This window comes from Erigeron canadensis, chromosome 4, assembly GCF_010389155.1.
Source record: "Erigeron canadensis isolate Cc75 chromosome 4, C_canadensis_v1, whole genome shotgun sequence".
NCBI classification, from domain to species: Eukaryota; Viridiplantae; Streptophyta; class Magnoliopsida; order Asterales; family Asteraceae; genus Erigeron; species Erigeron canadensis.
Genome location: NC_057764.1, coordinates 23558958 through 23703136, shown reverse-complemented (window position 1 = coordinate 23703136; position 144179 = coordinate 23558958). Strand labels below are relative to the sequence as shown.

Here is a 144179-nt window from a genome sequence, read left to right as displayed (position 1 = left end):
TGGGTTGGGTGGTCTACAAATCATGTGAAATGAAAACCACAGAGATTGGTATTTTTATATGGTGACCGGTAATATATGCGTCATGTCTGGTTGGGAAGAGAGAGACGTTGAGAGTTGGGGGTATTTTAGTAAAGTTTATTTTGGTATATGAGAAAAAAAAAAAAAAAGTCAAAAATAAGTGACGCGTAGCCACCAAAACCCCTTTGCGTAGAGCCATGATAAACTTTGAAAAGGTGTGCTTAGAAAGCTATGAAACCAAGTATCAAATGGAATATTTTATTGTTTTTTAACCTTAAATTCGGAAATTAATAAACTTCAATATAATATATGTAATAGTAGCATATACAAAAAAGTAAAATAACATGCAAGGATAATTTTGTTGTAGTTAGATGCAAATATTTTGGTTCTTAAAAATTTAAAATACTTTGAGCTTAAATAATTTAGTTTGGTGAGAATTGTTACAAAGTATAGCTTGATTTGATGGAAAAAGGTTATTAGCTGACAAAAATATTACTCCTTCAATTCACTCGCCAATTAGATATATTCACTTCTAATTTCTAAAATATACACAGTTTTAAATAATTAAAGTATATAACTATATTACATAATACTCTAATAATAACTAATTTTGGTCTCATTTTAAAATATTTTGATTGATTGAAATATGAAATTTTGATATTTATGTTGAGATAGCTCAAAGTAGTAAGATGGATACTTAAAGTTGGAAGAGATAGAGTAATTTCCTACTTGATAGGGTAAGTGGGATGCTAATTAAGCCCCATTCAAAAATGAAATTGGCATGCTAATTAGCATATATAGATTAACCAAATGACCCGTCACCGGCCATTGAAAACCACCATTGTCATTATCATAGTGTTTAAGCAAAAAGATCTTGCTTTAGTATTGGGGTTAATCTCGCTGAGAAAAAAGTAGAATTGGTTCGGATACTTGTTGGCGGTTTAATTACTTACGATAATTAATAAATGATCCATGCCACCAAGTATTTTTTTAGTAGACCCCAATCATGAAAGTATGGCCAGATTGGTCAACCCATGTGGTCTCAGAGTTAACATCGACATATAAATGTTAAATCAAGGCATGTATTGCTAATCTAGTCTAGAGATAGAATACAATGGAGACGTGAAGTCGTTGCCTGTGCCTTTTGTTTTCAGTAAGCCTAGAAATGATCATCATACAATTACAGTTGAAGCTAGTCGATTTTTATTTTCCTTCGTGGCTACACAAAGAATTTAAAACTGCTACTTTCTTTCATAAATATGATTGTATGCATCTTTATTTTCTTCTTTTTCTGCTAAAGTCCTCCGCATTCCATTTGAAGTATGGAATCAAAATATATAATATCACAATACATTTCATTTTTTAATTAAATACACGAACTATTTATTATATTTTCAAATAAGATTAATTATTTAAATATAAATTTATATGTAAAATAATAGGTAAAATCAAATTAAAAGAACATAATTTTAAAACATTGAACGAATTTATAATATTTCATCTTTTGTAATATTTTTTTAAAAATATCGTATTTGTTACTTATCATTACTTTAAGATACTTTTTTATTTAACTCGAGATATTGTAGCGTATAATTGTCCGTACTTAAAACTAGATGTTTTAATTACAAAACAACTTTTGAAAAAATAGTTAATAACAAATTTATATGAGTATTGTACCCTTTATTTAATATGAATTCTTAGACTCAAAATTTAAAAGCGAAATATGTTAATTGAAAAATAATATTTGAGATTAATGATCGAATTAAAAGATTAAGTTTGGATTACAAATAAATAAAAACTGATATCGATTATTAATTTAAAAGTTATGGAATTATGTAAAAATGGTCACTACTTTGTTAGTCATATTAAATTATTGGGTCTAAGAGAATAAATATTTAGCAAAATCAAGGATTTTCTTTGGTTAATAGGTCGTAAAGTTTTTTTTTTAAATGTATACACATGTAGACACAAAAACATTATAAAAATTAATATTTTGTAACAAGATTTATATGGATTAAATGAGTCTTATGACATGTTAAACAACAAAAAGTTGAAGCATTATATATTTAAATGATTGTAAACATTGTTATATCATTATATATCTAACTCACTTATTAAAAGTTGAAGCATTATATATTTAAATGATTGTAAACATTATTATATTATTATATATCTAACTACTTATTAGATTTTAATATCGTATATACATATGGTTGGTTTAAAATAGTTATATGAAAATATTTAAAATAGTTGAATACGTATTTAATATTTTTGAATTATATATATACTCATTAAAAATGTAAAGTTAACATATAGTTTAGATATTTTATGAAAGAAAAGAAGTTATATATAATATGTCAGAAAATTTAAAAAATATGTATAAGCATATAGTTGGTTATTGTAATATACATATTAAATTAAAAAAAAAATAGGATAAAATGGTGATTATTGGATCACGATAAAAGTGATGCACGAAGAATATTATAGATCACGAGTATATAAAACCGATGCAAATTAATTCACGAAAACACAAGTGTATAAACAAGTATATAAACTTGATGCATCGACTATAAACTGATTTAAGAAAAAATAATTATTTTATCTTTTTTACTTTAATATATTTTTATTTGAACTAATACTTATATATATATGCTCCCTTGTTAAAACAATATATATATATTAAAACAAAGTTATCCTAACTTTTTAAAGTCCTCCTCAAAAGTAAACCTATCTTCAAAAATTGCCATATAAGATTTTATCCTATGTTTATACAATATTTTTAAATTAAAAATAAATAAATTTATATACATATAAATTATAAAATAACAACACATACCTACATATAAATTATAAAATAATAACACATACCTATCCCATATCAAGAATAAAGTCCGTTAACATATGTTTCTTAATTTGGAAAATCTTTATTTATTATATATCTATATATTTTATATCAAATATATATCTCATTGGTAATTTGGTATTTTAATTAGTGAGTTACTTAAATATATTTATTTTATTTATCTAAATATATTTATTTTATTTACCTAAAATTTGTTTTTTTATCCATTTTTTTTGTTAACTCAACTGCACCAAACAACACAAACTCCAATCCCATACAAAACAATATCAAATTTTGATCTTTTATTCAACTAATTCTTGGTTTAAGTATTTTTCTTATTCGATAAAAAAAACAATTCTCTTTTTATGCTTTATAGGGGTTTTCTATATTAATAAATATTTACAACCTTTATTTTTTTAAAAACTTTTTTAAACAAGCACACATCGTGCGGATAAAAGACCTAGTATAATATATAAATTTAAGTAAGTTCTGTTCCAGGATATATTATAACAAGATAACATAACACTCAAATTATATTGTTGATATTTATGAAAATGGAATGTAAGTTGACTTATAATATGGTTAAATTAAAAAAACTATATTAATTTGGGGAGAATTTCACGAAAAAGAATAACTTACAGAGTGCAAATGTGCAATAGCTTCAATGGACCAAACATGCGGTCAATGACAAGATTGCCCTTTATTCCGATCTTCTTTCTTTACACCAATTAAAAAGAGAATATATTTGTTTTGTTTTTTTTTATATAAGAAATTAAATCATCATTTGTTTTAACTATTTTTACTTTTTCCATATGTATTATATCTTTTCGAATGTACTCTATAATAATAATTTTGAACAAAACAAAAAATAGATTTAAAATATGTGATTAATGAAAAGTGTGGTTATTATATTGTCAAGTTTGTTTTTATAATGTAAAATAATCATTAAAACAAATAAAAATGATATGTAAAAAAAAAAAGAACAAACAAAGATAATAGAAATGGGAGAAAATATATTATTACTTCACCAAGTAATTTGACATTTAGGTTGTACTATGAATTATTGTGGTAAGAGCTGACTTTGCATTTGATTGGAAAAGGGAAAGGTTTCATGCTCGGCATAGAAGGTTCCAAAACATGTGTCCAGAACGATCTCCTCATATAAATTCCTTTTTTCGTTCCTTTTTGTTTAGCAATTGACTTTTTAAGCTAGCAACTTGTTTTAGAAAATTCTTGTTTTAGTTGTGTATAATTCAAATTCGACTAGTTAAGAATCATGAACAGTTCGATTTTAACTAAGTGGTTAAATGTTTGATTCATTTCGAGCCAAAATTAAAGCTAAAAGGATCCCGAACCAAATTTAAGCATTATTTGACGGTTTTTAGATTAATCGAGCTCTAAAAACCAAACTCGATTAAGTTTGAGAGCTTAAACAAACATCTTATTCTAATACATGTAAAATAATTCTAGATGAGAATTCTCGTAAAATAACAAAAATTAAAATAAAATGGATTTTGTGTATTTAAGAATATACGAGTTCATTACCTAGTGCTCCATGTCCATTGCCATCATGCCTAGATAAATTTATGATGTAATGATATATGCTTTGGTGTCAAGTAATGATGCCTTTTGAAATGATGATCATACGGTTCGTTGTGCCCAAGCTATATGTCCTTAAGGATGGTGGATTGTCTCATGTTTCCCCATTATAGATTATATTAATTTCTAAATAACAATAACAATAATATTACTTTTTACATTTGATCTGTTTTATCGATGTTATGTAGCTCGGGCAATGATTATTGGTTGCATCTTAATCCTAAAAATAATATTGATAAAAGATATAGTTGACAAAAAATTGAATTGACTAATCATATTGTTTAATCTTTCAATTAACCTTTAATTTAGCTAGAGTTAGACTTTGTTATCTAAAAGAGTTTTACTAGTAGTTATGAAAACATAGATTTTCGAATGATCCGGATGGCTTCGGTTTTCAAGACCTCACAGGTTCAACAAAAATATCAGTTTTTAAAACGTTGTCTCATTGATACATATTTCGGATAAAGTTTTCTAAATCGTCGTACTCAAAGGCAGGGCACTTTGTTTTTTTGTTGCTTCCTTTTATAATTTTGAAAATAACCCGTGATTATTGACATATGTTCAAATACAAATACAAATTGTTTGATAATATTATTCAACTATTACAGAGTAATTGACATGGTCAACACAAAAATGTTATGCGCTTCGTGTTTGTTTACGTCTTGTTTTATTGCTTCTTTTACTATAATCATATAACTTAAATGCTTATTTATCCGTGGCGTAAGTTGACAAACTCTAAGTATGGTCTACTTCCTCCGTCCCATTTTAGTTGTCCACTGTTGACTTTCAAAGTATTTTTGCTTCAATTTTGACTGCAAATATTTTTGTTTGTATTTTATAACACTTGATATAAAATACATAAACAAATTTGATTTTAAATAAACTTTTCAATAAAATAACTTTCATCAAGTATTATATAATACAAACAAAAATATTTACGGTCAACGTTGAAGCAAAAAGACTTTAAAAATCAACAGTAGACAACTAAAATGGAACGAAGTGAATAATTTTTATAAAGGTATTATATATAGCTTATATATGTACGTGGTACGTAAAATTTGTTCAAACCAAAAAATAAAAATAATAAGTCTCTTTTGTTTAATGTCAATAAAAAAAATATCAGACATTGGACATGAGTAACAAAAGTATACATTATTTATCATTTTAGTGAATTTACAAATCAATATCATAATGCCACAATAGGATTATATAAAATAATTTAAAGTTGCTACATTAAAATTTGTAACATGTTTAGATAAAAGGAGCCCTTATTAAAAAAAGAAAAACTTTCTTAATAAAGATTATTATCATTTTATATTTACTTATTTATTTATATTCTGGATAAATGAAACTTACCATGTATTCTTAACGAAGGTTAGTATTATAATTTTTGCTTTTCATTTAGACCTTCTACAACATTTTAGAGCCAAATGTAGCAAACTTTCAACTACATTAATCAGATTGTGTTAGTATTAATTCAAGACCACATTTTTGTGTAAATTTATATATTAAAAATCGTATTTTAACCATATTATTATTATAATTGGATCCCTTTTTTATGTAGATAAAGAAATGAAATAAAGAATATTATGCGTGCTTGACGGGTTTGCTTTGGTTCTTTGAAAACGACATTTACAACCGTTCTTCTTTGCTATAGATTTTAAACTAAATTTAATATAAATATACAAACTATTCATTGGTAAACAAATTGATTGATTCACATTACTTTATGCTTAAGCTTATTTTAATAGACAGCTGTTCATGCAACATTCTACGAATCACAAATTTTGGTAATTTTATCTCTATTTGAGCCTTTGAGGTGATTTCTTCTTAATTATATATACATAAAACCTCAAATCACTATTTATGATACACAAATACACAATAATAAAATATACTTGATCATTTTCTTTTTCTAAATGTTTTTATAAACAATAACTACTTCAACTTTTTGTATACTTATTAACTTATATGTGTTATCTTCATCTTTCACTGCATTAAAATAAATTTTACCATCAGTTCCGACCATCGTCACTCGCTATGCGGATGTGATTCTACTAAATCAATGAAGCATATGCTTATAAAAATATGTCTAATAGTATGGATATATTATACATTTGTTAACATATGTATTAAACATTTTATCTTTTATAATTTGACAATTGATTTTAATTTGTCATATGTTTACTTCTCCGTATTAAATATATCTATAAGCATATTAATTAGATACATACAACATTTTCTTTTTACTAATCTTTGAACATTCAGAATTCTATTTTTTATTTTCCACCTTTATTACTTTGCCTAGATTTTTTTTTAAGGTAAATTTCGCTTGAGAACTTCGTGTCGCGATTCGACAGCGAGAGGTCTAGCATACGTTGTCTTAACCGGGTCCGTGCTAGAGAGCTCCCTCGAAGTAGAAATGCCTATTTCAAATACCCGATGGGGAAAACCCCTATTAATCCGCCCGAAAGCACGACGATCAATAGGGTAAACTATGTCTCCTCAGACTTGAACCTGGGTATACCCTAAGCCTTCACAGAAAGACTTCGTATGTACTTTCTAAGTCTTGAACTCAAAACATCCTGCTTATAAGGCAGATGCTCAACCATCGTCGTATCCCGATCATATTCAACTGCCAACTTTTATACAAAAACTAACTAGTAGTTGAGCTACTCGTATTGTATTTTTACATAAACATGTAATGTATCAATTAACTTCTGATTTGAACCTAACTAATACAACTCAAAAATGGTAGCTCACTTTGAACCACATGCATGTACACTAGTCATACGGTCATACCTCTACACAATCTGACGGTGATAATGATAACGGCAACGACAGATAGTAGCGTGAACAATGGTGGAGTGATTGTTAATGTAAAAACAATTAATATAAAACGAGGCAGTGTAGTAATTTTGATGTAATGGTGTTAGTGTTGACAAGTTGGAAAACTTCCACCCCGGGGTCTTCTGGGTCTTCCATTACAAGAGGCGGTGTACATGGTAGCGGAGTGGAAGACTAAAGTTGGGTGTGTCCACCTTAGAAAGAGTTGGGTGGATGCTATGTGGTTAATTTTTCATTGTATAATATTATGGGGCATAGTTTTTGGGGACATTTTTATTGAAATTGTGTGGTTGTGGTGGAGTGATGATGTAGCACTGCTACGTTGATATGGTAACATTACCATTACAAATGATTTAAGAGTAGTTTAGGTAAATCATAGATGTGATGATAGAATACATTGTAAAGGTGAAAGATATATTAATTTATTCAACTATTTTTTTGTTGTAAAGGAGGCCGGAAATAAGGAAAAAGGGTGTTCAATTCGTTCTCGAGTTGAGTAACGACTCGACTTTAGAAGAAGGGCCCGTATTATACTCGTAGATAATTTGCCTACACAATTTGCCAAATTAAATAGATCAATAAACGAAAAGATATATTTAGCATTTTCCATATTTATAATGCCCCCAATCTAAGGGTTGAGTGAAAATCATGGCATGTCTCGTGCCTCCTATCGCGACAAAAGGTCAAGAAGATATCATATTTCAACAATAAATTTTACCGCGTACTCGTTTTTTTCCCCCTTCTATGTTGTTTGAATACATAATTAAAGATATATAAACGTCAAATCATTATGGCGTGGTCAAACAAAACCAAAGGCAAAAGATAAGTCACCGTATGTTAGGCGACTGTTCTGTTTATACAAATAGATTAAAGCATAAGAGTAAAAATATTTGACGTCAACAAAATTAAAGAGGAAACTTCTCAGGTGAATCGAGTAAGAGTATGGTTTTTATTGGCCGAGTCGCTAAGCTTAAATTTATAAATACGATAAAGCGTTGTGTATTCTAAAATAAAAAAATACGTACATATACATATAAAATCTAAACAGCTAAATATTGAAACATCTAACAGTAAAGACAACGATCCGACCATCCTTATGTACTTGTAAATGGCAATCTTTGATAAGTTAAGAGTTTCCCTAAAACCTATAGTTGTTAATTGTCATTAATATATAGAGTATTTGTATCTTTGCAACGTCCGGCCAAAACGGAAAAAAAAAAAAAACAAACCAAAAGCACAAACCAATTAACATATGATATTAATCACCGTCATGGTCGATTATTTAGTGCTCATACGTCAAGTTTAAACCTTAACGGGTAAACATTTTAGTATTAATCAAGGAAATTGCTTGAAAACAATTAGAAGTTGCCTTCCGTCCCTCACTTGTCCTCCGTTCGTCCTCCATAGAACACCATAAGGTTGGACATGTCCTTGGGCACTCATCCCCCCAAGGACAAGTTGCTTAAAGTTTTTTTCTTTTCTGTTTTTTTTTTTTTTTTTTTTTTGTGAGTGTATAATAAAATAAAAGGTAAGTATAAGACTAGTATTTGATATAAAGTTAGTATTAGGAGGATTAGTCTTTGGATGGTTATTAATCCTCATGAGGACGAATTCTGGCATAAGGCAACCTCTTATATCAATTATGGTTTTTATAAGGTTTTCTTCTTAAGGGGATAAGCAAGTTTTCTTCCTATGGTTTTATATGGTTTTCTTTGACATGAGTTTTTCTTTTTACCCTTTTTATAATCTTCGCAGTTCAAGTACCAAGAAGTATCTAAGAATTCGTTGCTATCTCGTGCTTCTTTCCTAGATAATGTAATTGTATTTATACTTTTGTATTGCATCAAAATATTTTGCTTGATAATATTTTATTTGCCGTTTAAAAAAAAACCCAGCTTGCTTAAAAAAAAATAAAGGACGTCCCTGGATATCTATGATGCACCGAAACTCCAAACAGGTAGGCGTACCTGTTTCCGAAACTCCATGGAAACGTTTTCGCATACGAAACACGTATGAAACGTCTCCTTGAATTTTATATAGATACTGAAATGTTTATTTGAAATTTCCATATTGTTTCTAACTAATATCAAAGTTTTAATGGGCTTTTTCTATTTCTCAAACCCAAACAGGCTATATTATATACAATTTGATTAACATTAAATTTTGTCTGTTCCAAAACCAATTATTAAACACTAAACATTCAATGAGTGATCACTAATCAAACATATATTATATAGTTATACATATACAATTACACATAATCTCTCAAGTCTCAAGTCTCTCTTTATAAAAAATCGACATAATTTATATTTGTATATTTTTGTATTGCCGTACCCGTATCATAAATTTTTTAGTTTTGTCGTTCCCTATTCCCGTATCGTTCTCGTACCCCTTTGCCGTACCCGTTTCGGTGCTACATAGCTGGATATATCTCCATCTATATATTAACGTCATGATAATTAACTCAATTAATGTGATTGATTAAAGCTTATTAGGACTTTAGATGAGTCCTTTTCCAATCCTTCATTTCATTTAGTTTCATACAACTAAGCCACTAATTGTTTTCGAAGACTTCGGATATGTGTAAATTAAGTTAATAATTGAAAGTTGTTTATGTTAAACTTTGGTTCAAGATTTATTCTTTTAGACCACCTAACAATAAGAAGAAGAAATAATAGTTATGATGTTACTTGCAAAATAATAAAATAGCTATCACATAACGTTATATTTGGAAGAAATTTCCAACGACGACGACAATATATACTCGATACATAGTCTTAGTGCTGCCTAATGAAAATGAATGACGTTTTTGGGTTCCCTTAGCTATGAGGTATGAACTCAGATACCGAGTAAATCTAAAATAACCAGTCTTAATACAACATTTACCAGTTAACCGTTTAAAAAAAAAATAATCATTCTCAATACAAGAAAATTGATCTATATGTTTTATATGAAACATATCTTAGATATTTCAAATTAAAATATGTTTTATTTTTTTTATATGATATTAACTATTATTCTATTGCATAAGATATAAGATAAATAATATTATTTTATTATTAGAATATATATTAGCTCTTAATCTATTGAATATATTGTATTAGAATTATTGGGTAAAAAGTGTAAATTTGTGATGGAAAAATCAAAAAGTGTAAATTAAATATAAAGGGGGATTTTTTTGTACAGTTATAAAAAGTGTAAGTATTAATATTGTCATTTAATAAAGATGAAATAATTAAATTTGATCTAATGATTCTAAATCAAATATGAAATCCATCTAAGAGTTCTTATTTATTTAGGAATGAATTTAGCACCTTGTTATATATATATTGGTAAATAGCTACCAAAAAGTTACGTACATTTAAGCTGTATCATACAAGTTATTCTTTTTAATTTGGTTTTTTAAGCAATGATAGTCAATTAGTCATAGGCTCCCAATCTATTGTGTATTAAAATATTAAAGGTGTTTAGAGCCTTAGAAGTGGTTACACCCACTAAGTTTAAGTTAAGTGCCACTAAAATAAGCTACAACCACAACACAAATAATAATCACAGACTCCCAATCTAATCTATTATGCGTATATTTAATATTTATATTAATAATAAAATCACATAAAAACAAATGGTTTGTGAAGATAAGATTGGAAGTCACTTTCTTTCTTGTGATTCAATCACATGTATATTATTTTAGTAATATTAGTATTATCCAATTGGTGGAAATAAATTATAAAAATAAATAAACATAAAATGTGTTTTTGTCCATAAAGTATAATAAATGAAGCTGAATTGGCAAGAACATATATAGTTGTGGAAAAATGCTTTTCTCAGCCGACCTTCCTCGATGGGCCGTCTCTTTTATCATTTAAACTTTCTTTGTCCTTTTTAGTTGCATGCCCTACACTCCCAATAAGTACTTCTATTTATCACTTACATCCATTTTGCTACAATTATGTTATCCATCAAAATTCATATGGATTAAATAATCGGTATATTTTTGTAATCGATTAAAATAAAAAATACGTAGACAAATGATATTTTTGTAATAGTGTTAATTTTTTTTTGTAAAAGGTGTAAATTACTTTTTTAACATCTTGGTAAAAGGTGTAAATTACTTTTTTAACTAGCATTAGATGGGATGATTGGTTATCAAATTCCCTTTTGACATTGTAATTTTATAGATAGCTCGTCTGGAGTTATCTTTATTTCATTTTTGATATAAAAAGTCGGCGGTTCAAAAAAAAAAACATCGATAGGTCTAGAATAGTTTGTTTTAACCACGTTCACGTTAAAGAGTTTCCTCGACGAGTAGATCCTGTAATTAAACCTTTCTAAGAGGCAAGTCCTATTGCCAAGACTTGAGCTCAAGCCTCAAGACTTCGGGTTTCATGTAAAACCACTATATAGACGTATAAAGGCGAGCATTTAAGTTAACTTTAAAACTTGCCTCATTATTTCGGTTAAAGTCTCACAATCTTTGGTTTGATTTGAATTATTCGAAATCAAGTAGAGGCTTCTCCCTTTCTAACCAAAACCAAACAAAATGAAACTATAATTACGATGTAATGCTTGCTATGAAAAGTACATATCTAGCTGGATTTTTTTGGCCAAAGTTTAAGGGGGCCATGCCTAAATAAATCCGTAGCTAGCAGGCTAAGTGTAGGAAATAGAACCTCTATTTATTTCTACTTCTATTCTTTTTCTTCATGAGCAAAGCCGGAACCATGGAGGGGTAAGGGAGGGTCCCAATCTTCCCAAAAGTTACATTTGTATAGATGTTTCATATAGCATATATGAATATGAATGTTTTTATTTATATACGAGCATATATGGTACCCGTGCAATGCGGTGGTGAGCCAGTGATGACGGTGGTGTGATGGCGGCGACGGATGGTGACGGTGGTGGCAGCATCAATTGGTGTAGGTAAAGGTATTTGATTTAAAGGAAGTTAGTGGAAATATTTTATAATATAATGGATTAATGGTATAATTTAAGATTTAAGTGTTGATAGTAATTTAACTCATTAAAAGTATTTTGGTCAATTTACATGTCGCATTTTTTCTAAACTTTCTAACATTAATTTTTATATATACAATATTATAGAAGTATAGATAAAAGTTGTTTTATATACCTTGCCTCCAAACTGAATTGGTCAAACTACAATTGTTTATGAGCACTTTTGCATAAACAACAGGTAATCTACAAACATCATGAGTATGTTTGGTAAAGATAACCATAGCTGGTAGCTATAGATTTTAGTTGTAGCTATTAGCTGTGGATTTTAAACAAAATTGTTAACTATAACATTTATTTATTAGCTAGAATTGTTTGATATGATAGCTGTAATTGTAACTTTAAGAGGCATTTATGTAATTTTAAAAATTAAAAACTTAATCCAAATTAAAATCTCCTGAAATGTTACTTGCAATTGAGTTTCATTTTGAAGCTATTTTTTTTCAAATAAAAAGTAAACTAGTTACATCCAATACAAAGCTTTTAATACTATAAAAGCTTTTAGTTTAAAAAAAAACTAAAACTACTAAAAAACCCTTAAAAAACTTATGTTAAACATTAGGGGTGAGATTGAGTCGGTTTTGGCCTAAAACCAAAACCCAAACCGAATGTATCAGTTTTTTCATTTTTTGAAACCAAAAACCGATCCAATCCAATGATTCAGTTTTTTGGTTTTGAGCTCGGTTGGGTCGTTTCGGTTTGGTTTCCGTTTTTTTTTGTTTTTTTTATATAACATATTTAACTAATTAAGTTGTAGTATAACTAAAGTCCATTTTTTGAGCAAAATGAAAAACGTTTGTAGTATAACCAAAGTATCATGTTGCTCATTCTACTAAGCTAGTTTATTAGGCATATGGTAAAAGGTGCCATACCTTAGTAGTTTTGAATCCATTAAGAACTAAATGCCTAACGTTAAAGAAATAGTCCAACTAAATGAAGATTGAAGCATATATTATTCACTCAAGATAAAGTATAATTATAATAAATATATAATAATAAACTGGTATAAATCCCTATTATAAACTTCATAAGTATTTTTAGAAAGTTTTTAATGTATAAAACTTGTATTTTATCTTAAGAAGTATTTTATATAATTATGATGTCATCTATATTATATTATAAAAGAAATATTCCTTTTATTTATGGAAGTGTTGAAAATATGTAATATTTTCACTTAGCACCCCTTAAAATATTTCAACATACACTACCTCATAACATTAATGATTAATTTACACTATCAATCATTTATTCTTTAATATATTTTCATTAACCATTTACATCAATTATCTACACCACTCGACGCCGTCTCCACCACCAACACTCGGCCCCCCACTACAACGGCATTGTCACGACCACCGCCGCATTGCGCGGGTAACGTGCTAGTATGAAATAACATAAATATAGCCCCTTACAAGTTTAATAAAATTATTAATCATTTATTGAAAAGAAAAAAAAAATCTATCTTATATAATATTTACAAATAAAATGTCTATTTTAATTTGCTTAATGAAAATAGTTATTCTTATTTTATAAATTATTATTGTGTTAGCTATGGGTGGGCAAAACCGAAAAAACCGAAAACCATTGGTTTTGGTTTTCTAAAAACCGAAAGTTGTGGTTCGGAATGAAAAACTGAACCATAAAAACCGAACCGAACCAAAAATATATATTGTTACTTTATTTTATATTTATATCATTTTATTATTAATTTTTAATAAATATTTTAATATATATTTACATTTTTAGGTGTATATAATAATATCATTTATATGTTTTGAGTGAAAATACACAACAAAATTAAACAACGCGTAGAAGATATAAATAGTTATATATAATATTTGTTTGAAGTTTGTACAACTTACTTTTATGGATTTGTTGTCATTGTTGTAGTGTTATTGTTACTAATATTGTTTTGAAAACTTGTTTAAATTAATTAAGGTGAATAGGGTATAAACTTATAAACTATTTAAGCTCAATTTGACCAAAACCACAAACCGACTAAAACCGAACCAAAATAGACCCAAACTGAAAAAAACGAAACCGAAAAAACCGAAACCCAATGGTTTTAGTTTTAAAAAACTGAATCATAACGGTTCGGTTTCAGTTTTAGTTAAAAACCGAACCAAACACCGTTAGCTAATAGTTTTATATAAAGTTATAATGTATCAATAACAAACATTAAATATATTTTTTGATTTTAAGATTTTATTTAGCATACCCGGGTTAAATCCAGGTTGATTCGCTAGTTAATAAATATAGTATAACTTGAAGTATATTAGCATATTTATTAAGCATTAGTAATAAATATAGTAGAAAATGAAATAAATATAAAACAAAATGAAATATACATAATTTTGGTTTGGTTCAGTTCGGTTTTAATGGTTCGGTTTTTCATTAGAAACTGAAAACCAAACCAAACTGATCCCTTCATTTTTTTAAAAACCAAAACCAAATTAGTCCGATTTCTTGATTCGGTTTTTCTCTGATTTTTTCAGTTTTTGGATTCTCAATTCGGTTTTTCTCACCCCTATTAAACATAGCCCATATACATATGATATTGTGAAAAAAACTCCATAATGCCATAATAAGACTAGAAACTCTAATCTCTTAATTGATAGCGAAATCAAATATAATTGGAAAATCTTTATCAATATTACATATAAATTTTTGACAATCTCTATTTATATTTCAAAAATAATTTCTCATGATGTTTTTTTTTTTCTAACGACAAAACAGAATATTATATTAGAATTCTTATTATGTTTTTGGCTTCTTGCGCGCAACTCATGATCTTGAGTTAAACTTGATTATTTTGCTAAACATTATCACTAATTGGCTTAGACGTTTCCGATGAAGGTCCTAAACGAGTATTAAGGTTTTTCTCCGTCCCATATTAAATGTCCAATTTCGACTGGTCAAGTCTTCTGCTTACAACTTTGACTATAAATATCTTTGTTTGTGTTATATAATAGTTGATGAAAGTAATATCAATGAAAAGTACATTGAAAACCCAATCCGTCTATATATTTTATATGAAGTGTTACATAATATAGACAAATATTTTTATGGTCAAAGTTTAAAGCAAAAGACTTGAAAAGTCAAAATTGAACATTTAATATGGGACGGAGGGTGTAATAGCTAACAAGTTTTATATGTTGTCGAGCATGCTTGCTTGTTCAAAATACCATTGCTCACAAATCAAGACCCGAATACACTAAAGTCAATCATTATATATATATTATGTAAGAATCCAAATATATAACCAACCATATTATATAAGTTATAAAACGCAATAATTATTTTATTATATATTAACATTCGGCAATACCTCAAACCATATCAGAAATCCATAGTCCCAAGTCTTGATTAGACTATTTACGATAGGATATCTCTAAATTCTTAGTGATTTTACACTTGAGGGGCGGGATATGATAACATGTGTACGTAATACATTTCAAGCAATTTGTACAGTCCAACATTCGAATTTTCCAATGCACAACCCTGCAATTTCTATCTTAATAACCCTCGACATAATTATCATACTTAGTAAAGTAAAAATTATGAACTGTTTATTACTAATCATTTAATTAAGCGTTACCTTATTTGGTCGAATTTTGTTTAAGAGTATGCACAATCGTTATCTATAATCTATGACCCCTTATAAAGCATATTGACCTATTCTAATTTAGGAAATTCAACACTTTTTTATACCCAAAATACCTAATCTATACACCTAATCTTAATTCAAATTTCCCTATACACCTAATCTATAATTTTATACTATTAAATAAATAAAACAACCCCCTCTTTAAAAGTTATGGAGAAATTATTTAAAATATCATTAATAATTAAATTACAATATTAGTCATTTATCTAAAATATCTTCATTAACCTTTTACATCAATTATCTACACTACTCGACGCCGCATCTACCACCAACAGTCGCCCCCACCACCACACTGTTGCTGCCACAACCACCGTCGCATTGCGCAAGTACCGTGCTAGTAACATTGACAAAAAATTTCTGCCAATATGTATATATAGATATGCATACATAAATAGCAATAAGCTTTTGGCCTAGTGGTCCATTAAAAGCTAATTTTGATTATTTGGAAGTCCAGATTCGAATCTTGTTTATTTATTTTTTGAAAGACTGAAGCGAATAAATGGCTAACATCCTTAATTTTGGTGCGCCCACGTTGGGTTAGAATCTTGGTAATGTCCTAAAATGATTGCTCTCCCATGTATAAATGGGTATAACATTCTTAGCATCCTCTCACCACATTTGTTTGTCACACGATTTGTACCCATGACCCCAGTCATAAAGTGAAAAAGTTTATTTATTAGTTTTAAAACGATTTGTAAATGGGTATAAAACGATTTGTTTGATTTACCCATACTAGTTATAGGTATTTAGTTTATATACTAGTTTATCCACTTATCACCCCAATGGCTCGTTTATTTATTAACTTAGACAAAACTAACAAGGAACAATATTGTAATCTCATTAAAGGTGAGCCCAATGAACATTGTCACGTGCCACGTGGTGCTGCACTATTGGTCCACCTGTACCCCGCGTTTTTTCCCAGATTTTGCCATATCAGATTCCGTTAAGGTTATTTTTTGTTTGTTTTTTTTTTGGTTTCCTACATAGTTTTTTTTTTCTTTTGTGTTTTCTTTCTATTGGTCCACCTATACCCCGCGTTTTTTTGGATTTTGCCATATCGGATCCCGTTAAGGTTATTTTTCTTTCGGTTTTTGTTGGTTTATTACATAGTTTTTTACTTTTGTGTTTTCTTTCTATTGGTTCATCGTATACCCCCATCACTATTTAGATTTTGCCATTTTAGATCCCGTTTGGGGTTTTTTCTTGGTGTTCATCATAGTTTTTTGGCTTTTGTGTTCTGAATTAATATATTGGAAACTTTACTCAATATTTTATTTTTCCTTTGTTATTTCTATTTTCGTTAAGGTTATTTATCTTTTGGTTTTTCTTGGTTTTTTGATACCTTTTTTTTTGCTTATATGATCTCTTTTATTGGTTCATCATATACCCCGCATCACTATTTAGATTCTGACATTACAGATTCCATTTGGAGTTTTTTCTTTCGTTTTTTTTGGCATGGTTATCAATAGTAACCATGCTTATTAAAACTTGACACGTGGCATCAGTTATAAAGTGACACATTGCACGTTTCTTATAGTCTGGATTTTGCCACATTGCATCATGTTCGGATTTTGTCACGTCTTTTTCTTTTTTAGTTTTGTTTTTCCTTTTCGGATTTTTTATTATGGGTTACTTCTTTTGTTTTTTTCACACTTTTTATTTGCCATTCAACCTTATTGTGATACACCCAGTACCACTACTTGCATTTTGCTATATCGCATCCACTTGATATTTGAATTAATATATTGATATTTTTGTCGTATCACATCCCGTTCAGGTTTCTACTACGGGTTACGTTTTGGTTTCTTGCATACTTTTAAACAAACATATTAATGAAAAAATTATTTCTAATTAAGTGGTCGAAAATTCACGACATATATACTAAAATAACGAACCGTTTCAACAAAGGAATTGAGACCCCGCAACGCGGGGTCCAAAATTTTATAGTTTACATTATGTTCTTGAGTTTTTTTAAAGGAGAGAAAGAAAAAAATCCAAGTGATTTTAGAACAAGTTGAGTTCTTGAGTTTTTTTTAAAGGGGGAAAGGAAATGAATTAAAATGATTTGAAAGGAAGTTTTAGTTGTTTTTGTTTAAAAAATCTTTTTTCCATTATTGAGATGATTTGGAAAGATCAAATCTTATCTCTTCTTGTCATATCATTTCATTTCTTCTCTTAAAAAAATAGACTCAAGAACATAGCGTTAATGTTTATCGTACTTTTATTTAACATTTACCGTTAGAAAAATCATATTCATTCATTGGTACATAAAACATAGAATCTTTACGTCGGACACGTTCAACAATGAACCCCACAAAGATAGGGTTCATTTGAGATAACGAAATGGCCCAATATTTTGTAGGCCACAAGAATACACCAAGCAGAGAAACGATGTCTGTGCTGTCTTATTTTATGTTTGCTCATTCTCATATGTACACATCATATGTTACATTGCTCCAACACATACCTTGTATTTTTATGTCCACTTGATCACCTTTTATTCTTATCAACTTGAAGGTTAAGCATTCAAATTAAGTTTATATAATGATTCTTACATTTATTAGGCTTTTTGAACTCTTAATTACTGTAATGAAACAAATGAGATACAATCATTTAGGGCACGTCGGAAAAAAAAAAATTAAACAAGAAAAATGAAATGAAGAGAAATGAAATAGGCTGATAAATTATATGAATTTCTTTGTTTGTAACGACATAGAAATTAACCTTGGAAATGAACAAAATAAATTCTTATGTTTGGTAAAATATTTAGAGAAATGAAAATATGAATGTTAACTATTATATTATGATCAGAATATATCTTTAAAAGTGAATTTATATATATTTCCAGATCTAATTTATAAATTTTTGCAAGTGACCAATGATCATATGATCCATTACATTTTTTTAAACCTAACACCTGCCGATTCATTACCTAATTAATTACTGTACATGGGTTTTATATATAAACTTACCAATCACGAGAACCATATCTAGTTGAAGATCCATACTTCGAGTTGTGCAGCAATCGCACACAAGCAAAAATGTACTTACAATATGGAATTAATTGTTGTAAGATGAGATGGAAGCTTCTATATGTGATAATTATGAACGATGAAGAGAAAGAGGGTTTGAGATCCCCAATTCTAATCTGTTTTTGTTTGTCACGTGGTTGTCACGTGAGATTTTATTTTATAACCCTTCTTTTTGAAGTCATCACATTTCTCAACAAAAAAAACACGGAGAGTTAACCCCTTGTGGAGGGTTGGCAACCCACCTCCCACTTCCTTTTTCACCACTCACTTCTAACCAATCACTTTATGACACCTCAACTCCACCACTCATTCACCACTCATCCAAATTTTGTTGGCATCCGACCACTCACTTCACCACTTACTACCTTTTTATTTTATATAAACATTAAAATCTCATTCAATTAAAACATTACATAATAATTAAAATAAAACATACATAATATTTAAAAAACACAAAATACTAAACCATTACATAAATAATAATAAAATAAGTAAAACACTAAGCCTCGGAATAATCCGAGTCCACGGTACTGTCGTTGTCATTTCGGTGGATGTATCGGTATGGTTCAGGAGACCCGACAACGTCTCCAACTGGAGGACATTGTTTATTCCAGAGCGGTGTCTAGCGTCGTAATTCAGGTGCACTTGTATCGCCATCTTAACATCCCGGAGATTCATGTTATTAGCCATGAAGATGAAGTGTTGGTTTTGAAAATATGAATTTTGAAGGTAAAATGTGTGATTTGTTTGTGTAAAATGATATGTATTGTGTTAATATATATATAAAGAAGGTGAAAAAAAAAGAAGGACAAAAGCTAGTCAAACTAGCCGTTTCCAACCGTTCCAACCTCCTCGATATTCTAACTTTGGATTATCAAATGCGTGGTGTGACCACGCAAAAGCTTCCAACGACGCGTCAAAGATTGATGGCGACGGTGTTAAGTGGTGGCACCACGATGACCACTCACCCATAATCCGTCCATTGCCAACCCCCTAAATATGATTTCTCCATATTTTGAGTGGAAATCAAAATACAAAGGATGGATTTCTCTGAGAATCTGATTTCTCCGCTCTTCTAATTCGCTTGCCTACCAAACAAGAAAAATTAAGGGCGCGTTTGGTTCACAGAATGTTTTGGGAAGGAATGAAATCTTTTAAAGGAATTGGAATTTGAAGGAATGGAATTTGACGGAATGTTTTTGATTTTTTGAAAATTCAAGTAATGAAATTCCTTCCTCCATCCTCAAGGAATGGAGATTCCATCAAATGATGGAATATTTAAATTCCTATGGAATGAGATTCCCTTTTCTTTGTGCAACCAAACGCACTAAGGAATGGAATTCAATTCCAATTCTATCAAATTTCATCAAATTCCGTGAACCAAACGTGACCTAACTCATTTCCATTTCTTTAGTCTCAACTCTCTCTACCAAACACACCCTATTAGTTGTTTCGTTTTAAATATAATAGTAAGATTTATGAAAAATATGAGAAAATGTCAAAAGGTCTTACTTTTTGAATTTTGACTGTAAAAATTCTTGTTTGTTTTATATAGGAATCGATAAAATTTATATAAATAAAAAGTACATTTTAAACCCAACTCATTCATACGAGCCTAGTGCTCGCGCAATGCAGCGGTAAAAATTTACAACGTACAATATGTCGTGATGATGACAATTAAAAGTGGTACTTATCTTTCGTTAGTTAGAACTTTTGTTGTTAGTTATAAACATATTTGTTAACTCGCGACTTGTGTGTCGACTCGTTTTGTGAAATTTTGAATCGGTAATTGTATCGTAAGAGTTATAAAAATAAAAAGTATATAATAAAAATACATAAATAAATATGTATAAAACATACATTAATAATCGTATCACACGTATTAATAGCTTCTAAGAAAGTACAATAAATTTATAATATGAAAAAAATAAGTTTTGTAATTTTATATGTTTTTCTTATTAAAAAAATTGACATGTATAATTAAATTAAATTAAATATAATATATAAATTCCTACAGTACAAAAGTAACTGCCATTCCAAATAAATAAAATAAAAAAGAAAGAAAAGTAGCTATGGTCTATGGGAATCACGTGTATCAAAAGCTGTGAAGCCATTTTTCTAAAAAAAAAAGTATGTACTCCATTATTTATCTTTAAAAAAAAATACCATAGCATTCAGTCATCAATTTCATAGTAGTTTTATGTCTCCCTCTGCGATCTCTTCCATCTTCTTTCATTCAAACCCTAATGACCATGTAGCTACCACAGCCACGGTCAGCCCACCACCGGATAAATTCACACCGCCATCTTCGTCGGAGCAGAAAATTCAATATACTCAAATATGATGAAAAAGGTGTGTACTTTTCCAATACTCATCGGATCTTGACCGAAATGGACGGAGGTGGAAACCCAGATGTAGGAGACCGGCGTAGAAGGTGGATTTTAGCATTAAAACAAATCCCAGATTTCGGTCATATTCAGACTTTCAGTTTGCCGTTTCAACGTTTCCGGTGAATTTTCCGGCGAAGTGTTTGGACTAAACAATATGTTAGGGTTTGTTCACGATTGAATTCTGATTCGATTGCAATGGGTTTCGTGTCTTAATTCGAAAAAGTGAAAGAGTAATCACGTTTTTCACTTTTCCGGCGAGTTTTCGAATTTTCCGGCGAACCTTGAATCGGTTTTATTTTGGCAAGGGTGTGTGCGGATTTTGTTCCTGAGCATTTTTGTGACAATTTCGAGTTCCAATTCGAAGAAATAGAGGAGCAATCGTAGATCTAAGTTTTCCGGCGAGATTCAATGAATTTTCAGGCGGCGGTGATGGTGATGCAATGGCGGCGGTGGCGGTGACTGGTGGTGGTGAGCGGCTGAAGTAGCAATGTTGGCGGCGGAGATTGGTGGCGGCAGCGGTGGTGTTGGTGGCGGCGGCGGCTGGAGGTGGTTGAAGACACCGGCGGCTGGTGGTGGTTGAAAAAGGCGGCGGCTGTCGGTGGTTAGGTGGTGTTGAATGGTGATTGGAAAGGTTTTGGGGTAAAATGGTAATTATCAATAAAAGATAGGGATAAATTAGGTAGATCAATGTTGTAATTTGAGAAAATAAAAATGAGCTTCCTCTATTATAAGGGAGTATAGATATTTATATCAAATGTTATATAATACAAACAAAACTATCTATAGTCAAAGTCGAATAAAAAACTCAAAAAATCATACTACGATTTAAAATGAGATGAAATAAGTATACAATTTTTATGGGCCCAAGCCAAAGGTATGAGAAGTTGGCCTCCAACCATCGATACCCAAAAAACTAAACTTTACGATATTTATATGTGAATCTTATGTATACGAAATTTTAGATATGTTGTCTTTCATTATATTGTTTTTTTGTCGTATATGTGGGTCTCTATTTGTAGTAATACGTATAGTTTTTTTTGGTCGTTATAATAAATAATGTGTCCGGATTTTTTATTGTGAACTTTACGTAATTGATTTTTACTCTGGCGTTTTGCTGAAGTTTTGGTAATAAAATTTAAAGCTTTAAAATAAAATTTTGATGTATACAAAAATTATTTAAATATGTTTTAAAAAACCACCCATCACGGATACGGCAAGTGGGCCTTCTAATAAGAAGATTAAAGAAGCTACAAATTTAAAATTCTTAGGAATTTTTTCCTCAGTCACATATAGCTTGTGTACTAACATATCTAGTTATCAGCGGCGGCTTAAAGTTTTTTTAGGTCTCAAACGGTATCAATTTTTGAGGCCTAGTTCATTACCATATAAATTAAAGTAAAAGAGAAAAGCAAAAAAAAAATTACTCGATTTTTATTATAAACTACTAGTAATATAAAAGATATGAATGTTGATACCAAAACCAATAAGGGCGATACTATAATGCAAATTATATATCGTAGTTAGTCCAAAATCCAAACATTAAGTTGAATATACAAAATATTGAGGCCTCGAAAATTTGGGGGCCTAAAGCGACCGCCTAGTTCCATAGTACTGTTGAGCCACCTCTGCTAGTTATCTATTATTCTCATAATGACATTTGTTGAAATTTGTTTGCAATGAACATTTGTTGAAATACTGGTGACTACTTGTGTTTTACATTCAATATTAATTGGTTTAGGTTACATTAAAGAGTGATAATCAAAGAGGAAAAATCGAAATGAAATGATTAATATGCCAAGAAAATACTCTGTACTTCATAAATACTGATCGATCATGTTTTAATTATATTGATGGATAGATAGATACATTCTGACGATTGTATATCTATATATAAGTAAAAGTTCTATCATTGTAGTGGCAAAATTGACGCTTCCTTGACGTTTTATCGATGAGTACTTAATAGGATTATTAAAATACTTAATAGAGTTAATTACTTTAGTAGGGTATATTTATGATTTTATTTATTTCATTATGTATTTTACACTCATATAATAGAGTGATTAATTATTAATATATACTGATTATTAGTTTATTGCACATGCAATTATCGTGACTTAATAGCAAGTTTATATTGTGTTATTATTGTGATAAGTTGTACATATATAAGAAAGCATGCAATAAAATCATATTGTAATTAAAATTTAATCAAGAACAAAAGTCCAGTAATCGAAATCAACAAGAACAAAAGCTAAGTTGATAAACCCATTACCCAAGCCAAATAATATCCATCCATTTTTTTAACCTTGTCGTTCATTAAAAAAATAATCCCTTTTATTTCCTCTTCCTTTCTTTAGCTTAATTAAAATAAAAAAAACCTTTCATATCCTCTTCGTTTCTTTCCTTAATCGGGTGGTACGATCCATGGCTTTTGGCTTTCAAGTTCAATAAAACGGTCATTCAATCCTTTTAAGGGTAACCGATCACACTTTACAGCATATGAATGGTCCATTTTTATGATATTTAATTTAGGTCATGTAAGTTGTACATATGTTTCTTCCCTTTTCTATGTTATTTCAGATTTTCTCTGCCTTCCCGTTTCTAAAACTTTTCAACTTTTCATTTCACTTTATTTTATATTAAATGGGTTCCATTTTCAGGTAGGTTGATGATGATGAAGACGTGATTTGGCTTGCAACAAAGTTTGTTTAATCTATTTTTCTTTTAGAGGTATTTTTCTTTGACCTATAGTTATATTATGGGTTAAATGGTTTGTAGGTGTTTGTTGCTTCATAATCTTGATAAATATTATGGGTACTAATCTTATTTAAGAAGTCAATCATGAATATATTTGATTATTATTGATGATATAAAGTTTTGATATTTGATTATTCTTACAATTTGTGCAAGCTTTTTTGAAGAAAACATTTGTTGATCACTCTCTATCTCAAATCATTCACGGATATTTTCATATTGTCATCCGGTTGTATCTCTTGGGATATTTTATTTTCTTCTTTGTTAATCCCATCAAAAAATTAGACAAAGACTGTTCCATATTATATCACTTGCCTATGTTTTGTTCACTTATATATGTAATTGTTTTATACGTATAAGATGTTCGATGAATTGCCAAAATGAAACTTGAGTGTTTACCAATCATATTTTTGTGGTTTATTTCATTATCGGTATGCCAAGGCATCTGGAAAATTGGTATACTTTTCCAACCCGATGCATTATCGGATGCCTTTTGAACAAGCAGCCCAAAATGAAGTACTAATGTTTGCATGTTTATTTCGTCAATAGTAATTACATATATTATACGAGATGTATCTGATCATAGTTAAAACATTTATGACGCCTCTCATTTTTTATATCGACTTTTGATTGTAAGAGTCTTTTTGTTTAGGTGACAATATCGGCTAATGGAGAACGAGAAAGATAGGTGAGTTGATTGCCAAGTCCATGGAGAAAGTTGGCAAAGAGAGTGTCCTTAAAAGTTTGGAAAGAAACTGTATGTGTTTTCTTACATTTGTTAAATCCCGAGTAGCTCTCCCGTAAGATAGACTTGGTCATTTCCCCTGGTTTTGATGATTTGACAAGCTGTATGGTTGTCACTTAAGTGAGAATTGCCAATTGTGTGGTATGCAGACGGAGAAACGACGATCAGTTGCTTATTAACTTATGTTTAAACAATTATAGTGGTTGTTGTTTTGTTACATTTCGTAGTTAAAAATGAATTTTTATTTTTGCAAGATCCTTATATATTGATTATTGTTTGTAAATATGGGAGTTATCACAAATGGAAGGAGATTCTTTAAAAATAATAGTGATTACGGGTTTTGGTAAAGCCAAAAGTAAGATTATGCATTTGTTAACTACTATGTAAACCTGGTGCATGATCAGAAAACTTCACCGAAGACGTGAGACTAACCAATTTATCCGGCCGTACGACATCGCACGGGCCTTCACTCTAGTTTCTATAAAAAATAAAAAAATAAAAATCAAACTCATACATGACAAATTGACAATAGAAATGAATATGAATATTATTACTATGGTGATGTTGGGATCGAACGAGGACCAGCATATAACCCTACAATGTAACCACCTCCACCTGATATTCTCTCTTTGAGATTTTGTTCGTCCTACCCTGCAACATATGCTCCACCAGTCCACCTGATATTCACCATCGAATCTTTGTTTTTTTTTTCCCTTTCATAAGCCTACGGTATTAAATCTTATTTGTTTTTCTGTAAAGGTGAATTTCGCTTGAGAACTTCGTGTCGCGATTCGATAGCGGGAGGTCTAACATACGTTGTCTTAACTGGGTCCGCGCTAGAGAGTTCCCTCGAAGTAGAAATGTCTATTTCAAATACCCGATGGGTGAAAACCCCCTATTAATCCGCCCGAAGGCACGGCGATAAATAGGGGTAAACCCGGCCTCCTCAGACTTGAACCTGGGAATACCCAAGTCAAGCTTTCATAGAAAGACTTCCTATGTAATTCCCAAATCTTGAACTCAAAATCTCCTATTTGTAAGGCAGATGCTTAACCACTTGAGCTAACTAGGAAGTACATTAAATCTTATTTGTAGTAAATTAAGCATATGGTTTAATACGTAGGATACAACATATAATAATAAGTCCAATTCGGAAATAATAAATCGAGTATTTTTGACACGATCGAGATAAATCACTGAAGTGCGTATATACGCCTCATGCTAAATTATCAAGAATGTCAATTTACAACAACTAGAAGTGTACTCGCTATATAAGTAATGGTTAATGATTTTCTTAAAAAATAAAATTATAAGAAACATAAAGTTTGTAAACTTCATTATGTACATATGTCAAAAGGTACCAGTGGCCAGCATACTTTACCGATCACCGGTTTCATATTGTCGAACACACCGTCATATAAAATAATGTTTTTTATTATTGCTAGATTATTTTAAAGGGATGTCTAATATGCTGTTAACAACAATTATACAGCTGCTAATTGATATTATTAACAACATTTAATATTTCCCGTATTTTAAAATAGAAACCACCAGTAAATGGTCAAGTGTCAAGTCGTTTCTTCACAAGTGGTCTCTAGTTCGAGCCATAGCCTATGCACATTTAGAGCTGGTCATATGTATTGTATTTAGTTTCAGCATATGAAGAAGACTCTCCACCAGGAACCCTGTAAAAAAATTGTACCTTCTATCACTAAATTCATGGAGTGAGTTTTTTATATATTAAATTAAATATATACATGTTATTATTGGCAACCCTTATTTGGCATTATTAGCCAAATCCCAAAATAAATACGTTTACTTATTTCAAGAATGAAGGTACCCCAAATAAATTATAAAATAGTATAGATATGATACGTCCGTACGTTTTTGATAAAATGAAATTAATAAACGTAGCAGTTTTTCCTTTGAATTGAAGCTCGTCACTGTAACACTTAGCTTTGAACTTTTATCAAGCTCTTGGACAATGATTTTGGAAGTAAAAAATATTTGATGACACAAAAGATTGTATGTGTAAAGCACGTATACGATTAAAGTCTTGAATGCAAAGTGAAAGTTGCGTCATTTGTAGACATTCAACGGAACAATACGTCATTTAAAAGTTGAAAGTTAACTATGTTATGAAGTTATCTTGGTTTAATGAGAAATGAGGTATAATTTTGTTTTAAATCTCATAGATAGCGCAAGACATGGACGAGGTGGGGGTGGGGAAGAAAATATTTATCGTGGAACCAAACTTTAAACAAGTCAAGTTTGAAAAAAATACCTTAGAGACCCATCATTAACTTTTCTTATTTTACCAGAAAAAGTTAGGAAAAAGTTAGGGGTCAGACGATTCCTACAACCCTCGGTGGCTTCACCACATGGTGAGGCCATTAGAGAGCATAGGCCCAAAGGGCATGTAAATAACCTATTTGTCATAACTTAAGAATTATTTACATTAGGGATGTAGTCAAGTCAATTTGAGAGCAAAGCAAGACTAAATTATGAAAGTTTGAGCATGACTTTGGGAGATCGAATAGCTCAAAGTTAAATATTAGCAAGCTCGATTAATTAACCTAGAGAACAAGATCCAGTCAAGTTCAACTTCAAGTTCCAAGTGAATACATCGGTAGAAGCTCGACTCCTTGCATTTGATCACATACATTAGTACTTTAATATTACACGACTCAAATTGCTTCACAAAAATGCAAGACGAGTTCTTAGAAGCTCATTACATATTCAAACTCATCTTTTTACTTGAGGTAAAGCTATAATTCTGAAAAAAGCTAGACAAGGATGCATGAGTATATTTTATATCGTAGTTTGTATGCAGACCCATATTCGCCATTACCTTCTAATATTTAATATCCGCCATTTCATTCAAAGTTAAATTATTCCGAGACAATTAATGTGATACGGAGTATTATTTTGTATTTTTGCAGTTATCGAGTTGTGTTGCAATTAGTTGAATGGAACCATACCAATATACCATCAGAGCTCGGAATTTATAGTTGAACATCCTAGTTCTGCAACACATACAGTTTAGTCATATATTTTAAATTTTGTATCCAATTTGATATTCTCTTTTATTCAGATTGTATTTATATATTCATTAGAGCCTGTGTTGGGTTTTATGTTAACTTTTGATATCGGCTTAAGTATAGAGAATAACACAAAATAATATAGTTTTACGTGTTGACAACCTTTACTTTCTTCTAATCTAATGTAAAATAACAACAGCATACCCGAAAAAGATCCTAGCCAGCAGCTTGTTGTGGCTGATGCTCCAAACACCACTCAGTTGGCCACCATTCAGGACAGATAGCCTCCACCTTCACGTCCTCCTGTCCTTTGATGACTAAATTTCCAGACCCTCTAAAGGCTTCCTCGAGCCTGAGCAGGCCAAGCCCACGTGAGCCCATGACAGTGGTGACTGTTCCAGCTTTCTTACCGGATTTCAATGCTATTACTTCTGAACTAGGAGCAACCTTTTGTTCTACTTCTGAAAAGATAATACAGTTGTACTTCAAAGTTACAAATAGAAAATGCACAGATAGCAAACATTGAAAAAAATTTGTTGTTCTACCTGCTCCGGATTCATTCAGGAACTTTAGTGGAAACAAACGCTTGCGAATAACACCACGATGATGGGAGCGAGCAACGAGTTCTTGACCAACATAACACCCTTTATCAAAGCTTATAGCATTTAAACCAACAAGATTGTACTCGAGTGGTATTGCTTCACCTGGGAGGCATTAATGATCCAGAATCGTCAAAATCAGAAGAATCGATTTCAACCCATTTACTTGTGTCTATCTTAAACCGGTCAAATCAAAGATACAAGCAAATAGGTGAACAGGTCAAGTGGAACAGAACTCTCCAAAAAAGCAAAAGTACCTCTTGGGATCTCAATTGAGCCTTCAGCAACTCCCCTCTCTAATCTCCAAAGAAGATAATTTCCTTCGTCGGTTTCTGTATTAGCCTCAACCATAGGTGCTGCAACCAACAATTAGAAAAAGGTACATAACTTTAAAACCTCTAAAATCATATCATTATGTGGGAGACTGGGGAAAATATCTTTTATTCTTTTAAGTTGTAGCATTTCCAATGAACTTTAACATTAGGGTTGTTGGGAGAACTCACGTGTTGAGTTGGAAGGAAAGATTCCCCGGAATCCTAGGCAATCCAAGCGGGGATCTTTATGCCATTGCCACCCAACGTTGTTTCCTTGTGAAGATGAGCTTCCATTAATACCACCACCCCAGCCAACATTAGCACCTTCGGGATCCTCTACAGCTGAAGGCGTCTTCTTATGGTGGTCTACACCAAAGCGCTGCCAACAATTGAATTCCTCTCCTACATGCTCATAATCAACCTTGGACCTCACGCTAAATCTGTGGCACCATAAACGAAATAACCTCAAACATGATTCTCCTTTGATGCGAAAACGAAGGAGAGGAGGTCGAATAATTTCTTGATACGTTCAATCAACATCACATATGCGTGTATATTTTGATTCGACAGAGGTAAGAAAAGCCACATACTAGCACAAAAAAAAAGCTTTTCAAAGTCTCATGGAATTCTGGTCCGATATTCCTAACAGCTAGAGCTTCAAATACAAGTTTCCATATAATTTAAGTTTCTTCATATTGAATCACTTAAACTAGAATTTATTTCATTCATGTACTATATAAAATGTAGCAAAATGGTCGGGTCAGGTAATGAGTTAAAATGGGATTTTTTGGGTTTAGAATGTAAGATCCTTAAACAAGTACTTTATTATAATAGCATTTTTTCTGTTTCTAAAAATAATTGTTTTGACATACCTATATGATTACAAACCAGACTATGTTGTCACAACAAGTCAGCAACAATCCACATTTGCAATTTTAGCTGTTTCAACTATTAATTTTCAATCAAATACTACATTTAATTAATGGCCACCTCTAGTAGATGTGCTGAACATTCTAGATAAAACATATAGTTAGATAACCCGATCACTAGGAAAAGATTTGGAAGCACTCAGGGATAGACCAGTTAGGCAGCATACACAGGTTATCCATTTTCCCCATAGTATAAAAGTACCCACATCAAGGTTGTCCATGAAAGAAACAAGGTGACATGGAGGATGTATGTAGGCAGGATATTCTTGTGGGTGATGAGTTAGAGAATAGTTTGTGGGGAAGGATGGGGATGGATGGTGTTTGTGTGTGTATACACTAATTGGGTATTTGTGGGAAGGATAGTAATGTTGTTTCCGGTTAAAAAAAAAAAGTTTGTCAGAAAAGCAACCCGAACTGATGCAGACAGTCATATAGTAAGTGTTACTCTATAGTTTTGTGTATTTTTCATTAGCTACATCCTACCGATGTAAAAAAGAAAGTGAAACACAAGGTACTCAAAACACAAAAATACATTAACTATTCAATGTAGAAAAATAAACAACTTACTTCTTAAAAGTCGCAAACAGGTCATCTAACACATCACAATCCACATCAGCAAAAAGAGTCAGCTCATCTCGGTGGGGTCCAACACTTGAGCCAGTGGGGTCAAGTTTCTCATTGGTTTGGGGCGGTTCATACAAAAACATATCGCAGAAAAACCTTCCCTGTGGTGTTAACATGGCCGCATATAAAGAGCGGGCAGAAGAAGCCGGAACATTGGGAGTAACCAAACTCGATTTCTTATCACCCACCAGTTCACCAAACCCACGAAGATCGTTTGTTACCAAACCTTGCATGAATTTGATTGTGTCGGGGCCCCGTAAACGGACAACAGTTCGGGTTTTGAGAAGAGTTGCCATTGGACCCACGTCGTTAAGGTTGGTGGGTATTTGAGATGACAAGTGACTGATTTTGGAATTAGGTTTTAACAAGCGAGAGATTGAGGGTTTTAAAAACCTCATATTTTTTGTTTGAATATTGTTTGTTTTGGTTGATGAAATTTTAGGGGTTTAAGGAAGGAAGTCGGTGTGTTATTGGACCTTTGAAACCTCTATAACACGTGTTGTTGCGGTGCTGCACTCTTTCCTTCCCGTTGAATAGAGTTATTAACGTCCATCCTTTCCATTAACGTCCGTTATTGAAGCTCCATCAAGACCCTCATGTGCATACCACGTGAGAGAATATTCATCCTTTTGAATTTAAAAGCACTTAATACCCCCGCTTGTTGATCCAAGTTTACACATATCAGACACACTAATCCCAAAAAACCCTCTTTTTTTTCCCTTCTCACTCTAAATCACTGTAAAAAAAATCACAACAAATCGATAAGTATGTTTGACCAAACAATCCTTGATTATAATGGTCTGCCAATATTCAGGGCAAAAAACTTTAATAATGAAGGTCACAAAGCATTAAGGGTATATAGTAAGTTTTTTGAACTTTTTTTTTACTCATTTTTGGTAAGGATCATATTTGTATCTATGATTTTTATGGTGATTTATGTTCTTTAAACTTACCACTTCTTTCTTTTGCATTATAGAGTCATATGGGACTTTATTTTTGTTAAAGATCATATTTGTATCTATAAAGGTCATTTTTATTAAGGCTCATAGATAAAACCTGAAGCTATAGCCTGACCCGAATCTAACTAGCACAATACGAAACTAAGTTTGACCCGAATATAACTTTGACACAAATCTGGAGTCTGACCGGAAAGCAAGGATTAAACTGAGCAAATGACTGATGTTAACATAGAGGCTAAGCAAACAACAGGCATACATAGTACAAATGACTCTAAAGTCACTAATTAACGGAGTACAATTTGTCACTGAATGAAAACTATCAAAGTCTGAGCAAATTAAGTGAACAACATTATCAAGTCAAGCAAAGACCGAGCCAACCAGAATTAATACAAGGAAAATACTGAAGAAGTATAGACGATAGGATCTATATGCTGACCTAAATATGTTCAGTCTATAGCTGAGCATAATAGTCAAGTATACAACTGATCAAACTTAGCTTGATATTGTAAGCAGTCGAGTATATACCAAGTAAGACATAAACTGGTAAAACACCAAGCAGACCCCAAGTAAAATACTAGGTGGAAGAGTGAATAAAGGTAAGCTTAAACACCGATTCAACTATTCTACCAATTAATCCTAAGCATCAAGCAAAAAAAAAACTGAGCAAAATGATTAAATTAACTAAGTAACTATGACCCGTACGCAAACTCAGCAAAACCTCAACAAATGATATTGATACAACACAAACTAATCAAACATATTCTGATATATACAATCACTAATAACTTCAACTAAAGTAAGCAATGCTAACCTAGGTACCGATACCTGCGCAAATTTACACAAAGGGAGCACGTAAATTGCAAGTTTACGTCAGCCAAACACTGTTATCAACACTATGTATTTTCAGTGAGACATTTTGTCAAACAGTTTGTGTGCAACTAGTTAAAATTCAGTCATTTTGATAGCCAAATGAAATACTAACAACCAGCCAGCCATCTATGAAATCAACTTAACAAAAAACAACCACAACTGTTTTTCAAAGCATACAATCAAAATTAAGCAAGTTTTAGAAACAGATTATTAAAATCTAACTTAAGAATTAGAATATGTTACCGATAATGAAGACCGAGTATTAGGTAGATGATGATGATATAAATGAAAATGAAACAAAAATCTGATCTTCAATTTGAGCAATAATCCACTCTGAAATCAAAATCAAATCTGGTTTCAAGCAAACTTACTTAATTTCAACCAACTCACACCCTTATGTATCCAAAATCCACTCAAAGAAAGAAAAAAAAAAAAAAAAAAAAAAGAACCCTGCAGTTTAAAGAAAAAATTAAAGAAAATAGAGAGTTGAGGGGGCAAATTTGAAAAATATATACCTATAAAAAAAAAAAGTTGGGGTTAAACGACCTCCACGGGTGGTCGAGCCACAAGCCCACAAGGTGACTAGGTGAGAGTGGGCCTAAACAACCTATTTCATACTCGTATTTCTAACTTCTAACTTCTAATGGTGGAGTAAGGTGATGAGTGGGAGCCAGGATTTTTTTTGAATAATCGGGGAAATATCGGATTGAATAATTTATGTAAATTTTTTTTATAATTTATGAAATTATGTCACTGAATATTAAAAAATAAAAATCTTTATATATTTCAAACTTGAACAATGACACATAATTGTCTCAAAGTATTAACATAACTTTTTAAAACTTAAACATAAAGTGTTAGTTTAATTAGAAATCAGGTTTATATTAAAAGACATGTGAAAACAAAACAAAAAAAAAAAAAAAAAAAAAAAAAAAAAAAGACTTTTGTCGACCTTGACCGAGTTTGACTGATCCCGACTGATATTTGATCGAGATTTTTGATATATGACCGAGATTTCGATAGTTAGCCGATATTTCATGGTTGACTTGCATTGGTCGATATCTAATTCGTACCCACCTAATTCGTCTCTTTGAGAGGCCGACATGGCCGATATTTACAATACTGAGTATAGGTAAGAAGTAGACATAGTGTTTAGGATGGATAGTGAATTAGGGAGCATAGTGTTTATTAATTTAATATATTTTTGTCTTTATTATTTTGCTGTCTATTATTTTGATATTGATTTTTTTATATATATTTAAGAATTGTTTTCATTAAGAATGCATTCCGATTTTCAAGTCAATTTGAGAGCTAGACAAGACTTAAATGATTAAAGTTTGAGCTCCACTTAAAAGAACGAACATGTCAAAGTTGAATATTAGCATGCTCGGTTAAAAACCGTGATATTGTTCGAACGAAAGTCCAATTAAGCTCAACTTCAAGTACAAATAAATTGATTGAAGCTTGACTCCTTGCACTTAATTACACGACTCAAATTGCATTTAGTACTTATATATGTTACACGACTCAAATTGCTTGGATAGGTCCACAAGACTCAAGTATGCTTACGCTTATTACATATTCAAGTTCATGTTTGTACTCAAGATAAAGCTATAACTAGGAAAAAGAAAGCTAGACTCAAGGTTGAATGAGTTTTTTTTACTTAACAGCAAATTTATTATATTTTACTAGAACGATACCCGCGCAATGCAACGGTGGTGATGGGTGGTGACAATCTAACGGTGGCGCCCGTGGTGGCGGTGATAGGTGGTGGTAGTGCGTGACAGTATTGACGATTGGTGGTGGTGGCAGCGGTGGTAGCGGCAACGATTGGTGGTGATGGTGGGGGATATTGGTGTAATGTGGTTTTGATGAATTATTGAAACTAAAATTCAATGGTAAAAGTTGAGAGCTCAAAATAAGATTTGCTTTATAATGTAGTATAAATGTCGTTTTTTGTTTGCATGCCCCAATTCGCCATTACCTTCTAATATGTCATTGTTGTCGTTTGGGTTTCAAAGCCGTTTTCTATCACAAAGTTTTACTCAACTTTCAAAAAATGGTTGCCCGAAACTTTCAAATCCGATTGGGGTATACTAATAGAAGTGCCTTTAGTGAGTTTGCCTAAAACTTTGATAGCTTAGCATAACATTAAATACAACAAATGAAGGTCAACCCAGCTGGTTAGAGACACTCTCGGTTTTACTCAAAGTCTTGAATTCGATTCTTAGGGATGACAAAACCTTGCGGTTTTTCCCTTTTTATATACTTGTAACGGCTCATAGTCAACATCTCATTGTTGAGAATAAATGTAAAACTTTACCGTTATACAGATTTCTCTGACGTCATATATCAACTAAATGTTCGAAAAAAATAAAATAACATTAAATACAGTGGTTTTAGTAAATGAGAAATAACAAATGGGCCGAGTGTGGCCTAAGCTACCAACTATTATCATTGGATGCCAAACATAACACACAGATGCTATAACGTTCGTATAGTATAGTGAATAGTGATACAAGTGGCATCCGTATTATAAATATGAATGAATTTATCAAAACTATGGATTAGATTTTTAATGGTGTTTTAGAAATTAATGCTATATGATAAGTTTATCAAAAATTACTAGCACCGTACTCGCGTAATGCGGTGGTGGTCGTGGTTGCAACAGTGTGGTGGTGGAGGCACCTGTTGATGGTAGAGACGATGTCGAGTGGTGCAGATGAGCCATATAAAAATAATTGATTTGAAGGATTAATGATAATATTTTAAAAGATAAAGGATTTATGGTTAAATACTTTAATTTATTTATTAATGTTAAGAGATAGTGTATGTAAAATATTTTAAAGGGTGATAGATGAAAATATTAAATAAGAGGACATTTTAGACATTTCCCCAAATGTAACTTTCAACATGGAGTATTTCTTTTATGATAATTATAAATCAATCTAATTGGTGTGTCTAAAGATATGCCTAATAGTAAGATGATGACATGTGGAAAAATCAGGGAACAAGATTAGAAAAGAGAATTAATGAAATTTACATGTTAAATTTTTAAGATTTTAGATTGATTTATAGGCATATGAGTTAGGTTATTAAATAATTTCTTTTCTTTTAATAAGTAGTATAAATATAGATTGATGATCCTGATATCCCTTTCCATAACATAACTATTCAAACTATTATTTATTGTATTGTACATGTGAATAGCTAGTTTGTCAACTAATCCGAGAAGTTATCAATTATGTGAGACGCTTGTTTGGGGGCGGTACTTAGACGCTTTAGTTTGTCAACTAATTTACTTTATAGTTATTCTTGTCTTGTTAGTCACATGTATATTGTATAATACGGAGTAAACATTAAGGTGAGAAATACACATAAAATCTTTCCTCCTTATTTTCTCATTTTCTATTCAAATTGATTTGGACAAAAACCAAAAAAGCAGAATAAAAAAAGGGTAAATCGCTAGCATAGGCTGTATGCAGATTTTTTTTTTTTTTCCCTAACATATATAAAATATAAACGTTAAACAAAAGAATAGTCATAGTTGAAAATACAGAGATATAGAATAATGACAATTAACAAGTGGAGAGAACATGGCTAGAAGCCTAGAAGGCTAGAATGATTGATTTTTCGTTTGGATAATATGGAAGATTCGAAATGATTGTTTTTTCTCAAACAAGCCACCATCCTTTTGCTATGCTGCTAAAGGAGCTGGAGCTCAAAAGTGTTAGCGTCTTTTGGGTGACCAACAGATGCCAGAAAACACCAATTAGTTGGACTAATTGGGATTCCTTTTTGTTTTGAGGCGTTGTCTTTTATATTTCATCCCTGTTCGAATTTGTAATTTCCCTTAAACGTTGTATTTCTAGCTAGGGGTGAGCAAAAACCGAACCAAAAATCGAAAAAACCATGAAAACCGAAAAAACCAAAAAAACCAAAAACCATTGGTTTTGGTTTTCTAAAAACCGAAAGTTGTGGTTTGGTTTTGGTTTTTAATGAAAAATCGAACCATAAAAACCGAACCGAACCAAAAAAATATATTTTTACTTTATTTTATATTTATATCATTTTATTATAAATTTTTGATAAATATGTTATTATATTTGCATTTATAGGTGTATATAATAATATCATTTATATGTTTTAAGTGAAAATACACAACAATGCATAAAATATATAAATAGTCATATATAAAATTTGTTTGAAATTTGTACAACTTACTTTTATGGATTTGTTGTCATTTTTGTAGTGTTATTGTTACTAATATTGTTTTGAAAACTTGTTGAAATTAATTAAGGTGTAATTATAGGGTATAAACTTATAAACTTTTGAAGTTCAATTTGACCCAAACCATAAGTGGTTAAAAACCGACTAAAACCGAACCGAAATAGACCTAAACCGAAAAAACCGAAACTGAAAAAACCAAAATCCAATGGTTTTAGTTTTCAAAAACCAAATTATAACGGTTCGGTTTCGGTTTTAGTTGAAAACCGAACCAAACCGTACTGATCACCCCTATTTCTAGCCGCTAGTTTCCATCTTTAATAATATTAATTTTGAATGTTAAAAAAAAAGGTGATTCTATGAACAATATTTTAAATATGGAGTCATAATGATGAGATTGAGTATGTAGATCGAATTAGAGATTTTTTAAAAGAAAATTCACATAGGAGTCATATGTGAATTCACATATGATATGAGAATTCTGATATTTTTATAAAGGAAAGAAATCAAAATTGTGATCGTTCAGTTAATTGACATTATCCCGGAATATATATACTCCCTATTAAAAATTATCCTACCTCTTATTGAAAGTTTACACTATTTGGAACATGCGATATTACCTTTTTGCCCTTGCTTCACTCCTTCTCTTTGTCTCTAATCTCTATCTCTTAATTTATCCAACAATCTGAATCTCCCATCTCCCAATAAATATTTACACATTAATAATAAATATTACCCAATATCTTTCATCTCCTAGTAAATATTTAACACGCCCCCTGCTTGCTCTCTAAAATTGAAATGAATTCCATTCCTTATGCTTTCAAATTCAAATCTATCCTCGGATCTTCAAGATTTCAATTTCAAAAACTATTTCAGATTTATTCCTCATCATTTTGTGGTTTTAGTGTTAATAGTTTGTTGATGCATCAACATTAGTTTGATAAGCTTCTGCAATTATTTGTACAGATAGTAATTTTTGTTTAACATGTTAAAATAACATTTATTTTTGCACTGTTTGGCCGTACTTTATTGATTGCCCATTTATACAATTTCCGGTAATCACGACATTGAGTGCCCTAATCCGCCGCAACGCACGGATACCATGCTCGTGTATGTTAAAAAACTTGATTACACATCAATAAATGATCAAAAATATGATATCTTAGGCACATCAATAAATGATCAAGAATATGATATCTTAGGCAACCTCCCTTATACACTCATAAAGACGATACTGAGATCCAAAACTTGTAGAAAACGACATTGAAAGTTATTTTTTATATAACATTATAAGGTTTTGCATTTAAATTTTGGTGTGAGTAAAATGATATAAAAAATATAAATAATTTTTTTCAAAAATGGGTTTCTTTTAAAACGGGAGTTGAACATATGAAGTGAAATTCCGATAAATTTAAATTTACACGTTAAAAAAAACTTCAATTACACATGAGCAAAAAACAAATGTTCAAAACAAAAATGGAAAAGAACAAGAACAAAGAACAATTTTCTTTCAAAAACTCGCAATGTTCTATATAAAATATAATCATACGGATAAGTAGTTAATTACGATACATTTATAGTCTAATCTGATATTGATACGATTTGGAAACGTTCTTCATAAGTGATTGATTGCCTTCTACAATATCTATATCTATAATCTAGATCTATAATCTAATACTTCTAATACTATCTTATAACGCATTTTGTCATATTTTTAAATCTCAATTAAGTAATTGAACTACCTAAATTACCTTTCTTCTTTATTCACTAATTTAAACATCTCTACTTAATATACCTATAATACCTTTAAATCTCAATCATTCATTTTTCTCTCGTCTCAAATCTCAACCACTAATTTTTTTTTCTCTTCTCCATAAATCATTTTATTTTATCTAATTCATTCAAAATCTTTTATCTTAAAAACCGTATATCGATAAATTATAAAAATTGTATGAGTATTCTTAAAATTTCATGCTCTTTCATTAGAGATGTCATTCGATGTACTTTCGACAAATTTTTAAATCCAAGGGCGAAGCCCGTAACATTTTGTTATCACACTCTATGATTTATCACCTCTTATGACCTATCACCCCCACCATCTCACTTCCGCAACGCACAACACTTTCTTTCGTTTTTATATAACTTAATATTTGAGGAAGGATGTCTCAATTTTATTATTAAATTCGGAAAAAATAAACATGCTATATAAACCAAATTGAAGTATTGAACCCATGTCTAAAAGTGATGGTTCAAAGCCGCCATCGATCCCACTTAAAAAAAACCAAATATATAATGCTCTCAATTTTCAACCAATATATATAGTCTCCTCTTTAACCAAACTAGCAAATTAAAGTATAAAAATTTATACCTCTCTAGCTTCCTCTTCATTCCAATAATGGCATCCCCAATAAAAACAATTGTAATTTTGGTTCAAGAAAACCGATCATTTGATCATATGTTAGGATATATGAAATCCATCAACCCCGAAATCGACGGTGTCACAGGAAAAGAATCCAACCTTTTGTCCACCACAAACCACGAGTCAAAACGCTTGTTTCACACGAACAAGGCCGGTTTCATCCAACCCGACCCTGGTCACTCTTTTGAAGCCACTTATGAGCAAGTCTTTGGTGTAGAATGGACCGAATCGAGTAATGGTGTAAACAAAACCCCTACAATGGATGGTTTTGCTCAACAAGCCGAAAAGGTCCAACAAGGCTTGTCTGAGGTGGTCATGAGTGGGTTTGAGCCCGATTCTTTGCCCGTTTACAAAGACTTGATATCCGAATTTGCAGTTTGTGATCGATGGTTTTCGTCTATTCCCACTTTAACTCAACCCAACAGGTTTGTTTAGTGTACATTTAACCTTTGATTAAACTATTTTTGTTTGTATATATAGTAGTCGATGAAAGTCATTTAAATATATAAAAAGTACATTTAGAGTTTAAATCCAATAATGTATTTAATATCAAGTGTTATATAACATTAAAAAAAAAAGATTTACAGTCAAAGTTAAAATAAAATGATTAAAAAAGACAAATTAAAACATTTAAAATGGAACCGTTAGAACTTGGGAATAATAAAACATTTAGCAGATTGTAAGTGTTTAACCATATTATATGACTTTACATAATGATATTGTAGGTAATGAACTCTATTTATTAACTCGTTTTATCGATCATTTGACACCTATCGGTACATACAGATTATATGTACATTCGGCAACTTCATATGGCGCGACAACAAACGACAACAAGATGATGATAGAAGGGTACCCACAAAGGACCATCTTTGAGTCACTTGAAGATGATGGTTATTCTTTTGGAATTTACTATCAATTACCTCCTTCTACTCTTTTCTTTAGGTAAATTTTCATTACTGCAAGTCTCAAAATAATTGAAGTTTCTTCTTAATTTATGGACTAACTATATGCATGATAGATTAACCAATGAGTATATTCAATATCTCAAAAATTAACATGATATTAAATATTAATTAAATGTAAATCATGTAACTATCACAATTTAACTAGTGATTATGTTTTTAACATATACTAAAATAAATACAACAAATGCAAGTCCAATAACCAATTATAATTATTCTATTTAGGTGAAAACAAAATGATGGTGCAGCCTCTCTCTTAATATGTTTAACTGTTATTATATACATTTAAGAGATTTTCAGATTAGAAAAACAAATAGCAATAACAGCATCTTAAGTGGATAAATGTTAACCCCTTTGTTTATTAGTAATTAGTTAAAAAATTAAACATTAAAATATCACAAACTGACAAAGTAAATGGCTACACCTGCTCCAATACTTATTAAACAAATAATTCTATGACATATACCAAGTTTCACATTGGTCTAAAATAATAACTTAATATATTTGACTCTGAATTTTAACGTGTTAATATTATTTGTTTTAAGAAGATTAGAGGGACCGGGTTAGAGACATGAGGATCAACTTAATTTGTTTTTTAATGTGGGAACAAATTTTGAGCGACTTTGGCAACCTGTCTCAAGACCCTACTTGCTTTTGCCTTTATTTCTTTTTCCTACAATGTAATTATAACTATTATAGTAATATATTTCTAACATATAATAATGCATCTACTAATGAGATACGACCAACACTATATTTAAAAATAAACTAAACATAAGATAGAAGGAAAAAATATTTACATACAATGATATGACAATATAAACAAGAGGTTTTGTTTATTTGTAGACTTTTGAATAAATGTTGGGGAAGTGAATATGGAGTGTTAGGTACCCAATAAATGAAATGATGTTTGGGAAATTTTAGACTTTAAAGCTTTGATTAGACTTTAAAGCTTTGATTTCAAATCGGGATGTAGACAAAATAGATTCTTAATAAAATTTAAAATTCCCTTAATTTAATAAATCAAAAGTTCAGGTTACACATGGTCCATTAAACGAAATTTGACATCTTAGATACTAAAAAAAGTAGAAAGGGTGATGTTCCATCATCACTTTTAACCGAATATCATCGAACATGTTTTAAAATCATGCATGGAATAAATTTGAAATACACTGGATGATATATGACAAAAAAAATAAAATGATGGTGTACCAATAGATCAGCGAATATCCAAGTAGAAATGATCAGCGATTCAGGTAGCTTACAACAACCAATATTCTTCAACCCAAACATTCTTGCCAAGCGGCCCATTATTTGTTTTCAGCCCAATACTTGTTACTCTCCACGTTTGGTCTTAAAAGAACAAGCATAGTGTCCGCGCCTTTCAGCGGCTAAAAGGTGATGACAATATAAAAGGAAGACGGTGGTGGAGATCGAGGGAGGCGGTGGAGAAGGAGGGCGGCGGCGGAGGGTGATAAAAGGTCGATGAGAGAATGTAATGATTAGAGACAATGTGGGAAAGGATGATATATAAAGGTTTTATGTATAAGTAGGGGTATTTTGAAAAGAAAAAAATGCTTAATTTTAAGAAATCCAATAGTCTTTATAAGGGAGTATAGATATGATGCAATTTATGCTTTCTATATATCTTGTTTTACTTCAAAAATCAAACTCACCAATTCACCAGTTTGACCAGCATTATGTAAAAAATTGTAAAAACAGTACAAATTTGAACCTTAATTAGTGTCATGTTTTAATCTCTGTTTACCTTGCCTAAAATGTGACAGAAACTTGCGAAAATTGAAATACATAGACAATTTCCATCAATTTGATCTACACTTCAAGCATCATTGCGAGAAAGGGAAACTACCAAACTATGTCGTTATTGAACAAAGGTATTTCGGTATCAAAGCTATACCAGGAAACGACGATCACCCATCACATGATGTATCCGATGGTCAAAAGTTTGTAAAAGAAGTGTATGAAGCATTAAGATCAAGTCCACAATGGAACGAAATATTATTTGTAGTCTTGTACGATGAGCATGGTGGTTTTTATGATCATGTTCCAACGCCTCATGTCGGCATTCCAAATCCTGATGGTCTAGTTGGTCCTCCGCCTTATAATTTTCAGTTTGATCGACTTGGTGTTCGTGTTCCAGCCATCCTTGTTTCTCCATGGATCGAACGTGGGACAGGCAAGTATAATAATTTTGTATATGTATGAAAACTGATATTCATACCATTGTTTTTTATTAATTTACCATAGTATACAATTGATACAACAAACTATACAAGTAAATGATACATGAACGTGTTAGCTTTATTACAAGTTATGACAATAATATTTGTATATAGGGCAAATACTATTGGTATGGCCTTTTTTATTTTACCAGTTATCAAAAATGACAACTAAAATAATGTCTAATGAAATTGCAGTGTTACATGAGCCAACAGGGCCACACCCTACATCACAATTTGAACATTCATCTATTCCAGCTACTGTGAAGAAGATTTTCGGTCTAAAATCATATTTAACAAAACGAGACGAGTGGGCTGGCACTTTTGAAGGGGTAGCAAACAGAACTACCCCAAGAAACGATTGCCCAGGTAAACACATAATTATGGATGTGCAAAATCTCTTTAACTTAATTAGTCATAAGCTCTAAGTTTTTTAAAACTAACTTGATTTCATATGCATTACAGTTACATTGCCAGACCCCCAAAAAATGCGAGAGGATGAGCCAGATGAGAACGAAAAACTAAGTGAGTTTCAACAAGAGTTAGTCCAATTAGGTGCTGTCTTGAAAGGAGACCATAAGAAAGACACATTCAATCCTCAGAAATTAGTTGAGAACATGACTGTAACTGAAGGTGCAACTTATGTGGAAGATGCGTTCAAGAAGTTTTGTGATGATTGTGAACAAGCTAAGAGAGATGGCAAAGACGGGTCTCATATCGTTTGTCTAGAGGAACCGGTAGTTCCTTCTCCAAAGAAATTGCAAAGATCATTTACACAAAAGTTGTTTTCTTGCTTGACTTGTGAACATTAATTTTTTATTATTATTTTTTGTTAATATTGAGTTTGGTGTTTCATTTTGATTGTTTGTATTTAAGTTTCATGTATCTCAAATGATAATTTATTCTATTGTTACTAAATAAAAGCACATAATTTCAGTTGTTAAGTTGTTTCTTATATTTCTTATAAAAACCAGATTTGCATAGTGAAAACAAAAGAGCATTTCCGAGAGCTTAATTTCATCCAAGATAGCATTACCCGATAGAGCTACTTCTAACGCATCATGAGATCCATGGTTCATTCTCTTCTCAAAGGCAAAATGCTTTCAACATAACTCCTAACTTGATGAAACTTCACTGTTGTTGAATGCAGGAACGGATAACCCAGATTGAAATTTACTAATTTAAAACTTTTAGTTTTCCTGTCAAGGATAAACGCATTGACCATATCCCGAGACAGCCTACGGCAAGAAAACATAATAAACGGCATATGATGACCATATATTATCTCCGGACCATCTAATTGAATCCAAGACTTAGGAGGTGTAACGGTTGCTCTAACCCAAACACGGTTTGCATAGTCTTGTAAAATCCAGATATGCATTTTGTTGGTTTCCACCATGAGATCATGACAAACAACTCCAATTAATTCCTTATCTTTGATTAAAAAAGGCACGTTTAACTTCAAAATATGCTTGTCATTCCTAGAAAAGTCTGGAAAATTTACGTGGAATAACACCCCAAGGAAGTTTAATAATGGAAAACTTTTCGGTTGTTAAATCAAACGCCAAGATTTGATACCTCACACTAAGCATAAAATGGATGACACTATTAACACAAGCACTATGTTGGGTAAGATAAATCATATCTGAAACACGAGGAAGGTCCTTCGGATCCACAGGAATATGTCTCCAAGAATAAGTCGACAAAGAGAATATCATAAACTCGGGCGTTTTGGGGTTGTAAGAACTACAGTGATTAATACTCAAAATCTTATGCTCACTATTGGGCTCATCAAACCCAAAGAAGTATCTAGAACGCTTATGGTTATAAGGAGAAGGAGGAGGAGGAGGGACTTTGAAAACCTTACAAGTTGCGGGGTTTACAACAAAAGCGAAATTATTATAAGAAAGAGAATTTATGGAAGTGAAAAAAACTAACCCATTGAGATGTTCAGCTGTAGTGAGAGCATTGTGAGTGTCATGGCGTGTGATGAGATGAGTGACCGGCCCACCGTGCTGACAAAAAGTATTGTTCGTTAGTAGACGTGTCGTAAGCGGATATGAAAAAAGATGTGCGTTCATAGTTGACAAGAGAACGATCGTAATGAAGCTTGGGGAAAGAAGGATCATCGGAAATAAAAGATAGCCACTGTTTAGAAACTGATCTGAATTGGAGTATTGGTTTGACGGGGAGTCTTGAAAGGATTTCTTGGACTATTTCAGTCGGTATTGAAATTAATGTTGTTTTTTTCTGGGCTAATTGATTGATTTCATCATCTTCTCTTTATTTTAGGGTTTCCATGTTTGATATATTGATCGATTTTTGGGGAGACAACAGCCCAACAGATATTTTTACTTTTTATACGGGAATTTATCTATTTATTTTTGGATATTACCCTTGTACCTTTCATTCTTTTACCAATTACTACCACCCCCAAACTCCTTTTTTGTTCCATTCTTTTGATTTGAATATGATCCTCCGTGTGTCAATCTATCTCTTGTGTTGGTGGAAACAACATTAGCAACCTTAATTGGACGTACGTATAGATTACATAAAATCTTATTGCAATTGAAGAAGTATTTGATATAAGCAATTGCCTTTTTGAAGTTATAGTCTTTTAATTGATGATCTATATATCATTTATACTTTTTTTTTTCTTTCAATTGTTATTATACTTACTGTTTAGTTTAATGTTTTTTATTTTTCGAAGTTTATTTCTGTAGATTCTCATGTCATCTAATATTTGCTTTTGTTTGATTTAAGTCCTAATTAATCTAGGTTTTTAGCATGATAGTTAGTTTACGGGTTCAAACTATGAGAAATCACAAATGTGAGGTTCAAAGTGAAGTGATAAATCATCCTAATAAATAGCCTAGTTAACCTTCTAAAACCTTAAAGTATGACAAGTGTAATCCGATATTTAACCCTGATAAATATGAGCCTTAATCTACCATAAACATCAGGTTTAGGTGTTTAGCATGCTCAAACAAAACAATCAGGAAATTAAGTAACCATCAAGTTATGGATTCCCTCAAGTTATGTTAACATGACTGATCATGTTAGGATAATCTTAAAACAGCCAGAAAATTAACCATCATGTTTCCCTTAATTATCGGTATATGGATGACTTTGATCATCAAACTCAACTACCTAACAAAATAAAAGGATCAACAAAAATTACACCAATAAAATAAACATTTTCCTTGGACTTATAATAGTCAATCAAAGATAATAAAAGCAGTACTTAATGCATACAAGCTTAAAATACGGTATCTGACCAGTACTAATCCCATAACAACAGAAAGCCACCATTACATGATGCAATAGAGAAAGTAAAAACCTGATTTGCATAGTGAAAACGAAAAAGAGCATTTCCAAGAGCTTTCATCCAAGATAGCATTACCTGATATAGCTACTTCTAATGCAGCATGAGATCCATTGTTCATTCTCTTCTCAAAGGCAACTAGGCAAGGTGCTTTCAACATAACTCCCAACTTGATGAAACTTCACTGTTGTTGAATGCAGATAAACTAGATTGAAATTTACTAATTTGAAACTTTTAGTTTTCCTGTCAAGGATAAACGCATTGACCATATCCCAAGACAACCTATGGCAAGAAAACATAAGACTTGGCATATGATGACAATGTTTCATCTCCGGATCATCTAATTGTATCCAAGACGCAGAGGGCGCATGGTTTCTCTAACCCAAACACAGTTTGCATAGTCTTGTAAAATCTAGATATGCATTTGGTTGGTTTCCACCATGAGATCATGACAAAAAAAAACTCCTATTAATTCCTAATCTTTGATTTAAAAAGGCTCGTTGTACTTCAAAGTATGCTTGCCGTGCCTAGTGAACTTTGTGGCGAATCTACGTGAAATAATACCTTAGGGAAGGTTAATAATGGAAAACTTTTTGGTTGTTAAATCTAACACCAGAAAATTTGATACTACATACTAAGCATCAAATGGATGACACTATTAACATGCACAAGCACTATGTTGGGTAAGATAAATCCTATCTAAAAGAGAAGGAAGGTCCTCACTTGGTTTAGAAATTGAGGCATTGCAGGATGAGATTGATCTTCCATATCTTTTTTGCGTAAAGCCTACAGACACAAAAGTACAAAGGGAACACCGAAAAATAAATAAGTATTACAAGCGTATACAAGTGGCTTGTAGAGATACAATAATCCCTGCTTCAATATCTGTCCATGATGATTCTGAATATTTTGGAATAGATGTAGCAATTCAACCCATTTACATATAAAAGGTATTCTGGTTATCTTTGACCTCTTGGGCCATATGGTTTAAGGCGTTAAGCTGAAATATTTAACACAAAACTATCAAATATGTCCAGTAGGTAAAAAGTAACTAGAAGTCTAGAAGTGTATTGAAATGCATTTTTTTTGTTATGATAAGTTCGATTGTAATAGTTAGATATCATGCTCTACAAGTTCAAAGAATAGAAAAGAAAAAAAAAAAAAGAAAAAAGAATACGGGTCAGCCAACCATATCTATTTGACCCATTACTCCACCAGTGTACTACTCATCCATATTACCACCCTAATATGTAATGTACGATATGTACCAGCTTTTACAATGATGATATACTATATGGTATTTATTTAAAGATAATTTATATCTTTAAATAAATACACACGGGGAGACCTTCAACCTGTTTCAACCGTAACCTTTATGGCTAAACTTTTTAGCTTGACCTATTTGATGTTAAGAATGATTCGCAAGCGAAATTGTCACCGCCAGTATTTACTATCAGTGTACACACAACTGCAAGAAATTACTTGTATACTATCAGTGTACACACAAATGCAAGTGAAATTGTCACAGCCAATATTACGTAAATGTACCACTAATCAAACTTGATTCAAATTCATTGTTACAACCGCTATCTAAAGCACAAGAATACAATAATAGTTTGCTAATCGGCACTGAAAAAAATGCTATTTAATCAGTAACAACAATCATGGTACAATGCAAAGGGTGCATCAAAAACGGTCTTTGCTTTGGTCATCTCACCTCACAAACGGTAACCATGATGTTGATAACACTCTCTGCATCGTCCGTCTTACCTTATTTGAATCAACTAATATGTTAAAGGTTTGGACAGATCCTATAATCATCCATTTCTTTTAGCATCTTATACACCTCATCCCACTTACTTACTTTACATAGACCATAAATCAAAGAGGTGTGCTTGGATGCGTTTTTGAAAGACCATCTCTTTGAATAGCTTGAAAGCATCATCAATCATTTGACACAGCTGACAACAACACTTCAATAAAAATATTCACGGTGCATGTAGACACAAACATGAACACCAATTTGACAATTTCGTTTAAAGAGATGAATGGAATGTGGAAAATGTTTCATTTTGGTTATGGAATTCAACAGCTGATTGAATTTCACAACACAAAGAAGAGGCCTTCTTTCAGTCATTTGATCGAACAGGTGGAGGGCATCTTCCAATATGGTGACTTTTTTTATATCTAGATTTGGAAACTGATCTGAATTGGAATATGGGTTTGACGGGGAGTCTTGAAAGGATTTGTTGGACTATTTCAGTTGGGATTGAAATTGATGTTTTTTTCTCGACTAATTGATTCTTCTTTTGCTTGTTGTTGTCTAGGGTTTTCATGTTTGACATATTGATCAATTTTGGGGGAGACAGACAGAGCCCAACTAATATTTTTCGTTTAGGGTTTCCATGTTTGACATTTGGGATTTTTTTTTTGGATATTACTCTTGTACCCTTAATAAACTAAATTCTTTCAACAATTACCAGTTTATTTTCGTTTATTTTTTTTTACTGTTTTTGTGTTCTTATCTAATATGCTTTTATAATTAATTAAATTAAGCTTATTTGTTGCATGGTAAATAATTGTTATCGAAAAATTCTTTTAACTTAAATAATGCATCTTTTAAAGTATAAAACTATAATATTATAATGTAGGCAGTTGTAGTTAAATTCTAAATGCCTCAAAAGCACAAATTTATAAACAAGAGATGTATAAGATGGCTATATGATGAAAATTCAAAAAATCTAATTATTACATAAATAATTGTCATTTGACTTTTTTTTTTATGTAAAGGCTACAACAAATAAAAAATTTATTATCAAATAAAATTTAAAAAATATACTAATGATGAAACAAAAGCTTACTAATAATAATTAATATTATCATCGATTCTTATGATAATTATTGAAAAGTTATTCATTTTAATTAACTTAAGAAAAAACCTAAAGATGTTATCATTAAATACGTTTAGTTTATAAAAATTTATTCATTTTAATTTATATAAAATAAAAAGATAAAGATGTGATAATTATATATATATACATTAATTAAAAGTTATCATTAATTAAAAGTTTATTATATTTGATGTACATACCATTCGTATATTTGCTCTTTGCTGTATATATACATACATGAGAGGATTTTAGAATTTAATGTGTTTTATAATTAAGAGATTATATATTATTTTTAATATTATTATTCTATTAGTAGTTATTTATGGCAATAAAAAACACAAACTATCAAAAAAATGACAAGTAAGAAAAAATCCTAGATGTCAAATAAAGGATAATGCCACATAGGATTTTTTTTATATCCTGTCTTAGTTATATAGAGAGATGAATGTTATTTACTTTATTATATTATGTTTTTATAATTTGATATAATCTGATTTTAAAAAAATAGAAATTAGGATGTAAAAAAAAAATTAAAAAAATTAATTAAGATACATACTAATAAACTGAGAGTTTGTTGTGGAAGTTAATAATAAAAATGGTTTAGTATGGTGAGTCAGAATATTGCTAACAATAAACTGAGTTTTAGGTTATGGGTTTTATCTTAGCTTTTAGAGTTTGTTGTCTTCTAGACCTCAAAATGTTTAGCTACATTATGAATTACAAGCTCTCTACAATGCAAATGTAGCAATGGAACTTTAGATAGTACACCTCCCTTCTAAACGTCCAGTCCTGCTGGCCTTTTCATCTTATACGGTTCTTCACTTATTGGCTCGTAATCAGCCTTTAGCATTTCCTTCCATCTGCTATGAACAAACTAGCCATACTTGTAGCCACCCACAATTGGTGTACCAAGAGTTTCAGCACTGTGTACACGGAACTATGGTGGAGGTGAAATTATGACACTATTCATATTTGATTTTATCAAATAAGATTGCCTATTTACCCTTCTTTAAACATAACTTGAGATTTGAGACACTTGGTTGAAATAATTAAACACTCGAACATAATTTATTAGATTATATAAGTTTAGACAAAAAAAAAATGCACATATAATAACCATCTTGTAATACCATTACCAATAGGGTTTTGGTCTGTCAGTATTAGACATCAACCAAGAGGTGGTTCAAGTATCAGTTGAGAGAAAGGAGAAAAATTAAGATATTAAAATCTTAGGCAAAAAAAAAAGAGTGCACACGTACCTGATGCGTGTGGTTTGTAAGTGTATGTAACTCATGCCATGAACCACCACATATTGTAGGACCAAGCACTTGGTATTATGTGACAGCCTCCTGGGAAGCTTCTAAACCAGAACCATAAGCTATTAAGCCAACATTACCCATTCTGCTTTCCCACCTTTAAGCATAACTTATTATCAATTACAGTAGAGAATTCACATATTTTTTTTCATCAATGATAATCAAAAGATGTATGAAAATGATAATTGATAATAACCTTTGAGAGAGGGGCACAAATTAAACCTTCCTTTTCCTTTGGGGTTCCGATGACAAGTGCCCAATAACTTTTCCTTTGAAGTGTGACGGGATCACAGAACTGTCAAGATCAGGAAATTAATACTTCTTCCAGCTAATGGCGGTGACATGGGAATTTGGAGATGCATTCTTTCCAGGTAGAGGGTACGATGGAAATGGGGGCAAGGATAAGAGCTGTCGGGGCTTGTGACTAGCTTCAGGACAACACAGATGAGTTATGCTGTTAGAAACTCGAAGAACAGCTTCACCACAATCAGGTAGCCGGGGAGACACTCTGGAAAAGTGCCTCACCAGAAGAAACTTGCACTGATGGCGACTGATATTGAGCCACATAACATACTGCCTAAATATAGACATAAAATTATCTCGAATCCCGGGAAAGTTCTAGATATGTAAACTAGCAATATTGGCCGTAAAAAGTATTTTTCAGAAAACTATTTTACATAAATTTAAAATATGGCCCTAATGATCATATAACTTTAAAATATGGTGATAAAAATTGAAATATTCATCACAAACCCGGGAAAAACTAAATATTCATATACTTTATGTAAATATATAGAAGTAATGCAACAAAATGTAGAATTGACAGCAATTATTGAAAGTTGGATAGTGTAAGTTAGAAAGGACCTAGGTCTCTCTTAGTAAATGAAGATGGGTTAGGAATGGAATTTATTTGGATTATGATTAAGGGTGCAAACTATGGGAAATCACAAATGTTAGCAAGTTTAAATAATATCAGCATATTCACACCTCAAAACGCATAGACTCTATCAAAATGAATCGTCAATCTTTTGCGAAGAGCCATCAATTGCAAGCTTTCAATGAAATTTTTATTCCTGCCTAAAAGTGTACCAAAAGAGATTTAATCGACCATTACCCAAAATCCAGAAACGGAGTAAATATGATGTCTTGTTTCAGTAATTCATATTGACTATATTTTGCACGAATATAGCTTTCAGTACATATACGGAAATTCAGGAAAAACAAGTAAACACGCAAGCAGAAAAAAGTTTTATACTCTAACTTTTCATGATATATATATATTCATGAAAGTCTAGTTGTTAAGAAACAAAGAATTAAGCACAACGGTTCTTAATGAACATATGGACTTTTCACATAGTAGAGCAGTAACGTAGCTTTCAGATATAAATAAACCAACACAAAACTCTCCTAACTTCACAATTTAAGAGTTGCTATGGCTTCTGGTTTAAAATCAACCCTCATATCCAAAACTCCTGACTTCAGCCGGGGTAAGTCTCCAAATCATGGGTCCTGAATTTTCACCCCAATCCAAAATCTCAGACACCTTCTCCAGGTAAAGTAACCAGATTGATCCCTCACGTCTCGGTCTAGATGCAGACCTCCAAGCTGGCTAACTCCTTTTTACATCATAATAAGTTGTCAATCACCAAATGAACAAAAGAGTCATAGTTGTTGGCACTTGGCAGTCATTAGAGGCTGAAACCATCCAGAGTTGGTCTCGACAGCATGAAGAAGTCTCTGGACCCATGGATCGTTTACCTCGTTTTCTGCATATTCAACTTCTAAGAGCTAGTAACTAACGGTTGCAACACTGTCTAACACGGGTCTGATTCGGTGTGTGACTGTACCTACAAGCTGCTCTAAACTAGCAACTAAGGCTTTCTTAAAGGCATTGCTCAACTCTCCCAATTTAGATAGACATGACTTGATTCTTTCTCTATCACGGGAGCAGGAAATACGTGATAAAACCATTATTGTTGGATCATGTTTAATCAACAATACCCCCTTGAGACTAGTTTAAAAAAAATAACATTTGGTAAATAGAGGTGGCAGTATTAACGTGATTACTTATGAATGGGTCACCCAGATTATGCTTTAGTTTTAATGGGTCAAAAAGATAACACAACATAATAAATGGCTATGAAGGAAACAAGCAAAATGGGAAGAATGTCATCCAAAATGTAAATGTACCACTAATCAAACTTGATTCAAATTCATTGTTACAACTGCTATCTAAAGCACAAAAATACAATAATAGTTTGCTAATCAGCACTGAAAAAAATGCTATTTAATCAATAACGACAACCATGTTGTTGATAACACTCTCTGCCTCTTCCGTCTTACCTTCTTGTCATAATGAATTACCTAATATGTTAAAGGTGTACAAATCCTATAAATATCCATTTCTTTTAGCATCTTAGTGATCAGAACAAACTCATTGAGGGTTTGGCCACCAACCCAAACAATACGCGACATCATCATCAAACGAATCATCAAATTCTCTCCGAAACCTTCCAGATCCCTACCATCGAAGCTGACGTCATCCTCAACGACTTGATTTACATAGACCAGAAATCAAAGAGGTGTATGTGACGACATCCGCTTTTGAAAGACCATCTCTTTGAATAGCTTGAAAGCAAATATGGTTGAAGAGATGAATGGAATGTGAAAAATGTTTCATTTTGGTTATGGAATTCAACAACTGATTGAATTTCATAACACAAGGAAGAGGCCCTCTCTCAGTCATTTCATCGAACAGGTGGAGGGCATCTTCCAAATTTGTAATTTTTTGAATAACTAGATTTAGAAACTGATCTGAATTGAAGTATGGATTTGACGGGGAGTTTTGAAAGGATTTCTTGGACTATTTCCGTTGGGATTGAAATTAATTGGGCTAATTGATTGATTTTGTCATCTTTTTCTTCTCTTTGTTTTAGGGTTTTCATGTTTGACATATTGATAAATTTTGGGGCAGAAGAGCCAGCCGATATTTTTAAATTTATAGGGGAGATATTTTTATTTTATGAATATTACTCTTGTGCCCTTGATTAATTAACTTTTTTTAACAATTACCCTTGCAAAATGCTGGAACGGAACTTTTGATAGTACGCGTCCCTTTTGACCGTCCAACCCTACTGTGAACAAACTAGCCATACTTGTAGCCACCCACGATCGACGTACAATGAGCTTCAGCACAGTGTACACGGAACTGGAGTAGCGGTTAAATTATGACACTGATTATTCATATTTGTTTTAATCAAATAAGATTTGCCTATTTACGCCTCTTTAAACCTAATTTGAGACACTTAGTTGAAATAATTAAACACTCCAACATTTGATTACTAGATTATACAAGTTCAAACAAAAGAAAGCAAGTATAATAACTATCTTGTAATACCATTAGTCCATTACCGACAAGGTTTTGTTCTATCGCTTTTAGACATCAACCAAGAGGTAGTTCAAGTATCAATTGAGGCCTTTAGGAAAGGAGAAAAATTAAGATATTAGAATCTTAGGCAAAAAAAAAAAAAGAGTGCACACGTACCTCATGCGTATGGTTTGTAAGTGTACGTAACTCAAACCATAACCACCACTTATTGTAAGACAAAGCACTCGTATTCTATGACATCGGCCTTTCTGCTTTCCTACCATTAAGCATAACCTGTAACCGATTACAGGCATAACAGAGAATAAACATAGTTTTTTTTCATCCATAATAATCAAAAAATGTATGAAAATGATAATTGATGATAACCTTTGATAGAGGGGCACAAATTAAACCCTCCTTTTCCTTTGGGGTTCCTATGATAAGTGCCCAATACCTTTGGTAAGTATATCTTCACATGTATCATTCCATGCCTAAAGTTATGATGAACAACATTAGCATAATAAGCTCCGAAATTATTATATCTAAAAGTCAATGCATACCTTATGTGAAGATTTTCTCCTATTGATGTCACTCAACAACCAATGAAGATGAGAGATGCTCTCTTTTGATCTGCCCATGTGAAGAATCTCACTGCTTTCTTTATCAAAACGATGCACCTACTAAGGAGGGGGTGATTAAAGTGGAGGGTTTGGTAACACGCCATATTGGTTTGGGTCGACATAGGCCAATATTATGATTTAACGACTCATTATGGCTCCTCACTAACAGGTCCCATAGCCACAAGGAGATGTAAATCAGATATCACTATAAGGGACATGGGGCTCGGAATTAGCCCCTGACCTCTGCTTTCATATTGCATTTCCGCCACCACTACACTATCGTCACGAGTATAAATTAGGTAATATTAAGTCCATGTCAAATGGATCAGGTTGACCCACTAACATATGATGTCCATTTCCAGTTGCATTTTACAAATCATAAATAATTGTATTGAATAAGGTACAGATGTGCCAAACAGGCGGACTGGATAACAGGCCAAAAGGGTTCTGGTCACTTTTATGATTGCATTTACGACGCCAATAGAAGTAAAATCATAGCATTCTCACAAATTGCCACAACCCTTTAGAGGGCAAGAGTAGAGCAGTTACCAATTAGAGAATGATCACCAGTTTCGGACACTCGTCGTAATCATAACTATAACGCTGCAGCTGATAGGGCGTCCTGTTATGAGCAGCCATATTCACCTAAACATAATAAACTGTAAGAAAAAATAGCATAAAACATTATCTAATTATAAAAAGTTTGAGCTTAGTGGCCAACCTTTAGCGGCACCTTTGGTGGCTTGTTAAGAAGTAGAGCAGAGTCCTGAAGGTTCAGAATGAAGTGATCAACAAAATAAACTTACAGCATGATGAACTACAAAATATTGCAATGTTATAAACTTGAATAAGGTCCACCTTTTTCACAAGTTTTTGAATAAGATCTACCTTTAAAGTGTGACTGGATCACGGAACTGTCTACTTCAGTAAAGTAATACTTCATCTGGCAGTGACATGGGAATTTGGAGATGCATTCTTTCCAGGTAGAGGGTGCGATGGAAATGGGGGCAAGGATTAGAGCTGTTGAGGCTTGTGACCAGCTTTAGGGAAACACAGATGAGCTAGTTATGTTTTGCGAATTTTTCGAAGAACAAAAGGTAGAATTTACAGCAATGATTGAAAGTTGGATAGTGTGTGATAGAAAGGTACTAGGTCTCTCTTTAGTAAATTGAAAATGGGGTAGGAATGACATTTATTTGGATTATTTAAGGGCGCAAACTATGGGAAATCACAAATGTTATTAAGTTCCAACAGATTGTATCAAAATGAATCGTCAATATTTTGCCAAGAGCCATCAATTGCAAGCTTTCAATGGAATTTTTATTCCTGCCGGAGTTTACCAAAAAAGATTTGATCTACTGTTACCAAAAATCTGAAACGAAGTAAATATGATGTCTAGTTTGAGACTTTGAGTAACCTTCATATTGACTATATTTTTGCACGAATATAACTTTCAGCACATATGCGGTCAATCAGGAAAAACAAGTAAACAAAGAAGCAGAAAAAAGTTTTATACTGTACCTTTTCATGATATATATGTTCATGAAAGTATAGTTGTTAAGAAACAAAGAATTAAGTACAACGGTTGTTAATGAACATATAGACTTTTCATATAGTAGAGCAGTGATGTAGCTTTCAGATATAAATAAACCAATACAAAACTCTTCTAACTTCACAATTTAAGAGCTGCTATGGCTTCTGGTTTAAAATCAACCCTCATACCCAACACTCTCCTAACTTCAGCCGGGGTAAGTCTCCAAGTCCTGGGTCCCAAAATTTCACCCCAGAAATCCAAAATCTCAGACACCTTCTCCAAGTTAAGTATCGTCGCCATTTCGGTTAACCTGGCAAACTTATCCCTGACAGTCCTTTGGGTCATGCCTGAGAAATGGCTAACCAGAACCCTCACATCTCGGTCTAGCTGCAGGCCTCCAAGCTGACTAAATCTTTTTTGCATCATAATAAGTTCAAGCCTTTTTACAATAAAGTCGATCACCAAATGAACAAACGAGTCATAGTAGTTGGCAGTCATTGGAGGCTGGAGCCATCCAGAGGTGGTCTCGACAGGACGAAGAAGTGTCTGGACCCATGGATCGTTTACCTCGTTTTCTGCATATTCAGCTTCCGAGCTCGTAACTAACAGTTGCAACACTGTCTAACACGGGTCGCATTCAGTGTGTGACTGTACCTACAAGCTGCTCTAAACTAGCAACTAAGGCTTTCTTAAAGGCATTGTTCAATTCTCCCAACCCCGATAGACATGACTTGATCCTTTGTCTATCAGCTGGAGCAGGATATACCTGATAGAACCACTATTGTTAGATCATGTTTAATCAACAATAAAACCCTTGAGACTAGTTTAAAAAGGATACATTGGTAAATAGAGGTGACAGATTAACGTGATTACTTATGAATGGGTCACACCCAGATTATGCTTTAGTTTTAATGGGTCAAAAAGATAACATAACAGAAATGGCTAGAAAGGAAACAAGCAAAATGGGAAGAATGTCATCCAAAATGTAAATGTACCACTAATCAAACTTGATTCAAATCCATAGTTACAACCGCTATCTAAAGCACAACAGTAATAGTTTCCTAATCAGCGATGCTATTTAATCAGCATCGACAATCATGGTACAAAGGGAGGATACCTTTAAGCACCATAGCATCAAAAACTGTCTTTGCTTTGGTCATCTCACTTCGCAAACAGTAACCATCTATAAGTGAGTTGTAAGTCATTATGTTTGGCCACTTACCTTCTCAACCATGATGATGATGACACTCTCTGCATCTTCCGTCTTACCCAGTGACTTAGCTTACATAGACCAGGAAAATCAAAAAGGTGTACGTGATGACATCGTTTTTGAAAGACCATCTCTTTAAATAGCTTGAATCATAAAAACTACATTTCTCGGATGTTGTTGTCACTAGTTTGAGCAATCCTAGCTTAACTTATTACATACAAGAACTTAATGTTTGACTTTATTACATAAATAAAACTACATTCTCGACACTGTCGTCACTAGGAAATGCACCAACAAACTCCCACTTGACATCAGCATCTTGAAATCTTCAGACGTCTTCAGAATCTTCAGCGGTGTCTATAATCTTCAACAATCTTCAGTATCTAGCATACATCTTATGCTTCAACAAATACTTCACCATATATTTATATTGTTGAACTAGTCTTGAATAACATCCCATGGATATCATCTCAGTATTGTTTAACTTCACAAGGTCTTCTTTGCACAAATTAGCCAAATGAAGAGGTTCGTATACTCTAAGAGCTTGATGGAAATATTCACAAACAGGAACACCAATTTGAAACATATGGTTGAAGAGATGAATGGAATGTGAAAAATGTTTCATTTTGGTTATGGAATTCAACAACTGATTGAATTTCACAACACAAGGAAGAGGCCTTCTCTCAGTCATTTGATCAAACAGGTGGAGGGCATCTTCCAAATTGGTGACTTTTTTGATATCTAAATTTTGAAACTGATCTGAATTGGAGTATGGGATTGACGGGAAGTCTTGAAAGGATTTCTTGTACTATTTCAGATGGGATTGAAATTAATTGGGCTAATTGATTGATTTCATCATCTTCTTTTTCTTTTAGGGTTTCAATGTTTGACATATTGATCAATTTTGGTGGAGACACTTAATAAACTAAATTCTTTCACCAATTACCAGTTTATTTTCTTTTTCTTTTTCTTTTTTTTTTATTTTTTAAATTGTTATTTACGCTTCTTTAAATCTAATTTGAGACACTTAATTGAAATAATCAATCACTTAAACATCTATTTATTAGAATATACAAGTTCTTATTTATTAGAATATACAAGTTCAAACAAAAGAAGCACGTATAATAATCATTACTGTATGTAATACCATTACCAATAGGGTATTGGTTTATCGGTATTAGACATCAACCAATAGATGGTTAAAGTGTGAATCATTAAGATATTCAAGTCTTGAAAAATGAAAAATGTTAAATGAAACCCTCGGTGCTTTACTTAACGTTTATAAATAATTTGTACATTTTCATATCAAAAATTCAACCCCTAAATTTTATGATATGTGTACGACTATTTAATGGTTCTTAACGAAAGTCTTTATGGCTTCATTTAGCAAAACAATAAAATCTTAGAAAAAAAAAAAAGTGCACAAGTAGTCAAGTACATAATGCGTTTGGTTTGTGAGTGTGCTTAACTCAAGCCATGAACCACCAATTATTATAGGACCAAGCACTCAATATTCTAAACCAGAACCATTAGCTATGAAGCCAACATCACCCTTTTTGCTTTCCCATCATTAAGCATAATTTGTACCCAAAACATCACCCTTTTTGCTTTCCCATCATTAAGCATAATTTATTAATTTGCACAAGTAGTCAAACTCACATCTTTTTTTTCATCGATGATAATCAAAAGATGTATGAAAATGATAACTGATGATAACCTTTGAGAGGGGCATGAATTAAACCCTCCTTTTCCTTTGGGGTTCATATGACAAGTGCCCAATACCTTTGGTAATTATCTTCACATGTATCATTTCATGTCTAAAGTTATGATGAACAAGATTAGCACAATAAGCTCTGAGATTATTATGTCTAAAAGTCAATGCATACCTTATTTGAAGATTTTGTCCTATTGATGTCACTGAACAAGCAATGAAGATGGGAGATGCTCTCTTTCGATCTGTCCAGGAGAATAATCCCACTGTTTTCTTTATCAAGACGATGCACCTACAAAGGAGTCACACCAAAAGGAGGGGGATTTCGCCTATAGTGGGTGAATAATGTGGAGGGTTGGGTCGACACCGGCCAATATTATGGATTACCGACCCATTATGGCTCCCCTAAAAGGTCTCACAGCCAGCAAGGAGAAGTAAATCAGATATTACTATGATAAAAGGGACACGGGGCTGGGAATTAAACCCATGTCCTCCGCTTTCATATTGCATTTCCTTCACCACTAGGCTATCATCACGAGGATAAATTGGGTCTTATTAAGTCCATGTCAAACGAGTCAGGTTGACCCATTAACGTATGGTGTCCATTTCTAGTTGCATTTTACAAATCATAAATAATTGTATTGAATGAAGTACAAATGTGCCAAACAGGCGGATTGGATAACGGGCCAAAAGGGTTTTGGTCACTTTTAAGATGGCATTTAGGAGACCAGTAGAAGTGAAATCATAGCATTCTTACATATCGCCACAACCCTTTAGAGGGCAAAAGTAGAGAGTAACCAGTTAGAAAACGATCACCAGTTTCGGACCTTCGTCGTAATCGTAACTATAACGCTGCAGCTGCCAGGGCATCCTGTTATGCAGCCATATTCCCCTAAACATAATAAACTGTAAGATAAATAGCATAAAACATTATCTAATAACGAAAAAATTGAGCTTGGTGGCCAACCTTTAGCGGCACCTTTGGTGGCTTGTTGAAAACAAGTAGAGCAGAGTCCTGAAGTTTCAAAATGAAGTGATTAACAAAACAAACTTACAGCATGATAAAATACAAAAAAACATTGCGAAGTTATAAGATCTACTTTAGAAAGTTTTTGAATAAGATCTACCTTTAAAGTGTGACTGTATCACAGAACTGTCTACGTTAGAAAAGTAATACTTCATCCAGCTAATGGCGGTGACATGGGAATTTGGAGATGCATTCTTTTGAGGTAGAGGGTGCGATGGAAATGGGGGCAAGGATAAGAGCTGTTGAGGCTTGTGACCAGCTTTAGGGCAACAAAAATGAGTTATGTAGTCAGAATTTCTAGAAGAACAGTTTCACCACAATCAGGTGGCGGAGGAGACACTCTTCAAAAGTGCCTCGCCAAAAGAAACTTGCACAGTTGCACTGATGGCGACTGATGTTGAGCCACATTGTTGCACATACTGCTAGAATATAGACAATTATCTCTAATCCTGAGAAAGTTGTAGATATGTAACCTAGCAATATTGGCTGTTATTATTTTAGAAAATGATTTTATATAAATATGGTCCTAATAATCATATACATCATCTCTCTTCTCAGAAAAATTGTCTTCGCACGATAAAAATTGTAATATTCACAAACCCAAGAAAAACTAAACATTCACACCTCAAAACGCATAAACTCTATTAAAATGAATCGTCAATCTTTTGCATAGAGCCATCAATTGCAAGCTTTCAATGAAAATTTTATTCCTCCCTGAAAGTGTACCAAAAAAAATTTGATCCGCTGTTACCAAATATCCAGAAACGGAGTAGATATGATGTCTGGTTTGAGCAACCTTCATATTGACTATATTTTTAGACGAATAACTTTCAGCACATATACGGAATTTCAAGAAAAACAAGTAAACACGGAAGCAGAAAAAAGTTTTATACTGTAACTTTTCATGATATATATTCATGAAAGTATAGTTGTTGTGAAACAAAGAATTAAGCACAACGGTTCTTAAAGAACATATGGACTTCTCATATAGTAGAGCAGTGATGTAGCTTTCAGATATAAATAAACCGATACAAAACTCTCCTAACTTCACAATTTAAGAGCTGCTATGGCTTCAGGTTTAAAATCAACCCTCATACCCAACACTCTCCTAACTTCAGCCGGGGTAAGTCTCCAAGTCATGGGTCCCGAATTTTCACCCCAAAAATCCAAAATCTCAGACACCTTCTCCAAGTTAAGTATCGTCGCCATTTGGGTTAACCTGGCAAACTTATCCCTGACAGTCCTTTGGGTCATGCCTGAGAAATGGCTAACCAGAACCCTCACATCTCGGTCTAGCTGCAGACCTCCAAGCTGACTAAATCTTTTTTGCATCATAATAAGTTCAAGCCTTTTTACAATAAAGTCGATCACCAAATGAACAAACGAGTCATAGTTGTTGGAAGTCATTAAAGACTGGAGCCATCCTGAGTTAGTCTCGACAGCATGAAGAAGTCTCTGGACCCATGGATCGTTTACCTCGTTTTCTGCATATTCAGCTTCTGAGAGCTCGTAACTAACGGTTGCAACACTGTCCAACACGGGTCGGATTCGGTGTGTGACTGTACCTACAAGCTGCTCTAAACCAGCAACTAAGGCTTTCTTAAAGGCGTTGCTCATCTCTCCCAACTCAGATAGACATGACTTGATCCTTTCCCTATCAGCAGGAGCAGGAAATACCTGATAGAACCAATATTGTTAGATCATGTTTACTCAACAAACACCCCATTGAGACTAATTTAAAAAGAATGACATTGGTAAATAGAGGTGGCAGTGTTAATGTGATTTCTTATGAACGGGTCACCCAGATTGTCTTAGTTTTGATGGGTCAAAAAGATAATACAACAGAAATGGTTATAAAGGAAACAAGCAAAATGGGAAGAATGTCATCCAAAATGTAGCGTTAGTTCATAAAGGAGCCCAGACCATTCTATCCAAAAACTAACAATAACAATTACTAAAAGAGTAGAACTTTTTATCACTTTTGACAAGCCAAGATTTATACAAATGATCAGATTGTGTGAACAGTAAGTTACACATTTGACTCATAACACACTCCACCCAACTCACAACTTGCCACTTCTCTTGATATGCACTAACACTCTTCTATGACTTTCTTAAAGTTGGCAAGGGAAGTCTGTGTGAACAGTCTTTCCCTTGCACATTGACATTTTCTATGTAAGTCAGACACAAGACCTTCTGATCAGACAAAGGTAATTTTGTCAATTACTCAAAGACCGACCTTTTTATTGTGATACTGTTTTTTATTGCAACGTTAACATGTAGAAAAACAGATGGCCAATATAAAAGGGAAAAAAAAAACAAAAAACAATCCTAAAACATAACGATGCATCCAGCTTACATCAAGAAGTTCAAATGCCTATTAACTACAATTACTAATACATGTGTCTGCACGCCATTTCTTCGAGAGGGCAAGCAAACAAACGAAGTATGCAGACAACAACCATCTAAGCTTCGTCATTTTGATATGTATAGCTAAAACGAGTGCATAACCATGGACTATTATAGTTATAACCAAATCAACCACAATTCAGCAGTTCAACTCATAAAAAACACAAGGGTTGTGCACGATTTATATCACTTAACTAATGATGTCCACCATACATACAAAATCATATACATGTTTCCGAATTCCAATTCAAATGTATAAATATTGTCTTTGCAAGGAAGGCTTTGAGAAAGCATCATGTAATCATGTGCCAGGTGGCCAAATGGCCTCTACATATATCAAAACAAAACTCCACGCCATTCAACCAAGGAACCATGTGGTAGTGTACTTCTTGCACTAAAGCACCGTTCACCAAAGGCAAATAGAAAATGATCAACATGAATACCACATAAAGCATACTACGTAGAAGTGCATCAAGCAAACCAATAGAGCACACTGGGACCTATATTTTGTACACTAACTTTTAAGGTGCAAAAATCAAACCAAAAGTTATACTTTCACAACAATAGACCATATGAAACACGCAAAATAATAATGAACATGTAGAATTGGACTATAAGTACTAACCTCAGCACATTCCTCTTCAATCTCATGTCGTAGTTTCAGGGCATACTCACTGCTCACATCCATATTATTCAACGCGGTAGCAATATCAATTCCAGTTTTCTGAACCCCGACACCACCCAAAAATAGCTTTCCTTCACGATTAGGCTCCCTAATTTTCTGCTGCAAAGCATCATTATACTCGCCAGCAAGCAAACTCACAGCACTACTCAACGCTGCAATAACAGAATTAATATTCGATGTCGATATTGACCTACGACAGCTACTCCGTAAAACATAAAACACGTCATCAACCATAGACGTTGTAAGACTATCCATTACATGCTCGTCAATCTTGATTGCCTTCCTAACATTCTCTACCATATAAAACCCTTCCAAAATCACATAATAACTCGTCATATCTTGAACAACTTTACTAAAATTGCCACTCCTAAAAGACTTAGTAGCTTTAGGAACCAATTCTGGATCAACACGACTCAACCCTTTTATCTTCGAAATCATATACTCTGTATAATCCTCACCTAACTGTGTAAGTGACAACATCTCCTCCAAATACAGCTCAATTTTCCTAGGATCTGGCCCCTCCACCTCCCCATTCGACATCAACTCACTCTTATATGAATTAATCTCAGACGTCAACTTAGACAACTTACGATACTCCATATACTTTTTCAAAATCAAACTACCTCTCGAATCACACTCCTCTTGTAACTCACATATCGCATAAACAATCCCATCTTCCCCACACAAACTCATCAAAACATCCACATTCTCTTCAACCGCCAACGCAATATCCCTAAACAAATTATTCAAACACTTAACGAAATTCACCTCACCCTGACCCGTTTCCATCCCCTCACACAACTGCTCAAACTCGACTTTAGACCTCAAATTAATCACCTTTCTCAAATAACTAACGTAAACTTGCAACCCTTCTTCTTCTAACCCTAACGGCGAATACAACTTAATAAACCTCAAAACCGACTCATGATCACGTTTCTCGACACCCAATCCTAACCTCTTCCTAACAATACTCTCCAACTCTTTCTTATACCCTAACATCTTATCTCGTTGATCAGAACCGGAATCTTTATACTTGGCCTCGATACTAAAAAACGTCTCTACGTAACTAGCAGCATTCTCAAAATCCTCAAATTCTAAGGCTTTTATAACCCCATCAATACAATTAGTCCTTTCCACTATGGCATCTATTCTTAACAAAGTTTCATTAACACGAGATTGAGCTAAATCGAGTTCGCGTACCTTTTTCGACACCTGATCGGCCAAAATGCAAGTAGAATTAACGTTTGACAACATGTGATCTGACTCCGATTGTACGTGGACAAGGGTGTCGGATGATTTTTTGAGGAAGTTGAGGTGCTTGTCGAGATCTGGTCGGAGATTTAAGATTGATTCGAGATGGATGTCGAGAGTTCGTTGGTATGCTATGCATTCGTGAAGATGACGTTGCATTGCGGTGACGTCAGTTAGGGTTTGGATTTGGGAGATTGATTCTGGGGTGCCAAATTTTATTGATTGATTTATGGTCGGCGGTTCTTCTGTTTCCGGCGACGGTGGGGTTAGTGGTGATGACGTCATCGTTTTTTAATTTAGATTCAGATCGGTGGGAGAGAAGAAATGGTGATGATGACCAATCACTCCCTCGTATCTATATCTTATCTAGACGTAATCCTTACTCACATATGTTATTTAGTTTATCAACTAGTTAATTAATCCGGATTTAATCCGGACATATTAATTAAAATTTAAAAATTATAAAATATATTAAAAAAATTATGTAATGTTTGTTCATAAAACATTATAACTTGATATAAATCTAATAATTCTACTAACATAATAATTATATAGTTAATAAATCAATTAAATAAAAAAAATACATTTTGTTTGTAATATTATATAAGAGAGAATTTTTATTTTTATTTTTATATAAATGATTGATATTCTTATTAAACATGTAAAAAAGAGCAATTTTTATTTTATTTATATATGACATCATAATTAAATAAAAAGAGTTTTAAGGTAAAATATGGATTTGCCACATCAAAAACTTTCTAAAAATACCTATAAACACAATCTTGTTTTATTATATATAGAGATTAAAATTTAGTTAGTTTTTTAAATATGTGATAATAATCCTTATCTAATACGAATATAACTATAATATAACGTTTAAAATAATAATTTTATCTAAATTAAAAATCCTATTCAAACTATGTTTCTAATTTATATCATAAAACTCATTATTACTAATAGATGTATACACAAAAACAGTCCCTAATATCACGTATATTCACCATTTAAATTTTAATGTGTTTTTATGTATGAGTAAAATTATTAGGCATATTTCGTCCCATTTTAGTTGTCATGTTTACTAACTTTGACCGTAAATAACTTTGTTTGTGTCATGTAACACTTGATATAAAATATATGAATGGATTGGGTTTTTAATGTATTTTTCATTCGTATAAGTTTCATCAACTACTATATAGTACAAACAAAGTTATTGACGGTCAAAGTTGGTCATGACAACTAAAATGAGACGGAGGGAGTATTAGCCTTTCAAACAAAACACAATTAAAGGTTTTCAATCATATGTTCAAATTTCACAAACCAAAATCATCATAAATATTAAGTGACGGATTCATATAATTATAATCAATCCGTACATCGTACGGGCATTAAGACTAGTATCATAAACATAAGGGGAATCATTAATCAACTAACTTATGTGCCTAAAAATCAACTTAATACTTTAAAAATTTGACATGTAGATTCTATTTATTTTCTTTCATAATCTTGCCCTTTGATTTTTCCACTTGTCATCATTCTATTATTAGGTTGATTTTTAGGTATACCAATTAGGTTGATTTATCATTGTCCTAAACATAAAGCAAAAAAGCTTTAGATTTTCAACATTTAACTTAAATTTTGTATATTGATTTTAAGTAATTCCTCAAAATGTCTCTCTCATCTATTATATATTTATCTAAAATAACTATAATAACCTTTCTCTCTCGTCAAATCTAAGCCAATCATTTTTTTTCTCTCTCCTCTATAGTTCATTTATTCCTCCAGTTCATTCAAAAATCGTACATCGATAAGTTAGAAAATTATATGGGTGTTCTTAAAATTTCGATATACTTTCGAAAATATTTTAAATCCGAGGACGGAACCTATACGGTTAAGGCATTTGGCTATCACACTCTATGACCTATCACCCCCACCATCTCACCACCGCAACGCGCATGTACTTACTCTCGTGTTATAAGAACATCCAAATCTGTTTGTTTTCTTAACTGTTAAGTGAGTGATCGATTAAGTAAAGTAAGTAATTGAATTAATAAAAAAAAGTCAGTATTATTAAGTAACAAATCAAACTTCTTTTTAATTTTTTTACTAGATTTTAGGTCCGTGTCAAATACACGGGGCTTACAGTGTTATCGATATTGGATGTTAATTTATTATCGTTTAAAATTTACTTGTAATAAACTAATTTGAGTAATAAAAACTTGATCCATGTATCAACACTTTGAGTTTTATGTTAAAATATTTTATTAAAAATATGTTCATTGAAGTTGTTTACTATGACATGCTTAACGATATTTGAATATTACAAAATATAATATGTCCATCAAAATTGTAAATTGTGACATACTTAGAGATATTTGAACATTAAAAATCATAATATTTCACTATCATTTTAATTGCTTTATTGTTAAACATGGTGTATTACATTCTAATTTTACACTATTGGAAATGATATCTTATTTTTAGATCAAAGATATCTTAAATATTTCAATTATAATACGACAATGTTACATGTTTTTCCTATAATAAATTATATTTTTATATGGTTCATAACAATTACTAAAAAACACTTCAATAAAAAATAATAGTAAAATTACTCTTAAAACCATAATATATTTTCATTAAATTTTATTTATTTTTAATTAATTAATTTTATATTTATATGATAAAATATTTTAATAAATATATGATAGTTACTATTTTATTGGATATATATCAATTTTTATTTAATTAGATAAATATCAGTTTTTATGCTATCAGATATATATTAACTATTTATTTATTTATTATATTAAAATTATTGGGTAAAAAGTGTAAATTTGTGATGAAAAACAAAAAAGTGTAAATTAAAGTCAAAATTGAAAACAAAAGTCAACTTTAAAAAATCGAGATCTATAATTGATCAATTAGTATTAGAGCAACTGTGCTTTAGTATAATAAAAAAAAGATTAAGTTAATGAATTATGTAATTTTATTAAGTTTTTTTTATAAATTTTAAAAACTTTTATTTTATCAATTTATCATTCCATTAACTTTAACTTATTACAAAGTTATCACTTCAATAAAAGAGAAATTTAAAAACATTTTTTTTATCAAAATTGATACATATAGAGAAAAGCTTTTTGTTGAAAGGTTGATATTTCAACCTATTGATCAAATAGTCTTCTTACCTAAAAGTGTCAAACTATTTACAAAGACTTTTTTCTCCAAAATAAGTCTTTCATTTACACCATTGGAGATGCCGTAAGTAAATTCACTTTAATCTTTCTCAAAAAATAAAGAAAAAATGAGAATGGTGGTATCAGGACACGACTCAAAACTTGGGATTTTTAGTCATCCCTACCTCTTATACTCGTATATTCTAACTAAAACTAGGGTCATAGTCAAGCTTCGTACTAATTCTTATATTGATTGTTGAAAGGATGTTTTCAAATCTATTATGTTTATTTGGTAGTGACATATTTGGAAGACAAGGAATAATTCTCACCACAACGACATTAAGGAAAGTGGTAACGATTAATTTAATTCAATTGTTTCTACGACATACCTTTGGATTGGTAATCGAAGTCGGGACTTTCATGCTTCATGGGAAGACTGGAATGTTCTTTCGACGTCTACTACGCACTTCTGATGAAGGTTAAGTGTTATTCGTTTGCGGTGTTCTTCGTTTTGCATGTGTTTTTTCTTTAGAATCTGTTTAAGTTCGAGCCAAAAACGTCTGTGAGTGAAAACCAGTGGCGCGATCTCACGAGGTGGGTTTTTTTCTTACGTCCCACTATAAGTGGTATGAGTTTTTCACCTCTTATTTGGACTTAACAGTTAAGACTTCGGGTTGACTATAGAAATTGTTTTATTTTATTGATGTTTCTTTAGTTGTTTTTTTTTAATTCTAAACTTCTAGCATCTTGTTTCTTTTATATTATGTTGTTTTAAAGAAAAACTAGAGTTATAGCCATGTGTGTAGTTTACAAGTAGAAGATTAATTTTTTTTTTATTGATGTTACTTCATGAGAGACAGTATTCTCTTAACTCACATATACATTATCAAACTAGAGTATCCCTTTTCATGATCATTTTATGGATCTTAAACTTGTCATCTCTATAATTATACTTAATAGGATTCAAATATGTGGATCTTTTAAAGTAACTTTATGATATTAATAAGAGGTAATAAATAATATTGCATCAAAAATATTGCAAATTAGATATTGGGACTTTAGTAGAACTAAAGACGGTTTACATCCTAGTTATTATTATCTTCCACTTACTAACTAATATTTACTTACTAGGGGTTGAGTATTGTAAAACAAGTATTAAAGTAAAACAAATAAAATAAGATCTTGACCCTTAGATCATGGTATAATTAATGCATGAAGATTCACGAAGCAATTGATGTACGATAGTTTTCATGATGCACGGTGATTATCACTGAAGAAAAACATATTATTTTATTTGTTTTACTTTAATAGTTGTTTTATTTTACCTAAAACCTACTTACTAATATAGGATAGAGATGTTGAAATTTACTTATTAATATAGGATAGAGATGTTGAAAAAAGATTATGAAAGAGTGACGAAAAATAAAGTTCGTTTTTAATTTTTTTTAGCTTGTATTTTGATTTTGTTTTTCACTTTTTTCATTCTTTTTATAATTAACTCATTAACTTTTTTTTTTTTTAAAAAAAAATTCGTGAGCTATACATAGAAGTATACGGTACGGGTTTTGCCTTAAGTGCATTAATAAATGGTAATAGTGGAAGTGATAGGTCATAACGTGTGATCAATTATGGAGTGATTTACCTAACGGAATCCGTCTTAATCTATAGCTTATGGGCTACATCTTTTGAAAAAATTTATGAGTATTTTTTTTGGAATGACTTAATTAAAAGGTGAATGGAAAAATCTAAAAAAAAGAGATAAATTTAAAAAAATAAAAAAAAATAAAAAACGGATTAAAGTAGAAGAAACAAAAATAAAAAAAGTAAAAACAAACACCAGTGACGGATAGAGTGTCTTTTGTTCGATCAGATTTCCATAAACCCTAGAAATCTGGGTTTTGGTTTTACTAATAAAGAAAAAAACTCTGCATTCTCTAATTATTAAACAAAAATGGACATCGACGACACTGAAAACCCAAACCCTAACACCACTGACACAGTACCGCCGCCGCAAACCACCGCCCTCCTCCCAACCCCACCACCAATCGCCCCAATTCCACGGCCACCACTCCGTCCTCAAAACGACGATGAAAAAGAATCCGAAAACGACGATTCATCACCAGAATACGAAATCTCGGAAGAAAGCAAACAATTCCGAGAAAAAAAAGAAAAAGCCAAACAAGAATTCCTGATGAAACAACGTGCGGCAGCCTTATCGGTTCCGACAAACGACAAATCTGTCCGGTCGAGGCTTCGCAGACTATCCGAACCAATCACATTGTTTGGAGAAAAAGAAATGGAGAGGAGAGAAAGGTTACGAATGATAATGGCGAAACTCGATTCCGAAGGACAGTTGGAAACTTTAATGAGGGTATTTGAAGAAGAAGGTATGGAAGATGGAGGTGGTGGTGAGGAGGACGAAGGAGAAGCTGTACAGTATCCGTTTTATACGGAAGGGAGTACGGAGTTGTTGAAAGCGAGATATGAGATTGCGAAGAGCTCGGTTTTGAAAGCCGCAGAGAGGTTGGGACGGGCGAGGAGGAAAAGGGATGACCCAGATGAGGATTTTGATGGGGAGGTGAATTGGGCTTTGGAAAATGCGAAAAGCTTTGTGTTGGATTGTAGTGAGATTGGAGATGATCGGCCGCTTTCTGGATGCTCGTTTTCGTGTGATAGCATGTTTCTTGCTACTTGGTATGTGTTTCTTTTGGTTTGTGTTTTAAATATAATGTGTATGTATATGTGTTTACATTTGTTTTTTGTGAAATTAGGATTAGTTAGCTTGTAGATTGTAGTTGCCGGATAAGTGTAAAAATGTAATGAGTAGATGGTTTTCACCAATAGGCGACAGCTGTTAGGAAACGACACTTCTGTTGAACTTACAATACAGTAGGTTACCTTTCAATCACTAAAAGTTAATAAATACACGAAGAGTTTTGACTGTATATATCACACCCCAAACATATGTCCAAATACATAATTGTATCGTCTAGTTCTGGCATAGTGTGTATCGTGATCGCTATACTGTGTTAGACGCATGTTGTATATTCGGCTTCATTTTTTGTTAGTGAATAGTGACCAATTGTTGTGGTAGGCTGGATGTCTTGAAGATACCACTGGCTGCACTGCTGCAGTGTTTGATCAACGTTTGCTAGGTTAGTTTTATAGCTATACTGTGATCGTTGGTTGTATCTATTTTTAAAGGATGATTTTCCAGAAGAATATTTTTTGATTGTTTGGTGAAATCAGTCATCAAGTAGCCAGTCAGCTAAGTGAGAGTAGGACTATTATAAAGCGCTAAATTAGGACTATTTTAAAGCACTAAGTTAGAGGGTTTTTCTAAATTCAGTTGCTCAAAAGGTGTGGTAAGTGGTATCTAAACATAAAGGATAAAGCCCTAACTTTTGTTAGGATGCATCGAAGCTTTCTGACTTTCGTAATATCAGTATATTGGCTAAGTTGTATCATATCTCTTGAGTCTATGTTTTCAGATGAACTTTTTGGGTAAATGAGGAATTCCTCAGGTAAACCTTTTGCATTGTAATAATAAGCTCTATTGTATGGATAAGATGCAATGTGTGGTTGATTCCATTTAATTTATCATGAAATCTAGGAACCTTTTGTTTTTCTCATATTTGAGTAATCCTGTTTTCCGTAAATGTTTTCTGTACTGCTAATACTGTAGTAGGTGTATTGTTATCTGGTAGGTGTTAGATGAATGCAATTGGCTATATAAGGTTAACGTTTTCATTTTCTTGTTGAATCTGAATGCTTAGCTGATGCCAATGGCTTATTCCCATGTTTTGATTCATACTTACTATTCAATGTTTGTTTATTAGATTGCCTGTAAGTTTTAGATGAAGTTTTATTAATTACTTAATAATATGTGTCATCTTGTTACCTGATGCCCAATGTTGCCAATATATGTAAATCATGATCAAAGTAAAACTATTCATGTCTTAGTCTAATGTTTAAACAAATAATTTTCTGCTTTTTTTTGTTGTTGTTGATTCTTGATCAGTTCTTTGACTGGAGTTGCTAAGGTATGGAGCATGCCGGGAGTAAAGGTTGTGTCCTCATTGAAGGGGCATACAGAACGAGCTACGGATGTTACCTTTTCTCCAACTAACAACCACATAGCTACTGCTTCTGCTGACCGCACTGCAAGGTTATGGAACACCGAAGGAAGTCTGCTAAATACATACAAGGGTCATTTGGATCGTCTAGCTCGTGTTGCTTTCCATCCATCGGGCAAGTATCTGGGTACAACCAGTTTTGACAAGACATGGAGATTATGGGACACAGAGACTGGTGAGGAGTTGCTTCTCCAAGAAGGTCACAGTCGAAGCGTTTATGGCTTGGCTTTTCACCCTGATGGCTCTTTAGCTGCGTCTTGTGGGCTTGATGCACTTGCTCGTGTATGGGACTTACGGTCAGGGAGAAGCATTCTTGCCTTGGAAGGTCACGTGAAGCCGGTAGGACATATATTTCTTCTCTAGACGTGGAATGATGGGTGGGTTGGGTAACAGGTAAAAATGGCTTCTGGTTGAAATGGGTTGTCCGGTTTGAGTGAAAATCCTTAATGGAATTTATGGTTAGAAAATTATTATCACAAAATTGTTTTAAGTTTTTAAGCAAAACAGTTTAAGAGGGTATGCGTGTCAAAATATAAATTTATACTCCATATTTTTTAATTGTTTTTACGCTTCATTTAATTTTTGTTATTTGATATATTGATGTATTTGACATTTTATTAATTTGTTATTTTCGTTCATCTATCCTTGTATTTTGAAGTTGGCTGATAATTATTTCGTGGTCAATTTTTTAGGTTCTTGGTATCAGTTTCTCACCCAATGGCTATCATTTAGCAACAGGAGGTGAAGATAATACTTGTAGAATCTGGGATTTGAGGAAGAAGAGATCCTTGTACACAATTCCTGCTCATGCTAATCTTATTTCTCAAATTAAGTTTGAGCCTCAAGAGGGATACTTCTTGGTAACTGCTTCATATGATATGACAGCTAAGGTAATTTACAAAATAGTTTTTAGTATTCTGGTTGTTGTATGTATTGTTACTATTAGTGCATGCAGCATGCCCATTAGTGTAAAATATTTTATTGGACTTGTTTCTCAGGTATGGTCATCCAGAGATTTTAAGCCAGTCAAGGTCCTTTCTGGTCACGAAGCGAAGGTTACATCTGTTGATGTGGCCGGAGGTAATATCTGTATTCTTGACCTACTTCTGCTAGAATTTACTTTGTTTTGACATGCTCAGGATAACCCTACTACACCTACAGGTGGCAATATGGCTATTGGGCAACTCCTTAAAACGTTTTTTGGGTTGAAATGAACCATTCATTTTTTGTGTGTTTCAACACATGGTTGTCTGAGTTGGGTTTACCAATAAATTACTTTTTTGCCTGATTTTTCTAACAAGTATGCATACTTCTAACTAATTTTTTTGATTACTTGGCAAATCAATGGCACTTGTGAATGCTTGGGGTTTGGAAAACAAAAACAAAATTAAAGAAGGGGGGGGGGGGGTTGGAAATGCATATATGCCTTTCTTTGGCATTGTTATTACCCCAGATTTACCTCACAGCTTTTAGAAAAGACATTGATTTGATGTTCCATCCAATTTCCCCTGTTGAAAAATTAAGTTATTTCTTGCATCAACTCAACGCCAGACAAACTATTTCACGCCATCCGATTGAAATTGACCACTACACTCTTTTTTTAAACACCCCTTTGCATTCACTAGTTTAAAAAGCTCGTCTTGGCTGTAAAATCATCTGTAGAGGACTCAATTCGATAACAGCATCCCATCCAACTTCGCCCGTTTTTTTAGGATTAACTATTAACAGCAGGGTGTTCGAATTGATTCTATTACAACATACAAATCCCTTCTATTCACAGCATGTTGATCAGTAGGCAGAAAGTAGTTGTTCAGACTAAGTTTACATTTCTGCTTGCTTTCCCTGGATGAGATTTGATGTATTCAAACTTATTGTTATAAATGATTCATCTAATAAACCACCTCGTTTTTTTGCTGTTATTGGTTTTGCAGATGGAACAAGTATCGCTACTGTTTCTCATGACAGGACAATCAAGTTATGGTCGAGCAAAATCGCTGAAAAGGAGAAGGCAATGGACATTGATTGAGTTCTTCTCAAGTTTTGCTGTGGAAAACTAAGCATGTCACGAGTTAGGAGTTAAACACTTGACCAAAAATGTATACAAGCGGCCTAGGGTATTCAAATCTATCCGTTATTCGAAAATCCGAAATCAATCCGATTTACCTGAAAAGTTGGATATCTGGAGTTTTGGATTTGGATTCGTATAGTGATTTTTGAAAATTTCAGATATTTCTGATATCCGAAAGTATCCGACAAGTCTATTTTGATTTTTTTCAGCATTTCTTTCTACTTTTTGTTGTTGTAATTAGTATGAAAACTTGGTGACATGGATTGGGGTTTACAGAACTATCATGGCCTGTAGACATTTTTAGGACAGATGTGAAATTGATTTACTTTGATTATTTTCTAGTTGCAACTTTGCTTACTTTTATTTGATCATCTTTTGTCAACTTGTAATTATTCATCTTAATTCAGTTTAATAGTACTTTTGTTGGCAGGTTTCTGACTTAAATCTAAATAACGATAAGGGATGAAGTTAGTCTCCGGTTAACTTAATCAATGTTTTGAGTACTTCAGAGACATTAGTCGTTGAATGTCAACTTTTTAACGCTCAAACTTGAAATTAATGAACCTGTACATCTTTAGCTTTATAACTCAAATGTTTTCATTGTATTTTCAGGAACAACGGTATTATAAGGATACATATATACAAATTTGAGTATGATAATATGATATATTTGAAGATTTTATAATTTTAATTTTTTATATTTTTATAAAAATTCGGATACATCATAATATCTGAAATTTCAGTATTCGGATATTGAAATCCACTATCCAATATTCAATTTCATAACTCAAAAGTATTTTCAATATCTTAAACAAACAAAACAATACAAGTCTTTAAACTTGGAAGCTCAGATCCGATTACAGAAACTAAAACAAATTACTTGAAATTACTTGACCCTTCATATTGTACATTTGTACCTCATAAAACAATGTGAATAAAATATATACAAATAAACAGATTATATACAACTATGAACAAACTAGTAAAGTAACACTGTTATAAATACATAGTAAGAACCAGCCTTGACCTAAGCTATTTTGTTCATCATTGACTAAATGCAAAACCAGCTTAACCCATTAAATGAATACCCGGCAAAAAGGAAGGGGGCTTCATCGGTTCCAGGCTTCCAGAGGCGAGTTACATGAAAGAAAAAGAAGAAAAAAAAAAACAGAACAAGAAAGAAAAAATATCTAAGGGGTAATAAACAAGAATGTGATATATATCCAGTTGATTGAGCACGTAAACATACCTCATGACCAGTCCAAGATCAGATGAATTGTATTGAGATGTGGCCAATCAACACTATTTTGGGAAGACCCACTGTTGATCAACCTGCACAAACTTACGAGTTAGACCTTTTAGATTTTCAAACCACGAAAGGCAGCATTGTGAAAGAAATTTGCAGAAGATTCACACTTACATCAATAGGATAAGCGAGTCAAACTTCTAGTAATATAGCTCTGCTTGGTTTGGCCTCCTTCAGTGTCTCCAGGCCATTCCAATAGTCTGGAAGGAATTTTCAGTATAGAGATTATCATATAAGCTCTATGTTATTTTACTGTTTTATGTAAGCCGGAAATACTTTTTAGCACTTCCTTCGAAGCATTATCCAACTTGTTTGTGGTCAATAAGCTGACTAGGTTTGTTGAAGTGTGCATATCTGCAGAAAAGCCAGCATCAAGCATTCTTCAAGAAACTGAATTGCCATTTCCGTTTTATTCCATCGAAGATATCCCTGAATAATTATATTAAAAGTAAAACCATCTGGCATACAACCTCCTATCATCATTTCCTGAAGCAACTCTTCTGCATCCTTGAGTTTATCATTCTTGAATAATCCATTCATCGTAATATTATATGTACGAATATTCGGCTGCAAGCCTCTAGAAGGAAGTTTTCGAAATTCCTCCAGACCAATATCAACTTTCCCAGATTTGCATATTCCATCAATGAGACTGTTCCAAATAATAATATTAGGAATCACACCATCATCTTCCATGTTTCTCAGTAATTTTTTAGCCTTGTGAAACTTTTCACATTCAAATAACGACTCACATTTAAATAACGAATCTATCATAGTAGAGTAAGTAACAATATTAGGAACAAGACCACACTTACGAATGTCATCAAGAAGCAAAAACGCATCCTCGACTCTGCCCTGACCGTTAATAAGAGTGTTGTAGGTCACGATAGTAGGACCAACTTCTTTCCTAGACATTTCCTTTTCAAGAGTCAAAGCTTTATCTATCAATCTACTCTTACAGTAAGCGTTAATCAGAATATTTTAAGTATAAAAACTGGGTTTCAATCCTGACGCAAGGAGTTCTCTAAAAAGTTCTTCGCCATCATTGACTTTTCCGGCTTTACACTTACCATCAATAAGAATATTATACAGATTAATATTAGGAACCACTCTAAACTTTTTCATATCCATATACAGTTCGATTGCCTCATTATCTTTACCATCTTTAAACAAAAAATCAATCAAAGTAGAGTAAGCAACAACATCTGGAACAAACCCACGACCCCGAATATCATCAAAACACAAACGTGCATCTTCAATCCTACCTTCCCGACACAAACCATTAATAAGAGTAGTATACGTCACAACATCAGGAACAATACCCTTTTCTGTCATTTCTGCAAAAACGCCCAACGCTTCATCTACTCTTCTATCCTTACAATACCCATTAATCAATATATTATAACTACATACATCAGGAACAATTCCCTTTTCCGTCATTTCTGCAAAAACGCCCAACGCTTCATTTACTCTTCTATCTTTACAATACCCATTTATCAATATATTATAACTAACAACATCAGGCATACACCGATTCACTTCCATATGATCTATCAAACTCCTTCCTTCCCCGACCCTCCCATGTTTACAAAGCGAATGCAACAACGTATTAAAAGTAACCACATTCGGCAAAACCCTTCTCGACATCATTTCACTAAACAAATGTCCTGCTTTTTCGCATAAACCCAAATCACACACCCTTTAATCAAACAATTATACGTCAAAATATTCGGGTTGACCCCTTTTACTATCATTTCACAATAAACATCATACGCCTCGATAACCCGCCTATCCTTACAAAGACTTTTAACAGTCTTATTATAATATGTTATAAAATCTGGAATTATAGTTTTATTTTCATGAATTGGGGGAGTTAAAGTAGTATCATTTATTGTATAGCTGTAAGCAATCTCAGTATGCAGTTATACATAAATGGATGATCAAATAAATGAAGTCGGGTGGATGGAAGACCGTGCTGATATGCAACTTCAGAACTTTAAAAGCGTTATTCTTCTCCAAAAATTGCTTCAATTTCAAGAACCATAGGGTGTCAACGTCATCCTTAGTGTAACACTCGAGACGTGCTTTTGACTCAACTAAATTCCTATCCCAAAGATTGCACATACATAGATCATGCGTGTATTTAAATAAAAAAAAATTGGGGGTATTTATCTCAATATCTTCGAAATCACAATTGGAATATAGCAACAATGAGGTCAAAGAGTTACTCGACAACTTCAACTTATTGGAACGTCCATCCACTTCGTCGGTAGTCAATACCGAATCCTAAAGTTTATACTTACTGACATCATATTTTAAAAAAGTAGTTATTTAACAATACAAAATAGAATAGATATGGTTTTGGGACAATACAATCTGATCCACCCAACCACGCCTGTTTTGACCCATTACATAAAATTACTTGTTTAGACCTGTTACCTAACCTGCCCGACCTGCCTATTTTAGTACCTCTAGTTGAACAGTCCAATTGACATTTGGTTTTTGGATCGGTGAGACGAATGGAAATGAAGCATTACCTGTTTATAGCCTTGACCCGAAGCGAGTGCGAAATGTAACACCTTTTGATGTTATGGTGCTTGTATTATTTGCAAAAATGTCATCAGTAACAGTTTGCGCAATGGCAACTGGAATAGTTGTGGAAGGATCTGAGTAACCAAAGAAACGACTCCCCTGAATGTACCTGCAACTTACCCAAATTCAGTCACTAACTTGTCTGCAATCTCAGTATGAAGTTTGAACAGGAACTATGTTTGAGATATTAACATATTTCATTCAGACAGGCTAGAGAAATGTGTAATTACTAGTGCAATATCTTAAATATATCGTCCAAACAGCTTCCTTGATTCTAGTCAAAGTAGATGTACAAGATTCTAAGCTAATTGAAGTTGCTGGATACATAATAAAATGATATGAAAAACCAACAAACCCTTATTTGATCAACAACTCTGGGCAACCCTTTTGGTGGTGTCCTAAGATTTGACGTGATAGAGAGAATAAAGTATTAACTTTTAAGCATCATCTATACTTTTAGACTCAAGTCAAATTCTATTTGGTAATAGATACTGAAGAGGAGATCCCAGAGTGAGAAGCAAGAAAATACTTACCTGACTGAATTCTTCCATGTACACCCGAGCCAGCCAGCCACCCTCTGCAGAACATCCAATAATCGACAAGGAACCACCTACAGTGAGAGAATCTGCTTGTTTGATCAAATGTGAATCAGGGTTTGATCTAAAGGATGCACAACTTCAGAGTATCGGTCACACTCTGATTGTTTGATCAAACAATCAGACTTTTGATCAAAAGAGCTTGAGGGTCTGATCCAAAGGAACCACCAATAGCCTTGTAGTTGACGCGTTACAGAACTTTTTAACCTGATTGCAGCTTGCCCTTTGTCACGTCCAAAGTCAAACAAAAGGTAGCGACACATTCGAATTGGTAACAGTAAATTAACTATATAGTGGCCCAGTTAAAAGGACTTGGGATAAACATTCTTGATAATTATGATATACAAGTCCTTTTCACACAGTTCAACATTGAGTACGTCCTGCTGCAATCAACAATCAGGCTTTGAATTATTTCATAATCAAACAGAAAAACCAAGCACTATCTTTCAAATAGGGGATGATTGATAGATGTCCCCGGGTTCATACTAATAATGAAATACCATGCCAGATGGTCTTCTATCTAGTGAGTCGGGTTGGACCCGCCTGCCTAACTAATGAGATTGAAGATAACGCGATATAGCATAATTAATAAAGCATAAATAACAAAACAAATAATGTATAGGTCAAGCATGACCACCATAAACAACTAGAAGCAAGAATTAGACCAAAACCAAAGTACCGAACATAACTTTTTACATGTCAACAGTGTGTTGTGCATATAATGTACATAGAAAAACAGGATTCATCATATCTAATGTTACATATGGATCTCAAAACAGGATTCATTGCAAGTATTAATCTATAATCAACAAGTTTAACATTTTACTAACTTCTTTTGATCTGCATTGAACTAGTACTTGAATCCCCGACTTGCACGTGTAAATAGACGTCCTCTATTCTTTAACTTGCATGTTGCTTATATCTCAATGATCAAGCAAAAGAAGAGATTCCATATAAGAATGCACACGACATGTTCCCGACATTCCGGGTCTCCAAGCTACAGTGATGTCGTTTGATTCGGGTTCATACGCAGCAAGGTAATCAGGTTGATATCTTTCGTCATTCTTCACTTCAACAATGGGTGCACCACTCCTTCGGAACCCCAATGTCGTAATTATTGATGAAGCAACCGATGGGACAACGTGGTACAGCAGTTCAAACGATCTTGTAACGCCACGCCCGCCCTCTCATTATCCAAACATCAACACTAGGATCATTTCCGGAAACATCCATATCAAAAACACCCAGAGAGTCGCTTAGGTTAGATCATTTCGATACCGATCGGTACTGAATGACCCATTTTGTATCAGGGATTCTGTCCGACATTATTTTGATTGTGTACGTTTCAGTAACTCACTCACTCACTTTTAGGGTTATTATTAACTTTTTCTTGTGAAAAAGTTCAAAAGAAAAAGGGAATATGGAAGTAACGAGTAACAAACCCGGGCGCCAGGGGCGAGTAAAAAACCGAAAAAACCTCACAAATTCAAACCTAAAAAATCAAAAATTCAAATTCATTGGTTTGGTTTTTGTTTTTTAAAAAAACAAATGGATTAGTTCAGGTTTTAGTTTTATATGCCAAAAAATTAATCAAAAACCAAACCGAACTACATAATTTTAATTTGTTTTATATTTATAACATATTACATTTAATTTATTACTTATAATTTATAAATATGTTAATATATTTAATCTTTTTATCTTTTTAGTATACAAATATTTATAAATTGTATATTTTAGATAAAAACATATAGTAATAACACTTCGTTTTATAAAAAGTTATACCAATTTTAACACCTAAAAAATATAATTAGTTAATAAAAAGTTTCTCTGCAGTTTTGTTTTTATACCATATCTTTTTTCTAAACAATTGAAAGTTAAATATATAACATAATAAACAAAAAACTTTTAAAAAAAATAGATTTATAAAAAAATCGAAAAAACCCTGAAACCGATCCAAACCAACAAACCGAACCGAACAAAAACCAAATCCAACGGTTTTGGTTTTATAAAAACCGAATGGATCGGTTCGGGTTTCGGTTTTAGGTAAAAACAGACCCAAACCGATCCATACTCACCCTTATCGGGCATTGCCCCGCGGGGAACATAAAGTTTATTTGTGTTATAATTCATGAAATTTATAACGTTTTTTTTACTTAACATGCACCTCTCTAACACTACTTATATACTATTAGTTTTACGTTGCTTACAAAACAATTTGTACTTTTAAAGTTGATTGACTTTTGTAACTAAATATTACACTTCAACAATTGTACAAATCGACAAAGTAAAGTTAATAACTAACTTTTCGCTTAGTTTGTATTACATTGAAACAAAATGACATACACCTACTATTCGTCTACATTATGCAATAATAGGGAAATTTTGTGTGTTTGTAGTAGGATACTATCTATCAACTTTGTCCCAATGACATATCAGCTTAAATTCATTTGAAATATAATAACATGAAGCGGCACAGATGTTGCTCTGATGTTATGAGAGTTTATTTCTTTGATCGGATATTCATATGATATTGAATGACATTTCCAAATATAACTTAATCTTTATTTTGTTATAACTAAGCTAGTACGAAAAGTGAGTATAAATAAGATATGCAACATGTAAGGTAAATAAGATTTTTTTAATATATAATGTAAGTAGTAAAATGATCTACTCATTTACCATTAATATATTAGCATTAACTTTAAACATTAGACATATTAAAAAAATTCTTTATAAAACCTATATCAAACAAAAAGAAGTAAATACTGCATGATTTTAAAGAGACCACATGGTCCTTACATCACATACGTGGACAACACACAACAATTTATAAATCAAAAGCAAACCCTCTTGCACAAACCAATTCCTCCGACTAAAAGAAATAATAAAAAGTAAAACGTCTCCCAAAATGTTAATTGAAATTCTTATGTTTTTCTTAACCAATTAAAAAAATGCAAGAAAATAACGTAAATTGCACATTTACACCACGCCAACCCTTGGGCGGCTGGACCAATTAAAGAGAATTGGGCTTCGCAGCCCACTAAAAGAAACTCGGGCCAAATATCATATATGTAGAAACCGGATTTCTACCGCCTTTGACTTTGTTGTACTAAAAGTTTCTAACCTCCATTATTCATTTATATATGTAAAAAATCATACACAAAAATCTTTGCATGGTTGTTAGGATATATATAACGAGATATGTGACTCGAGTGTTGCCCGGGAGACATTACATTTGTCATCAATTTATTAAAAAAATTATTTATTGTATTAATGGAAAGAAAAAGATATGCCTAAAATTAAATATATTGATATGAATAACGACACTCTTAAAAGAATAATATAATGTGCTACGAACATAATATTTAACGATAATAAGAATAATATGACAATGAAATATTATTAATATTAAAAACAAAATTTTGATAACGATGAGATAATGTGTTACAAATATATATGCGTTAAAGGGTTGGGTTATAAAAACCACAATTATTTGAAGGGACGTGTAGTATTCATTTTGTTGAAAATAAAACAAATTGTTAAAAAAATCACATTGCCCCATGTCATTTTAAAAATAGAAAATTAAAATGTGAAAATGAAAAGGTTTTGTTTGGTGTCTACGACTTAAAATGAAATTTTCAGTATAAAAATGTTTTTATTGAAAAAAAATACATTAAGTGAATGAGGTTATTGTAATGTTATCAGATCAGAGTAAAGAAATGGTTAAACAATATAGCATAAACTTTACAAGAAAAAACAAAAAATATCTAAACCAAAAACTAAAAATAAAAAGATGTTTTAAAAAAAATTGTTGAACAAAAAAACAAAGAAAAAAAAAATACAAAAGCATTTGTGGGGAAAAAAAGAATAACTTGAATTCCACTGTAGTTTGCACGAATTTCAAACCTTTGATTTTAATATATATAATAATTAGTATAGTAAAGCGAAAGCTTTTTTTTCCTTCTTTTTGACTTTTGAGTGGGGAAAGGAAAAGGATTTAGACCATTTGGAGTGGAGGGATAAACCACCCGGCGCCGCCCTTTGTCGTCCGTTACACCGACCCGAAGGCGGCAAACGTTAAAAAAAAAAAACCCTTCCGATCAATATTGATCGCCTCCTTGCCACATGAATTTCAAAATTTTTGAACGTTAATTTAAATGTTGAATGGCTTTTGTTTTTTTTTCTAATTTTTAATTAAACCTTTATAAATACTACATACTTATTCCTCTTTTTTATACTTCTATCTTCCATTTTTCTTTCTACATTTTTAAAATTCACTCATTTTACCTCCCTACAATCAAATGGCTTGGACTCGGTCTGAAAAAATAAGTTTGGCACGAGCTTGGGTCGAAGTGGCAGAAGACCGGTTGTGCAGGAATTATCAAAAGGAACGTACGTTCTGGTCGAAAGTGACTCATCTTTCCTCTCTTATGACAACCAACCATCGACGTATCGAGATTCAGATGGGGTGATCGCTAAATGGCACCGCATGCGCATAGACATTTACGAATTCGATATGATGTTCTATCGTATGAACCAAAGTTGTGCCGATGAACACGGTGCAATGGTTGCAAGGACTTTGGCCGAGTACAATTCGAAACAGTTTTCATCACGTGGAGGAGTGGGAATTAAAATGAAACAATTCGAAGTTTAAAAGAAATTAACTGTTTTATGTTAAATAAAATGTGTGTAATGTGTGTCTTTTATTTTTAATAAAATGTTTGAAGTGTTTTTTATATTGTTATAATTTATTATAAGGTAATATGTTATTTATTTATATTATATATATGTTATTTATATTTATATTTATCAAACAAATAAAAAACAAAAAAATAAAATAAAAAGTGTGGGTTGGGGGGGGGGGGGGGCTTCCCCAAAGAGAAGACTCACTCAAAGAAAAAGGAAAGACAACTTTTGGAAGTAGCCTCCGCTACACAGCAGAACCCCCTATGTAGGGAGCCCCACCCCAACTCCTCATAGTCTTAATGGAGTGTTTGGGGTTAAGGGTAACAATGAATAAAATGAGAATTTTATAAGAATTTTTATTATTAAAATATAAATCAATTTAAAAACCAATCGGCTTGAATTAAGTTCTTGGCTTGGGAGACAGAGATTAAAGGTTTGATCTTCATACCCAGTAAGGCTGAAAGTTTTAGTTTTACATTTGGTAAAACCTGAAAGAAGTCTCTCTACCTTTGGTGTAAGGGTATCACCATTTACATATCGACCTCTCTGATACAAAGTCAAAGACGATATGTGGACCTAAAACCCGTCGAAGATGACATTAGGAGTTACTTATATTAATCAGCTCAATTAAAATATCACGTGTCAATTAAAGAAAAACATCAATTATATTTTAATTTATTAGTATATACTGGGTAATACATTACTAATTGACTATGTGGTGTACAAATTCCTCTAGGACAGTTGGTAAGCCATCTTGATTCATTGTCTGAACCAACAATGACGATCGACCCATGGTTTTGTATGGTTGATGCAGGCAGTGCGGGAGGAAGTTCAATCCAGAGAAGCTTCAACACCACATGCAGTACTACAGAGGAATGAAAGCAATGGCCAAGTTTGTCTGCCAGTTCAAGGGCTAAAACATAGACATCAAGACCATATTCGTTTTTGGCATACTAGATTGTGGATTACAGAACCCCAAAGAAATGGGTTCAGTGCATTGGATTTGTTGGTTCATGGTTATCTAATACTATCTTATAAAGCATTTTGTCAATTTTTATTAAGAAATGATGATTTGAACTACCCAAAATATCCATATTCTTTATTCACTTATTTAAACATCTCTACTTAATATACCTATAATAACCTTAAATCTCAACCACTTATTTTTTTTTCCTCAAATCTCAAATACTTTTTTTTTTCCTCTCATTCATAAATCATTTTATTCATCTAATTCATTCAAAATCTTTTATCTCAAAAACCGTATATCGATAAATTATAAAAATTGTATGGGTGTTCTTAAAATTTCAAGTTCTTTCATTAGAGATGTCATTCGATATACTTTCGACGAATTTTAAATCTGAGGGCGGAGCCCCGTACGGCCTATTATACTCTATGACTTGACCTATCACCCCACCATCTCACCGCCGCAACGCGCGGGCACTATCTCTCGTCAGGTATAATGGATTTTAACAATCATCATATGTCGTATGTGTGATAAGGTAATGTGATAAAATTCATTTGCTGGCACGGCTAAACATTAGTATCACTTGGCAAGTCTTGTACTTATGATATCTTATTCCACACATCTTACCCCATGCCAACTTTTATTTTACTTCCAAATAAATAAATGCATTGGTCTCCAAGACTATAAAAACAAAATTTTCTTATATAAACATGACTTTTTCTCTGTCAAATGATAAGCAACTATGTGGTTAAGTTCAAATCTCATCACATGACCGCGAAATACCATTTTATAGTGACCACTGCAGCCCAGCCTTTACAAAAGGAAACGATTGGCATAAACCATATTAATATCTGGGTCTCCATAAAGAAAAAGCTAGACTTGTTGGTTAAAGAATCAGAGAATAAATCACAGAACAATGTGTTTTTGACTAAATTTGATAGGTTATAATTCTTCTTTACTACCATCCGAGATTTGGTTACCGGCATTAAAGAAACTACAGACCCTTGCATCCTTAAAAACTTTCCCCGGTTTGCACATATAACCTTTTTGAGGTGCGCAATGAATGTCATCCGAGCACACACACAGGCCCTCAAGAGCACAACCTTCCTTAGCCGTGGTCAGACCATTTCTTAGTCCTAAAACTTGATCAGTCCACTCACTAGAGAACAACCCGGAAGGGTCATACTTATCTTTCACCTTCAAAAACTCTCTACCTTTCTTGTACTTCTTGAACACCCCTTCAAATGCCACATTACGATTCTTCCCCCAATGTGGCAAGCCACCGTATTTAAACACTGCCATTTGCTCAATCTCTTCAAGCACATCCTCGAAAAGTCTTGGACGTTTTGGATCTTTACTTCTGTAATAAGTGATGTCAAAATCCAACGAGTCTTCTTGTTTACCCAAGTATGCATTTGAGCCTGTAACATATCTCATCAGGATACCATTATACTGATCTAGACCACACAATGATTGTGGCGCTATACTTACAAGTTTCTGTATATCTTGAATGAAATATTTAGCTTTTGAAAGGACAATGCTTATGCTCATTTGGTGGAAGAATAAACCCTTAACCCGAGGATCCCATGGACACATGGTGATTTCAGCATCTTTTGGGCCTTTAAGGCAATCTCCTGATGCTTGAAGTCGATTTTGATATCCAACTACAGGGTATCCCTTAAAGATAATACCTACATAGTTATGTTACTTTATGTCATTCAATTTAAGATAATAATTTTGTTGTATAGTTTTGAAGTCTGTATACCATCATTTGTTAGCCCATATGCAGCCTTTATTAGACTGATTGCCGTAAGCTTTCCAACGATGCATTTTCCAGCTACATCACCTTTTGCCTCTTGATCTTCCTCTACAATTATATTTTTTGCAATTATTTTTAGCCTCTTATGAGCATAAAAACTGTTTCTTGAATCTTGATACTTATAATTCACATGACTACCTAATACCTATAGATCTTAAAATAGAGAGTGCAAGTGAAGGCAGAGCACGAAATCCGGGGTGATTCCAGAGACCATTTCCTGAGATATTGGAGGAAACTCGATTATCAATCCGATAAACAACTCGTTTTTGACTTGGGTACCATGTCATGTCAGCAAACTCATGTTGTTTCCCAAAGGTGGCTGCTTGATCTGATAAGTCTGTGTCATTTTTAGTTATGAAGGTAACTGATCTCTTAAATATTGGCTGCAACCTTAAAGTTACCTATAGATTATGATATCAAATATTGTCAGAAAAACTGTATTTAGCATATGAAGGAAAGTTATGATATTAACAAAACCATAAATATACCTGAGATATGACTCCAAGTACTCCTAGGGAAACTTTAGCTGCATTCATTTCTTCATCAAGTGAACCATTTTCTCCTAAAGACCGCACTTTAACATAACCTTCTTCAGGTGGACCGGGAGTGACTATCCTGACCTGAACCACATAATTATGGATTGCGCTACCTTTACCCCAAAGGGTGCTACCGTGTGCACCCGTACCTAAAAGACCACCAATCGTCAAACCCAACCAATATGGAGTATAAGGCAAAGCCAACCCACTTTTTGCAGCTTCACTAATGAGTTGCCCCAATGTTACACCACTCTGGCAGGTGACAAGCCTTTTGTCTAGATCGATTTCCATAACACGGTCAAGATTTTTTGTACTAATAATGAGTCCATCATCTCCATCTGGAGAAACCAACTTTGGTATGCTATGTGAGTAACGAGTGGCTACTTTCATCTTTCTGTTCACCTGAGTAGCATTTGCAACTATTGACACAAGGTCTTCTTCGGATGAAGGGTAGACGACCTCAGCTGCACGACAAATGCTACGGTCAGGGAATGCACCATAAGAGTTTGTGATGATGCAATCTTTGAGATTATTTGAACACTTAACAGGTTCTTCAGGAGGATCACCATTTGCAGCTATGATTATTAACATTATGAATGCCCATTTCATGTTTAAAAGTGTTGGTCTTGACACCATGATAATATATTGTACAATACAATAATATAAAGGCAAAACAGGATATATATTTATAGAAGACTAATTAATGTAGTATATAATTACGGAAATGAAGTGTTGGACTAAAAGGGTATAACAACCAAAAAAATAGATATTATTTTTCAATTTAAAAAACATGATTTTTTAGTTCTTGCCATATATGGTGTAATAATAATATGTTGTCATGTTTGCTTTGAAGTGAAGTACATGGCTGTTGGCACCTTTTTATCTTTAAAGTCGTTTCAAATTATTTAAACATAAATATACGTTGTTGACTAGTTGTCATTTAAAAGTACGTTCTAAGACTAACAACATGATTATTGTTGATTCAAAATGGTGATTATAGTAACGTGGGTCCATGGACATATGTTAAATTCCAAGGTTTTTAAGAAGGCATATAGTAATTCATGAATGGACACACCTTGAAATTGGGTTTGGACACAACTAATTTTTAAATTGACGAAGATATGAAACCTAATGAATCAAAATGTTAGATTTATATAGAAAAAGAAAGGCAGAGAAAGAACAAGGAAGAGGATTTCTTAAAAAGGATGGAGTAATGGGCTAATGACCTTGTGGTGGCCTTACATTGTGGGCTTGAGATTTAAGATAAAACTTCTATTTGTAATTTTGGACTATGAACTATAAAGTGATTAATGAATATATCAGATCATTTTAATACTTTTATTAATTATTTAATTGTATTGTTTTAGCTAAAATGATTGAATATTTAAAAGAGTTGTTACAAGTTTTTAAAAAATCGAGAATGTTAATATTTGTGTCTTTATAAAACTTTAATGTTATTTAAACAAAGCTATAGTTTAATAATCTATAAAACCACCTCAGTAGTTTTCTATTGCGTAAATCCGTTAATGGTTCTTCAAATCACAGAATAATTTTATAATATTTATATGTAAACGTCTTAAAAGCGTTAACATCTTGTCAAGGTAATAACATTGCTTTGCTTGCAAGACATTCCTCAATTAAAAGTATTAGGCACACAGGCTCATGTGACAGGCAAATCGACGGATTTAGTTCATATTGAAAATGTGCCAATTGCCTAAAGTCAATTTGCGAGGTTATATCTTAGTGGTGTAAAATATCTGCAATTTATGCGTTTAGTTTTAAGGATTTTTACTGGAGACTCATATTCGGGTCAGCAGCGCCTAAAAAGGCTTTTTACGGAATAGTACTTGTGGCTGTAATCTGTATAGCGTATTTGGCGTGCCCACAACAATCTTGTGTTCAATTGTATATATGGAATGTTCTCTTCAGAAATCATTATTATATTGTCGTCAATTAGGAATTGTTTTGGAATTCATGGGCTGCATCATACATGGATTTTATTTTTTTTTTTTAAATTTAAGAACGGCATAAAATCATACATGGAATTCATGGGCTGAATTTTGATAGGAATTGTTTTGGATGGTAATGAGATTATTGTGAGATATTTCATGTTGGTGTGTTACTGTGTAATGTGATATTGTGAGATGTTTTCATTTTTTTTTTGTTTGATTGTTATTCTATTCTACACTGATGGCCGGTGTTGTGCTCATATCCTGCTGGCATTTAATGATTGATGAAAACTTAATTTGATTATTGTTTAAAAATATAAGCATTTTGGATTTTATTTATGGTATGTTTTTAAAAAATTAAAAAAACACACATATATATATATATATATGATAATTTTTCGGTGAGAACATGTTTAGAATAAGAACAATAAGAACAGGAGGTAAAAGAGAAATTTTAACATGAGATGAAATTTTTTTAAACTTTATTTTCTATTAATTTGAAATTGTAACTAACTCTTAAAGTTAGTACTTATACTTAGCAAAAAAACTTTCATCTCAATTATATTGGATTGCAATTAAATTAAACACATCAATTTTCTAAATAACAATATTTATATTATTAGTTGTTTCATCCTCTTTAATGATAGATTTAATTTGTAAAAAATTACAAGTCATTTATAATATGAGTGGATGCACAAACAACAATTAAGTTAGTGGATGCATAATTAATGAAAAATGGATGGAAAAAAAATTTGGAGACACAATATGAGCATGTGGATGAAATAATTTGATTTTATAGATTCAAGATGCATAAAAAATGATTTTAGGATGCACAATTTAACAAAAATAGGATGCATAATTAACATAACTCCAGGATGCAATATTAACGCGAGGATGCATAAAAAATAAAATACGTAATGTGATATTAAAAATAAAAAAGAAATCAAGTGAATAAAAGCAAACAGATGCATGCTTTGTAAATCCCAGGATATGCAAACAGAATTAAGTTAGATATTTGATTTCAGTTAACAAATTTGAGATATGGATGAAAAAAAAAAGAAATGCATCCAATTTTATGAAAGTCTACTAGTCATACTTCGGTCAAAAAATTATTAAACAAATGTATAGTTAGTAATGTTTCATGTTTGTCTCTCATGAAGAATGAAATGTGAAAAAACTGATTCTGATTGGTCAAACTGATTGTATAGAAACCGTAACTTTTATTTCCAGTTATGCCCTTTTGACTAAATATTTAAATTGAAAAATCAATTAAATTTCTTAACCGTTCGATTATGTAATAGAAGGCCCGGATCTGTTCTCATTTGTTCTCATTTTTGAAGTGTTCTTATTGGATGAGAGACCTATATATATATATTTCAAAAAACCATGATTCCCAAAATCTCTCTCCACATACTATAACACTAAATTACCATATCTACCCTTATAACAAATTGTCACTCCTAAAACGAAATTCCGCCACAATGCGCAGGTATTATACTCGTGTTAGTTATAGTCTCATGTTTGTCGTTACTGTACATGAAAAGTGGTATTTATAATTTAAATTTTTTTTGAGGTAAATCTAAATAAAAAAAATAAAAATAATGAGCATAATTTTGGATAACTATTAAATCATCTTGTATGAACTATATGATGTCAGTACAATATATTCATTCTAATTTTCGCATGATATGGACACCTAATAATTAAACTCATTAGAATTTCACATATAAAAAATAAACTTTTAATATAAAAAATATAATTTTTTCATATACATTAATAACGACCTTTAGAGTTATAATTAGTATTTTCAAAAAAATAAATATTTTTCAGAGACAATCTTTGATATTGCACCGACAAGCCTGTTTTTGTTCGCTACAAACAGAAGTCACCTTTACAACACTAACATCACCATTTCATTCAGACATAAACATGTGCAAATATTATCCCTTTATTTTATTTTAATTATGTTAAACGCAATGTTTTAAATATCGGTAAATACCGGCCGGTATTACCGGTACCGGAGACCACGCCGGTATTTTAAGTCTGGTATTTTTCCGGTATTTTCACTATTTAATACCGGCCAGTATTACCAGTATTCCCGGTATTTTCCGGTATTACTATACCGGTATTTCCGGTAATTTCAAAAAATAAATTTTGATTTTTTAAAAAAATTATTTTTATGATACTTTAATGTTATTTTTTGTTATTTGTAAATTTTAAAACCTATATTTTGTTATGAAATACATAGTTGGTATTATTTTTGAGTAAATTATAATTGCATTTTGACTATTTTGTTAAATTGTAACAAGTTTTGTAGGATTTTTACACAAAAAATATAATAAATTAAAAATAGTCGTACCGGCCGGTATTTCCGGTATTACCGATAATACCGGTAATACCGGAAAATTTTTCCACGCCGGTATAACTAAAATACCGGTTTTTAAAACATTGATTAAACGCACTAATCGATCACGGAGAGAAGTGGATGACTGGATGGCAACAAATCGTCATCGATCAAGCTTCCAACTATATATGTTGTTTAGAATTTAGTTTCTTAAACACCTACATATTTTTTAAGAGTTTTGTTAATTACAGCCCTTAGGGCTTTCAATATTAACTATTTTGGTGCATTAAAATTTATATTTTGTAGTGCGAAAATTCAGGGGGTGGTTTTTGATTATGCATGTAATAAGCTGTTAACGACAATCCTTAGGACTGTCATTATCATTTGTTATTTTTTAATTCGTCTTTTCTAGATCATTGAAATTTTTTTATTTCTTACAGACAAATATAATAGAAAAAGTTCAATTTTGTGGGCATTAGCTTTGAGTATGTGACAAAAGAAATTAAAGAAAATAAAAAGCAGGACAGGTAGTTCAACAATCCGAATCGAACAAGTGATTAGCTAACCAAATAATACAGGGATAGGGCACATTTTACTCAAAGTACATAAAACAAATTATTAACTTCCCTTTGTTTCCTGGAAGTTAGATATCATGTCTAAAAAGTAAATAATGTACAATTGGTATATATATATATATATATATATATATATATATATATATATATATATATATTCTACACGAAGTACAAGACTACATGTCTCTATAATAATTTTTTTTTTGAAAGATGAATTTCGCTGAAAACTTCGTGTCGCGATTCGACAGTGAGGGGTCTAACATACGTTGTCTTAACCGGATCCGCGTTAGAGAGCTCTCTCGAAGTAGAAATGCCTATTTCAAATACCTGATGGGGGAAAACCCCCTACTAATCCACCCGAAAGCACGACGATTAATAGGAGTAAACTCTGCCCCTTTAGACTTGAACCTGGGTAAACCTAAGCCAAACCCTCATAAAGGGACTTTCTTATGTCATCCCCAAGGTTTGAACACAAAACCTCATATATGAGGAATGGTCTTTCAACCATTGAGCTAATGCTTAAGGACAGTCACTATAATAATTATAATTAAATGTAATAATAGTTTATAATTATAACTTATGAAAAAATATCATAACTTTAATTTGATAATAATGAGGTTAAGCAACCATTTCACATGTAAAGTAAATGAAATCTGGATTTACAATAATATTCTCTGTTTAATTTGTACACATGAAAATTATAATTCTGACCTCAATTTGGTATCATAAAATTCTTTCTCCTTTGTCATTTCTTATGGACATGAATCTACCTGTGGAACCAGATCTCTTCATTGTATTACTTCTCTTTGTTGATTTACTATTTTCTCCTTTAGATGGGCCTACTTGTTCATGATGGTAATTTTCATGATCTTCTTCAATACTTAGTATATCAGCAATCAAAAGATTTTGATTTTGGAAAGAAAATGATCCCAATGAAGTTGATCTTCTAACTTCTTGAATTGCTTGACCCTCTCCATTTCCCACATTCATGGGAATCCTCATTGCATCACCATTGTAATCTAGTTCATGAAAAGGGTATTCTTGTAAATTCTCATTAGCGACTACGTTTACAACAACTTCATCCCTATGATTATTATCCCTTTGTGTCTCTTCCACAACAAGAACAAGATCATTCCTCCTTTGGAACAAAAGAGAAGACACATTGAAATTGGAAGATCTTATTTGTGAATGCGAAGATCGTTGGAATGGAATAGGGATTCCCGGCATGACATGGGCTCGACATAGTGGACAACTGGAATGAGATCTAAGCCAAGTATCAATGCATGGAAGATGAAATGCATGGCCACATTTTGGCAATAGTCTTAAACTTTCACCTTCTTGAAATTCACTTAGACATACCGCGCAATCAGCTCCTTCTACGACTCCATCACCTTTCATGTACTTGCATACTGCAATGGACTTGATCAATGAATCATCAAGCCCAGTAGTTGCATGTTGCAATTGATCACGAGTCGTCGTTGATACATTCCTAGTATCAGATTCTAGAGGTGGATTCAATTGGTTTTCTCTCCTTTTACAATACTTGGAAATTATAGTATAGTAGCTAACCAAAAGAAAAGCGCTAGCTAGGACACCGATCACTATAATGATTAGAGGCGAGAAATTCATGCCAGAATCATCATCTCCGGATTGGAAAGGAGGTGGTGGTGGAAATATTATGTAACACCATTGTGGGCAATATATGCTACAAATCCCTTGTGAACAATCTCTATAGCTATTATATGGTGGCCAATTGGTATTGCCCATAGAACTCATGACCACCAATGTATAGTATTAAGCTAGCTAGCTATTGGAAACCAATTAACACCAACCTATGTAGTTCCAAAAAAGGGAAGTTAAAGATAGTGAAGAGTAAAGGGAAGGGTCTTAGATGTGAAGGGAAGCAAAGTTGAGGGTAAGCTGGTGGGGTTTGTGGATGATGTGTCTCCTAATATTCTTGAGTTGGTGTACTTTATCTTTTGTTGGTCTATCATCTTCATCTCTTTAATTTTTGAAGTTTACTTTATCTTTATTTCAAGTGAAAATGATAGCTAGTTGACCCATATGGATTAAGGGTGGGGGGCAGTTGAGTTTTTCTTTTCTATTACTATATGGATGGTAGTGATCACTTAACCTCCAATTAAGTTCCGGGATTCTTGAAAAGTTCTCCTGGTTGGTGAAATATGGATATGTGGGGGTCACTAATCCTTGATGACTTTGAACTTGAAAAACACTAGTAATTACGAGTACTATTCAATGTGATAAAAAATTCCTTCTGTCATTTATTGGTGTACGTTTAATTTGTCATTTGACTAAACTAAATTATCTAGCAATATGTGATTGTTAATTAGGTCATCCATAATTGTGGTTTATGAAAAAGTTTATAAATAATTGAAAAGGTATATCAGCTAAATTTTATTGTATGATCGATAATGTTTAGAGTTAATTACTGAAATGGTACCTAACGTTTGCGCCATATTACTGATTTCATACCTTTCCTTTCGAAATTACGCTGATCATACCCAACGTATGCAAATTTCCACTCGGACCATACTGAAGGCTAACGCTGTCACGTGGCCGTTAAAAACCCTCTCACGTGACTTGCACGTGAGGGGTAAAGATGTAATATCACGTTTATTAATTACTTAAATGGTACCTAACGTTTGCACGATATTGTTGATTTCATACCTAATGTTTTTCTTAATTACTTAAATGGTACCTAATGTTTAGTTATTAATTTTTTTATTTTTTTCTTTTGAAGGGTGAATTCCGTTTTAAGCCAATGTCTTAAATATTGGTATTTTAGTCATATTGGTGTGGAAATTTTTTTGGTCTTATCGGTATTACCGAAAATACTAGCTGGTACAACTATTTTTAATTTGTTTTATTTTTCTTTTATGAAAAGTTTCCAAAACTTGTTTATATTTAACGAAAATAGTCAAAATGCACTTGTAATCCAATAAAAAATAATACAAAATAGATTTTTCATAACAAAATATAAGTTTAAAGCTCACAAATAACCAAAAATAGCAATAATGTATCATAAAAATAATTTATAAAAAAATTCAAATTTTCTTTTTTGAAAATACTGGAAATACCGCAACGGTAATACCGGAATATTCAAGTAATACCAGAAATACCGATCAATATTTACTGCGACACGAAGCTTAAAGTAATGTTTTAAATACCGGTAAATACCGGCCGATATTTCTGGTATTCCTGGATATTTCTAGTATTACCGTTGCGGTATTCCCAATATTTTCGAAAAAGAAAATTTGAATTTTTTATAAAATTATTTTTATGATACTTTAATGCTATTTTTGGTTATTTGTGAACTTTAAACTTATATTTTGTTATGAAAAACTTATTTGGTATTATTTTTTACTGGATTAGAAGTGTATTTTGACTATTTTCGTAAAACTGTAACAAGTTTTGGAAAATTTTCATAAAAGAACAATAAAACAAATTAAAAATAGTCGTACCGGCCAATATTTTCAGTAATACAGATAATACCAAAAAAATTTTCAGACCAGTATGACTAAAATACCAGTTTTTAAGACATTGACTTAAAACGGAATTCACCTTTCAAAAGAAAAAAATAAAAAATAAAAAAACTTATTAACTAAAATTAGGTACCATTTAAGTAATTAAGAAAAACATTAGATATGAAATCAGCAATATCGTGCAAACGTTAGGTACCATTTAAGTAATTAAAAAACGTGAAATTACATCTTTACCCCTCACATGCAAGTCACGTGGGGGAGTTTTTAACGGACACGTGACGACGTTAGCCTTCAGTATGGTCCGAGTGAAAATTTGCATACGTTGGGTATGATCAGCGTAATTTCAAAAAGAAAGGTATGAAACTAGTAATATGACACAAACATTAGGTACCATTTCAGTAATTAACTCTAATGTTTATGACGACATGGCTATATATGTATCATGCATATGAAGTATGAACCTCTTTGTAATTTAATGTGTATTGTACGTGTTCATAAAGTCTTTTAAAATTTGTTACATATATAATGGATAAGTTTATAGATGAAAATAGATTCATCATGATTTAACATTAGAGATGCTCTCAATAATCAGATATGTGATCATTTTAATGAAATGTTAATTTGTTCTTGTTCATTTCATGCATGTTTCATTTTAAAATGTGATAGTGATCCAGAAAGAAATACTAAGAAATAACTTACCCCCTCACTTTTTGGACGCTTATGTATTAAACGAGGCTTGAATAGTCAACCACATGCTAACAAAAACGACACGTACGTACAATCTTATTTTTGAATTCACTAACTATATATAGCAATTTTCTGTTATAAAAGTTACATAATGTCGTACATTTTTTTAATTGGTGCAAATTAAACATCATAGTGGATAGATTAGATTATATTGTTTTAATCGGGTTCATCTTAAAAAATCTTATTACCCAATACCTTTTAAGGAAAAGAACTAGTAGTTGTCCACTCAAATACACGACAACATATTAGACAACATATTAGAAGAAACCTTACCCTTGGATTCGAATTCGAGTCTCTCCAAATTTAGCCCTTATAGCTGATTTTTTTTACTCCTAGCTAGGCTATTAATTAACACGCTAGTACATAATGTTGTACATTAACTAAAACACCATAAAAATAAATTAAAAATATAAAGTCTTATAAACACCATGAAGTTGCCATACTCACCTTTAACCACAAAATAATTTTAGCACCGGAGAAGAATCAATTTTTAATTGCCTATCTAAAGTTATCAAAGTTGATAGTCAATTGATAAAGTATTATTACTGCTTGCAAATTACGTCTCTTATTCTAAAGTGAGTGGGATTAACCTGATTGGTTGAGTAGCACTGGATCGAGCTACTTTTATAATTTATATACAACCTTTAATAACTCCTTTGTTTAAGATAAATTAGAATAATTAAATTTATGTTTCCCGGGAGTACACGAAATAGGCAAATAGCTGGGTATTAATAAATTAATAAATAATAATATATATAAGAAAAAAAAAATTAGTCTACAAATTTGTTGAAGATATTTAAACGAATAAAATTAAATATTCTACGTTTATTTCAATTCTATGAAAATAATCAGAATAATAACAAAATACATGAAAAGAAAGAAATGTAATACGAGTAATGGATATTCTTAATATCATAATATATAAAAACGCGTATGTTTTGGTTAAAAGCGTAAAGAAGTTTTTATTGAGTATTGGCAATGATTATAGTAGAAGATTTGTGTTTAAATGGGCACCCGGAGTGGCTAAAACATGTAATATCTTTCTTTGGCAGGAGTGCTCACACAAAGCTTTCTAGGTGCGTAATTGTTACTCCGGGTCACTTTATGTGGGTTATGCAGACTATTGGGATGAAACCATGGATCATTTGCTATTTTAATTTACTGTCAAGTTTCTTTGGACGTGTGGAGGAGTATTAGTAACTAGTTTAGAATTGGGCATCTTCTTTTCTGTCCAGTTACAGAACTCATCGAGACCTATATTAAGGTGGGCATCGGAAAAAATAAGAGGATAATTTTCAAAGATGCATGTAGACATCATTTTTTAGGTGATTTGTATGCTGTAATTTCAATTTAAAGTTTAACTTGTAAATTGTAACTTTTACTTAATTTAATAAAATTGGCGTGGTTGATTAGCCGCCTAGTTAGACTAAGTTCTAAACCCGAAAAAAAGTTTCCGTTGTATTATATAAAGTTTTTGATATGGACATATTTCTACCATCGAGCCCTAAGTATCCGAATCCTCATGCTCGACGTTGTTCATAGGTATTGTATTTGGTGTTTTGGAAAGCGAGGGACGAGAAGGTATTTCAAGGCATAGAAATTAGTAGCGAGAATGTATTCTTAGGGGGCGTTTGGTTCTCAAAATGTTTTTGAATGAATTGGAATCTGTCAAAGGAATTGGAATTTGAAGGAATTAGAACTGAAAAGTTTTAAAACTTGTCATGTCTTTAGTTGACAGAATTAAACGGAATTCAACTAAAGAATCTAAATTGAAATTTTAACAAATGACAAAATTACCCTTTATTAAATTTTTATGATATCTTAATAATATATAAATAATAAAACATATGATAATAATAATAATAATAATAATAATAATAATAATATAATTAGATACATACTAAAATAATAAAAATTAGATATATCAAATTAAAAAGTCGTATAAAATTCATAACTATAATTATTATTATATGAAATAAAAATATATATAAAAATAAAATAATAATAATATAATTAAATACAAACTAAAATAATAAAAATCATATATATTAACATAAAAAAACCATAGTATTAAATTAATAATTAAAATAATAAGTATAATAATATAAATAATGAATATAATAATATAAATATAAATATTAATAACTAATAATAAAATAATAAATATAATAATATAAATATAATTATTAATACTAATATAAATATAATAATAGAAATAATAATATTATGAATAATATATATTAATAATATTAGTATAAAAATATAAATATTAATAATAAAAGTACTTTTAATTAGTTCGCATTCCATAACATATCGATTATGTATATTCATAAATGAATACAAAGAATTGGAATTGACATTTACTTAGCTTCATTCCATAACGTATTATTTATCACCATTTACGTTCAATTTGTTGTTTAATGATCTTTATGGTCATCATTATGAAACTTCAATTTCGTTTTGGTGTATAAATAACGATCATACCATGATCTTGGATAAGGTATGAATTATATGAGAAAAACACACACATAGCAAACTCACTATTAATTTTCTGAATCAACATCCCATCCTCATGTTCCATTCATCTTTCAGGCAAGTGTTTAAGTCCGGCAGTACTCTGATTCAAGCCGGTGTACCCTGGGAACAAACGACGAATCTGTTTGAGGGAATTGTGTCAAACACAAGTCTGGTTCCTTTTATGGTCATTATTTTGTTTTGCATGATTGAAAAATTGCCACCAAATTGGATTGATTTCAAGAATTATCTCAAGTATAATAGAAAGGAGATAACCATTAAGGATCTTATTGTTCGTTTTCGTATTGAAAAAGACAATAAAATAGCTCAAAAGGAAAGTTATGTCCCCAATTCAGCAAAGGCTAATATTGTTGAACATGGTCAATCCTCAAAAGGTAACAAAGGAAATGGACGAGCTGATAAGAAAACTAAGGGGAAAGGTCAAATCTTGGACCTAAAGGTGGAATTAAACTGACCCATACATATTAAAGATGATACAAAAAATTAATACAAAACAAAAAAATAACCGTAAAATTAAGGAACCAAGTTTGTGTTTGACACAATCCCTTAAACAGATTTCTCGTCTGTTCCCAAGGTACACCGGGTCGAAGCAGAGTACTGTCGGACATAAACACTTGTCTGAAAGATGAATGGAACACGGGGATGGGATGTTGATTCAGAGAATTATTGTGAGTTTGCTATGTGTGTGTTTTTCTCATATAATTCATATCTTATTCAAGATCATGGTATGATCGTTATTTATACACCAAAATGAAATTTAAGTTTCATAATGACCATAAAGATCATTAAATAACAAATTGAACGTAAATGATGATAAATAATACGATATGGAATGAAGCTAAGTAAATGTCAAGTCCAATTCTTTGTATTCATTTATGAATATACATAATTGATACGTTATGGAATGCGAATGAATTTCAGTTCCAAATTTTGCGCCAAACACACCACTTTGAGATAGACATTTCATTCACCTTTAATTTGGACATGTCTTAATTTATTGTATAGTCTTAGCCCGAGACTACAAACCTTACAAAGAATTCTCGATATATATCACTCGATCATATATTTATTGATCTCAAAGTTAAGAATATATCCAATTTTTTCAACAATAACTCGCCAACCATCGACTCATCAAGCCGAACATGATAAGATTGCCAACCCCAATCTCAATTAATATGTGACAGTATATCAAAAAATATGTTACAACTTTTACTAACCAGTGTGACAAAAGTATTTAAAAAATGACAACAATACAAATAATGTAAACTATTTAATAAAATGGGAGATACTCCTGCGTGATAATATTCTTCCTTTATAATGATTTGATATTTGATATTCTCACTTTAAATTATTTTATTCAACGGAAAAAAAAATACACCCAGCCCCAAGGCACGTTCCCAGCGCGGTGGTTACCTATATATACCCAGTTTATAACAATATATGAAACATATGTTCTTAATTAAACTCCATACTATATATATTTCATTATGTATCTAGCCGTTAACCGATATATCATTTTTATTAAAGATGTGAATCGAATATCAAAACGCAGGATTTAACTATGTTGTCTTAACCGAGTTCATGCTAAAAAAACCCCTCATCCATTATCTAATAGGAAAAAAAAATCCTCTAATAGTCTGCCCAAAGGCACACCAACATATTAGGAGGAAACCTTGTTTTTTAGACTTGAATCTGAGTCTCTCCAAATTCAATCATTCATGGAAGGACTTCCTTACCATTGAGCTATTAACTTATGGTATATATCATTTATCTAAATTACAAATGTATCTTAAATCAATAATTAATATTTTGTAAAAGAACATTTACAAGTCCTAATACTATTTTGGTCTAAACTCTAAAGCCATGTTTGGTACACCTTACAAAGAAATACTTACATAAGCTAATACCAACACATATGAAACTTATGAATCACATAAAGACCATTTGATTTCCTCAAGAAGCTACTTAGCTTCTATGTCATTCTATGTCGGATTGATTGAAATTTAGATAATATATTTTAAAGTAAGGAAAATCACTGTAAAGTAAAGAAAGGTATTTTCTAACATATTAGTTAACATTCGAATACCTTCTCTCCATGTTAAAAATTCATCCTTCATTTTACACAACATGTCACGTTTAAAAGAGAAACCAGTTTATGCAATTAATGAAACAACCAATTTGAATCGGCCATGTCATCACTTGTCCCTACATGTTAACTTAAGTTGGGCAGAGAGGATAATGACATGGCCGGCTATGATTGGATCAATTTTTGCACCTAGTTTATGCACTATTCTTTCTTAAATTTGACATTTTTCATCAACTAAAATATGGTTTTATCAAACGGTTTAAAAGAGAATATAAGTGTTGATAGATGTTTAAGAAAAGTCCCTCTTAGATTTCCGCCTTGACTGATCAAATCAGTAACTAACAAAGTTAGTTATGTCTATCATAACTGTTGATAAACATCAAAGAATTTATTGTTGATGGTCACCATCTTTATTGATCTTTTAGGCAGAAACAACTCATAATCATGAAACTATTTTATCATCTTTAATATGTATGGGTCAGTTCAAGTTGGGAAAAGAACGGAACAAGAGTGTTTTATTCGTGTCATTTTGGTCTATCTTTATAAATCAAGTATCACCAACTTATAATGTAAGTAGGTCAGATACAAAAGTTACAAAAGATGTTAATAGTAGTTCAATTTATTTAGTTTTTCCTTTAAAAGTTAGACAAAAATATGTTTATATGCAAAGATTAATAGAAACTACGAATACATAAGAAATCATAGTGAAAGACATATGGTTAAATATGTCACTCTCATAATCTTCATATTCTTGAAAAGGGTTCAACAACTAATTATATTTCCTAACTATATCATTCAAGTCTATAATTATTAGTTTATTGATAACTTTTTTTTTTGATTATTGTTGATTAACTCATGAAAAGATGATAAACCTTTAAATGCGTAAAGCATGAGGTATGAAGGACACACTTCAGGTATGTGGCAAAGCCTACTTCTAGAAGTAAATTAAGTCCTTTTGTTGAGGTGTAGTCATATTTACCTATATTGGAATGATTATCAATTATGTAGAGAGATAGTAAACAAGTAAAACAAGTACAAAGTGAACATGTTCATTAGTGTCTCTTTAGAAGTGGAAATAGAGAAGATTCACCACTAAGTCATACAGTAATAGTTTGTACTTAATTTACTGGCCAAGAAAATAAAAAGATGACTAAACACAAATTAGCCAGCCAATTTATTGGACTTTTCACCATCATGCAAAATTTATATTGTAACGAATTTACAAAACGCAAGATAAGCCTTACAATTTTGTTAACTCAATTGTGGAAACTCAAAAAATAAAATAAAATAATAATAAATAAATTAATTAATTAATAAAAAATATAAGTTGATATTGTCATTGTGGATTGACTTTTAAACAAATAAAATGAGTTTCAACCTTTCAACATGTTCGGTCCATTTATTCAGTTTACTAATCATTATCTTATCCATTTGAACCTCTAAAATTAAGGGAATTGATATTCACAACATAATTTATCCATCTACAATAAAAATTGTAATACACAAACTACAACTGAATGATATAGATATTGTTGTAGACATCTAATTTTTGTTATAGAATTATCATTTCCCTAAAATTAAGTACAAATCGTATCCACCTAATCTGACCCATAATTATGCTTTAAAAATGAGTTGTTGGTTTTAAGACTTGATCAAAATCATCGAATAAACTTAACGCTACCAATCGAATAAACCTTGTAATGTCAAGACTTCTGTTGAGGTTACATTTTTAGGTAAACTATCACAATCATCAACAATTTCTACATAATCGATTTTGTCATATTTAAGCAAAGAATTATGTATAAAAGCAAAAGAAATAGTCAAACCAAATAAGATGACATTAGATTCCAACTAATCTTCATGTGTGAAGGCATTGATGCCACAAATCTAAGCACATTTGGCTTTAACTTGCTTTTATAGTTTGTTGTCTTCTGGACCTCAAGATGTTTAGCTACATTAGGAATTACAAGCTCTCTACAATGCAAATGCAGCAATGGAACTTTAGATAATACGCTTCCTTTTTGAACGTCCAGCCCTGCGGGCCTTCTCATCTTGTATGGTTCTCCACTTACTGGCTCATAATCAGCCCTTGGCATTAGCTTCCATCTACTGTGAACAAACCAACCATACTTGTAGTCACCCACGATCGGCGTACCAAGAGCTTCAGCACAGTGCACCCGGAGCTGGGGTAGAGGTTAAATTATGAAACTGATTATTCATATTTGATTTAAACAATTAGATTGCCTATTTACCCTTCTTTATGTTGAACTAATCAAACACTCGAAAATCTGATTATTAGATTATACAAGTTCAAACAAAAGCAGCACATATGATTACTATCTTGTAATACCATTACCAATAAGGTTTTGGTATATCGGCATTTTAGTAGTAATCAACCAAGAGGTGGTTCAAGTGTCAATTGAGCACAAAAAGGAAAAAAATTAATATATTAAAATCTTAGGTATAAAAAAGAGAGGGCATATACCTGATGCTTATGGTTTGTAAGTGGACGTAACTCAAGCCATGAACAACCACTTATTGTAGGACCAAGCACTCGGTATTCTGTGACAGCCGCCTGCGAAGCTTCTAAACCAGAACCATAAGCCAACATTACTCTTTCTGCTTTCCCACCATTAAGCATAACCTATAACCAATTACAGCAGCGTGTTCACATCTTTATTTTTCATTGATGATAATCCAAAGATGTATAAAAATGATATTGATAATGACCTTTGTTAGAGGGGCACGAATTAAACCCTCTTTTTCCTTTGGGGTTCCTATGACAAGCGCCCAATACCTTTGGTAAGTATCTTCACATGTATCATTCCATGCCTAAAGTTATGATGAATAACATTAGCATAATAAGCTCCAAGTTACTATGTCCAAAGGTCAATGCATACCTTACGTGAAGACTTTGTCCTATTGATGTCACTGAACAACCAATGAAGATGAGAGATGCTCTCTTTTGATCTGCCCATCAGAATAATCCCACTGCTTTCTTTATCAAGACGATGAACCTACAAAGTGATTACATATTTAGAAAAAGGAAAGGGATTTCGCCGTAGGGGGGTGAATGAATGAGAGGGTAGGGTAACACACCAAATGGGTTTGGGTCAACATCAAACAACATTACGGATAACTGACCCGTTATGGCCTCCCACTAACCGGTCCCATGGCCAACAAGGAGAAGTAAATCACATAACACTATGATTAAAGGGACATGGGCCTGAGAATTTAACCCCTAACCTCCGTTTTCATGTTGCATTTCCCCCACCACTAGGCTTTCATACCGGAGATAAATTGGGCAATAAGCACATGTCAAATGGGTCAGGTTGACCCACTGACATATTGTGTCCATATCCAGTTGCATTTTACAAAGAATAAATGATTGTATTGGATAATGGGCCAAAGGGGTTTGGGTCACTTTTTACGATTGCTTTTAGGAGAAAAATAGAAGTAAAAATCATAGAATTGACACAAATTGACACAATCCTTTAGTGGGCAAGAGTAGAGCAGTAACCAATTAGAGAATAATTACCAACTTGGGACTCTCATCGTAATCATAACATAATGCTGCAGCTGCCAGGGCATCCATACTGTTATGAACAGCCATATTCCCCTAAACATAAAAACCTGTAAGAGAAATAGCATAAAACATGATCTAATTACAAAAAGTTCGAGCTTAGTGGCCAACCTTTAGCGGCACCTTTGGTGGCTTGTTGAGAACAAGTAGAGCAGAGTCCTGAAGTTTCAAAATGAAGTTTTAACAAAACAAACTTACAGCATGATAATCTACAAAAAAAATTGCGAAGTTGTAATGCTCAAAAAGCTTAAACGGTCCAAAATCCTAATATCATATGCAGATAATATGACAGGTATTAGAACTAAAGACATACCTTGTACATGACAAGTCTTTGCAAATACTGTATCTCATCTGCATTTGGACAAAGAGATGCACTTGGTATGGTATCAAATCTCTTGGAGATTTTAGATTCAGCAACAGATACTGGCACGTAAATTTTAGAACCCTTCGTCATGACCTCATTGTGCTTTATCTGTACGTTGATACAGTATTATAAAATCAAACCAAATAAAACTACTTACCAGAAATCTCAATGCTACATGAATTGGGGATGTGGGATCATAAACTCATAACAAGAATACTTATAAACATCCCCTTACATCGCTTTAATATAACATTGTAACAATGTGGTTTTTGTAATCATATTTTTAGTGAGTCATTATTTATAAGAAAACTGAAAATTTGAGTAAGACCTACCTTTTTTACAATATTTTCCTGTCCTTGCTTTCCGGCCTCATGACACTCCATCTTCACCTGGACGAATATACAAACTACATTAAAGTTTATATGTTTTAAACATTTGCAACATAGCATTATATTTTTAATCACATTGAAGTAGTTGGCATATATAGATCATACAGAAAACAACTAAACACGCCTGAACATATTTCCTTTCAAAATGCAAAAACTAAAATTTTCTCTTTACAGACAAATCCAAAAGGATAGAATTCAGGGAGTTAAAAACAATAAAAACACAGAGTAAAAAGAAATCAATTCTTTTTAAACAAAAGTAACTACTAATTCTCGTTTTAAATATATTGTTTTGATAACATAGCTGTTCCAAAATGTTTATAATATACAATCCAGCAAGCTTTTGGTTTACTTTCAGAATTGGAAATCAAAAAGATGTTGTATACATCAATTTTGAGAATAGGATACAACTTCTTCATATGCCTATGATAACAGAAACCCACAGATAAGAACATGTAAGCAAATCTTAGAAGAGATAAAGAGAAGTCCAAAAAGAAAATGTACTCACAAGGCCCTTGTTAAAGTGTGACTGGATCACAGAACTGTCTACATCAGAAAAGTAATATTTCAACCAGCTAATGGCGGTGACATGGGAATTAGGAGATGCATTCTTTCCAGGCAAAGGGTGCGACGGAAATGGAGGCAAGGATAAGAGCTGTCGAGGCTTGTGACCAGCTTTAGGGCAACCCAGATGAGTTATGTTGTTAGAAACTCGAAGAACAGTTTCGCCACAATTAGGTGGTGGGGGAGACACTCTGGAAAAGTGCCTCACCGCAAAAAACTTGCACTGATGACGACTGATGTTGAGCCACATTGTTGCACATACTGCCTGAATATAAACATAAAATTATCCCCAATATGCTGTAAAGTTGTAGATATGTAAACTAGCAATATTGGCTGTAAAATCAACTTATTATTTCAGAAAGAAAATTACTTTACATTATCATGGTCTTAATGCAAATGAACATCATCTTTCTTGTCAGAAAAAACGTCTTGAGCTATAAAATTTGGAATAAACTCAAAACCCGGAAAACTAAATGTTCAGATACCTATTTTAACTTTATAAAAGTTGTTATTTGTAGTAATTCAACAAAAGGTAGAATAGACAGCAATGATAGGAACCTATACGGTGTGTGTTAGAAAGGTCTTGGGTCTCTATTAGTAAACGAAAATGAGGTAGGGATGACATTTACTTGGATTATTATTAAGTGTGCAAACTATGGGAAATTGAAAACGTTGGCAAGTTTAAATAATATCAGCATATTCAAACCTCAAAACGCAAAGGTTGTATCAAAATGAATCTTCAATCTTTAACCAAGAGCCATCAACTGCGAAGCTTTCATTGGATTTTCTATTCTTGCCTACAAGTGTATCAAAAGAGATTTGATTCACATTCACTGTTACCAAAATCCAGAAACATAGTAAATATGATGTCCAATTAGAGTAACCTTCATATTGACTATATTTTCGGACGTATAAAGCTTTCAGCACATACAGAAATTAAAAAAAAAAACATGTAATCACGGAAGCAGGAAAAAGTTTCACAGCGTAAAATTTCATGATATATATTCATAGAAGTACAATTGCTGTTAAGAAACAAAAAGCTAACTACAACGGTTCTGTATGAACATACGGACTTTTCATATAGTAAATGCTAAGCAGCAACGATGTAGCTTTCGCATATAAATAAACCAACATGTTTCTGCTAAAAAACAGGCATGACATTTTCCACAAAGGGTCACCCTTAGATATATACTATTACCTATTGTAATGCCATAATTATAAAAATCAAATAACTTTCGGCAATTATAGATGTATATATATATATGGATGCAAATCATGAAGTTCACTTCTTTATTTGCAACAAAACAATACAAGCTAGTTTACTCTCACATACTAAAGTCCTATACAGCAGCTGCTCTACATATACGAGCTACGATAATAATTTTGGGGTCAAATGATCCAAATTCAAGCAAGAAATGCTAACAGGGAAGTTATTACATAGAATCTGATGATATTTTTAGATATAATGAGCAAGTCAGGTGCAAAGGCATTTCATCAAACAGTTGGTGAGCATACAAAGAAAATGTAAAAATCGGAACAATAAGAATTGAAACCCTCCCAAAGTAGAAGAAAGAAACAAAGAAACTAACCAACTGTTCGCATGCGATCCTGTCAATATGAAATAGAACACTTAAAATATTTTGTGATTTCTTAAAGTTTTTTACATTCAAGGCCCAATTTATATGGTTTATTTTGTTATTTGTAACTTTTTATCCAATTTTTATACCCGTATAACATTCATATGCATGTTGACATGTTGTAAACAGTGACACGACACCACATAAAATAAACGGATTTCGATTGAGAGTAAATGGGTTCGACCGTTTGAGTAATAATGACTTGGATTTGAGTTAATAGACGAATACCCGTGCAGTGTAGGCGTTGACGTGTCGTGGTGGCGACTTATAGTGGCAACGGCGACGAGTAAGATTAATAATTGATGTAAAATAATTTATGTGATTTAAGGAGTTAATGAAGGTAATTTAATAGATAAAAGATGTATGTTATAAGTATATTAAGAGATTATGAGATTTTAAAAATCAAAATGCCTAATTTGTATTACTAATATCTGTACTCCATTTCAATATCTATCTATATATTTCTATATTTATATTCTATAATCCCTTATAATACAAACTATATATTTTATTTTTGAATCTTTTAATCTCTTAAAACATTTATAGCATACATTTTTAATCTACTAAATTACCTTTATTAACTCCTTAAATCATATGAATTATTTACATCAATTATGTATCTTACTCGCCGTCGTTAGCACTACAAGTCGCCACCACCGACATGTCGCCGCCTCCACCACCGCTTTGCGCGGGTATCCATCTAAATACATGATTTATTTATGATGTTTGCAAGATAAGATAAATTGTTAAATATGTGAATTTAAATGCAAAAAATTAAATAAAATCAGATTAAAAGAATATAGTTTTAAAACATTGAACGCATATATTATATTTCATATTTTATAATATTTTTTTGTAGACAATGTTTGTTTATATTTTTTGATCTGATGTTTGATACTTATCATCACCTTAAGATATATATTTCGATATAACTCAAGATCTTACAACATACAATTGTCCGTTACCTAAAACTGAATGTTGTAACTACAAACCGTCTTTTGATATTAATAACAATTTAAATGAAAATTGTAATTGCACTAATCTTCGCAGGATCAACTTTAATTCCATCCTTATTGACAACATGTCCAACAAATTGAACTTCACGTAACCAAAATTCGCATTTGGAAAATTTGGCATACAACTTCTCTTGACGAAGTGTTTCAAGAATTTCGCGAAGATGCTTTTCATGATCAGATAGACACTTCGAATAAATCAAAAATATCATCAATGAAAACAATAACGGATTTATCAAGGAAAGGACAACAAACCCGATTCATAAGATCCATAAAAGCCGTAGGAGCATTTGTCAGCCCAAAAGACATGACCAATAATTCATAATGACCATAACGGGTCCTGAATGCGGTTTTAGGAATGTCTTCTTCACAAATTTTAAGTTGGTGATAACCCGAACGAATATCAATTTTCGAAAGATACGATGCTCCTTGAAGTTGATCAAAAATATCGTCAATACGAGGCAAAGGATACTTATTCTTGACAGTGACTTTATTGAGCTCTCGATAGTCAATACACATCCGCAAACTACCGTCCTTCTTCTTAACAAACAAAACGGGAGCATCCCAAGGAGAACTACTTGGGCGTATAAAACCCTTGTTGAGACGTTCTTGGAGTTGTTCCATCATCTCTCGCATCTTCGTTGGAGCAAGACGATATGGAGCTTTAGCAATGGGTGTAGTACCCAGAGTAAGATCAATCTTGAAATCTATTTGTCTACCGGGAGGAAGACCAGGTAAGTCATCAGGAAAAACATCAACAAATTCATTAACAACAGGAATTTCGGATATCGATTTGGATTCCTTATCGGAATCAAGGACATGAGCAAGAAAAGCTTTGCACCCATGGGAGATAAGTCGGCGAGCTTGAGCATAAGTACACAAGGGTAACGAGTCTTGATTTCTTTCTCCATAAATCACTAAATCCTTGCCATTAGGAGTCTGGAAGCGAACACTCTTATCGATACGACAAATACTCGCCTTATAACGACCAAGCCAATTCATGCCCAAAATCACATCAAATTCACCCAAACCCATAAGAATAAGGTTAGCTTTAAAGTTTTCAAAATTTATGGTTAGGCTACAATCTATATACACATTTTTAATCACATAGGTTTGATCACCCGCCACTTCCACTAACAACGGAGGTTGAAGCAATGATAATTGTAAGGGAATATTTTTGGTGAATCGAGTAGCTACAAAGGAACGATTTGCTTCGGAATCAAATAAAATTTTAGCGGGAGTGTCGTAAACTAGAAAGGTACCTGACACAACATCGATTGATTCTTTTGCTTCCGTCACCGAGATTTGAAATGACCTCCCTTTAGAATTTCCTACTTACTTTGCCACTTTTTTCTCATTCATTTTCCTTACTTCCGCTTGCGTTTCTTCTTCCGTCAATGAAGGGCAAGTACTTCTCATATGTCACTCATTGAAACAATTAAACAAACGGTAGGCTTGTTTGGAGAGAATTTACAATCACGACTGATGTGACCCGGTTGGCCACAATTAAAGCATCCCTTCCTAGGAGGTAAACAACAAACTCTGGAATGGTGTTTCCCACAATTATTACAAGTGGGAATGTTTCTTCTAGATGTATTATTTCCTGAGCTTCCACTTGATCGGACCTTCTTGTTTGGAGGTTCACTTTGCTCTGCCTTCCTTTTGGAAGAGTCTTTATCCGGCATGCCTTGCTCCACCTCATGCCATCTTGCCACATCAATCAATTGGTTGAAAGATTCAACTTGAAGAAGAGTGATCTTCTCTCGAATATTCTTGCGGAGTTTCCGGTAGAAATGCTCTTTCAACAACTTATCATCTTTCAAATACTCAGGACAAAACTGTGCTTTATCAAGAAACCGCACACGAAATTCATTCACATTCAACGAACCTTGAGAATCATTCATGAACTCACTTCTAAGCTTAGTCACATCGGATTCGGATCGAAATTCCTTAAAGAAAGCCGCTTTAAAATCTACCCAATCCAGCTTCACCATCGCATCTTCTCCTTTCGTCTCAATTTGGCTATCCCACCACAATTTAGCCCTATCCCTCAACATACTCGACCCATACAAAGTCTTGTCTTCGGGTCGAGTCTTTGTGATGCGGAAAACCCCTTCAACTTCATACACCCACTTAGTGCTCACAAGGGGATCAGGGTCCCCATTGTATGTGGGAGGGTTAGCAATAGTGAAGTTCTTAAGATCATAAGGCTTTTCATTCGTTTGCTTCGGTTGATTTTCAAGATTTTGGATTTCTGGTACTTTTTCTTTAGGGAAACGCTTATCAAATTCTTCTTGCACTGACAAGGCTACTTTCTCCTTTATCTTGCTAGCAATGTGATCACTCATTGCTCCTTCCAAGGAATCTTTCAACTTCTTAACAATAAACAGAGAGAATTTTTCTAAGGCCTTGCCTATTTGTTTACATATATAATCACGAGTTATACCTTTCTATTCAACAAGTACTTCATTCACTATGTTTTTCTTCCTATCTTGACTTGATCCATCTTCGCCTTGAGATGAATCCATACTACAAATTTCAAGAAACTTATAAATATAACTCATCATTCATAACTTAGTCTCTAATACCGAAAACATTCATATTCAATCATTTCCATATTTAGTAAGTTCAATTTAGAACGTAATAGCTTATGACCGGTAATAGACCGGTATGATCATAAACTATTTCATTTTAAATCAACCTTACTAACTATTTCAATTCTCAAATATGAACAACACAAGTCCCTAAGGTCGAAGTCAATCCTATGGTTCAAGTTTAGGCATCCCACCCGTAAAGATTAAATACCTAATTCCCTCGAACCATAGCTTTGATACCACTTGAAACGACTCGACCCGAAAACATAAAAAAAAAAATTTTTTTACCCAGATAAAAAAATGGCATAACCGAGATGAACAAATGGCATAACCCAGATGAACAAATGACACAACCCAGATAAACAAATGACACAACCCAAATGAACAAATGACAACCCAAATGAACAAAACGACAGCCCAGATGAACACTTAAAAGACTTGCAAGTTTCACCATTCATTTTCTAGTTCAAAAAAAATATCAACTTCAAAAATGGACTAAAGATACATGATTCAACTTAGGAAAACTTTCATTAACATAAACATAATCAAGTCTTCATATTCCCAATCAAATGGATCATTTACCCATTTTGCCAGACCTTCATTTTGACACTAAAGTCACAATGAGCATGATACAAAATCTGAAAGTACACAAATTACACATATTTATCAAGTTTCAAAATACCAACTTTTGTACCAAGAGCCAAAGGTTTGAGAGGTTTAAACTAAGCTTCTACCTAAAGTGTCATTCTTCAATGGATGGCCAAAATACCTTTAATCACTACTTCACTTCAAACACTTTCACTTGATCAAATTCTTCTTGGCTACTACCAACTCCTATAAAAAGATTAAACAACTAAAACGTAAGCAATGCTTAGTGAATGCATATACATATAATCATAATCAAGTTGCCAAAACATCAAACATCAGTTATAGCCTATCTTTTGATAGTCATTTCATTCATAACAATCATAAACATAAAATCAACACAAATCATTGTCTACATGGCCATGGACCATGCTAGTAGGACTTTACCCACCTGCTCTTGTGGCGCTTGTGGCTCCGAAACAGTGTCAGATTTATCGATTTTGTCCATTTCTCCTCCGTTAAACTCTTATTTAAGCTCCTCCGTTAAGTTCCGCTTCATCTGCTGTTGCACCAATTGGAATGGAATATTGGGTTTCTTGTACCCGCTCTTTATTCGTCTGGTCTTCTTGAATCGGGCTCTCAACTTGCGAACTTCCTTCTAAGAAAGCTAAGCCTTGTTCTCCAGTGTATTCGGGAAAGTAATGACCACAAGCGTTCATCCAAGGCCTTCTTAGTATCTTCATTCAATCCTTCGTAAAACCAGTAATATCACATTTATACACACCTTCCAAGTTGTGATATCCTTCAACGTACACCTTCATTCTCACCCAAGCTTCTTCCCAGGATTCATTGCGCGGGTATCCATCTCGTTTTAGATACATGATTGATATTTTTAATATATATTGTAATGATATTTTTAATCTTTTAACGAATTTTTTTTACATACTTGATCTAAAAAATTTATGTTGATCACTTTTGAAATAAATTATTCAAAAATCCATATATAACCAATCCAAAAGACCTATGTTAAATCACTTTTGAAATAATTGATCAAAAAATGAAGTATAACCAATTCAAAAACTAAGTTGATCTAAAGGAAAATTAAAGGTTTCTGTATTACTGATCTAAGAGTGGGTATTTCCTCAAGTTAATACCAACTTGAAGAGTAAAGTTAAGAAGATCTCGACCTTTGAGAATTAAAATTAAGGGTCAAGATTTAATAATCATCTTTAAATCTTAACATTTGACTTTAATTTAAGAGTCAAGATTGTTCCAACTTTACCCCTCGATCCAAAGCCATCTTTGTGTTACGTATTTTGGTTTTGTGGGGGCAATATTTTTATAACATTACAAAATCTCAATCTAATATTTCAAATTAAAAGATTGTAGTTTTGGTAAACCATTAATGTAGTAACTTTACTAGATTATGGGTGAAAATATATAATCAATATAATGTTACTTTATAAAAAAAAAGAAAAAAAGAAAAGCATATATAATTCAGTCGGAAGTCCGTAAGAAATTTCTGCCGGAATTTTTTTGTCGAAAAATCCATTGGAATATAGAGGTTTGTAGGTTTCAAAATCATCTCCCAGTTATAATGTTTCAAAATTATGGTATTTGAACCATAATCTTTAGCTTGATAGCTCATTACACTTATTTAGTACAACTTGATTTAAAATGTGTTCAACATGTCAACACAACTAATATATCTATTAAATGGTTGCATTCATGTATAATTTTTTGACACAATTTTAAATGCGTTGGTTTAGATTCAGGCAGTTAGATTTACCATCACGTAAACATGGAACCTGTCAATGCAAATATGACACAATTGACACTCATGGTAGCAAAGAATTGAATAAGTTCATCTTGGAAACCTATTACACATTCACACATCAAATATGAGTGATGAGTATGTTTTATTATTATTGTATGCATGTACCATGTTAGATTAATGTTTATGTAGCCAGTTGCCCGACTTTATTAATGAACTTTAGTTAATTACAAAAGATGTTTTGCAGGCACAATTTCTCTCGCACGTGGAAATATGATTTTATCAGGGCACATGAGCCATATTTTCTTTTAAACATCGGAAATTTATGAATGAACTTACGTTTGGCAAGACACCGAAAGCAAATAGAGTATATCAAATATGTAGGACTAAGATAGGATATTGTTCCTAACACAACAATTGATCAAAAAAGAGGAAGTAGATACAATCAAATTAAAAACATCCAAGCTAAAGGGGGAACTCTTATTAAACGGGGGATGATGGATGGAACCGTCAAATTGGACAAAATGTGCAACAAAACTAACGGGAAAGCTAAAATTATGACAAGGGACCGTGTTGAAAAACCTAATAAACCTGAGGGACCAATTTTGCAGTTTACATAAATTACAACATCTATATAAACAAAAAAAAGCCTACAATTTTTAAACTTCCAACTTTTGAGCTTTTCTATTAGTTCTGCTGCCGTACTTTTTTCCAATGGGGAAATCCGGCAAAAGGCCACCGCCCACCGGTAAAATCATCTATATTCGAAAGAAATCTCCGAAACCGGATACAAGACACATACGGCAGCTCACCTCTCTCCGTTGACCAGATCGTTGACCGTTTACGCGCCAAATTCCCAGAATACAGCCGCCATAAATATCACCTGTTTACTAAAATAGTCAAACAAACATTAGATTCTGACCCCACCTACATCAAACAACAATAACAAAACTCCAATGACGATCATGATGACGTCATGTCTGCGAAGAAGAGAACTAGAGAAGTTGATGGGAGTGAAATTCAGGTTGTGAGGAGACGGATGGAATCGGGTTCAAATTCGGGTTCGGGTGCAGAAGATGACGTAAGTGTGGTGTCCACGTCTGAGGAGGATGACGTGGCTTATTATTTGAAATATGAGCCGGAGTCTGATTTAACGAAATCTATGTTACGAAGCAAGTACGGGGGGACGAAAACTGACACAAATTATTCGAAAATGGGTGAAAAAGGGAAGAATGTAGAGTTAGAGGTTGTAAATAATAATAGTGATAAAAAAGTTGAATTGATTAAAAAATCGGATAAAGAGTTGGGTTATGAGGAGAATGTGGACGATGGGCCGAGATTTAAGGATTTGGGTGGAATGGAAGAGGTGTTGGATGAGTTGGACGTGGAAGTGATTGTGCCTATGTTTCATCCGGAGTTACCAAGGGGTCTTGGAGTGAGACCAATATCTGGTATATTGTTGCACGGGCCGCCAGGGTGTGGGAAGACTAAACTGGCTCATGCTATTGCTAACGAGGCAGGAGTTCCGTTTTATAAGATTTCGGCTACTGATTTGGTTTCTGGTATTTCAGGTATAGTGTGAATTATTTTTGTTAAACTTGTGTTTTGAAAGTTATTTGTTGTATCATGATGATCGATCGTTGTTTTTTGCTATGATATGCCATTATTTGTGTTCCGATTATGTTTGATCATATGCAAAAGTTTTTTTCATTTGTGTTCCGATTACTTAATTACTCACACTCGATCGTCTCATTTAAACATTCCTCTATATAGTTTCAACTTATGGTGGTAACCAGTTATTGCCTTATGTCTACCTTTTCACGATGGGTAAAATTGAACCGTAAATGGTCTTGTCAAAATTTACAACATTGTGAAATAATCAAGTATTTTGAAAATAAACATAGGTAAGCACTTCATGGAAAGCTTCTAGTTTACCATTCTCATATCATTATGCATTCCTTCATTTAAAGATAAATCTTTTCCTTAGATATGGCTTAACATTAGATATGCTTTGGTCTTTCACCAAGTTCATACAATAGTTTAAACAGGCATTTGTTTTATTTGAAAAAATCATTAGGTGCATCAGAACAGAACATACGAGAGCTGTTTTCAAAAGCATATACAACTGCACCATCTATAGTTTTCATTGATGAGATTGATTCAATTGCTTCAAAAAGAGAAAACCTTCAAAGGGAGATGGAACGACGCATTGTGACACAGTTGATGACTTGCATGGATGAATCTCACAGGGTCGCTAAACCTGAAGATAATTCAAAAAATACAGCGACATTTGGTAGAAAACCGGGATATGTCTTGGTAATCGCTGCTACAAATAGAGCTGATGCTATTGATACAGCATTAAGAAGGCCGGGACGGTTTGATAAAGAGATTTTTTTAGGTGTCCCGGATGAAATTGCTAGATTGCATATTCTTTCTGTGCTTACAAAAAATCTGAAACTTGAAGGTGCTTTTGATCTGGTAAAACTTTCTAGGGAAACTCCAGGATTTGTTGGAGCTGATTTATCAGCATTGATGGATAAAGCTGGTAATCTTGCTATGAAGAGAGTTATTGATAGAAAGAAGTCACAACTTCTTAAAGAAGGTACTGACACTAAAGGAAAGGAAGACTGGCGGAGGAAGGCATGGACGACTGAAGAGATAGAAAAACTTAGCATCACAATGTCTGATTTTGAGGTAATAAGAATCAACTGCTGTTGGATAATTGACAACTTTATCTTATTGTTGCTTTTAATGATCTATGTTTTAATATTTTGTAGGCTGCCGTTAAACTGGTTCAACCCTCTTCTAAACGAGAAGGATTCTCTAGCATACCAAATGTTACATGGGAAGACATTGGTGGTCTTGATTCATTGAGAAAAGAGTTTGAACGTCACATTATTAGGCGTATAGAATATCCCGATCAGTACAAGGTAACTGTTTGCCCCTAATGCTATGTGAACTGTTGTGATACTTTTAAAGGGATATTGTTAGTAGATATTTATTATAAATATGTTTCTTTTAGGATTATGGACTTGAATTGGATACTGGGTTTTTGCTTTATGGACCTCCTGGTTGTGGAAAAACATCAATCGCCAAAGCTGTTGCTAATGAAGCGGGAGCAAGTTTCATACATATTAAGGTCTGTTACTGACTGTTTTCTTCAATATTTTGCTGACTTGATTATTTCTATCATAAAATTAATAGTTTTCTTTTACTGTTAAGGGTCCCGACCTTCTGAGCAAATATGTTGGCGAGAGTGAATCGTCAGTTCGGAGTCTATTCAGTCGTGCAAGGGCATGTTCTCCATGCATACTATTCTTTGATGAGGTTTTTGTCTGCTCATTCTCAATTTGTCTTACACCAATCTTAGTTGTAATTGAACCAGATTGAGTTAATAGAGAACTTTTTGTGATTACTATTAATCCTTTGGTGTATGTTCATTTCAGGTTGATGCTCTGACAACAAAGCGTGGGCAGGAAGGGGGATGGGTTGTTGAGCGACTTCTAAATCAGGTTAGCAAGTCAAACCTTGAAAGGTCGCTCATTGTGCATCAAAAGTGGCATGATGGGTGGGTTGGGTGATGTGTCAAAATAGGATTGAGTTAAACACATCATGTTACTATGGGTCGAAACATATCAGGTCCGGGGGGGTTTACATGCAAACCCCCGTTCTTCCACCTCTTTGTATTATTCTTCCTAAATACTGTGTTAATTATGATTAAAAAAAACATTTTTGTTATTATAATCTAATCTCTAGGTTTGTACGCTCTATAAATAGACTTTCGCTAAGTTTAACCCGTTTGATTTGTTTTCTTTCTCGCCTAAAATTTTTAATTTATTCATTTTACCACTTTGAAATCATACAACCCAAGCCAACTCATTCATAAGTAAATGAGTCAAAATTGTCACCTATAATCAGTGTGGTTTCTGCTGCAAATTTGCTCATCCCTGATTTTTATGTACCCAACAGATTAATTTTTTTTTAAATCTTTGCAGCTAATGGTAGAGTTAGATGGTGCTGATCAACGCAAAGGAGTTTACGTAATTGGTGCCACCAATAGGTCCAACATATAGTATTTTTTTTTCTAAAGAATTTATTCATGACAAAAGATTGTAGTTACTGATGCTAAAATTATCATAGGCCAGAAGTGATGGACCCCGCACTCCGACGGCCTGGAAGTTATGGGAAACTTATGTATGTCCCTCTGCCAAATCAAGATGAGCGTGCGGCGATCTTAAAAGTTATTTCTAAGAAGATGCCACTAGATGACGATGTGGACTTGATTGCTATTGCAGAGGCTTGTGAAGGTTTTAGTGGAGCCGATCTGAAAGTATTGGTTCGTATAACTGTTTTGTTAATATAATGCTATTTCAGATGATAATGCATGAAATTCAAGTTTATTTACGCTTTTTGTGATGCCATTACGGTGCCATTGTTGCTAAGCTGTGTTTCAGATGGCCTATAAATGAGGCAAGTGATTAATATATCCAACCTTTCTTTGACTTGTTTTCCAAATTTCAGATGTATGAAGCTGCCTTGATTGCCTTGGACGAAAAGTTAAGTAAAATTAATGCTGTGAAAGCTGCAATTGCTGCTCGTGAAGGGACATCAGTATCATCATCATTATCGCCAAGCAAATGGAGTAGCATACCACATAATATCAAACCTGTACATATTGGGCAAGCACTTAGAATAATCTCACCTTCCGTATCAGACGAGGTATGAGTTAGCTCTATTTGTCGTGTCATGATTAATTCTTAGAGTTGGCAGGATGGGCATGTCATATGAGTTGGGTAGCGGGTCAAAATGGGTTTCAGTTGGAGCATAACATCTATAAACCCATCTTCTAATATCTATGTACCTTGTATGTTTTGTTGCAGCAAAAACAACATTTCCATCAACTGCAACAGAGCTTCAAATGATCTTATATGTGGATTACGGAGTATGGTGTTTTGTGTTGTTTGTTTATCTCAAACGGTAAAATATATCAGTATAAAGTTATATCATCTATAAATCAATCTTCTAATATCCATGTACCTTGTTTGTTTATCTTGTTATACGTGGTTACCAACCACTAGTCCACCACGAGTCACACACAATGGTGTGTGCTCCTGGTGTAATGCATCATGACTCCAATACATGACTAGTGGTGACCACATATTACACGAGCTCTAAGTAGAATTGCATGATTTATTGACACAAATGGTCATATATAATTTTTGATACTTGGGTTTTATAACAAATCATTTGACATTTTCGTCCACCCTGAAGCAAAATCCTGGCTTTTGGCTATGCTTTCTTTCTCTTAGTTTTCAAAATGGTATGAACACTTCATTTTTATAGGTCGCTAGTACCGGAAAATGTTTTTTTATAAGGGAAGGGGTACGTGTGACCTATGAATCCGATCTGTATATGCAAGTTGTTTTTTGGTATGCAGGTTAGGAAAAACTACAGCTTGAAACATCATACTAGAATCATACATGATAGAATAACATCTCATAGTATAGTAGTTGTTATGCAACGAAACACATCATATTAGATTGATAAATGATATAAGATAACATCTTCAAAACATTCATACACCATACATGATACATGCAATTGAAATTAACTAAGCAATTTATTAGACAGGACATAAAAGATGGATCATATATGTTGAAAAACATCAAGCAAGTTTTATTTCAAGAGCCGTACTAAAAATAAAAAACTAAAAAGTTTCATTTCAAGACTAAACCAGTGCCAATCATTTTCTCCTCCACCAATTTGTCTATCTTTTCTTTCATCTCATCAGTGAAGTAGTTCTCCCAATCTCCATCCTTAGCCTGCCTAAAAAAAATTCGGTTTTCTATCCCATAACCTCTTTCTGGACGATGCACTCCAGTTTTGTTAACTTCTAAGTTGCTCAAATTCTTAAAACTACACAACTCTACGATGTTCTCAACCACACCTGCATTCTCTTCTTCAACTGAAAAGGGATAACCAAGAAACCCCGCAAGCCTTTTCACATTACTTGCAGTATCATTTTTCATATCTTCGTATTTCAAGAACAAAACTCTCTCGGTCCTTTCCATGCTTGCTCTCCAGTATCCCAAAATATGATCCCAATATGGTCCGTACCATGAAATGCCCTGACAATACTCGTCGAATGCGTCTTCAAAGGAAGCATCTTCCATGGGTATTTTGAACAGTTTTTGTGTGAAATGGAAATTATAAACTATTACATCTTTTATATTCCTGTATATGTAAACAATCTTACAATTTGAAGCTAATACTGTCTGTGGAAGACAAGCATAAGGAAGATGTGTGGACACGAGTTGGAGGCTGGGTTCCTTTGCCTGTCTTGCATAATTTGTTTACAGTCTACCTCTAGTGAAGGGACACAATCATGAGGCATTTTTGTGAGCAAAGGAGTAGTTGATGTATTAAACTTTTTTCGAGTTACAATGGCGAATGCCAAGGCCTTTAGCCAAGTTGTCCCAGTTTTCAGGCAAATGCACAAGAACAAATCACTTGGCTTAGCCTTGAAGATTTCTTGAGCCATAATGCCTTCTTCGATTTTTTTTCGACTGCAGCATAAAAGATATATATTCCTTCAAGGGTTATCTATCAATAAACCTCACGTTAGTGTTTGAAAGTTCTTTCAGTTTTGATTTAATAATTTGGTGATGAGTCAATTATTGATGACTCAATTATTTTGGTACGGTTATTAAATGGGACTGAAATTGGTATCGTTTTTGGTGATTTTTTAGGACTACTGGACGGATGTTCATATTGCGGTCCAAACGGAAAAAACCGAAGAACCGAACTAATTTGGGATTGAACCCGAGTAGAACCGAGATCATCGGTTCGGTTCATGGTTCTTTAATTTCTTGTCATTCTGTTCTCGGTCCGGTCCATGTCTAGCCCGAGAAAACCTTCGGTTCAGACCGACCCGAGATATTCAAAATTTTGAGTATCTAAAGTTTAAATTGGATTTTCTTTCCTTATTTATAGCAAATTATTTTTCTCAAATCACGTAACGTACCGGCAACATCCGCAAATATTACTCTCTAGAACAGTAAGTTTTTATTATAGCTTACATATTATTTTTCACTAAATGACGAGAAGCTCGGTTAATAACCATGTAATAATACATTCATTATAGTTGAAGCAGCTTAAAAAATGGTATGGAGATGGTTACTATTAGATAATATACATTCATTATTATAGTTTTGGACCGACCTTAATCAATCTAATTAAAAAGTTCTTTTTTTGTATGCATTTTTTTTGCTGTGATGGCACTATTAGATTTATAATGAAAACCGTGGATCTATCTGCGAACTTGTATAACCGCGGATGATGGACATGGATTAAATATTTAATCCGTTTGCGGATACCCGTGAATTGGCGGATCAAGAAAAACCCGTGTGGATGGTAACGGGAAAAAGATATTTGCATCTATTACCCGTGGGTGCCATCCCTACTACTGGTGTTGTTGGTTACGAATTGCTAGGCAATGGTATGAGTTTCACGTCAGACTCATTGATGTGACCAATTTATACTTATCGCCCACATCGTTATTGGCCATTTTATTAAGTGTTTTAAGTTGATTTTATGTGCATTTGGTGCGTTTATGGTGTTTGTTAGTGTTTTCAGGCTCTAAACAAGTTACATGTTCATTTGACACATTTTCAGATGATTTTTGGTCAAGTTATTGATTCATGAGATCGAAAGAGTTGATTAATTTGAGAAGATAGAAGACTTTGGCAAGTTTACAAGTTGAAAGGAGGTGGTCGCGGATCAAAAGAATTGGACTGCGCCGCAGTGGGAGCATCACCAGCCCACTGTGACGCAGATGCTCCCACTACGGCGCAGTCAGCGAGTGGAATAAAGAACATTTGGTCAGAAGATCTGGACTGCGCCGTAGTGGAGGTGACCAAAGCCCACTGCGCCGCAGTCATACATGTTGAAAACGAGTCCCAGATCAGTGAATTAAGACTGCGCCACAGTGGGGGCATCACTCGCCCACTGCGCCGCAGTGGGAAGACGGACCTGAAGGGTTTTGGCATCAGCTTTGAGGAGGTATAAATAGAAAATAAAACCTAATTCCAAAGTTTATCAAAAGTCTTTCTAAGAGCTGCTCTACAAGGGATTATTTCAAGGATCAAAGGCTTGATTTTCATCCTCCGATTCATTGAAGATTCACGGGCACCCACTTAGATCGTATCTAAATTATCGTCTTGCAATTTTACTTTTCAAGAACGATTGGTACATCATGTTCTTCCTTTATTTTGATTGTTATTTTCAATTAATCATGTGTGGCTAAACATTCAATCATCCACCTTGATACTAGACGAATAATGTGCTTGCTATATGTTTTAATTCAAGAGTTGTTTTCAATTGTCGTTGTGCCGAGATCTTGATGATTTAATTCCTTTTAATACATTATTATGATATTGGTGGCATGTGTGTTCTTCGTTAGTGGTACTAGTTGGATGCATATGTGATTTTCAAATGGTTGTTTGTCTATGAGCAATTATCACTAGTTCATGGTATGATAGTGAATATCATTTTAATAAAAGGAGTCATTTTGTCAACATGTTTTACAACGGTTGGTGGTACCACGTTATTTCACATAGGTACAATTGTTAATTCGATAGTCAAACAAACTAATTGTTGGTAAGGTTGTCTAGGCATTGGTGGTACCGGCTTGGGTAATTCAACTAGCAACTTAGGTGATCGGGTAATTTGCTCACGGTTGGTGGTACCACGTGAGCACCTTAATCCTTTTACGATTATCTTTTCAACTCAAATGAATTTGGTCTTAATTGAATGCAATCATGTTTGAAGTCTAGTGAATTGAACGTGGATGATCCTTATTAATATTGTCTTAAATTTTTCTTTACTTTTATGTGTTTTGTCTTTTAAATTTATTTTAATTTATTTGTCAAAAGTGAGACTTGAAGCAACACCCTGTTTTCCAAACCCTTTTACCAAACAACTAGTTCAAACCATTCCCCGAGAACGAACACGGACTTACCTCTTAACTATATTGCATACGAACGGGTCCACTGCCCGGTAGTGTGTAGTAGTGAGTTTCTAGGTATTATTAGTTTATAATTTTTGAACTCGATTTAGCACATCAAGTTTTTGGCGCCACTGCCGGGGATTGTGTGCTATTTTAGTTGTTAATTTAGTGGTTTGATCCTTCCTCACGCGTGAGGAAGTTACTTGCTTTATTAGCTTAGTTTTCTTTGCTTATCACAGGTGCATTTGACGTGTTGTGTTAGTTGTGTTTGCAGGCTTATTTCCTACTTGATGAACTTGCGTTCTTCGGGTCTACCTCTAAATAGTCCTTTGAAAACTCCGACAAGGCGTAGGTTTAACTTCACAACAACAACACCATTCTCACCTGTAGCTAAACCCATTCCCGATTCAGACGAGGAAGGGTTTTATTTGGACGAATTCTTCAAGTTAGAAGTTGAGCAAGAGGAGATGGGTGACGAACAACCAAGGGATCCAAATGACATTCGCTATGGCGATAGGGTCAGCTCAGCCATTAGACCTCCGGGTATTGATCATACTTTCAATTTAAAAAGGGGTCATCTCAAGAGCATAGAAGAGGAGAAATTTGTTGTAAAAAAGGAAATGGGATCCTTACCAACACTTGGATAGGTTTGAAAAGTTGGCTCGGCTTTACCAATATGGTCAAAATCAAATGAATGCCGTTGAGCTTGAGACATTTCCCATTTCAATCATTGGAGATGCACTTGATTGGTTTAATGATCTTCCAGAGAATTCAATCACTACTTGGGACCAACTAAAGGAAACTTTCATAGGTGAGTTTTACTTGATTAGAACTCAAAGAAGGTTGGAAGATTTGATTAGGTCCTTTGAGCAAGATCATGGAGAGGATGTTGTAGATGCATGGATCCGTTTCAAGGAAATGTTAAGGAATTGCCCGTGCCATAACTTGACCAAGGAGCAATATGTTGAGTTGTTCTTTGATGGTTTGGATAAGAAGTCTAAGAGAGAGTTGGGGGTTATGCCTTCGGTGGAAGTTTCAATAAAATTACATCCAATGAAGGTTTTGAAATTTTGGAAGCCATGGCAAAGGATAATGCAACCATGGATGATGAAAGTTTCTTGAAGAATGAGAGAAGGATGAATAGAGGTGCTAAGGAAGGTAGAGTTGCAAAGGCTGAGACTAGTAATGATTCTGGGGTGGAGAGATTCAGGCGCTATCTTCGCGCATGGATAAAGGTTTTGCATCTCAAGAGGCTAGGTTTGGAGCTCTTGAGAAGGATGTTAAGGTTCTAGTGGATGGTTGTGACCATTGTGGTGACATGCATTATTCTGAGGATTGTCCCAATCGAGGGCGCGAGGATGCCAACTATATTCAGAATCAACCACAAGGAAACTTCCAGCGCAACACCGGTTTCCAGAACCGACCCTCAGGTAACACTTCTTACAACTCTTCTTTTCCTAATAATAATACTCGTTTTTCAGGTAACAGGTGGCAAAGGAACAATTATCAAAACCAACCGCAACAGGAGACTCAGCAAGGCCAAGGATCAAGTTCTTCCTCTTCTACTGATGATCCTAATGCCGAGTTGAGAGAGATGATGAAGCAGTTGGTTAGTAATCAGCAAGAGACCAACACTAGTATTCAGATGATTCGGGATGACACTAAGGAATTGAGTGAGAGGTTGGATAGAATTGATGGTAAAGTGGAGATCAATATGAAGAATCAGTGTGTTAACTTTAAGGATCTCGAGAGTAGGATGACTGCTCTTACTAGGCCTCAAGGTACTTTGCCTAGCAATACTCAGCAGAATCCCAGGCCTCAGTTCAGTCAAGGGCAGAATCAAGGTCCTAACAATGGACAGAAGTACACTCCACCTCCAGTTCGTCAGGAGCAAGCCAAGGCTATTACCACTCGTACAGGTAGATCTTATGACCCTCTTACTATGCCTAATATTGTTGTTTCAGATGTGCAGGATTCAGGTAATGATGATGCTGATGTTGATGAGGAGATTGAGATGGAGGATAATCCGACCGTAAAGACTCCGGTCACACCTCAAAAACCGGCTGTGGAACCCGAGGTTAAGCCATATAAGCCAAAGATTCCATTTCCACAGCGGTTCAAGAAAGCAAAGTTGAAGGAGCAGTATGACAAGTTTGTGAATATGATCAAGAATGTTCACATTAATGTTTCTTTAGTTGATTTAATTCAGGGGATACCGAATTAAGTCAAGTTCAGTAAGGAGCTTGTGACGGATAAAGGAAAGATGGATGAGGTGAAAGCGACTTATCTTAATGCTGAGTGTTCTGCTATCACCTTGTCTTGAATTGTTTTAGGGCATAAAGTGTCTAAGGCCGGGATTGAAGTTGATAGGGCTAAGATAGATGTTATAGCCAAATTACCTCCGCCTTCCAATGTGAAAGGGGTAAGGAGTTTTCTCGGACATGTCGGTTTTTACCGCCGATTTATTAAGGATTTTTCTAAGATTACTCGTCCTATGACCCACTTGTTGGAGAAGGACGTTCCTTTTGTATTTGATGATGCTTGTTTAAGTGCTTTTCAGGTTTTGAAGGAGAAGTTGACTAATTCTCCTATCATGGTTGGTCTGGATTGGGATTTGCCATTTGAATTGATGTGTGATGCAAGTGACTATGATGTGGGAGCCGTGCTTGGGCAAAGGGTTGATAAGCATTTCAAGCCAATTGACTTCGCTAGTAAGACCTTGAACCCCGCTCTGCAAAACTACACCACTACTGAGAAGGAGTTGCTTGCCGTGGTCTTTGCCTTTAATAAGTTTAGATCTTATTTGGTGTTGAGTAAGACCATTGTTTTCACCGACCAATCAGCTCTTAAGTACTTGTTCTCAAAGCAAGATTCTAAACCCAAGCTCATCCGATGGATTTTGTTGTTACAAGAGTTTGATATTGAGATTAAGGATAAGAAAGGGGCTGAAAATTTGGCGGCTGATCATTTAAGTCGATTAGAGGACCCGAACCGGGAGGAACTTCGAGATGGGGAGATTAATGATCACTTCCCCGATGAATCTTTAATGTTTATTTCTAACTCTGATGAAGTTCCTTGGTTTGCAGATATTGCTAATTATTTGGTTGCAGGTGAGATACCAAATGATTTCACGTCCCAGCAAAAGAAGAAGCTCATATCGGATACTAAGCACTATTTTTGGGATAGTCCATACTTGTTTCGTGTTTGTGCAGATGGTATGGTGAGGAGATGTTTAGCTGGAGCTGAGACGAGGGAGATTCTTGATGCTTGTCACTATGGTCCAACTGGAGGTCATTACGGTCCCTCAGTTACTGGTAAGAAAGTGTTTGATGTAGGTTTCTACTGGCCAACAATTTTCAAGGAGGCTCAAACTTTGGTAGAGACTTGTGACATTTGTTAAAGACAAGGAAACATCACTAAGCGGATGAGATGCCTCAACAAACCATTCAGGTATGTGAGGTTTTTGATATTTGGGGTATAGACTTCATGGGACCATTCCCACAGTCTAATAAGTTTCAACATATTCTTGTCGCCGTTGATTACGTGTCTAAATGGGCCGAAGCCAAGGCTTTGCCCACGAATGATGCGAGGGTAGTGATTGATTTCCTTAAACAGTTGTTTTGTCGATTTGGTTGCCCTAGAGCTTTAATTAGTGACCGAGGAACCCACTTTGCAAATCATCAATTAGCCAAGGTCATGAAGAGATATGGCGTTGTTCATCATTTTTCCACCTCATATCACCCACAGATCAGTGGTCAAGTGGAAAATACCAATAGGGCTTTGAAAAGAATCTTAGAGAAAACTGTTGGAGATAACTCCAAGGTATGGTCAAAGAAGTTAGATGACGCCTTGTGGGCGTTTAGGACGGCTTTTAAGACGCCGATTGGCACCATGCCATACCGGTTGCTCTATGGCAAAACTTGCCATCTTCCTATTGAGATAGAGCATTAGGCGTATTGGATATGATGGAAGCTAGTGAACTTAGAATGTTGCAACTTCATGAGCTTGATGAGCTTAGGTTGAGTGCATATGAGAATTCTAGGCTTTAGAAGGAGAAGACCAAAATTTGGCATGACAAAAGGATCCGTAGAAAGGAGTTTAAGGTTGGAGCTAAAGTTTTGTTGTTTTTGTCTAAGTTTAAAATTAAACAACCTAAGCTAACTTCTAGGTGGATTGGACCTTTTGTGATTAAGCATGTGTATCCGTCGGGTTATGTGGAGCTGTTTAAGCGAAACGGAGATAGGTCATTCATTGTCAATGGTCATAGGCTTAAGCTTTACTTGGAAGAGGAGCAAATTGACGGGATAATCAAGGAGATCCCTATTTTTGAATTGGAAACTTGAAAGTTGGTCGAGTCTAGCTAAAGACTCGTTAATAACTTAACCGCTTCTCAGGAGGCAACCCGTGTTATTTTATTGCATTTTGTTTACTTTTTATTAGTTAGATTTGATTTTGTTTTGTCAAGAAAGTGCAGGTGCAAAAAAAAAAAAAAATTGGTGTGAAGCGGATTGAGGTAAGTTGTTTTAAGTTTGTTATTCAAAATTTTTCTAAGGAAAAAATGGGGGGTCGTGACCAGTGAATCCCCACTGCGGGAGGAATTTTGTTCACTGCGCCGCAGCCCCAATTCTCTATACTCGGAGTGCACTTTGCCCCACTGCACCCGAAGCCCACTGCGCCGCAGTGGGCCGTTTGACTGGTCAACCAGGGGAGCGGGGGTAATAAGTTAGTCAAAGGGGGGGGGTTACTTTTTCATCACAAAAATTTATGTCTATCTCTCTCTCTTGCTTAAAAAACCGAAAATCATCTTTTAAAAACCCTCCTTTGCTCCGAAAATCATCTCTACATTCAACTCAAGCTTCCACTTTTGCTCCATCTTCTTAGATTATATCATCCATACTACCATCATGGGAAGAGATGTAAGTTTTCTTGATTATTTTCTTTTTAATTTCTTTATTTTTGATTTTTAATTTTTAGGGTTTGTTAATTTTGAATTAATTCAAGGGTTTAATTGTTTATGGGCAATAGAAGGTATTGGGGTGTTCAATCTTCTGAATTTACCACTTGTTCATCCGATTTGAGTTTGAGATTGAAGTTAGGGTTTAGTAAAAAATGGGGTTTTGTGATGAACAAGCATGGGGGTGTTATTGTTAGATTATTTGGTGTTTATTCGGAGCTAATTATTGAATTATTGTTGGTTTGAATGATTAAATTTACCCTCTTTGCTTAATGTCGTGAAGAACACCAAACAAACTTGCCCAGATATTCAAACCACTACGCCGCAGTGGTGGTGCATCTTGCCCACTACGTTGCAGTGGCACCCTTGTGACCTGCACGAGTTACATGCCTCACTGCACCGTAGTGAGGAAAACCCAGTCCCACTGCGCCGCAGTGGGAATTTTCTGACCTACAGTTGTTGTTGAAGTTAAGAGTTCAGTTTTGCATTATACATTTAACATGTTTGTTTGCTTTAATGTTTGTGATTGCAGTCCGTTGACAAAAGAAAGCAAGCGGAGGGACAATCTAGCGGGACTGTCGATGTCCCCCCTAAGGGAGCAAGGAGAGAACCGGCGGTGCCGAATCTTAATTTTTGGCCGGGAGACCTGAATGAGAAGCACGCTTGGTTAGAGTTTGATGGGGTTAGGCAACCCCACAAGAACAATTATTTGAACAAGCTTTACACGTTTCATAAGCAAGTTGTTTGCCCACCCAGGTATCTTGCTCAATCTGATGCTCGGTATTTTGGGGTTCAAGGTGATATTGGTAGGTGGTTTAGTATAGAAGCGAGCGCTGGTGATAGGACGGTTACTAGTGATATGTGGCAACAAATTTTTCTTAACAGGGAACCGGTCTATCGTGAGTTATGCCTTGAGTTTTATTCTACTTTGAAATTGACTAAGGAATTGAATAAGATCGAGGATATTTTTGAAGAAAGATGTGTTTTGTTTTTCTGTGGGGGATAGCAGAGGAAGCTGTCTATAGCTGAATTTGGGTATTATGCTGGTATGTATTCTAGGCAAGAGTTAGATGACTGGAATTTCAGGAAACTGTTGAGACGGGGTTTTTACGTCAAAGGTGATTTGGGTGATGGTGAGTCCATTTCGCAATATTGGACGAGGATTTCTGGAGGTGAGGCTTGGCCTACTGGTGGGTCAGTTAGTATGTCAAAGATTCGGAGTGTTAAGTTGAGGTTGTTGCATAGGATGATAGTTGCGTTCTTGGTTCAGAGGTTCACACATTGGGACAAAGCGTACTAGCTAGATATATGGTTGATTAAGCTGTTCTCTGAGGGGGCTCCTAGGAAGTTTGCATTGGCCCCGATGGTTGTACTTGATAGGATGTGTAATCATGCTGACTCAGAGTTGGTTTTGGGGCATTTCATCACCCGGATTTACAAAAGGATGGGTGTATTTGATTCTGAAGATTGCCAGACCCATTTGTCTCCACAAGTTAATCAGGAGGATTACCATGTTAAAGAGTTGATTAAGGCAAAGATTGTGAAGAAGGGGTCGGGGAGCCAGCCTGCTAGATTGATGGATGATACCAGTGTTGTTGGAGCGCCACCTCCAGATTTAGAGCCAGCTGATGTAGAGATGGGTGATGTTCCACAGGAGGCACCTAGGTTGCGTAGTCGTAGCATATCTGTCCCGGGTAACTTTGATCTTACACTTTTGCGACAGACTGTGCATAATATATATGATGATCAGCAGGCTAGCCAACGGGCTTTTAATGACTACCAGCGAAGGATGGATCAGGACCTAACTTGGATTGGTTCGCAGTAGGCTTACACGAACTACACATTGGATTACTATCAGCCGATGTGGGCCGCACAGCATCAGGGTCGGGAGTTTGTTAGACCCTATCCGATTCCTGAGTTCAGACCACCACCTATTCATGTTCCCACTTATCACCAGGGTGGTCAGTCCTTCTTTCCTATGACTGCCCCGGGGAACATGTCACCATGGCCCCATGACTTGGGAGTATCTCCGCGTGGGCCAGTGCAGTTTGGCACTTTTCAGGGTAGACATGATGCAGGTGGTTCATCTTCTTTTGATGCTGGTTTTGTTGCAGGTTCTAGTTCCGTTTATGCAGGTGGACCTGCAGGTGGAGATTATGGAGGCTCTGGTTCAGGACAGGAGGAGGAGCGGGGCTGGGTTACTGACCTTTTTGGTCCACCCAGTCTTCCATATGGTTATCATGGACAGCCTCAGTAGATGATGATGATTCCCACCCGTTCCCGTGGGATGGAATCACATGGTGATTGATTATGATTCATGATTTGGATGACTGTATTTGTTTATTTCTGTTTGGTATCCATCCTACGGGGTGATGGAACATTGTACTCTCTTTTATTTTCTTTCTTTTTGTTTTCTTATTTTCTGCATGAAAACATTAGATACTTTGATGTGCTTGGGAATTTGGTTTTGTTTGTAGTTGCAATTGAAACAGGTTTTATCTATTTGATGGCTACACATATTGTGCAACACAAGTGTGGGGGGAAAACCCGTTGGATTCTCTTTTCATCTTTATTCCGTGGCATCAAATTGTGATTATGTGATGGTGTGCATATGCTGGCAGTAAGTTCAACGAAATATTTTTCATTGCTATCTTTGATGCACACAACTCTCGCACATTCTGTTTTGGTACAAGTTGTTTCTCCCGCCAAGCAAAGTGTTCTTCCTTTTTAGGAAGCGCCATTTGTGACGCGGGGTCGACTAATTTGTTTCAAAACGGAATGTGTCCTTATTCCGGTATGTGCTCTTATTTTTCTATCTATGTTGCTTACCCCTATTTCCCTTTATTTGACCGAATATGGACATTGAGGGCATTGTCCATCTTAAGTGTGGGGGGTGGCAAATAAGTTTAAGCTACCGAGTTTATCTCTTTTGTTGTTTTGCCATTGAGATTTCTACCGGTTTTGTTGATGTGTCCCTCTCATAGGCCTTTGGATTTTATCTGAGGGTAGGAGTTTCCATTTCGAGCTCTTCACTGTGATGTGCATGTTTGAAATTGGTGTTTTCAATTTGGTGGGATGATGGAAGTTGATATAATTTTAAACTTGAGTTGAACTTGTCATTGTGGTAAATTGCTTTTGTCACTTAAGGTATGATAACTTAATAAGCAATTTTACTACAAAATTTTTCCTTGGCAAAAATTTTAACCGGCGAAATGTGTTTTGAACAGTTATTTGGCTAGTCCTTCGAGATTGATAACATTACTTGCATACTCAAATATATCCAAAACACCCAATTGTGGGATTTCATCATTTCATATATAGTTGTGTCAGGTGACGGTTTTGGGTTGATTGCCTAGTAAATACGTCCCTCTCTTAGGCTCTTGGATTTATTCGGAAGTACGGGTTTCCATTTGGTTTTCCATTTCGATGCCCTGTACTAGGATGTGCGTGTTTGAGGTATATCTATTCCATTTTCGGGTTCTTCTCTCGTTAAGAGTGTGCCGGTGATGTGTTGATTCTAGAACTTGGCCTGGTGATCGTGACGAGTACATCGGATGACGAATTGGCATTTAGGTTTGACCTATACTTTTCCTTCTTTCTTTTCACTTTTCTTTTGTAAATTCATACCTCTACTATACATACCCTTATACATACACTTGTATATACATACATTCTTCCTTTCTTTGTATACCTTAGTGCAATTATACACTTATACATCCCTTTAACTTAGCCTTTACCTTTGTATAAATCCACTCATATATGTAAACTTTACCTAATTATACCTTACTATACCGATAGTCTAATCTGGGGGGCCATTGATTGTCATTGGTTTATTTGGATGGTTTGGGAGAGCTTCAGTGGATTGTCTATGGGAATACGTCAATTGGTCAAGTTATTGAGGATTATCTTAGATTGTCTAAATAAAGAAAGTAAATTGAGATAGACGTGTTCATCATTGTAAAAGGGTACCTACTAGTAGAGTAAAAGTGGTTCAAATAAAAAAAAAAACTTGGGCTACTACTGGGTATTTCTCATTTTTATATGTCTAGCAGTTTTGTTATATCATTAATAATGGAAGACTTGGTTGATTATAAGTTGTTTGAAGTTGATACACCACAATGGTGTAGGGTTTTGCTTGGTGACTTTGGAGGTGTGTTCGCGGGAAGACATCTTATGGGTTGGTGGTTTGTTGACAATCAATGGTATGGGATTTGATTAGACTATTTTGTACACTTTTCATATATACCTTATATTTTTGATTATTCCCTTTCATCACTAACCCAAATTTCCCATATTCCATTGTACATATCCATATATACATAGCCTTAGCCTAACTATACAACCGTCCTTTATGCCTATTTTGATGATGTACTTGGTGCTTGCGCCACGTCGATGGAGCTATGATCCTAGTTCAAGCCTATGGTAAGATAGTATACATCACAACCGAGTTATGAGTGATTCTTCATATATATTCAACCCCGAAAGTAAGTCCGTTGGAGTAGAATGATAGTGATAGGCTCATTTGTTTCACTTGTGCTTAGTTGTGTTATCGTGGCTTGCGGAATGTTCAGGTATTGTCAAACATTTCGGGATTTCATTTAAGATTAAAACTGCTTCACCCAACTTTTTGTCATTAACATGTTTGGTGTGGCTTCTTTTTGATACTCGTCACTTGTTTCTATAGCTTTATTGCCAAGGAATGCTTTTTCTTAAATTTCAGATTTGCTTGAGGACAAGCAATGCTCAAGTGTGGGGGGATTTGATGTGACCAATTTATACCTATCGCCCACATCGTTATTGGCCATTTTATTAAGTGTTTTAAGTTGATTTTATGTGCATTTGGCACGTTTATGGTGTTTGTTAATGTTTTCAGGCTCTAAACAGGTTACATGTTCATTTGGCACATTTTTAGATGATTTTTGGTCAAGTTATTGATTCATGAGATCGAAAGAGTTGATTAAGTTGAGAAGATAGAAGATTTTGGAAAGTTTACAAGTTGAAAGGGGGTGGTCGCGAATCAGAAGAATTGGACTGCGCCGCAGTGGGAACATCACCAGCCCACTGCGCCGGAGTCAGCTAGTGGAATAAAGAACATTCGGTCAGAAGATCTGGACTGCGCCGCAGTGGAGGTGACCAAAGCCCACTGCGCCGCAGTCATACATGTTGAAAACGAGTCCCAGATCAGTGAATTAAGACTGCGCCGCAGTGGGGGCATCACTCGCCCACTGCGCCGCAGTGGGAAGACGGACCTGAAGGGTTTTGGCCGATTTTTGGCATCAGCTTTGAGGAGGTATAAATAAAAAATAAAACCTAATTCCAAAGTTTATCAAAAGTCTTTCTAAGAGCTGCTCTACAAGGGATTATTTCGAGGATCAAAGGCTTGACTTTCATCCTCCGATTCATTGAAGATTCACGGGCACCACTTAGATCGTATCTAAATTATTGTCTTGCAATTTTACTTTTCAAGAACGATTGGTACATCATTTTCTTCCTTTATTTTGATTGTTATTTTCAATTAATCATGTGTGGCTAAACATTCAATCATCCACCTTGATGAAACTAGACGAATAATGTGATTGCTATATGTTTTAATTCAAGAGTTGTTTTCAGTTGTCGTTGTGCCGAGATCTTGATGATTTAATTCCTTTTAATACATTATTATGATATTGGTGGCATGTGTGTTTTTCGTTAGTGGTACTAGTTGGATGCATATGTGATTTTCAAATGGTTGTTTGTCTATGAGCAATTATCACTAGTTCATGGTATGATAGTGAATATCATTTTAATAAAAGGAGTCATTTTGTCAACGTGTTTTATAACGGTTGGTGGTACCACGTTATTTCACATAGGTACAATTGTTAATTCGATAGTCAAACAAACTAATTGTTGGTAAGGTTGTCTAGGCATTGGTGGTAATTCAACTAGCAACTTAGGTGATCGGGTAATTTGCTCACGGTTGGTGGTACCACGTGAGCACCTTAATCCTTTAACGATTATCTTTTCAACTCAAATGAATTTGGTCTTAATTGAATGCAATCATGTTTGAAATCTAGTGAATTCAAGGTGGATGATCCTTATTAATATTGTCTTAAATTTTTCTTTACTTTTATGTGTTTTGTCTTTTAAATTTATTTTAATTTATTTGTCAAAGTGAGACTTGAAGCAACACTCTATTTTCCAAACCATTTTACCAAACAACTAGTTCAAATCAATCCCCGAGAATGAACACGGACTTACCTCTTAACTATATTGCATACGAACGGATCCACTGCCCGGTAATGTGTAGTAGTGAGTTTCTAGGTATTACTAGTTTATAAATTTTTGAACTCGATTTAGCACATCACTAATTTATCCATTACATTTGTTAATTTTGATTTATTTAAGGGATTTGCTATTGGATGCATGGGGTATTGTCTAATTTTAATTAATTATTCATAATTTCCATGTATTGAGTTGTAGTATTAAATGAAATCAACGTAATTTTGTGTACCGAATTTGCCCTCTTTTTATTAATACTTATTTTGTATTGTTTAATTTTCTCCTGTTAATTGACCAACAGCGCCAATGAAGGTCAGTCCAACTGGTCAGAGACGCTCCCGGTTTTACCCAAGGTCTTGAGTTCGATCCTTAGGGATGGCAAAACCTTGGGGTTTTTTTTCTCTAAATACTTATAACGGGTCATGGTCAACATCTCTTTGTCTAAAGTACGTGCAAGGCTTCACCATTATACGGTGAGGTTTCCCTGATATCGTATACCGACTGAATGTTCAGGAAAAAAAATTTGACCAACAATGCCTTATATTATGTTATGTAAATAAATTCTTACTTTTTTTTTCAACTTTTGTAAGTAGTACATAAACATTGAAAAAAACACGAACAATTCTATATATGTTTAAATAAAAAGATAACTGATGTCGTGCAATTAGAACAAACAAATTATAAACAAACTCATATTATCACTCATTCACTCATATTTTGCAAACAAACGAACAACACATAACGTTAAACACTTGTACTTTTGAAGCTCCTTGATACTTGTTGCATTAGTGACGTGTAAAAGACTAAAATCTGTTGTACAAGATGTGCGTTATGTACGTATATGTATCAAAAAATTGATACAAAGATCACCTCTACAAAAATAAAGTTTTTTTGGTGTGAAATTTTTGTACCGGAATGACAGGAATAAAGGAATATATGAGCATAGAAACTAGGGGTGTTCATCGAACCGTCAAACCGCTTAATCCGGACCAAACCGTACTATTTGGTTTGGTTATTTAAGTTTTGAAAAACCGGGTTATTTGGTTCGGTTACAGTTTAAGCAAAGAAAAAACCGCATAAAACCGGACCAGACCAAACTTTATACTTTCATAACTCGAGAAGAAAATTACTTTATCTAAAGTTATAAAGTTTAAACATTTTACGAAAATAAACGCTTTTATGCTCCAAATTCCTTAGAATTTCATTATAAAAACAAACTTATATTTTAAATATATAATTAATTATACATTTCTAATATAAACAAAAACTTTTTCAATCTTGTTATACCTGCTATTAACATATGGATAAAGTTTTAACATAAAGTTCGAATACATTAAAACAAATAGTTTGATCCGCTAATAATTCTTTTAATATGTACACTTCTAATTTTAAGTGTTTGTTATGGATCTTAACACAAATCTTGACAATTGTATATAGAATTATATGAGAATAAAAGAAAGAAAAAAATAAACTTGAAAAACCGTCAAACCGTCCAAACCGGACCGACTTACATGGTTTGGTCTGGTTTGGTCAGACAATATACTTGGTTTGGTTTGGTTTGATAGACGTTAAAACCGTAATTGTCAGTTTGGTTTGAGATTTAGTAAAACACCGGACCAAACCGGTCCATGAACACCTCTAATAGAAACAAACAGAGATGTACAAAGGGGCTTTTCTATATTTATTTTTTATATTATAAAACAAATTTTCTCTGGGCTTTTCTATATTTATTTTTTATATTATATAACAAATTTTTTCTGTCTAAATTTTAAGCTTCTAACATTTACTTTTCCAAAATGTCTCCTTATCTTTTCAATATTTACCTAAAATAATTATATTACCTTTTCTCTCTCCTCAAATATCAACTAATCATTTTTTTTCTTACTTCTCTATAAATCATTTATTCCTCAAATTCATTCAAAATCTTTTATCTCAAAAACCATATATCAATAAATTATAAAAATTATAGGGTGTTTTTATGTTATTCAATATATTTTGACAGAATTTTTAAATCCAATTTGGCTATCAATCACTCCCACCATCCCCAACACGCGGTTACTTGTCTCGTAGTATATACATAGAAAAACAAAACAAAATTTTGACTTGTAACATTAGCTTCATCCCTATGGCGATGGAAACCCCGGTATCATCCCTCCTGTAAATATTCTGTATTTACTATCTCATTATAACATAATAATTATTCCTAAATTTTATTACTTTGCACAACATTTATGTGATGAGTGGTTTGTTTATTTAATCTTAGTTTTAGACACACCCACCAACTGTTTGTTAAAATTCCCAAAAGAATCTTGTCACTATTATGTCTCCTTTTTATCTCATATGTTGTGTATATCAATTAGTTTTCCATGATTAATTCTTGATATGACTTATTTATAACCTTGATATTGACACACAACTTTGATAATTATTATTTTGATGTAGGATTAAGTTTTGTAGAATCTAGAAATGGTTCGGTGAAACATAGAAATGTATACAGCTTATCGTGTTTTTTATTGTATGTACCTATGTATTACTTAGCCACCTATCATCATGTAAGCATCCAGAAACCGATAATCTTATAATGTTTGTAAAATGTTTTTTGTTGATGTGGCAGCTATATTAGCCAGTGTGTCAACCGTGGTGGTATGATGTTGCCTGTTTACATTTTACAATTCGTTAGATACATTCAGTTGCATGTAGTTATATGGTTTTATACATACAAAACAAGGTTAGAAGTATGATACGAACAACAACTACTCGTCATAAGCTTTAAAGTACTTAGCACTTGCAAGAAGTGTTTTTTTTGTTTTTTTTGCGTGTAGTTTCAAAGAACTAGGTTGTGTGTTGGACTGTGTCAATGTTAATTTGGTCGTAAAATGTTTTCTTTTATATGCTGCACAGGCTGTTGATGTTAGTTGGCGAGATAAGAAGTTACTGTCTGGTGTGTCATCAACATCAAGTGATGTCTTAGATCCTTGCCTTATGAATAATCATCCACTAGCCAGGTTTGTAATGCGTCTTTAATAGCTTATCCTTCTTTTAAAACATTATATTTAGGTTTTGTTTTAGGAGCAGTTTTGAGATTAATGTTTCTGACTTAGTTAAAAAGGCTTCTGCTAAAAATAAGATCCTTGAATGAATGTAGGTTTTAGAAAAAAAGCCATATTCCCTAAAATAAGAGCTACTTAAAGTACAATATCAAAGAAAGCCCCAACCTTTCACTTCAACTACAGGCTCCAGCCATGGCTCCAGCTATAGCATATATAAATGATTATGCCGAATTGCCGATTATGGTCTACTTGCATGCCGGCATGCTAATACCTGTATGCTAAGCCGCTTAGTAATGTATAATAGTCTATAATTGAACAGCAGGTGTCAGTTTTTGAAACAAGATGTTACAATGTTTATTATCCCCCCACTGCAAATGCTTTGTGGGGCCACTATGGAGGACTTTGTTAGAAATTGATCTCGGGTTCAAATCTGTTCTAACTCTATAATGTGGTACTCAAAGACATGTGCTCGTTGACTGGGGCTGGTCTTTAAGGGTCAGTGGGATCTAAAAGACCTAGGTCGGGGTTTCGCCACCTATCTAAAAACTTCTGCTTGAAAGGATAAAACATTATATCTGTGAGGCTTGATATCCTTCATTTCTTCTACAATTACATCATCTACTTATTTCTTTTATCTTTGGAATTTTGTTACTTATATTCTTTTTTATTGTTCTAGAAGGAGTCTCTATACCCTTGGGTAGAGGTATGATTATTTACCTCCCACCTCTCCCATACCCCGCCTTTGAGGGGATTGAGTATTGTTGTACTTTTTTTAATTGTGATTGGTTAATGCATTTCCCTAAAAGAATATTGAGGAACTAACAAAACGAAATGTCATGGGTTAGTGTCCATAAAAAATTATATTGACCAAAAATCAGCATTTTTTAATTCTATTGCCTTTTTACCAGAAACAACGTGATTGGAATGTTATGGTATAGATAATGGGTGATGTTATCATCTGTTGGGTTCTTTATGTGTTGCTAAACTGTTTCACAACAGAGCATGCATATACATAAGGGCAGAAATGGAGTAAGAAAGGGGAGGGGGTACATCTTTATTTTCATAAGTCATCCTTTACAATTTTTGTAAGTGGTCATGTCGGATAAATCAGAGTGATTGACATAGCTGATGCGGGCTTTCAAATAATTTCAACTCTCCCTTCTTTTTCTTTTTTATGGGTATGCATACAAGCACATAATGATATTTAGTGCATAATTTTTTCCTACATAAACATCTCTGTTTTACATACTTTAATGCATCTGCAAAAAACAGGTATGAGAGTTCATAGGCACTTATGAACTGCAGTATTCGATTACACATTCCTGATACCTTATGCATTTTGTATAGTGGAGATCGGACCTTTAATTTAGGATAGATGGTTTACCTTTCTAATGGCCAGATGTCAGATTAAATTCAATAATCGAATATACACCATATAGGAGAATCTCATATCATCAATCCAGCCAATCGTTAACGATTTGGCACCAAGCGGGATTTCCTTGTGGTGCAACTATTGTACTCTGTGTATGTGAAAGTAGAAGATTGTGGATGTCATATATCTATCTACTTGAAAAGACAAAACTAAGGATTGGAAGTTATATAGCTCCCAACTAGCAAGAGATTATATAAGATCCTGTTTTGACCCATGGTCAGTTATGGATGTTATGTTAGAATATTCCCCCTCCATAATTTGCGTTGTTTTTTGTTATGCTAAAACAGTGTTTTGATGTCATCTGAACGATGGGAGAAAGTCCTAGATCCTTCAGCCTTCCACACTCCAATTACTTTGATACCTTCTCTAAAGTTACAACCATTATGTGACAATCTATCCCAAACTTAAACGTGCATATTCTTCCCATCTAGAGACTTCTACTTGCCTATAAGCTGGCTGTCCAAGGATTTCTTACACTTTTCAGTTTACATCTATAGTTTCTTGTTTCATTTGTATGAAGCCAATACATATGGCATACATTGTTTGATTCTGATTTCACTTTATCTTTTATGTTTTTACCAGTGATTTATGTTTGGCTTCCTTTTAACACTGGAAGTTATTTTTGAAAACAGCATATCAAATACAGAAAATAAGAACATATCACCAGTTGGCATCAACCATCAGAAGGAATTTTTGAGTTTAACAAGGCAGGAGTACATGGAGAAGATAAGAGAGCTCAATGATAGACTTGATATGGTAAACATTGACCACCCTTAGTTTTAATATTTTTCACATGTCCCTCACATTTTAGTAATTATTATATAAAAATCTTCCTATTGTTTTACTGAATTTTTCTTCAAATTTTTAGCAAACATATAACTTCCCTTATTATATGCAAATTCCCTCAATATAAATTATAAAACCATATATGTTGGGCAGTTCAATGATGTAAACTAACAATATAACTAAATCCTAGAATATATAACGAAGAAAACTAATGATGGTTGTCATTTGCAGGTGAAGAATATAGCAAGACCAGGGTGTTCCTATGAGTTATTGAACACAGCCTTGTGTTACATGTCCTCACTTGTCACTATTCTTTCTGAGATGCCACAAAAACTTCATGCATCACTTTGAACAAAATTCCCTACACTGGTGATGACATCTTATTGTTATGCGGTGTGCGTTTTCATTTTTATTTTCTATAACCATCTTCTGATATTTAGAGACATATATCTGGTTAGTTACGAGGGTTCTCATGAACTGCTCCATCTTAATTGTTGTACCATTTGTAAATTGTAATATGATGATAAGGCAGTCATTTAAATAGCTGATGGAGTGTTAGCCTTTCTATATGAGCTATTGTCCTAATCACCCCCTGATTATATAGTTTGCTTATTTCAACTGCTTCTACTCTACTTTGGCCACTTATATTCTTGAGATTGTTCAAATTTGGTGGCCACAAACAGGTGCATAATTATTAACCAATCAGAGAGAAGTTATAGAGAGTAGCATTGGGTTCATGAGAACCATCAGGCCATCCTTATGCCTCTCGTCCCGAGGACATGAGGTAATGTGGCATGCCAAGCCTTGTGAAGTACACCATGCAAAATTCCAAGACATCAGCCTTCGTTCCATTTTGTCTCTGAAGGTGACAAGTGGTTTTGAGATGAGAGAGATGTGATGTATAATTTTTCATGGAACTTTTGAGATAGTGATACTATTAAACTTCATGCAAGTTGTTCGTTTGTATATCTGAAGTTGTATGTAGTAATGTTGTGAGTATTATTGTACCAGACAGCGAATGACTACTCCAAAACTAGTGTATCAATTATATCAATTTGTGTATACTATTATACTGGCCGGATAATTTTCACCTCTCAAACCAAAGGTGGGAAGGATATCAGTATGCTGAGACCACACCAGGAAACACAGAATTGATATCCCGTTAGCAATATCAATGGCATAACAAAATACGCGTGCAGAGAAACATTAGGCGACTAACCTTCAGCAGTACACAACCCCTTCAGTTCATCAGCAGAATTGATGAAACACAATGGCAAATTAACGCAACTTTTTTTTTGAGCAGCAACAAACGAGATTATATTACAAGGGTGAGCAGGAAGCTAAAGCCCAAATGAAATTTATCAAAGTATATACAGAAAGTATTACAGAAACGAAAAACCATAGCAAACCAATCACCAAAGTAATTAATAAAAATTAGAAAAAGGAAAATTTCTCCAATCTTCCCAGCCAAGTGCAGTTAGCTTTGCCTGGTTCTTGATCCAAAGGAAACTGAGACCTTGTATTTCGCTGACCACATTGCTCGGGTTCATTTGTTTCCTAACAAACACCAATTTGTTTCTACGGAGCCATATTGCCCAAATGGTTGTAAGAATGATGGCTTGTAGCAGTCTTTTTTCATTTTTATTAACCCCTCCAGCTAGTAGTTACCTCCAGCAAATCCTTCACAATCAGCAGACAAAATGATGGAATCCAGCACATTTCATAGATTCGGACAAAAGTGCCTGGAAAAACCACACATAATAAATAAGTAATCGACCGTGCTCTCGCCCTCTCTACATATCGGACGGATAGTGGAATGAACTACCATGTTCCTTCGCTGTAAAGCCGTCAGAACTAGTAGGCTATTGAATGCTACTCTCCATGCCAGAATGGAGACTTTTTTGGAAAGCCATTCACACCAGTTGAGACAAAAAACAAAAAGCAGGCTGAGTAAGACCAAAGGTTTGGATCTTTTGTCTAATGCCGGCAGCCAAGAAACCCCCGCCATTCACTAGATCCCAGACCCACCTGTCTGTTGCGGTTGTTGAATGTGATAGAACCAATTAAGTGTCGCAATTCAGCATATTCTTGGCATTCTGATTGGGAAGCCGGGAGGCTTTTCCAATGGAAACAAAATGAGTTTGAACCAGGTATCCTTTCGGCTAATAAACAGGCTTTTTTTATTCCAGATTAAAGAGCAGCAGGAATCTCATGGCAAAAGTAGAGGAACCTTACCATAAGTCGAGCCAGAAATGATTATATTTAAACCATTAACTGGAATGCCACAAATTATAAGCTCCAGATTTGTGCCTTTTTGTATTAAAGTAGCAGAAATCTTTATAATATTACCCCTTGGACCTGGAATGAATGACCATGAGCATGAGTGTGATGGATGGACCATATTACTTGTCTCCATAGCCTGCCATGCTCGATTTTACATTTCCACCACCTGTTGGAGAGCATGGATATATTAGCATCTCTTAGTGATCCCAAACCAATAACGCAATAACCCCATATCTTTTGGACAAACAACTTTGTCCCAACAATATCCAACTGATCTTTCCTTTCTCTTGTGAACCTCCACAAAATAATGTGTGCTTAAGTTGTTCCAGCAGGTCAAGCACCTGTTGCGGTGCCTTATATAAGGAAAAATAATGAGTCAGAAAACAATTGATAATCAATTTCAGGAGAACCAGCCTGCCTCCAAATGAAAGTTGTTTAGCTTTCCAAAGCAATAACCTGGACCTAAACGTCTCAACGACAGTTTCCAATGCTTCACCAAATTAAAGTTTGCTCCAACTTGAAGACCCACCTAATGTACCAGCCTTACATTGTAACAAAGCAAATTAACGTAGCGTAATTCAACCATTTGAGCTTAAAAGGATGTATCATATCATAAAAATATGGAATAGGCCACAACAGGTTCACATTTTAAAATGTATTACTTAAAGTAAAAAGTCAAAAACAGTACTTGTCTGTTTGACTTGCAAACACATTTGTTTTAGTCTTGTCGATAATTAAACTCTCTTAAATATTCCATAAAATTTAAAGATTGTACCTTCTGAGCACTGGAATACAGGTTGAGAAACCTTCAATCCATTTAAAAAGTTACCGGCTTGACCCATTACTGACCAAATTTAACCTAAATAGACTGATGCTACAACACGCGTAACTCTTTAGCTCAAAATCATGACAAGTCATACCAGATTATTTTCCTAAAAGACATATTGGGAGTATAGCATCTCATATAACAGCAAATGCGTTGATGTAAGGTAAGTTTAAAAACTGAGTTTTGATGTTCAACGAACCATCAATGAGATATCAACATCTGCAAGAGCCAGCAAACGTGTATATATATGCTTCATGTAACCAAAAGAAATAAACTTCCAACATTTCTCCCTTCTTTATGTCACAAGTGCAATGTTGTCATATGCAAGGTAATAAACTAATAATACACAATGATGTTTGGTACTTGTGTGTGTAATAAACCAAAAGAAAAGACCAACATTAAAGTATTGAACATTTGTCCTTGCACTTGTGACTTGACTAATGAGAAGGCTTTTCAGCAGTTGTGCTACCTAAGAATGGACTAAAGATTCAGCCGCTACAGTCAATACAAGAAGTCTTGTTTAATTTATAAAATTATCTATTATATCATTTATCTAATTCATTTCAAAGATATTAAAACATATAACTTCAAACAATCCCACGATCTTATTTTTTTTCTTTCAATATAACATAATCCTTACTTGTATTTCTGCACGTATGCGAAGTATCAATAGTTAAGCCAATAGCAAAAGAATGCAGATTAGCAGGGAGTCAAGCAAAGTACCATATACCTGCATGTACCGCCCTTTGTTGCACCAGCAAACGATTTTTTAAGTTAGTTCCTGTTGCAATTGCAATAAAGCCAAACCAGACACAATAACAACAAAACAAGACCAGCAGCCCCTGCTTTGACCATCACTATAGTAGCAATAAATCTACTGTATAGATAGAAATAGAGTCTATTACAGTTTTTATGATATCTATGGAATTCATAAGCAGCATTACATTTACGGTCTTTATAGATCCCCTCGGCTCCAAAATAAAAGTAAAAGAATAGGATATAAACCTCCCCTGATGTAGTCAACTGACAAACCTGGTAAACTTGGTTAGAGTTAGGGTGCCAACTAACCACCAACAATTTCTCATATGTGGTTTCTGATTAATATTTTCTATAGAGTGCACAACAATCTTAAAGTTGACCTATAGTATGTGTGACATTCAAAGAATATATACTGAATTGCTTTCCTGAAAAAATGGGAATAGGAAAATGGAGAAATCCAAAAGAACTAGGTGATGTGCCTCTGTGATCCATTAAACATCTTTACAAAAATATTAAAGAATATTACTAAATACGAAATCAAAGAAAATAATCAAGATATAACAAGACCTTCAGCAATTACGATGTTATCTATATTTAAAGCAAATTGGATGAACAAGAAAGATTTAAATGCCAGAATTGATGATAAAAATAACTAAGATCGTAAAACATTTGTGTGGTAAGTACAAAACTAAAGAGAAACGGTACGTCTATAAAGTATCTCATCATCGCTCTCCTCTTCTTCATCAGATACCAATTGATTACCAGGTAACTCCAACTTCCCACCCATAACGAAATGAGGTCCTTCAATCTCAGTCTCAATATAATCAGCATATAATCTTTCTTCAAATCTTTGATCACTGCAATTAAGAAACCAAGACAATGAACTCCTGATACCCTTATGCTGCAATCTTTGATACCTTGGTTTGATTCTTGACTCTAGACTATATGTGAAGTACTCAGGAAACTCGACTAATTCTTTCAATGGCCTTCCCATTTCACTCTTGAAATAATAAAAGCTATTTTTCATCAAACCAACTTGTAAAGCAACTAATTGTGGGCATTTCACAATCATCTTAGCCACATCTTCACTTGAAAATCCACGTCCAAGAAGAAATTCAACGGGCTTCATTATCACATTTTGGCCAAGAGTAACTACTTGAGGCATTTTCTCAATCAGACGAGCGAAACCTTCTGGGTCAATCTTAAGCTTCAAAGAGAAGAAATATTGTTGTGTTGACAGCTTGGCTTTCAAGGGAAGGCCAAGAATTTGTGGGTATTGAGCAATAACAGAAGCAAGTGTTTCCTTTCGCACCCCAAAACTAATCAAACATTCAACATTCGGTTTAACTATTTCTTCGACATCATACCCAATTAGATACGCCCGTTTCTCAAACATCCTTGCCAAAACTTTCTTTGGTAATCCTAGAGAAACCAAATATTCAACCAACGGCTTAATCATAGTCCCAACTCTCATTCCCAAAAAGTACGGATACTGTGTCACCATGGGACCAATATCTCTAGGATTAACACCAATACTCACCAAATAAGCTACTGAAGTACTCATTGTCCCTTCTAACTTAAACCCTAACAAGTCCGGATACTTCATCAAAACATACCCAATATCTTGTCTTTCAACATCCAACCCCCTAAGAAACCTAACAACCGGAACAAGCTCCACAACCACACTAGCATGCAACACTTGCGGATACTTTTTCACAAACTCACCCATTTTCGACCGTTGAATCCCAACTTTCTCCAAATACCCCAAAACCGGGATAATATTCTTCCTTACACTACACCCAAGCATTAACGGATACTCATTAATATCATCGATACTTAACCCTATCTTTTGCAAAAACTCGACACGCTCACGCATAACCTCGACTGTAGACGGTAATTCCAACTCCTCTAACTCATCAGGAATTATACCTATACTTTTTAGATAATCACATATAATAACTCTAGATACAAGTTTCTCTTTTCTACCTTGAACTACACCCCATGTAACAGTTGGCATTTCATATTCAGGAAATCTTGATGATGATGATTGGCTTGAATAGGGCTTATTCCCTAAAACCCTAAATTGGGGTTTATCAATTTCATAGGATTTAAGGGAAATTAATGGTGTAAAGTTTGAAACTTTTAATTTATTAGATATAAATTGAAATGGGTTTATAATGAATGATCTTAAAGATTGTTTCTTTCTAATAAAAAGTGTCATTTTTTGTTGAATAATGAGAAATTAGGGCTATTTAAATGGTGGGTATGTAAAAATAATCAAGGGTTTGTAAGCATTCAAATAGAAGTTATGGAAACAGGGCTTACCTTGAAGAAAAGTTTGAAGCTTTCATGGCTGATTGAAAAAGATGGACTCTGTTTTTGTGAGCTTGCAATTTGGAGTCAATCAAAAATATAAAGAAGCCTTTTTTTTTTGTTGTCGTGTTGGAACTCTTTGATAAGCTGATAATGAGTAATGACCCATATATTTTCATTTTTAAGTTTTATAACTTTTAACTATAAACCACAAAAACATATACAGTACGAGAATAATTTATGTAAAGTAAATTGTACATTAAAATAATACAAAGAAAATATACTACTCGTAAAAAATATCCTTTATAACGTTGTAACTAATGAGATACAAAGGATATTTGTTTAACATAATTTGAGCAGTTTATGTATCACTTTTTGTATTCCTAGACTTATTTTATATAAAAAAAAAAAAGAAGAAAGACTTTAAAGATGATAAAATAAATAGAACATACTATCTAATTATAACTAGATCAATACCCGGTCGTTGACCGGGTTATCAAATAAATTTATATATACTTTTTGATAGAGCTGTCAATTTTGACCCAACCGTAAACCCAACCCGAAAAAAATCAGGTCAAAGTTGTGAAATCTCGACTCATTAACCCACTAACCCACTAACTTGATTTTTTTCGGGTTGACCCTTTGGGTTAACGGGTCGACCTACCAACCTAAAAATAATTTAAATTTATATAATAGTTTTAAAAGGTCGACCCACCAACCCATTTGACCCGCTAACTCGCCAACCTATGACCCATTTGACCTAAAATCTACACGTCAACCCACAATCCATATGACCTGTTTGACCTGAAATTAAACCCACCAACTCATTTGACCCGCTAACCCGACTTTTTTCAGGTTGGTGGGTTGGATTCGGGTTGACAAAGAAAATTTTTTAACTTGAAATTTTTAACAGGTTGGGTTAGGATCAAAGAATTTTGACTCGTTAATCCGCGAACCCGAAC

At 33.4% G+C, this 144179-nt stretch overlaps 10 protein-coding genes, 1 long non-coding RNA gene and 4 pseudogenes across 16 annotated transcripts; 4 read left to right on the top strand and 11 right to left on the bottom strand.

Annotated features, from left to right (window-relative positions):
- Positions 1–26317: 26317 nt before the first annotated feature.
- On the bottom strand, positions 26318–32650 carry LOC122594924 (putative transferase At4g12130, mitochondrial). 4 transcript variants are annotated; one of them, XR_006323151.1, is made up of 8 exons: positions 32481–32650; positions 30352–31144; positions 29045–29295; positions 28799–28897; positions 28488–28646; positions 28147–28403; positions 27883–27927; positions 26318–26586 (listed from the first exon to the last, which is right to left on the bottom strand). XR_006323151.1 is itself a non-coding variant. In XM_043767208.1 (7 exons), the coding sequence occupies exons 2-6, from the start codon at positions 30804–30806 to the stop codon at positions 28159–28161; spliced, it is 1209 nt and encodes a 402-aa protein (XP_043623143.1). In that variant the 5' UTR covers positions 30807–31144; positions 32481–32650; the 3' UTR covers positions 26318–26586; positions 28147–28158. The 4 variants fall into 4 exon arrangements, 3 of the variants coding, with proteins under 3 accessions (XP_043623143.1, XP_043623144.1, XP_043623141.1); XM_043767208.1 differs by lacking the exon at positions 27883–27927; XM_043767209.1 differs by lacking the exon at positions 26318–26586 and having other exon boundaries at positions 27473–27927.
- Positions 32651–38779: 6129 nt separating this feature from the next.
- On the top strand, positions 38780–43027 carry LOC122594923 (non-specific phospholipase C3-like). The gene is made up of 5 exons (XM_043767205.1): positions 38780–39308; positions 39670–39828; positions 41636–42045; positions 42287–42457; positions 42554–43027. The coding sequence occupies exons 1-5, from the start codon at positions 38860–38862 to the stop codon at positions 42898–42900; spliced, it is 1536 nt and encodes a 511-aa protein (XP_043623140.1). The 5' UTR covers positions 38780–38859; the 3' UTR covers positions 42901–43027.
- A 5932-nt stretch (positions 43028–48959) lies between these two features.
- LOC122597197 lies at positions 48960–59244 on the bottom strand (annotated as a pseudogene).
- Positions 55116–57261, bottom strand: LOC122596723. Its single transcript, XR_006323369.1, has 2 exons — positions 56259–57261; positions 55116–55907 (listed from the first exon to the last, which is right to left on the bottom strand). It is a non-coding gene; the product is annotated as an uncharacterized LOC122596723 (long non-coding RNA).
- Positions 59245–59952: 708 nt separating the features above from the next.
- Positions 59953–63767, bottom strand: LOC122596721 (conserved oligomeric Golgi complex subunit 4). Its single transcript, XM_043769346.1, has 2 exons — positions 62124–63767; positions 59953–60766 (listed from the first exon to the last, which is right to left on the bottom strand). The coding sequence occupies exons 1-2, from the start codon at positions 63717–63719 to the stop codon at positions 60137–60139; spliced, it is 2226 nt and encodes a 741-aa protein (XP_043625281.1). The 5' UTR covers positions 63720–63767; the 3' UTR covers positions 59953–60136.
- Positions 63768–68427: 4660 nt separating this feature from the next.
- LOC122596722 (U4/U6 small nuclear ribonucleoprotein PRP4-like protein) lies at positions 68428–73145 on the top strand. The gene is made up of 5 exons (XM_043769347.1): positions 68428–69301; positions 70629–71082; positions 71436–71633; positions 71742–71823; positions 72675–73145. Exons 1-5 carry the CDS (start codon positions 68559–68561, stop codon positions 72767–72769), a joined length of 1572 nt encoding a protein of 523 aa, XP_043625282.1. The 5' UTR covers positions 68428–68558; the 3' UTR covers positions 72770–73145.
- Positions 73146–74007: 862 nt separating this feature from the next.
- On the bottom strand, positions 74008–77565 carry LOC122597196 (annotated as a pseudogene).
- Positions 77566–83708: 6143 nt separating this feature from the next.
- Positions 83709–85946, bottom strand: LOC122598455 (probable L-gulonolactone oxidase 4). Its single transcript, XM_043771052.1, has 4 exons — positions 85263–85946; positions 84920–85175; positions 84721–84822; positions 83709–84646 (listed from the first exon to the last, which is right to left on the bottom strand). Exons 1-4 carry the CDS (start codon positions 85944–85946, stop codon positions 83898–83900), a joined length of 1791 nt encoding a protein of 596 aa, XP_043626987.1. The 3' UTR covers positions 83709–83897.
- Positions 85947–90748: 4802 nt separating this feature from the next.
- Positions 90749–91996, bottom strand: LOC122598328 (RING-H2 finger protein ATL51-like). Its single transcript, XM_043770922.1, has one exon. The coding sequence runs from the start codon at positions 91952–91954 to the stop codon at positions 90902–90904; it is 1053 nt and encodes a 350-aa protein (XP_043626857.1). The 5' UTR covers positions 91955–91996; the 3' UTR covers positions 90749–90901.
- An 8855-nt stretch (positions 91997–100851) lies between these two features.
- On the bottom strand, positions 100852–105637 carry LOC122596666 (RNA pseudouridine synthase 3, mitochondrial-like). The gene is made up of 11 exons (XM_043769285.1): positions 105536–105637; positions 104653–104743; positions 103891–104211; positions 103329–103385; positions 102946–103104; positions 102744–102791; positions 102588–102668; positions 101950–102066; positions 101780–101881; positions 101535–101693; positions 100852–101232 (listed from the first exon to the last, which is right to left on the bottom strand). The coding sequence occupies exons 3-11, from the start codon at positions 104194–104196 to the stop codon at positions 100870–100872; spliced, it is 1392 nt and encodes a 463-aa protein (XP_043625220.1). The 5' UTR covers positions 104197–104211; positions 104653–104743; positions 105536–105637; the 3' UTR covers positions 100852–100869.
- A 2374-nt stretch (positions 105638–108011) lies between these two features.
- LOC122597194 lies at positions 108012–108944 on the bottom strand. The gene has a single exon (XM_043769822.1). The coding sequence runs from the start codon at positions 108942–108944 to the stop codon at positions 108012–108014; it is 933 nt and encodes a 310-aa protein (XP_043625757.1).
- A 2632-nt stretch (positions 108945–111576) lies between these two features.
- On the top strand, positions 111577–116471 carry LOC122597193 (annotated as a pseudogene).
- A 795-nt stretch (positions 116472–117266) lies between these two features.
- LOC122597192 lies at positions 117267–118404 on the bottom strand (annotated as a pseudogene).
- Positions 118405–133818: 15414 nt separating this feature from the next.
- LOC122596448 lies at positions 133819–138090 on the top strand. 3 transcript variants are annotated; one of them, XM_043769027.1, is made up of 4 exons: positions 133819–133911; positions 134670–134773; positions 136883–137006; positions 137268–138090. In XM_043769027.1, the coding sequence occupies exons 1-4, from the start codon at positions 133894–133896 to the stop codon at positions 137385–137387; spliced, it is 366 nt and encodes a 121-aa protein (XP_043624962.1). In that variant the 5' UTR covers positions 133819–133893; the 3' UTR covers positions 137388–138090. The 3 variants fall into 3 exon arrangements, 2 of the variants coding, with proteins under 2 accessions (XP_043624962.1, XP_043624961.1); XR_006323326.1 differs by having other exon boundaries at positions 133822–133925; XM_043769026.1 differs by lacking the exon at positions 133819–133911 and adding an exon at positions 134242–134411.
- Positions 138091–141472: 3382 nt separating this feature from the next.
- LOC122596535 (transcription termination factor MTERF4, chloroplastic-like) lies at positions 141473–143310 on the bottom strand. The gene has a single exon (XM_043769132.1). The coding sequence runs from the start codon at positions 143123–143125 to the stop codon at positions 141593–141595; it is 1533 nt and encodes a 510-aa protein (XP_043625067.1). The 5' UTR covers positions 143126–143310; the 3' UTR covers positions 141473–141592.
- Between the last annotated feature and the right edge of the window lie 869 nt (positions 143311–144179).

Excerpts from the sequence above, each read along its gene's own strand:
- LOC122594924 (XM_043767208.1), bottom strand. The coding sequence starts at position 30,806 with ATGAGGTTTTTAAAACCCTCAATCTCTCGCTTGTTAAAACCTAATTCC. Across the intron at positions 28,647-28,798 it reads CTCAATTGAGATCCCAAGAG|GTGAAGCAATACCACTCGAG; the intron begins GTACTTTTGCTT and ends AATGCCTCCCAG. Across the intron at positions 28,404-28,487 it reads CCTGAATGAATCCGGAGCAG|AAGTAGAACAAAAGGTTGCT; the intron begins GTAGAACAACAA and ends TTATCTTTTCAG.
- LOC122594923 (XM_043767205.1), top strand. The coding sequence starts at position 38,860 with ATGGCATCCCCAATAAAAACAATTGTAATTTTGGTTCAAGAAAACCGA. Across the intron at positions 39,309-39,669 it reads ACTTTAACTCAACCCAACAG|ATTATATGTACATTCGGCAA; the intron begins GTTTGTTTAGTG and ends CGGTACATACAG. Across the intron at positions 42,458-42,553 it reads CCCAAGAAACGATTGCCCAG|TTACATTGCCAGACCCCCAA; the intron begins GTAAACACATAA and ends TATGCATTACAG.
- LOC122596721 (XM_043769346.1), bottom strand. The coding sequence starts at position 63,719 with ATGACGTCATCACCACTAACCCCACCGTCGCCGGAAACAGAAGAACCG. Across the intron at positions 60,767-62,123 it reads TTGAAGAGGAATGTGCTGAG|GTATTTCCTGCTCCTGCTGA; the intron begins GTTAGTACTTAT and ends TGGTTCTATCAG.
- LOC122596722 (XM_043769347.1), top strand. The coding sequence starts at position 68,559 with ATGGACATCGACGACACTGAAAACCCAAACCCTAACACCACTGACACA. Across the intron at positions 71,083-71,435 it reads TGGAAGGTCACGTGAAGCCG|GTTCTTGGTATCAGTTTCTC; the intron begins GTAGGACATATA and ends TCAATTTTTTAG. Across the intron at positions 71,634-71,741 it reads CATATGATATGACAGCTAAG|GTATGGTCATCCAGAGATTT; the intron begins GTAATTTACAAA and ends CTTGTTTCTCAG.
- LOC122598455 (XM_043771052.1), bottom strand. The coding sequence starts at position 85,946 with ATGGTGTCAAGACCAACACTTTTAAACATGAAATGGGCATTCATAATG. Across the intron at positions 85,176-85,262 it reads TACTTGGAGTCATATCTCAG|GTAACTTTAAGGTTGCAGCC; the intron begins GTATATTTATGG and ends CATAATCTATAG. Across the intron at positions 84,823-84,919 it reads CTCTATTTTAAGATCTATAG|AGGAAGATCAAGAGGCAAAA; the intron begins GTATTAGGTAGT and ends ATATAATTGTAG.
- LOC122598328 (XM_043770922.1), bottom strand. The coding sequence starts at position 91,954 with ATGAGTTCTATGGGCAATACCAATTGGCCACCATATAATAGCTATAGA.
- LOC122596666 (XM_043769285.1), bottom strand. The coding sequence starts at position 104,196 with ATGTGGCTCAACATCAGTCGTCATCAGTGCAAGTTTTTTGCGGTGAGG. Across the intron at positions 103,105-103,328 it reads AGGAAAATATTGTAAAAAAG|ATAAAGCACAATGAGGTCAT; the intron begins GTAGGTCTTACT and ends ATCAACGTACAG. Across the intron at positions 101,233-101,534 it reads TTACAAACCATAAGCATCAG|CTCCGGGTGCACTGTGCTGA; the intron begins GTATATGCCCTC and ends CCTCTACCCCAG.
- LOC122597194 (XM_043769822.1), bottom strand. The coding sequence starts at position 108,944 with ATGAGTGATCACATTGCTAGCAAGATAAAGGAGAAAGTAGCCTTGTCA.
- LOC122596448 (XM_043769026.1), top strand. The coding sequence starts at position 134,361 with ATGTTTTTTGTTGATGTGGCAGCTATATTAGCCAGTGTGTCAACCGTG. Across the intron at positions 134,412-134,669 it reads CCAGTGTGTCAACCGTGGTG|GCTGTTGATGTTAGTTGGCG; the intron begins GTATGATGTTGC and ends TATGCTGCACAG. Across the intron at positions 137,007-137,267 it reads TCAATGATAGACTTGATATG|GTGAAGAATATAGCAAGACC; the intron begins GTAAACATTGAC and ends TGTCATTTGCAG.
- LOC122596535 (XM_043769132.1), bottom strand. The coding sequence starts at position 143,125 with ATGACACTTTTTATTAGAAAGAAACAATCTTTAAGATCATTCATTATA.